The 144179-nt window shown below is 45.9% G+C and overlaps 3 protein-coding genes across 3 annotated transcripts in view; 2 read left to right on the top strand and 1 right to left on the bottom strand.

Moving 5' to 3' along the window:
- The first annotated feature begins 15068 nt into the window (after positions 1-15068).
- Positions 15069-82542, top strand: Dmbt1 (deleted in malignant brain tumors 1). Its single transcript, XM_051145093.1, has 36 exons — positions 15069-15128; positions 15398-15572; positions 17574-17600; positions 18452-18481; positions 20861-21172; positions 22096-22140; positions 24044-24112; positions 25086-25442; positions 29114-29140; positions 29998-30027; positions 32428-32500; positions 32654-32802; positions 35436-35792; positions 39415-39441; positions 42722-42749; positions 45296-45324; positions 45897-46235; positions 47206-47235; positions 49007-49036; positions 51394-51855; positions 53400-53429; positions 58854-59315; positions 60247-60276; positions 61005-61037; positions 62862-63009; positions 64437-64707; positions 67001-67499; positions 68766-68795; positions 69328-69357; positions 70228-70230; positions 70354-70501; positions 71662-71870; positions 72809-72993; positions 77786-78174; positions 80687-80958; positions 82290-82542. The coding sequence occupies exons 1-36, from the start codon at positions 15069-15071 to the stop codon at positions 82454-82456; spliced, it is 5562 nt and encodes a 1853-aa protein (XP_051001050.1). The 3' UTR covers positions 82457-82542.
- An 8327-nt stretch (positions 82543-90869) lies between these two features.
- C5H10orf120 (chromosome 5 C10orf120 homolog) lies at positions 90870-93995 on the bottom strand. Its single transcript, XM_051145094.1, has 3 exons — positions 93799-93995; positions 93579-93654; positions 90870-91610 (listed from the first exon to the last, which is right to left on the bottom strand). The coding sequence occupies exons 1-3, from the start codon at positions 93993-93995 to the stop codon at positions 90870-90872; spliced, it is 1014 nt and encodes a 337-aa protein (XP_051001051.1).
- Positions 93996-112210: 18215 nt separating this feature from the next.
- The window catches only part of LOC127188790 (deleted in malignant brain tumors 1 protein-like), a 114228-nt gene continuing 82259 nt past the window's right edge, over positions 112211-144179 (top strand). Inside the window, exons 1-7 of the mRNA XM_051145095.1 lie at positions 112211-112274; positions 119816-119914; positions 128096-128128; positions 132103-132132; positions 133341-133403; positions 136071-136136; positions 139352-139423. Of these exons, the coding sequence (XP_051001052.1) occupies positions 112211-112274; positions 119816-119914; positions 128096-128128; positions 132103-132132; positions 133341-133403; positions 136071-136136; positions 139352-139423 (427 nt within the window). The remainder of the gene's footprint in view (positions 112275-119815; positions 119915-128095; positions 128129-132102; positions 132133-133340; positions 133404-136070; positions 136137-139351; positions 139424-144179) is intronic.

Here is a 144179-nt window from a genome sequence, read left to right on the forward strand (position 1 = left end):
AAAAAGGAAGCATGAAGCTGGTGGGAAATGTTTGTAAAGGTGAAATTGTGACAAGGTAAGACACTGCAGAAGTTCTCCATCTTGTATTTTTGCTCTGTAGAATAAGCGACCTGAACTCTCCCAAAGATCCACCTGCCTTCCAAGTACTGTAATTACTGCCCAGATTCTATCCCAGTATATATTAATCTCAGCACATGTCTTCCTTTTCCTATTCTACGTGTAAGTGAAAATTTGTGCGATTTTAACTAACCTTGCCTGTGAGAGAGAGAGAGAGAGAGAGAGAAGAGAGAGAGAGAGAGAGAGAGAAAGAGAGAGAACAGCAAATGTTAAGAAAAGAAAGGAAGAGGGGGAGACTGGTTCACTTGTAGGAATGTAGGATGATACCATCATGATGGACGATAAGTAAATCCTTAAAGGAATTAAAACGGAACCACCCAGCACCCCACTCCACCTCTCTGTTTAGACTTTTTTTTTTTGGCCTCCAAATGTTTTTTAAATTAATTTATTCATATTACCTATACCATCTCCATCGTTAGCTCTTCCTTTGTTTCCTCCTATTCCTCCCCTCCCTCCCCTCCCTCCCTCCCGCTTCCCCCTTCTCCCCTCCCCTATGTCTGTGACGAGGGGACCTCCTCCCCCTATATATGCTCTTAGGTATCGAGTCTCTTCTTGGTAACTTGCTATCCTTTCTCTGAGTGCCACCAGGCCTCCCTATCCAGGGGACATGGTCAGAAAAGGGGCACCAGAGTTCATGTGAGAGTCAGATCTCACTCTCCACTCAACGGTGGAGAATATCCTGCCTCATCAGCTAGGTCTGGGTAGAGGTTCGAAGTTTACTGCCTATATTTTTCTTGGCTGGTGCCTTAGTTTGAGGAGGACCCCAGATTCAACACAATCCCTATCAAAATACCTACAAAATATTTTGAAGATATTGAAAGATCAATTCTCAAATTCATATAGAGAAATAAAAAGCCCAGAATAGCAAAAACAATCCTATACAATAAAAGATCCTCCCGAGGAATCTCCATACTGGATCTCAAGCTGTACTACAAAGCAACAGTAATTAAAACAGCATGGTACTGGCACAGCAATAGGCTGGTGGATCAATGGAATAGAATTGAAGACCCAGAGAATCCACACGCATTTGCTCACTTGATTTTTGACAAAGAAGCCAAATCTATTCTATGGAAAACGGTAGCATCTTCAACAAATGGTGCTGGTCTAACTGGATGTCTACATGTAGAAGAATGCAATTAGACCCCTATTTGTCACCATGCACAAAACTCAAGTCCAAGTGGATTAAAGACCTCAACTTAAAACCAGAGACATTAATTCAGTTAGAGGAAAAAGTGGGGAAGAGCCTGGGACACATAGGAACAGGAGACAACCTCTCTGGTTTAGACTGGAAGGAGATAAAGTTACATCTGGTTAAAGGCACCTGCATTCCTGCCTTCATGGCAAGCTTATTATTCACAGTAGCCAAGATATTCAACAAGCTAGGTTGACCATCAATGGACACACACACATATGATATATCTATAGTGTGTGTGTGTGTGTGTGTGTGTGTGTGTGTGTGTGTATGTGATATGGGATATAATTCAACCTTAAAGAAAAAGAGTGGTTCCGGCATTTGTCACACAACAGATGGAACTCTGGAGGGCAATATACTAAGTGAAATAAACCAGACACAGCACCTCATGTTTGAATGTCTCAAAGCAGGTTAAGTTTCACTATCTGGAGTGGCTCAAAGTGGTATATTAAGCATAAGACTGAGGGATGGATAAATTAGTTTCTTAACGAGTCCCTTCTTGCGCCCAGAGATGCAAATTCTATGGTGATGACAGTTTAGATGTGAGCTTGGCCAAGTGCCCTAACAGAGCATCTAAAGGATTTCCCTGAACATAGGTGGACATACATGATGATGGACAGCTGTAATGTTCTGGACATATCCTAGAGGGAAGGAAGAGCAGACTGGCAGCAGCACAGCATGACTGGGAAAGAGACATCACAGACAAGAATGGTGCCAGCTGCCAACAGGAAAGTCATTATGATACAGACAAGGTGCCAGGCACAGGTAGGCCTCAGGGCAAGGTGTGCCAGCTCTTCTGTAATACCAAGTGGCCTTCCAAGAGGAGACAACCAAATATGGATTAATCAGGAAAGAGTTCGAGGAAGAAGGTTCTGGAAGAAAGCCATGTGAAAGGAAGATGAGGAAGTCTGTTTCTTTGGTTCCACAGGAGCATGCCCAAAACAAAGAGGGAGATGGACTTTGTAGGGGGTGGACACAGTTGAAGACCTCACATCCTGAAATAACAAGCCGGGGCTAAGGATGAAGTGGGGGAGCATTGAGCAATCAATGTTGGCAGCAGGAAGAGGAAGCCGTCCCTAGTCCTCCATAGCAGCCTCAGTTATGGTCACTGCCACAAAAGAGAAATGAGACAACCTATCCCCTGTGCCAGGGTTTCTGGGGAGTGGTAAGGCAGCAGATAGCTTTCTCAGTTGTCCTTTTGGAATTCTGGAACTTGTGCAGGTCTCTCGTGCAACTCAGAGGCTGAGTGAGCCATCCGTCTCCATGGTGACCTCATATCACTCCACCCTGCCTTCAAACCACCCTTCTTCTCATGAGCCTCACTCTAACAAGAAACTGGGCACCCATGGTGGGCTTCTTTCTCAGAGTGACCATCAGCCCCTGTCGTGGTTCAGAAGCTAGGAGACGGAGCAGGAAGTGAGGGAGGGCTGGATACACCCATTTGAATTTGTACAAGCTATCTCTCCAAAGCCATCTTCCTATGTGTAGAATGGGGAAGAAAGAGGAGGCTGTCCCTTGAAGTCCTTGCTGTTTCAAGGGTCCTACAACTCCAGAGACCCTCTAACTTCATGCATGGAAATTTCCAGAGAAACAGGGAGCTTTTGAGAACTTGCCGAGGGAGCCAGCCTTTCCCTGGTGCCCCTGGTTTCTGGCTTCAAGGTCAACTGACATGGTCTTCTCAATGGCCATATCTCAGCCCCAAATGGGAAGAATGGTTTAAACTTTTCTGTGAGCAGGTTGACTCTTAGAAGCAAGACTTACACCTTCCCAAGTGTAGATAATTAGGAAGATACTTCTCTGAGGAGAAGGGTGCCTAGATGGAGTCCTTCAGTGGCCAAATTCTCCTCACAGAAGCATCATGTTTCAGAACAGTTATGTTGTGTAAAAACCACCTGTTTAGGGAAGGCTCATGTCACCAGGATCATTTAGGAGTAGGTATCATGTACAAGTTTAAACTGCTACTGCTCATAGACTGTTTAGTAACTACTTTTAAACATTGCATTTGTCAGGCCTGTGAGGGTGTGTGTGTGTGTGTGTGTGTGGTGTGTGTGTGTGTGTGTGTGTGTGTGGAGATATAGATCAGTGGTAAGGGAGTTGTCTTTGATTAAATCCCCCACCAACACACAAATACACACACACATACACACAAACACACACACTCGTGCACACACTAAATTAAAGTAAAAATTTAAAAAGTGGTTTGTTTTTCAATAAAATGTAGAAAGAAGATATTCTATAAATTCCAGTAGTCACTTTGAAAACACCACGGAGGCCCAAACTGCTCTGTAGGCCACATTCCAATCCTTCAAACCCCAGTGTGCTGGTGTCTGCAGTGCTCATCCACCGTAAATGCAGCAGAGCCATCCACATTCTGTTTGTGGTTTTATTTTTGACTTTTAAATAAAAGCATCCCTGCAAGTTACATTTTAAAAATAATGATTTCTAATTTCTAAAAATGGTGATACATACTACAGATAAAAAACTGGAATTGATAATCCAAGTACGTAGGCAATTCCAGTTACTGTCTCATAAATCTTTGACTATGATTGATCAAATACTTATTTGTTCCCTAGGTGAAAGCTCATGAGACCTTTGACTTGAGTGACACCTATTCTTAGCATCAGAGATCTCTAAAGTCTAGAGTACACATTTCTGATGCTAGTTCTAATGCAGGGTTCTTGAAATATCCAAGTTGTCATCAGTTATTTTCCAATGCACCACTGATTTTTTTGGTTCTTGCATTTTGTTTTTCACCCCCTTTCAGATGGATTGTATGTGACTTCAGATAGGAATAGTGGTGCTCCTGGAAACTCTTCAGATCTCTGGAACATCTATCCTTGATAAATTATTGTACATCCTTCATGCCTACCAGGACAAACCTCCTCTCACTTTGTATGTAATGGTTACAGGAAAAAACCCCACAATACAACACAACACAACACAATACAAAACAAAACAAAATAAAACAATGAAATGACTGATGCATTAAGGGGAAGGTTTTATTGTGAATAAGAGAGAGAGAGAGAGAGAGAGAGAGAAGATCCAGGATCATCTAGAAAAGTTCAGAGCAGAGAGAGAAAGAAGAGAAAGAAGTAGACTAGACATGGCCAGGGCTATTGTTAAGCCTGAAAATTACAAAGAGAAAGACCAAATCAATGATTGTCCAGTTAAAGCAAATTTTATGTAGTGCTGGTCGTGAAGATAGACACTGTCCAGCCAGGTCAATACCCATGATTCCCAGAAGACAGAGCCAAATTAGGTTAGTCAGGTGCTCATAAAAGCAGAACCCACAAGACTATGGCACTTCCCACTTTGGTCCAATCAGAGGACAAGCACACATCCTGATGTGCCTCCTGCCTCCATAACCTCCTGCCTACCTACCGTGTGATCAAGCACATTCTGTGTATTTGCGGCCGCCAACCTTGTTTACTGAAGTGAAAACACATGATTTGTTATCTTACATGAATGACAGCCCCCAGCATTACAGGAAGTTATTTGTCCTTGGGCAAATGAGGTTTCCAGGCCAACTTTAGCCCTTCTACTATCTGTGAGAGAAGAGGGAGGGCAGGAGAGGATAGTAAAGGCACAAGAGAACAAGAGCATCAATGGTAGAAAATAGTGGGTTACAAGGAGGCTGAGTAGCTGCAGGGAGGGAAGCCATGGGCTGGAGCAGCCTGCAGGTTGGGGACAGAGACCAGGTGAGAAGGGTGACAATGCTGGTGTGGCGGCTTTGTAATGTACAATGGGGGCTTGTGAGTAGGGACTGAGGGAGCCCAGAGGCCAGCATAGACTTTGATATGCAGCCATAGCTTTATGTCAGTGGAGATCCATATGTCCTTTCTGCTAGAAGCTAGGGAAATGACTCCAAACCTGTTTCGCGAGCCTTTGGGAAATGCTGGCTTCTGTAGCCCAGATTGAGCTCATTTCTAGACATATGTGCTGCCTGAGACCTGAGAATTTCTTGCTCTATCTCTTATCACCCGCTTCTCAAAACCTCATCAGGGCTCTTCATTGCCAGTGAATTAAATTCCGAGTCCCCAGTGAGCTATAAAAGACAACATGACATTGTACCTAAAAAAAATGTTCAGGAGCCTCCTTACCATGAACGATGTGTTTCAAGACCCCCAGTAACGTCCACCAATTCCCACGGTAAACTGTTTTCCCTATATATGAATGCTCTAGATAAAGCTTAGTTTGTAATAGATACAGTAAGAATTTAACTGGTAGTAAAGTAGAGTAATTATAACCAAAAGAGTTTTGCAGCAAAAGAGTATCTTGGTGATCTGAGGCCAAGGAATGCCACAAAATTTACACCATGGAGCAGATAACCAAAAATACTGGGTTATATAGGGTCCAGAGGAGTTGGGAGGAGGGAAACCCAGCCCAATATCTGGGCTGAAGAGTTCAGGGTAAGGGTAGGTAGGGTATGCCAGTCAGGAGGGCTCTGTAACAGGAAGAGACTGAGGGATGCTGAGAGAACCTGATGGCCAGTGTCTGCCCCGATATGTTAATGGGCACCTCAGTCAGCAGTTTGTCCTGGTTTCAGACCTGACAAGTGATTCTTTTACTCTTAGAAAAATGATTTATTTAATCTCATTTTATGTGTATTGGTGTTTTTGCCTGCATAAATGTCTGGGTGAAGGTGTCAGATCTTGGAGTTACAGTAGACCACTAATCTAGAAATGTTAAACAAACACTAAGCCAAAGCATCTTGGGACCTTCTAGGAACTTAAGTTAAAAAACATTTCGTGTAATGCAAAAGCCGTTATATGTGACTTGAAATAAGATGATGCCTGAGCTTGCCACTAGGCATCTCTGGTAAGAGCTGGGTCTCAAGGCAAAAAACAAACAAAACAAAACAAAACAAAACAAAAAATCCCCCCCAAAACCAAACCAAACCAACCAACAAACAAACAAAACAACAACAACAACAAAACAAAACAAAACAAAACAAAACAAAACAAAACAAAACAAAAAACCCAAGCCCAAACCAACCAACCAACCAACCAAATAAGCCACTTTGGGCCAGTGTAGAGCTCAGATACCAAGCTTAGACTACGATAGGCCTTGATATGCTAATGAGCTAACCCCTCCATGGTGTTGAGGTAGTGAATCAGGCCCTAGCTGAGAGCCCTGGTAGTACAAAGCTCCCATCCAATGAAATGATACACAAACCGCTGTGCTCCAGAGACACGTCTTCTCTAGCCTCTGTGTTGATACCCATCTACTAGATGATTCAAGACTTTGTGTGTGGCTCTGGCCTCAGTAATCAGTGAACTGTAGAGCACTGTCACAGGGTCCACTCAGGCTGCTCTGTCAGAGCTAGCCACTGACCTATGCTCTCAAGAACCTCCTTGGCCTCCATCAACGTCATCCTCCCAGCCTGCCGCAGCTGAAGGACTTCATGGTGGGTGTGGGTTGAGTCCACAAGCTTCCAAAACATCCTCAGGGGGAGAAGATTCCCCAGGGGATCCTGCGGCAGCATTTCTGCCAAAAATAACTGTTCCTTACTTGGAGAGATGCCTGTTTAATTTTTATATCAGCGTGATATGATAAGAAATGTTTGTGTGAATAAACTGAACATATTTGAATGGCAAATCTTGTGTGGACACCCTGATGGCCGAGTGCCATAAAGTTCATAGGCTGTGCTCTCCACAGCCCTCCTTATAGTAATTAAGCTCAGGCAAGCAGAATCTATGTGCTTCGAAGCTCGGACAGAAGTGAAGCAGAGAGTTTCACGGGCACCCAGAAGAGCTCCGTGGCCTCTGGGTTTGACATGGTCAGTCCTGAGCAACCTCATCCTTTTGTCAGCTGCTATGTTTAGCATCCCAGAGGAACGAAGCTAACGTGAATGGCCCTCCATGGGTAAAATTCTCCTGTCCAGTGAAGGGAGCTTCCAGAAGGACTAGGAGGAGGCAGCATGTGTCTATTTTGTCACTGGGGAAAGCCCTCTTAACCTTTGGGCTACAGGTAATGGCAAGGCAGTTCCCCGTCCAACCAGGAAGCAAGGGTAGAAAAAACAGGCCCTTTGGGCCACTGTCTTATCTCCACATTCCTATAGGTTTTCTTCTGACTGGCAGCGCTTAATCTAGGTTATAAAACAACAGAAGCCTGCAAGAGGAAGCAGGTGGCGTGGGAGACTTTAATTAGGGGTCTGGAGGTGGCATGCAACCTCACCGCCTCCATTTCTCCTTGGAAAAATAAGAAACATCTGAAGGAACCAGCCCACTTAAGGACCCCCATTAAGGCCAAAGTCTGGGAAAATATAAAAGTCGGCCTACCCAGTCCTCCCTTAAAGACCCCCATTAAGGCTAAAGCATGTAAATTTCTAGAGGGTCCAGCTTGAACCAAGGACAGACAGATATCATCAGATCACTTTCTCTGTGTGTGTGTTAGGGACAGGAAAAACCTTGAAGAGTCCAACTTGACTCAAGGTCTTAGTCTGTGCTCAGGGTCCAGCTGGACTCAAGGACAACCAGCTGTGTTTAAAATTTCCACTACCCCTCCCCAACTAAAAAAGTTCCTAAACTCCCCCTGTGACTGCTTCAACCAATCTTTCCCATAGGTCAGCTTGCCCCTCCACCCATTATCCAACCACCAAACGCCAAGACTTGTAACTCCCTGCTTGCAGCTTTTCTGCCCAAATGCCAACCAATCACATACTGTAAAACTCATTTCTTTGTCTAAAACCTATAAAAGGCCCATGCCTCTGCTTCTCAGGGTCTGCAGCTTGAAAGATTTAGACAGTCCCCATTGTGATGGTTCAATAAATTCCTATGCATTTGCATCTGCAATGGACTCCAGGAATAGACCAGAGATCTCTCTAGAGATCTTAGTCTTACACGTCCATTAGGTAAAAAAAAGTTCTGGGAAGAGATTTCAGCCCTAGGAACCGGAAAGTAATGCGTCTAAGACCAGAGAGATGGGTTAAATCTTATGGAGATATACATATGTGTATCATGCATGCACACACGTGCAGCACGTTTGAGATAGGGTCCTCATGTATTCCAGCTGGCCTTGAACTTGCTAGGAAGCTAAAGATGACCTTAAATTTCACATCCTCCCACCTCCAACTCTCAGTGCACCCCTTTCCCCTGGGGGGTAGAGGGTGGGGTGTGGGGCTCAAGCCTTGAGCTTCTGCACCCCAGGCAAACATCCTATCGACTGAGCTGTATCACCTCCAGCCTGGATAGATATCTTGTTTCCATCTTTGCTTTGACTGCCAGAAGTTCACAGTCACGATCTTAGTTGATCTCTAGGAGCTAAGTCCCTCTAGCAGGTGGCGGGAAGGTTGGGGGTGGGGAGCCCTATGGGAGTGCTTATGGCTGGTCTCAAGTTTTTGCTCTGTTGCTCCAGCTTCCATGTCCGTGTCTGCTGTTGTTTTTCTGTTTATATGATCTTAACCACATCATTGTTTGCTGTTGCATTGTACAAGGTTTTGAAAACGGCATCAGATTGTTTTGGAGTAAGAAAGATAACAAATAGCAAAGGCTCAAAATACCACATTAACCAAAAGAAGGGCAGTGAATGTCACTGGGCCAGACAATATCTTAGTCAGTCATGGCGTAGGCCCCGAGTCGGCTCCATTGTCCTCACTTCTTGATCTCCATCTTAGGAAGCTCACTCCACCCATACCCACCCTGCACCCCAAGCTGTGCCCCTTTTTTTTGAGACAGGGTTTCTCTGTGTAGCTTTGGCTGTCCTGGACTGGCTTTGTAGATCCCACTGGGCTCGAACTCACAGAGATCCGCCTGCCTCTGCCTCCCAAGGTGCTGGGATTTCAGGCATGCGCCACCACGCCCAACTGTTCACTTCCCCCTTTTTGAGCCTCTTTTCTTTATCTATAAAACGGTTGCAGTGTTGCACCCTAAGCCTTGCCTACCCAGGGCACGTTGGACTGTTCCACAAGGTGATAGCATTTGCAAAGCCTCCCCCCAGCTGCTGTTTGAGGTCATGCTGGGTGCAGAGAGTTGCACCTCCAAGTAGGACCAGAACGGGTGCATGTGGACTTTGGCTGCAGCAGTGTGGGGGCGAGAGAGGAAAGAAGCACTAGAAGGTTTTGACAGGCTGTTTTACTTGCAGGGGCTGGAGAGGAAGGCATCAGCTTTCGTGTGGGACCAGAATCAGAAGCAAGGACTCTCAGTGGTCTCTTCTGGTTGGGTAAGGAAGACCCCCTTGCTCCCTGGTCTATATGATGCAAGACAGAGCTGCACTAACAAACCTTTCAATCAGAGCCCCCTTGGCAGAGTCCAGGCTGTCTGCCCCGGGGGTGCACCAGAAGCCATGGGGAGTACCCTGTGAAAGAATGCTCCTTCCTACTCTACTCTGACCCTGGTTGCTTCTTCTGGAGGCTGACACTATTCTATCAGAGTCATCAGCACGGTGGCCATTCAAGGCAGTGGAAAGCGTGCCTGTCTAACTACACCCACCATGATAGGCTTGTTTAGTTATGCATCTGATGTGGGTTACCACATGTCAACATACATGAACACACACACACACACACACTGTAGCTCTCAGCCTGAGGCTGTAATGAGGAAGGAGGAAATAAAACCAAGGTGATAGCTCCACTCAAGGAACTCACTTGAGTGTCAGGGAGCTCAGTGGAGGCCATCCATTGCGGTTTGCCCCTTCACTGGCCACACATAAGAACCCTATTATGGCCCTGTTGTCTTTTAGCTTGGTGACACCAATGGCACTTTTATTTTCTTTGCCTTGGCTTAGTGTTGTGTACCTATCATTGCCTCGTACACATTTAAAGCTCCCCTTTTGTTCCAAGTTTCTTGGAGTGACAGTGTTTGTTATATTTTTCAATGCCACCTGCCAAACCCATTGACAAAGGCTGACTGAGGACATGGTAGGAGTTGTTGAGCAAAGCAGTGCTTCTGAACCATTATGCTAAGCTCTGTGTGCACCAGCAATCTGGGGTGGTCATGGCTCTTGGGTCCCCAAAGACATACCTTAGCTCATTTGGAAATATGTGGGCTCCTTGGCCAAATGGGCAACAGATTATGCCTCCCTCCCTCCCTCTTTTCCTCCTCTCCTTCTTTCTTTCTTCTTTTGTTTTTTTGAGACAGGGTTTCTCTGTGTAGCCTTGGCTGTCCCGGACTCGCTTTGTAGACCAGGCTGGCCTAGTGTGCCACTACATCCGGCTTCTTTCTTTCTTTCTTTCTTTCTTTCTTTCTTTCTTTCTTTCTTTCTTTCTTTCTTTCTTTCTTTCTTTCTTTCTTTCTTCTTTCTTTCTTTCTTTCTTTTTTCTTTCTTCTTTCTTTCTTTTCTTCTTTCTTTCTTTCTTTAGAAGGTTTTTTGTGAGATCAAGATGTCTTTCAACTTGCTGTGTAGTCAAGAAGACCTTGGGTTTATTTATGATTCTCCTGCCTCAAGTGCTGGGATCCCAGGTGTGTGCCTCCACGTGTGGTTTTTGGTGTTCTAGAGCCCAGGGCTTCATATATGCTAGACGAGTTGAACACTCTACCCAGCTACAGCCCCAGCCCTGCCCCCACTTGTTTCTTAGGACTTTTCTTTTTAGATGACATTCTTTGGGTTGTTCAACATGACCCACTCAGCTAACAGCTCAGAAGGTTGCCTCTGTCTTTGGAGAAGCTGGCACAATGTACTCTGTATAATCAGAGAAATCATGGCTTGGGATGAGGCCCTGCCCAGAGCCTACTAAGGCCCTACTGAGGTGTGAGTCCCAGGAATGCTCAGGACTGGGTTCGTTCTTGTCTTCCTCTCTCAGCCACCACAGTGACATTTACAGCATTGTTTTCCCACCCTTTGTCACATTGTTTCTTGCTCTACCCTTCTGCTTCTGTGGCTTTCCAGACTTGAAAGGTACAAACCCCCTATCAAAGGTGAGAGAAGTAAGTGGATGGTCTGTTCTTCCAGACCTCAGGAGAAAGAAGGCCAGTCTGCAGGAAGCCAGAGGCCAGGAGGTTGGTGACTAGGGCCTAGGCATGCACTGGGAATGGTCTTAGGTGAAGCAACTGTACCATGATCCTAACTCAATATTCCACCCACAGGAGGGAAAGGGGCTGTGGCACTCACAAGGCCTTGCATAAGAAGTAAAGGACCCTACTGCTCCAGGCTGACTGGACACATGGTCTCTGCTTGGGGCAGCCATGGAGTTTATTCAGTCTTTATGCAGAGACACTGAGGTGGCCACAGATGGGTTTAGGAACACGTGGAGGGGATTGTGGAGGTACAAAACCAGGGTAGGCTATCAGAAGGGGTCTGGCTCTGGGCAGGAATACGACTTAGAAGGACCTATATCACTCATCTCTGACATGATCATAGATGACAGTGTGGCTGTGCTAAACCAGGGCCTGGTATTTGTCCGTGAGGCCAGGTCTTGACTCTGAACTTTTATCACTCTTGCCTCTTGTTGTTCGAGTATCCATTGGTTTATGACAGGAGAAGAGAAAAACTGACTTAAAAAAAAAAAAAAAAAAAAAGCTCTTCGTCTACCAGATAAAAATCCGCATCTTTGTGTTGGTCTCTTTGAAGATTTGCAGGTGTCTGGAATCTAGTTAGAAGAAGGAAGTTCACATGGCCCGGAAGCATGGGGCTCAGTAGAAGGCCTCAGCTCTCTGACTTTCTGTATCTCCCAACTTTTTCGTTCTTGAACTTTAACCTTCAGTCATACCGCCACACCCTAGCCTGGTCCACTTCAGAGACAGGAACCTGCTGGACCAGTGCCCGTCTTGGCTCAGGACCCTGTCTCCTTTTCCTTGGCTTCATGGTGTATGTGGAGAAGTCTCTACAACTCATTTTATTTCCCTTTATGCCCCTGGACCCCCTTTTCACCAGCTCCCCTCTCTCCCAGCATCACTTGTATTGTCTTCCACTGTATTTTTAAACATTCTGTTTCTACCTTCCAGACAAAAGCCCTGGGTTCAGCAGGTACTAATTTATTCACTCTCCCAGAAGTCATTGCAGTCGAGGGGGATATGAGCTCCTTATGTGTAGCCCAATCCTAGCTGCCACTGGCTGCTTGTTAGTGCTTCAGTAGACCTTTGACCCTGGCCTTCCTCTCCTGGAGAGATCTACAGGACAATTTTCACAAGGTGAAGTTAGCCTGTAGGCTGCAAAGGACTTGAGAGCAAAGCTGGTGGTGAGATTTCACGTCTCCATGGTATATTGACTGTCAGTAAAGCTGAAGGCTAGATGGACCATCTAGGCGGGAAGAAGAGGAGAGGGACAGGGACATGGCCCAGGAAACACGTGCCCTCCAAAGTCCCACTTTCCTTCTGGGTTCCCTGTCATATAGGTGGCACCGCTAGTTGCCCTTTTGGGGGCCAATCTGGGCTCTTGTGTTTCCCACCCACACATTTCCCAATGTAACTGCTGTCATCTATGGAGTTTCCTGTGGTCATCAACTTGGCCTGATCCATGGAGTTCAGAGTCATGCCCTGTCTGTCTGTGTGTCCCCAGATGTAAAGCAATCTGGCACACTGACGGGGTTCTTTGTGTGCTCTTCAGTGTAGATGTTCTCTGTGTTGAGTAAGGTTCTGAAGCCATGAATGATCTGTTGAAATGCATCCTCAGGCCCTATGTGATGGCCTGGGTTTTATACTACAAGTTCTTAGCAGATCTGTGTAGTCCAGAGCCCACTCTTTGAAAGCCATGGTTTCAGTGCAGAAATGCTTAGGTGGTTCATTAAGATGAAAATGGTCTTCCTTCTTTTAGGGCCCAAGACCCATCTACCTTTTGGGGTAGCCTAGTCTGCTGGAATTGCAGTCAGTCTTAATCAATTTCAACCCAGCATTGCCTTGCCACCTGCCTCCTAATGCACAGTGCACCATCTCACCCTGTGAGAACTGCTCAGCTGAATTTTAGATTCTAGGGTAGGTCTGGCTTGGGGTACGGCTGGTCACCTTCTGCCCTATCACCTATCACTGGCTTCTGTCTTTTTAAACTATTGTGAGTTCTGGTAGTGTCTTTGTCCCCTGTTCATCTCTCCCTCATGTCCACAGATCCAGGTAAAGACTGAAGGGAAGAGGAGGCCCTGCAGCTGGGCGTCTTTCCTGGAAGGCAGATCCTCAACATCAGCCCCTCTGGGCCATAAGCCTTCTGATGGAGGAAATGAGCACCTCTTACTTCTGCCACTGTCTGACTCAACTGGAGTTCAACAGGAACCCTTACATGAGCTGACCAGGCTGTGGACATGCTCACGCGTGCTCTGGTTTGGAGGTGGCCTAGTCAATTCTCCTTTTTCTCCAATGTACCTGGGGCCATACAAGCCCCTGATTTGGAGGAGCAGTTAAGACACCAAGCACTTTGAGGTGCCCAGAACAGCCCTTTGTGCCTGAGGAGGTCCACAATGGTCTCCTTTATCTGGATAAGAGTTGCCCTTGGATGCCATTCAGTTTCCTTGTTCTTATTCTTTGCTCTGAACACACTATTGGGATATAATTTAGTCTCTCACACAGACTCATTCTAAAGCCAAAATACACTTCCATTGTCAATGATTGACCTGGTTTCTCATGTACCAATAGCATCTGAGCAATGTCATTAGTGCCTTAGGACATCTGAGGATCTGGTTATCCTGGAGTGACTTTGACTTCAAAGTCTGTCATCATGGATGATAGAGCTTTCCTTGTGAGGGAGGACCCTGAAGCAGCTGTCTCCAGTGTCTGAGGACTCTGGTCAACACAGAAGTCAAACCTGAAAGGCAGTTTGCCTTTGGATGAAATTAGAGGCAGACTCTCAGCTCCTGAAGGTGACTTCACAACATTTCAGTAGAATCAAGTACAGAGACCATGGGTTAACAGCACAAGGTGAAGGAGTCAAGGGTCCCCTATGGTCTTATGTGGCGGAACCCTACTCACCAGGCCAGAAAACAGCCAGTTCTGCTGAGCTGGCTGCTTCTTACCAGCACTTTCCTCCAGGGAGGATATCTTATACATGTCAAGCAACCGTCTTGGAGTGTGTGTGTGGGTCCATCAGCATCCTGGGATGTAGACTGGAGTATCCCAAAGAGTTTGGGGGACATTTCATCACAAACCCGAGGAAGGGGGATTGAGTGAAAGACAGGCAGAAAGAAGGGGCAAGTTCTGTGGTCTTGCCTAGGCCTAAGCATCATACAGTGTGAGTGCTGATGACAAGAAACCAAAGCTGGTGAGATGGTTGGAAATACTTCAGTTTGAGGTCATGCATTTCTAGGCTCCTGTATAAGGCATGGTTGAGACTCAGATGCTGATGGTTCCTCTGGTGGGGGTCAGTATGGGTGCATGGTCTGAGTGGAAGGGTCCCTCATTCCTTCCACTCTTTAGTCGGTATGCAAGGGCATTCTCAGTCCCCTGAGCCTTGGTGATGCTCACAAGAGCCAACTAGGAGGACAGTCTGCCAGCAGAAACCATGCCAAACACATGCTTTCTCCTTGGCACCATATCTTTTATTTGCCCAGCAGCCCACATCCTGCTTCCCATAAATTCCTTCAGACTCTCCAAGTTGAAAACCAAGGCCATGTTCAGGGAGCCATTGGGAGCCTTTGAGGCTCACCTAGAAGGAAGTTTTATCTCTGAAGGCAGCCTTCTGCATTGGGCAACAGCCAGATTGTTCCTACCACAATCAACCAAACACACCCAACCCTGTTCCCATGGATTAGCCAGACTGTTAACAGAGTCCCTCACTTCCTTCATATCATATCGATTTATAACAGCAATAAAAATATACCACTCAGGAGGGCACACCTCCTTCCACCCAGGAGCTTATAAATGTCAAAGAATTTCTACTCAATTCGAGTGGAACCATCACGATGGGGATCTCCACAGTCATCTTCGAATATGTCTTTTATGGGGTCAAGTTGTTTCTACAGGTATTTCATCCCATTATTTATGTTCATGAATTGTGCTCCTGCAAACCTAGGTCCTGGTGGGTTAGATGAATTTGTTCATGGCTGTGTGACTGTCCATCTCAAGGAAGCTCTTTGCTAATAATTGTAAATATTTGCAAGTGTGTAGAAGGAATGCTTATCTTTTTGCTCTGTTTCTGCCGGAGATACAAGGGATAGCGGTGAGGAGAAGCCAGGTTTTCTGTTGATGCTTTCAGAGAGGGCTCAATAAGAGAATGATTGACTGTACTTAGGAGTCCCCAGGCTCAGGAGATGCTTATGGGCAGTGGAAAGAGGCCTCACCCCTGCTAAGGACACAGGCTGTATGCTACGAAACGGACACCGACGCTCCTGTATTGATGCTGCGCATGCCTTCCCATTTGTATGTCTGGCTCTGTGACCGGTATTTGCTGAGCAAATCTGGAGCAAGTGACTGACACAGGGAGGATGGTGTCATTGTGCCAGTCGCTTACTTGCAGTTCAGTCACTCCAACATGGTTTTATGTTCTCAGAGTGTCAAGTGATGAGCAAGGAAGAGTTGCCTGGCCAGTCCTTGGCATGGTTGAGTCTGGACCATCTCTCTCCCCCACCCCCTCCCTCCCTATTTCTCTCTTTTCTACCTTCCCCCTTTCTAGATATCTTACATCTCCACCACCCTCCCACAGTTCTCCCTTCCTTCCTTCTTTCCCTCCCCATTCTCTCTTTTCTTCCCTCCTCTATCCCTTCATTTCTTCTCCACACACTGGGGTTTTTTTGTTTGTTGTTTCCTCCTTTGTTGTCACTATGGCCAGATTTCATATATATATATATATATATATATATATAGTTATCTAGGTGAATTCCAGAATGCTCAATCTCCCAGGCTGGGTGAGGATCTGCTGAACATGAAGACTCATTAGGCTTTCACGGGGGCCTCACCCCAAGACCAAATACTCAGATTTGCACTGCTGACCAATGGGTTCTAGACTGAGGCAGCCTAAGGCTAGACAGGCTGTCTCTCTTCTTGGAGAGTGTGACATGGAAGGCGGTGCCAGCTTTCAGGGTGACAGACTTGCTCTCTGTCTGCCCAATGACCTGGAGTCACCATAGTCCTGGTAGACAGATAACCGATTTATCTTGTCCTTATCCACAAAGAAATGAAGGCAGTGGTCTGTGGGGCCGAGGGAGTTTTTCCTTTTAACATATGCTCCATATGTGCACTTCTGTACAGCTATGTATACCTGCCCGCACGCATGTCCGCCTGCATCTTCATGTGTGCTGTGACTTCAGCACACAGAGGGGGAACAGAACCTCTTCCACTTGAGCTTCTTTCACACAAGCCTGGCAACATCCCAAAGTTAGGCATCATTACCTTCGTAGTTCGCATGGGGGACACCAAGGCTCAGGAGACCTGCCCTAGGCAGATGGACCAGACTCTGAACCTGGAGTAGGGGTGAGGCTCACTGTGGCACTGAAGTAGCAACTAAGGCAGGTGAAGCCCTGGCCTCCCCATGCAGGAAGCAGAAAGAGCTGAATCTGCTGCGGAGGAGAACTCAGTGCCATCTTTACACAAAGTCAGGTGCACAGGTCATGCTGGTCAGTGGAGAGGCTGTGCCACCACTGCTGGCCAATGGCAGAGGCCAGAACATCGTTGGGATGGCCTCTCTCCTGCAGTATACCCCAATTTACTCATCTGCAAGTGGGGTGGCGTTCTCTGTTCTGGAGGATGGGACTGTGAGCAGCCCAGCCTCATGCCTCCTGAAAGACCTGAGCAGCACTGCGGTTTCCATAATTTATGCATATACATGCACACATATGCATAAACGTATGGCAAAGCAGGGACAATGTAACTACATCCTCACCATTCCTGAGCAGTGATTGCTCAGTTTCTATAGGAAGTCGGTTCTAAGAGCTTCCTTGCTCATACCCAAGTCCTCTGATAACCAAGTCCTGATATAAACTGGTGGGTGACCGAAGCACACCCTCCTGTGTCCTTCCAGACATCCTCAGATATAGTCCCTAGTAGGACACCAAGGCTGTGTAAGTCATTGTCACAGTACATGGTTCGCGGGAGGATGACAAGAGGAAAAGGGTTGTGTGCTTAGTACAGAGGCTGTTGTTTTTCCTCATGGCTTTGATCTATCACCCGTGTAATGTGTGAAGGAACCCATGGGGGCAGAGAGCTAACTGGAATTGTAGTAATCCCATTTTTGCTCCTCTGACAATGAAAATGGAACCTCAATGTTTGACTTTTGGCTTTGGGGGAGGCCACAGAGCAGAGGTGTAAATGCTAGCTGCTCAGGGGTTGAAAACCTGCCCTCAGCCGTTCCTGGTTTGTATCTGAATAAGAGTCAGTGTTATTGCTTATCAAATATGATTTTTTTGCCAGATTCCTGTGGGTGAAACACAGTCTGAATTTGTTTTTTTGTTTTTTTTTCCCCCCGCTTACAGCTTCTCCAACCAATAATCCCAGAACTGGTAAGTACTTTGAAAAGACGGACCTGTGTCAGTATATAATTTACCCCATGTCATAGTATACACAGATTCGTTGAGTGTTAATGGAGAGAGGAGGCTGAAATATGTAATCTGTGTCCTGTTCACACGTGCAATGACACTTCAGCCATCTATAGCATAAAGGGTCCTGTGGGAAAACAGCTCCAGTCTTTATGTTGCCCCTGGCTCCAGTTTCAGTGTCTGTCAGAATATAATAGAATATCTGAATGCAGGCCACTATCTTCGCTCAAGAAATTCTGACGCTGTGACCTAGAGAGGGCTCAGGGATGTGTATTCTGGCAGACAATATGTCAGGATAATAAGTCTTCCTCCAAACTTTGGGGAAGCTCCTGCTCAGCCCCGGACTATTCAGACTTTTTATTAGCAAGGTTAGAGGATTATAAGTTTGTTAAGACTTCACAAAGAAGAAAAATATGTACCAACTTTGTTTATTTACTTTTGAGGGGGATCCATGTATCCTAGGCTGGCCTCAGACTTGCTGTGTAGGCTAGGCTACCTCTGAACTCCTGACCCTCCTGCCTGTAGGTACCATTTTCTTGGATTCCAGGAGTCTGCCACTATGCCAAACTCTTGCTTATTATATCTGAAATGATGTGTATTTCACCTTCCACACAATTGCCTTTATCTCCTCTAAAAAAAAAAAAATTGTTTCAAACAAGACCCTGTGCAGTGCAGAGAGCTGAGACTGAACCACAGAACCTTGCTTCCTGCTCCCCTGGCAGGAGTGCTCTGTACAGTAGGGCTAATATTGTACCCATGTGAGACCATTTCTAAACACAGGATCCTCTTCTAAACTGAACTTTGTCTTTCTTCAGGTTGGTGGTACCCTGGAGGGACAGAAAATGGTAAGTCCTTTTCTTTGCTCTTGTCTCTGGCTTGAGGCCACTAATTGGGATGGGGGTCTAGTTTGCTCTCTGTTGCTGTGATAAAACACTGGCCATAAGCACCTTGGAGGAGCGAAGGTCTGTTTGGCTTACCAGCCACAGCCCATCACCAGGGAGGTCAGGCCAGGAGCCCCAGGCAGGAACCTGGAGGCAGGAACTGAAGCAGAGGCCATGGAGGAGCCCTGCTCACTGGCTTTGTGGCTCATGCTAAGCTAGCATTCTTACACAGAACATGCTCTCCTGCCCAGGGGCAATGGGTGGGCCTTCCCCTGTCAATTATCAATCAGGACACTGCCATAGGCAATTCTGATCAGAGCAAATCCCCATCTGAGACTCCTTCAAATGGGTGAGCTGTGCTAAAATGGCAGTGGAGCTCGCTAGGACAGATGGCCATTGTCGCTGGTGCTGTGGCCTGGTGGGATCCAAATGCAGCTTTGGGCACAGAAGTCAGGGGTGGAGTAGAGATGAGATGGGTGGGTGTCTAGCTGCCGGACATGGTCCTCCCATCCACACCCTTCATCTTCCGTCTTCTCTCTGTCCATCATCTGTCACTTGATGCATGGACTTAGCTTTGCCTAGTGTCAGAAATACTAGTTGAAAAGTCAGTGTTTCATTCCTTTGTACAATACAGCCATTCTTGTAACGGTAAACATCATCATCAAAGCTAAATAAGATAGTGTGCACCCCAAGCCAATTCCCTCCCTGCAGCTCTGACACCCTCTTCTGGCCTCTGTGGGCATCTATACTGATGTGCATGTTCCCACACACAGGCACTTACATACACGTGCACATAATTCGAAGTAAAACAAAACCTTAAAAATGTTGCATATAATCAATGCTCAGCTACGACAGGTAATATGTGCTATTATCACAAAACCTTCCCGACAGGGAGTCCTGGGCAAGCTTTTTGATCAACCTCCATTAGAGTTGGCAGTTTTCTAAGGGACATTCACAGAGTGACCAGGAGAGGGCAGCAGGGTCAGCCCCTTCAAACCCAGAGTGCTCCTTGGGGCTATCTTGGACTGCTCAGTTGGCCTTTGCCAATCCCCACCTCACTGCTCTGAAGAGCTCCAACAACAGCCACCATCTGACCCCCTCACCTTGCATCCACCCCAACGCATCACTCTCAGAGCACAGAGTTCTCACAATCAGAAAGTAACCACAAGAAAGCCACGCCCAGGACCTTCTTCATGCTGTCGGAATGCTAAAGGCATTTCTTCCTATTACCACACACCTGCTGTCTGTTCCTCACACAACCAGCACAGGGTTTCATGTGAGTTGATTGGGGCACCATGCTGCCTGCTGACTTTCCGTCATGGCCATCCCTGCAGTGGGAGAGCAGGCCGGAGTGGTAGAGGACAGACTTCTGATAGATGAATCTCATTGCACTCTTAATCCCAATGAAACTCTGTGTGTGTGTGTGTGTGTGTGTGTGTGTGTGTGTGTGTGTGTGTAAGAGAGAGAGAGAGAGAGACTGACAGACAGACACGGGGGGGGGGGAAGAGGGAGAGGAAACAGAGACTGACACAGAGACAGAAAAGACAGAAAGACAGAAACGAGGAAAGAGACAGATGCTCACTATGTAGTCCTGGCTACACAGAGCCTCTTATGAGGACAATGATGAGCTTGCTTTGCAAAAAACATACCTGGCTCTGCCTCAGGAGTTCTGGGATCAAAAGTGTGGGCAAAATCCATGGCCAGTGATGAAGCACTTTGGCAGGGAAGTGAGTAAAATATATAGGTATTTTGTGAAGACAAAAACCAAGGTCAAACAAACAAGTGGATACACATGAGTCCTCATGACAGTGATACGAAGCATGTGATTCAGAGAGACGGGTGGGTCAGTGATAAACAGCATTAGATCACAGGTAGGCTGAGGTGAGGCTTTGGAGGGGTCACAGAGCAGGGCACGTCCAAGAGGAGGGAGGTGTAATTTGTAGATGGAGCCATGGTGAGAGCTGGGGAAGAGGTGGGGAGAAGGAGACGCTAACCTGGTGTCCGCATTCCCTGCACAGTTGTAGCTCTGCAAGGTGGCATCATGGATCCCAATGGAGGAGGGAGGCTGATTGGGTGAGAGTCTAGAGTTGTACATGTGGACTGTCATCTCCAAATTAGGACTGAAGAAGTGACGTTGAGAGACCCATGTCTGGGGCATTTTCAGAGGAGACGGGGTAGGGAAGACTATGAAGAGAGTAACATGTAAGGCCCTGGAGAGAGGCCTGTCAAGAAGGCAGCACTGAAAGACAGGGGAGGAAGTGGGCACAAAGTGGTGACAGCACAGGGCACAGAAGCCACAGAGGCCAGCACGCCAGGAGAGCAGTCCCCGCTGTGTCAATGCAGGTTTGCCTCTGAGGCTGCTGAACGGCGGTGACCGGTGTCAGGGCCGCGTGGAGGTCCTGTACCAAGGCTACTGGGGCACAGTGTGTGACGACACCTGGGACACCCAGGACGCAGATGTCGTCTGTCGACAGCTCGGCTGTGGCCGCTCTGTATCAGCACCAGGAGGGGCCCACTTTGGTCAGGGCTCAGGGAACATTCTCTTGGGAGCTGTGCACTGCTCAGGATGGGAACCCTACCTGTCCAGCTGTCAGCACGATGGGTGGTACAACCATGACTGTGGCCACAGGGAAGACGCCGGAGTCGTGTGTTCAGGTAGCGCTGCTGTTGCCTCTAGCTGTTGTATGTACACTCTGTGGCAACAAGTGCTTATGTGTGCACGTGGTTGCATGTGCATGTGCTTATGTGCACATGTAGTTATGTGTGCATGTGCCTATGTGTGCATATATTTATGTCTGCATGTGCTTATGTGTCCATGTACTTAAGTGTGCAAGTGTTTATGTCTGCATGCGTTGAAGTCTGCATGTGCTTATGTGTACATGCAAATGTGCAGCATGTGGCTGCATAGTTGCTCTGCCGTGAGTCACGCCTTATTTGGTGTGAGAGCCTGGATATCTCAGTCTCTTTTCTTAGATGGAGACACTGAGGTTCTGAGAAGACCCAAACTGGGAGGTGGTGAAGATAGGTTTTAGCCTCTATGTCCTCAGAGCCCACAGATAAGAATACCCAGTAGAATGGCTCCAACGAGTGGCATCAAGATCACCCTTGTCCTAAGGAGCATGGTCCTCTGAGCAGGAACATTGTGAATGGGTTTCTTCTGCCCTTCTAGAATATGTCTGGAAGTCACCTCTTTTCCTAGTTGGAGCCATTTTCTTAGGAATATTTTAGCGATGGCCAAGGCTTAGAATGAGGAATTGAGTTTTAACTACTGAAATAGGCAGATGACTTCTGAATTCAAATGTCATGCACTATTTCCAAGCTTGTGCCTAGGTTGGGGCTGCTAGAGAAGTGGGTGGTGCATGAGATGAAGTAGAAGCAGATGTCCCTTTGAGGGACAAAAGGTGCTCATGGTGACATCTCAGTGGCAAAGTAAAAAAGAGTCCAGTCTCTGATTCCACAGAGAAGATTATAGGATTTAGTGATGTAAAGCTCATAGCTTGTGAGATTCCAGGTCTTTCTTCCAGGATTCCTGAAGTGAAGACCAACATCCAATGACTTCTCCTTTTCTCATTCTGCAGATGTCATCTACCAAACTGAACAAACCTCATGGGCTACAACAGAGTGTAAGATGTGTTTTATGTGATATCTCTGTGGCATTATTGTCCCTAGAGTCCCCAAGCTCACTCTGACCCAGATGATGGGCAGAAGGCAAAGCATGTGGATCCTGAGGTCCCAGGGGAAATTTCTCAATGTGGCTTCAAAACGACATGGGCTTTTATGGCATGCATTATGTTCCTGAGATGCAGGGGTTCGCAGTGGGAGAAGCCTTGAGACACATCTACAAGGGGCTCTAGGTGGTCTTGTTTCAAGGAGTGTCTGCTGATGATTCTCAGTGTCTTGAGAATGGTCCCCACGTCTCTCCCTGTAGCTTGGACAGCCCAGGAAGCCAAGTCTCTCGTGCCAGTGCCTGGAGAGGAAGGCAACCATCTGCTTAGCCAATACCCTAGCTATTTCCTGTCCTCTGAGGCCATAGAGAATTACTGTGGATGCCATGATCTTCTATCCTGGGACGTTTCTCCTTTGTGCCTCCAGTGAGAGATGTTGGTGGCCCATCAGAATGGTTTAGACTCTGTCTACCTGGTCTTTGGGAAGCAAAATCACTTTCTTTCTCCTTGCGATATTTTGATCGAGGACAGCACAAGTACAATATTTAATCCAGTGCCTCTGGTTAGCCCAGAATATGTTAGGAATCCTCTTGGTTCATTTTTCCGGCATTGCTCTTCCTTAAGCATTGAGGGCAATCCAGGCATGAGATGGTCTTTGTTCTAATGTAGCCATATTCCTTCCCAAGATCCCACCTTTTCTTATTTGTAACACCTCTTCAAGGAACAAGCATTTCCTCTTCTGCATTGCTTGTCCTACAGGACACTCTTAGGCAGCAGACACTACTGCTTGGCTTGGTAGGCACTCTGATGCAAGTGTATGTGTCTGATTGAAGGGGTGTGTGTGTGGAGGAGTGGGGATGGTTTTGACAGAGGCCTGCATGAGAGGACTTTCCTAGAGCTCTTTGTATCAGGACCCACTGACTGGAGAGAGGCCAATTTCTTCCATATCCAGAGACCTTATGAGGTGACTCAGATAGAGGCTGCTCACTGGGTGCAGGGGGCTGACCTCCAGCTCTCTCCACTCCAAGCCTTAGCACCCTGTCAGCTCTTGAAGGTGCTCTCCCTAAGAGTCAGGGCTCTTCTTAAGAACCTAGACATATGTGTTTGAAGCTTGTGTCTTATTTAAAGGGGCAAATTAGAATAATTTATCTTATAGTAAAAACAAATGAACTAGGCATAGTCACACACACACACACACACACACACACACACACACACACACACACACCCACACACCCCGCATGGTGTTCTAGCACTCACAAGGCTGAGTTAGGAGGCTCTTTAGTTTCAGTCTAGCCTAGGGGGCATACACAGATATTGAATTAGTCAAATCATGCATAATGCAAAATAATGCAGATATGCACCCAACCATCTGCTAGTGCATATAACATTTGGTCCTGAGCCAGTACAATCAGATAAGAACAAGTAAATGTGTTGTAACTATGGGAACTTTTACTTTTGTAGTGATTTTACTAGAGCTCGGCACACGTCAAATGTAGGCATGTTAGAATTGGGGTCTGTAGTTTAATGACATTTTATACATCAGTAGCCTTTTAGGTCTGGAGAACTCAAGACTATATAGATTTGTACTCACCTAAAGTCATATAGAACTACACAGGGCAGAGCCTGAATCATATCCCATCAGCAGATTTAACTGTTCTTGCATGCCTTAGTTTTTCTCAGTGGAGACTTAACTTTCTATTTCTCATTCTCTCCCTCATCTATATGTGGACGTGAAGACCCAACCACTGCAGTGCCTTCTACCCCACCAATAGGTAACAAAAAATTTTGTAAATCTCTCTGTGTAAGTGTTAATGCCAGTTTTATTCATGGACTTGACTTCCTCAAGATGCTTAAGCAGATAGGGAGGTGTGCGAGTGTGAGCACTTAGAGAAGCTGGGCTGCGTCCTGCTGCAGAGGGCTTTCCTTGGTGAGCCCTGTCATTGCCCATCTCGCGGTGTGTGGAGGACTCAGTCAGCAGGAGATCAGGGTCAGAATCCTGAATGTAGTGTTGCCCACAGAGAGCCAGGGGTGAGGATGGTGACGACAAGGCCACCTTCAGAGTGGTTTACCTGTCAAATTGAGACTGTTGATATGAGATCCCCTTCTGAGTCACTTCAGAGGAGTGTCCTGCCTAGAAACAAGGGTCATACTGCAGTGCATCCCCCGCAGGCTTATGTCTTGTGTAACATGGCTTTGATCCTTGACTTCAATCTGGGTGATGAACAGTGCCAAAGCCCAGGGTTCTCTGGTGTGGTGTTATTGCAGACAGACAGTGAGCTCATGGAGGCAGTCACCTGACCCCGCTCTGAGCAGTCAACAGTAGTTTCTGCAAGTTCAATACTTTTATATTGGGCCAAAAATGCTGTTCTGGTATTAACTCTGAACCTCATCTGGGTGAGCAGCTGTGAGAGCCTTTGCTAGGAACCCATGAACTTCTTCTCAGCCAGGGAGCTCCTCACTCTGTGCTTTGGTCTGTCATAGAGCAACCTGCTCTACCCTTTTCTCTCCTGCTGGCAGCTGTGGGTCAGGGTGGAGACGATTGTGCACATGCGCAGTGTGTGTCGTGACTAGGAGGGCTCTGCCTTCTCCCTGAAACACTGGGATTCGGCAGTGTATGTCATCATCCAGAAGAGGCTTATGTAGTGCATGGCCCTCAAAGGCCTTAGCTACAAGGTAGAGTATGTATCTGCTGACTACTCAGGGCAGATTCAACCCACATCACACTGTTTGAAGAAAACCAACGTTTCTGGTGACATTGAAATTAGGATGCAAAGTGGTAGGGGTATGGGTTTTTACAGCATAGGGTGCCCAAGAAGCAACAATGGTGGAGCTCCCATCCCATGTTGCTATAAGCATGTATGAGCTGCCTGTGAATTGCACAAGATACACTCTCCTCACAGGAGCCGCTAAGGAGAAACTGCCATGTCTTTCAGGAACAGATGGTGGTTTGGCCCTGAGGCTGGTGAATGGAGGAGACAGGTGTCAGGGTCGCGTGGAGATTCTTTACCATGGCTCCTGGGGCACCGTGTGTGATGACAACTGGGACACCAACGATGCCAATGTGGTGTGCAGGCAGCTGGGCTGTGGCTGGGCTGTGTCCGCTCCTTTAAATGCCCGGTTCGGACAGGGCTCAGGGCCCATTGTCCTGGATGACGTGGCCTGTACGGGACATGAGTCCTATCTGTGGAGCTGCTCCCACCGAGGCTGGCTCTCTCATAACTGTGGACACCAGGAGGATGCTGGAGTCATCTGTTCAGGTAAGACTCAGTGATCCTTAATTCTGCCTCCTCCCAAATGACTACACCCCTCTCATGCTGTATCAGTGGTCCGTTATGGCCCTATTCATCGTGTTCCTGTGACGCTGTTAAATATCCTGAACACTGCTATTCTCAGTCATGTTCCTGAAGAATCCCTCAGTTATCCATGACTAGAGTTTATGAGAGACAGGATTCCATGGAAGTGTGAGGTCCAGTCCAGGCCCAAGAAAGTGCCAGGGTCCACCTACACATGTGCCTGCTATGAGTAACCCAGTGTTGGTTTGGAGTAATGCAACCGAGTTTCTGTATGGACTTCCTGGCGCTGGAGGGCAAAGCAGTTAGCCCCTCTAGGTGGAGCAAATGCACTCTTCATTTTCCCCAGTGTCTCCCAGCTTTCTTCTCAGAAACTGCTGCAGAAGGACTCTCATGGGGAAGCTTCCAGGCCTCCTTCTCTCTCTTCAGGCTCTAGTGGTTTCTGAGTCCTCACAGATTCAGATTCTATAGGTCAATTAGGGTCAGTCTGGAAACCTTGTAACAGAATGCTGGCAGTGTGGGCGTGGCAGCATAGTCACCTGTGGTATGTTTAGGAGGTAACTTGGACAGGGTGTACGTGAGCACGGAGGTAGTCTGGAGGATGTCTAGAGTCCTACAGCATCCTTCACCAGCGAGGCTAGACCTTTGTGTCTTCAGGCAATCATGGCTGAGGGTGCTTTGGGCTGCCTCACCCTCATGAAGAGCTTCAGTGTTCTGTCATGACCAGAGGTGATCAGGGTTTCTTGCTTGTGATTATTAAGCTGCAGAAATAAGGTTCCATGTGATACTGTGGAGTAAAAGTCCATGAATAACTGTTCCATTCACGGCTCACTCTGTCATCACTCATCCTGAAATCCTGGCCTCAGATACATGTGTAAATCTCCCTGTGAGTCCAGCTGAACTTCTGGGTGCTTCATGTCTACCTGTGCCTCTGTTTCTCACAGATGTCCGTGCTGACCTTCTCAGGCCACTCTCAGCATTGTGAATGGGGGTTCACCTCACTCTCAGCATTGTGAATGGGGGTTCACCTCACTCTCAGCATTGTGAATGTGGTTCCCCTCACTCTCAGCATCTCGAATGGAGCTCCCCTGTTCTGTTTACTCCAGAGGCTTTGCTTCTTCTCTTGACATGATGGTTGAGAAGACACTCACTGCTCAACTCGTCTGAGTTTTCACACGTGTCACTTGTATAAGTAGCTTTGCTCTTCACACACTCAAGGGTGACAAGACCTGTTATGAGTTGTTGATCAAACACAGAGGTGGGCATATAGGACCCCACTGCTGGACACGGAGGGCGGGAGGCTTCAGCATGGTACTGACCCCAAGCCTGTGGGCTGCCACCTCACAGTCCCATGCTGTCTCCTGTGGCCTCCAGCATCTTCCCTGGCATGTGCCATCTCTCTGAATTTCAGTGCCTCAGGTTCTTTGCTGATTTCTACATTGCTTGTCTTACTGAGGCAGGTCTATGTGTATAGCTCAGGCTGCTGACGCTGAACTACTGTTTCTCTAGCCTCAGTGTGCAAAGGGCTGGGATTACAGCTGTGAGCCACTGTGCCCAGCATACAGCCTGGCTTCATTCAGTCTCCTTAACGTTCAGGGTACTGTGCTTCACTCACCATACAAAATGGTGCTTGTTATGTTCCATGCTCCAACAGCGCCCCCTGTAGCCACAGTCAGGTCACTCTCACTCTGGTCTCCTGGAGCCAGTGTAATTTATCCTGTTTTCACCAGCCTCCACCTAGTTTTCGTTTAACAGCTCTTTCTAAAGACCAGGGACATTGTGTCCCTTATGAACCCCTTCTTGATTACTGCTTCACACACACACACACACACACACACACACACACACACACACACACACACAGACTCCAACATACACAGACATAAAATCATACATACGTAGATATTTGCATTGAAAGTGACTCTCACATACAAACATACAAAGAGATATATACATGGACACAGAAATGCATACACATACATTGTTACAGAAAATATTGGTGTCAGAGACAGATATGACACAGAGACAAATTGTTACATATAACACACACACACACACACACACACAGACACACACAAACACACACATGATGATAAGTAAGATAGACTCCAGCAGGTAAGGTTCAAGGAACTGTTTCTTTTTCCTTTTATTATTATCTTCTTATTTTCATCCTTGTTCTTATTCTTATCTTATTCTTCTCCTCTTCTTCCTCCTCCTCTTCCTCCTCCCCCTCCTCCTCTTCTTCCTCCTCTTTCTTCTTTTTCTGTCCTCTTTCTTTTCCTTTCATAGTTTATATATCCCAACAAAATCTTGCAAGCAGTACAAAACCCACAATGTGTTTACATTCTATTTCTTTATAGATAAATTATTACAGTGGATATATGTATGAAAACCGTGTTTCACAATACCTTCACACGACCAAGTGTTTTATGTATTATGAGGTAAAGAGCAAACATGAATAACATGTCATTTCTGAGAATCCACATATATTTGTACATTAGGCAACTTGGTACATAATAACAGAGTATAAGCAAGCATGGGAATTTGTCAGCCAGCTTTTCTTTACTGGCAGGCTGCAGTTTGTGGTTACAAAGAAGGAATCAATTATCTTAAGAAGTAATCTTATGAAGATCTTAAAGGAATCACAAATCTAAACTCCTCTATGAAAATCATCAGCCATGTCTATTTTAAGTCCTAAAGGTGCTCACCTACTCATTAATATGTTTTATTAAATCATATCAGGAAGCCGAGGGCAGAAAAATAGAATAAGGATATCAACTGTCATCTCAGTCACCAGCCCAGTTTGAAAGAGTCACGTCAGCCAATGTTCCTATGGGCCATTGTTCTTGCTTGGCCAACCTCAAAAGGACCCCAGCTTTACTAATAAGGGTGTACTTTCTATTAACTTCAATTGGCCCCCAAGATTTCTCACATCAGGGCCAACAGCAAAAACATCTTCACACTACTTTGCCAAACAATCTGTTCTTCCCCAAGACTTCCAGTGTCAGAGCCACTAGCAAAAACATCTTTCCCTAACCTTGTTGGACAATCTACTTTTCCAAATTCTTTCTAAGGGTAGTGATCATTGTTAGCAATCTACATCCGCAGGTTGTTTTCAGAGATGGTGGTTGAATCATTAATCAGCTCCTAGTAGCACTGCCTGAAAGAGATCAAGCATTGTTATTGAATTTGCCAATGAGACTTGCCAGTGAGGGGCTGGGAGTCCCCTTTATAGTACTCACACAATTCACATATTAAAGGGATTATAAGGACCGCAAAGGTAACAAGCAGAGCTATGCACCGTAATAGCACCAAGTCCTCAAGACTCTCAGTTCTCGGGGTTATGCCTCGAGAGACACACCCATTGAGGGTTTGCTAACTGGTGGGCCACATTCCATGAGTTCTAGAGCTGTTTTGCTGTTCCTCCTGCACGGACCTCTGCACTCCTGTTTATTCCCAGCACTCTGCGAGGAAGAGGCAGGAGGATCTGTGTGAGTTGTGTGCTAGCCTGGACTACAAAGTGAGGCTAGGACAGCCATGGCTACACAGAGAAAGAAAAGAGTCAATGCTTTTATTTTAAACCAGGATTCCTGTGTGTGAAACATATACAATCTGAATTTGCTTTTATCCCTTTACAGATTCTCAAGCAAGCAGCCCCACACCTGGTAAGTCCTTTGTAAAGATGGACCTGGGTCAGCGTAGACTTTCCCGTGTGGTAATATACACGGACTCATTGAATGTTAATGGAGAGATGAGGCTGAAATATGTAATCTGTGTCCTGTCCACACATGCAATGACAATAGGCATTTCAGCCATCTATAGCACAAAGGGTCCTGTGGGAAAACAGTTCCAGTCTTTATGTCGCCCCTGGCTCCAGTTTCAGTGTCTGTCAGAATCTATAGAATCCCTGGATGTAAGTTTGGATTCTCTCCCATCCCTCGAGACATTCTGACTCTGAGGGCTAGAGTGGGCTCAGGGATGTGTGCTTTGTCAGACGAGGTGTAAGGATGATGTGCCCTCCTTACACTTTGGGGAAGCTCCTGCTAGGCCCCAGAAATGCAGACTGTGATATTATCAAGGTTAGAGGACTACTAGCCTGCTAAGCTTTCACAAAGGAGAAAAGGATGCACAAACTTTGTTTATTTACTTTTTCTTTTTAAGATCCATGTAGCCCACGCTGGGCTCAGACTTTCTGTGTAGGCTAGGCTACCCCTGACCTCCTGACCCTCCTGCCTGTAGGTACCATTTTCTTGGATTCCAGGAGTCTGCCACTATGCCAAACTCTTGCTTATTATATCTGAAATGATGTGTATTTCACCTTCCACACAATTGCCTTTATTTCTCCTAAAAAATCATTTCAAACAAGACCCTGTGCAGTGCAGAGAGCTGAGACTGAACCACAGACCCTTGCTCCCTGCTCCTCTGGCAGGAGTGCTCTGTACAGTAGGGCTAATAATGTACACATGTGAAACCATTTCTAAACATAGGATCCTCTTCTAAACTGAACCTTGTCTTTCTTCAGGTTGGTGGTACCCTGGAGGGACAGAAAATGGTAAGTCCTTTTCTTTGCTCTTATCTCTGGCCTGAGGCCACTAATTGGGATGGGGGTCTAGTTTGCTCTCTGTTGCTGTGATAAAACACTGGCCATAAGCACCTTGGAGGAGCGAAGACTGTTTGGCTTACCAGCCACAGCCCATCACCAGGGAGGTCAGGCCAGGAGCCCCAGGCAGGAACCTGGAGGCAGGAACTGAAGCAGAGGCCATGGAGGAGCCCTGCTCACTGGCTTTGTGGCTCATGCTAAGCTAGCATTCTTACACAGAACATGCTCTCCTGCCCGGGGACAATGGGCGGGCCTTCCCCTGTCAATTATCAATCAGGACACTGCCATAGGCAATTCTGATCAGAGCAAATCCCCATCTGAGACTCCTTCAAATGGGTGAGCTGTGCTAAAATGGCAGTGGAGCTCGCTAGGACAGATGGCCATTGTCACTGGTGCTGTGGCCTGGTGGGATTCAACTGCAACTTTGGGCACAGAAGTCAGGGGTGGAGTAGAGATGAGATGGGTGGGTGTCTAGCTGCCGGACATGGTCCTCCCATCCACACCCTTCCTCTTCCATCTTCTCTCTGTCCATCATCTGTCACTTGATGCATGGACTTAGGTTTGGCTAGTGTCAGAAATACTAGTTGAAAAGTCAATGTTTCATTCTTTTGTACAATACAGCCATTCTTGCAACGGTAAACATCATCATCAAAGCTAAATAAGATAGTGTGCACCCCAAGCCAATTCCCTCCCTGCAGCTCTGACACCCTCTACTGGCCTCTGTGGGCATCTATACTGATGTCCACGTGCCCACACACAGGCACTTACATACACGTGCACTTAATTCGAAGTAAAACAAAACCTTATAAAATGTTGCATATAATCAATGCTCAGCTACGACAGGTAATATGTGCTATTATCACAAAACCTTCCCGACAGGGAGTCCTGGGCAAGCTTTTTGATCAACCTCCATTAGAGTTGGCAGTTCTCTAGGGGACATTCACAGAGTGACCAGGAGAGGGCAGCAGGGTCAGCCCCTTCAAACCCAGAGTGCTCCTTGGGGCTATCTTGGACTGCTCAGTTGGCCTTTGTCAATCCCCACCTGACTGCTCTGAAGAGCTCCAACAACAGCCACCATCTGACCCCCTCACCTTGCATCCACCTCAACGCATCACCCTCAGAGCACAGAGTTCTCACAATCAGAAAGTAACCACAACAAAGCCACGCCCAGGACCTTCTTCATGCTGTCGGAATGCTAAAGGCATTTCTTCCTATTACCACACACCTGCTGTCTGTTCCTCACACAACCAGCACAGGGTTTCATGTGAGTTGATTGGGGCACCATGCTGCCTGCTGACTTTCCGTCATGGCCATCCCTGCAGTGGGAGAGCAGGCCGGAGTGGTAGAGGACAGACTTCTGTTAGATGAATCTCATTGCACTCTTAATCCCAATGAACACGGAGAGGATGGTGAAACTCTCTTTGTGTGTGTGTGTGTGTGTGTGTGTGTGTGTGTGTGTGTGTGTGTGTGTGTGTAAGAGAGGGACAGAGAAAGACAGAGAGATATAGAGACAGAGAGACAAAAACAGACATAGAGTGAGAGAGGGAGAGAAAGAGAGGAAACAGAGATTGAGACACAGAGACAGAAAGACAGAAATGAAGAAGGAGACAGATGCTCACCATGTAGTCCTGGCTACACGGAGCTTCTGATGAGGACAATGATGAGCTTGCTTTGCAAAAAAAAAAAAAAAAAAAAATTCCTTGCTCTGCCTCAGGAGTGCTGGGATCCAAGGTGTGGGCAAAATCCATGGTCAGTGAGTAAAATATATAGGTATTTTGTGAAGATAAAAACCAAGAACAAGCCAGTGGATATATATGAGTTTTCAGGACAATGACATGAAGCATGTGATTCAGAGAGATGGGTGGGTCACTGATAAACAGCATTAGGTAGGAACGAGGATGAGGCAAGGCGTTGGAGAGGTCACAGAGCCCAGCATGCCAGGAGAGCAGTGCCCTAGTCAATGCTGCTTTGCCTCTGGGGATGCTGAATGGTGGTGACCAGTGTCATGGCCAGGTGGAGGTCCTGTACCAAGGCTACAGGGGCACAGTGTGTGGTGACAGCTGAATTCAGTGTCATGCATTACTTCCAAGCTTGTGCCTAGGTTGGAGCTGCTAGTGAAGCGGGTGGTGGGTAAGATGAAGTAGAAGCAGAGATGAAGGAGGGTGAGGGACAAAAGGAGCTCATGGTGACATCTCAGTGGCAAAGTAACAGACTGTTCAGTCTCTGATTCCACAGAGAGGATTATAGGATTTAGTGATAGAAGAATGTATCTTGTGAGATTCCAGGTCTTTTTTCCAGGCTTCCTGAAGTGAAGACCAACATCCAATGACTTCTTCCTTTCTCTTTTTGCAGATGTCATCTACTCAACTGAACAAACCCCGTGGCCTACAACAGAATGTAAGATGTTTTATGTGATATCTCTGTGGCAATATTGTCCCTAGAATCCCCAGGCTCACTCTGACCCAGAAGATGGGCAGAAGGCAGAGCATGTGGATCCTGAGGTCCCAGGGGAAATTTCTCAATGTGGCTTCAAACCAACATGGGGTTTTATGCTATGGATTATGTTCCTGAGATGCAGGGGTTCGCAGTGGGACACTCTGAGACACATCTACCTGTGGCTCTATGTGGTCTTGTTTCAAGGAGTGTCTGCTGATGATTCTCAGTGTCCTGAAGATGGTCCCCACTTCTCTCCCTGTAGCTTGGCCAGCCCAGGAAGCCAAGTCTCTGGTGCTAGTGCCTGGAGAGGAAGGCAACCATCTGCTTAGCCAATACCCTAGCTGTTTCCTGTCCTCTGAGGTTATAGAGAGCTACCGTGGATGCCATGACCCTCCATCCTGGGACATCACAGATGCTTGTTTTTCTCTTTTGTGCCTCTAGTGAGAGATGTTGGTGGTACTTCACAACAGTTTAGACTCTGGCTACCTGGTCTTTGGGAAGAAAAATCACTTTCTCCTTGTGATGTTTTGGTAGCAGGACAGCACAAGTACAGTGTTTAATCCAGTGCCTCTGGTTAGTCCAGAATATGTTAGGAATCCTAATGGTTCATTTTTCAGCATTCCTTGTCCTTAAGCATTGGGGGCAATCCAGGCATGAGATGGTCTTTGTTCTAATGTAGCCATATTCCTTCCCAAGATCCCACCTTTTCTTATTTGTAACACCTCTTCAAGGAACAAGCACTTCCTCTTCTGCATTGCTTGTCCTACAGGACACTCTTAGGCAGCCGACACTCCTGCTAGGCTTGGTAGGCACTCTGATGCAAGTGTGTGAGTCTGATTGAAGTTGGGCGGGAGTGGAGGACTGGGTACAGCTTTGAGAGACGCCTGCATTAGGGGACTTTCCAGAGCTGTTTGTATCAGGACCATTGTGTGGGAGAGGTCACCTTTTTCCATATCCAGAGACCTTTTGATGTGACTCAGATAGAGGCTGGTTGCTGGCATCAGGGGGCTGACCTCCAGCTCTCTCCACTCCAAGCCTTAGCACCCTGTCAGCTCTTGAAGGTGCTCTCCCCAAGAGTCAGGGCTCTTCTTAAGAACCTAAACATATGTTTTTGAAGCTTATGTCTTATTTAAAGGGGTTAGATTATAATAATTTATTTTAAAGTAAAAACAAATGAGCTAGGCATAGTCACACACACACACACACACACACACACACACACACACACACACACACACACACACACACACACACACCCCGCATGGTGTTCTAGCACTCACAAGGCTGAGTTAGGAGGCTCTTTAGTTTCAGTCTAGCCTAGGGGGCATACACAGATACGGAATTAGTTAAATCATGCATATTGCAAAATAACGCAGATACGCCCCCCAACCGTCTGCTAGTGCATATAAAATTTGGTCCTCAGCCAGTGCAATTAGATAAGAACAATTAAATGTATTGTAAGTATGGGAAACTTTACTTTTGTAGTGATTTTACTAGAGCTCGGCACACGTCAAATGTAGGCATGTTAGAATTAGGGTCTGTAGTTTAATGACATTTTCTACATCAGTAGCCTTTTAGGTCTGGAGAACTCAAGACTATATAGATTTGTACTCATCTAAAGTCATATAGAACTACACAGGGCAGAGCCTGAATCATATCCCATCAGCAGATTTAACTGTTCTTGCATGCCTTGGTTTTTCTCAGTGGAGACTTAACTTTCTATTTCTCATTTCTCTCCCTCATCTATATGTGGACGTGCAGACCCAACCACTGCAGTGCCTTCTACCCCACCAATAGGTAACAAAAAATTTTGTAAATCTCTCTGTGTAATGTTAATGCCAGTTTTATTCATGGACTTGACTTCCTCAAGATGCTTATGCAGATGGGAGGTGTGCGAGTGTGAGCACTTAGAGAAGCTGGGCTTGCCTCCTGCTGCAGAGGGCTTTCCTCGGTGAGCCCTGTCATTGCCCATCTCCCGGTGTGTGGAGGACTCAGTCAGCAGGAGATCAGGGTCAGAATCCTGAATGTAGTGTTGCCCACAGAGAGCCAGGGGTGAGGATGGTGACGACAAGGCCACCTTCAGAGTGGTTTGCCTGTCAAAATGAGACTGTTGATATGAGATCCCCTTCTGAGTCACTTCAGATGAGTGTCCTGCCTAGAAACAAGGGTCATACTGCAGTGCATCCCCCGCAGGCATATGTCTTGTGTAACATGGCTTTGATCCTTGACTTCAATCTGGGTGATGAACAGTGCCAAAGCCCAGGGTTCTCTGGTGTGGTGCTATTGCAGACAGGCAGTGAGCTCATGGAGGCAGTCACCTGACCCCGCTCTGAACAGTCAACAGTAGTTTCTGCAAGTTCAATACTTTTATATTGGGCCAAAAATGCTGTTCTGGTATTAACTCTGAACCTCATCTGGGTGAGCAGCTGTGAGAGCCTTTGCTAGGAACCCATGAACTTCTTCTCAGCCAGGGAGCTCCTCACTCTGTGGTTTGGTCTGTCATAGAGCAACCTGCTCTACCCTTTTCTCTCCTGCTGGCAGCTGTGGGTCAGGGTGGAGACGATTGTGCACATGCGCAGTGTGTGTCGTGACTAGGAGGGCTCTGCCTTCTCCCTGAAACACTGGGATTCGGCAGTGTATGTCATCATCCAGAAGAGGCTTATGTAGTGCATGGCCCTCAAAGGCCTTAGCTACAAGGTAGAGTATGTATCTGCTGACTACTCAGGGCAGATTCAACCCACGTCACGCTGTTTGAAGAAAACCTACGTTTCTGGTGACATTGAAATTAGGATGCAAAGTGGTAGGGGTATGGGTTTTTACAGCATAGGGTGCCCAAGAAGCAACAATGGTGGAGCTCCCATCCCATGTTGCTATAAGCATGTATGAGCTGCCTGTGAATTGCACAAGATACACTCTCCTCACAGGAGCTGCTAAGGAGAAACTGCCATGTCTTTCAGGAACAGATGGTGGTTTGGCCCTGAGGCTGGTGAATGGAGGAGACAGGTGTCAGGGTCGCGTGGAGATTCTTTACCATGGCTCCTGGGGCACCGTGTGTGATGACAACTGGGACACCAACGATGCCAATGTGGTGTGCAGGCAGCTGGGCTGTGGCTGGGCTGTGTCCGCTCCTTTAAATGCCCGGTTCGGACAGGGCTCAGGGCCCATTGTCCTGGATGACGTGGCCTGTACGGGACATGAGTCCTATCTGTGGAGCTGCTCACACCGAGGATGGCTCTCTCATAACTGTGGACACCAGGAGGATGCTGGAGTCATCTGTTCAGGTAAGACTCAGTGATCCTTAATTCTGCCTCCTTCCAAATGATCACACCCCTCTCATGCTGTATCAGTGGTCCGTTATGGCCCTATTCATCGTATTCCTGTGACGCTGTTAAATATCCTGAACACTGCTATTCTCAGTCATGGTCCTGAAGAATCCCTCAGTTATCCATGACTAGAGTTTATGAGAGACAGGATTCCATGGAAGTGTGAGGTCCAGTCCAGGCCCAAGAAAGTGCCAGGGTCCACCTACACATGTGCCTGCTATGAGTAACCCAGTGTTGGTTTGGAGTAATGCAACCGAGTTTCTGTATGGACTTCCTGGCGCTGGAGGGCAAAGCAGTTAGCCACTCTAGGTGGAGCAAATGCACTCTTCATTTTCCCCAGTGTCTCCTAGCTTTCTTCTCAGAAACTGCTGCAGAAGGACTCTCATGGGGAAGCTTCCAGGCCTCCTTCTCTCTCTTCAGGCTCTAGTGGTTTCTGAGTCCTCACAGATTCAGATTCTATAGGTCAATTAGGGTCAGTCTGGAAACCTCGTAACAGAATGCTGGCAGTGTGGGCGTGGCAGCATAGTCACCTGTGGTATGTTTAGGAGGTAACTTGGCCAGGGTATACGTGAGCACGGAGGTAGTCTGGAGGATGTCTAGAGTCCTACAGCATCCTTCACCAGCGAGGCTAGACCTTTGTATCTTCAGGCAATCATGGCTGAGGGTGCTTTGGGCTGCCTCACCCTCATGAAGAGCTTCAGTGTTCTGTCATGACCAGAGGTGATCAGGGTTTCTTGCTTGTGATTATTAAGCTGCAGAAATAAGGTTCCATGTGATACTGTGGAGTAAAAGTCCATGAATAACTGTTCCATTCACGGCTCACTCTGTCATCACTCATCCTGAAACCCTGGCCTCAGATACATGTGTAAATCTCCCTGTGAGTCCAGCTGAACTTCTGGGTGCTTCATGTCTACCTGTGCCTCTGTTTCTCACAGATGTCCGTGCTGACCTTCTCAGGCCACTCTCAGCATTGTGAATGGGGGTTCACCTCACTCTCAGCATTGTGAATGGGGGTTCACCTCACTCTCAGCATTGTGAATGTGGTTCCCCTCACTCTCAGCATCTCAAATGGAGCTCCCCTGTTCTGTTTACTCCAGAGGCTTTGCTTCTTCTCTTGACATGATGGTTGAGAAGACACTCACTGCTCAACTCGTCTGAGTTTTCACACACTCAAGGGTGACAAGACCTGTTATGAGTTGTTGATCAAACACAGAGGTGGGCACTATAGGACCCCACTGCTGGACACGGAGGGCGGGAGGCTTCAGCATGGTACTGACCCCAAGCCTGTGGGCTGCCACCTCACAGTCCCATGCTGTCTCCTGTGGCCTCCTGCATCTTCCCTGGCCTGTGCCATCTCTCTGTATTTCAGTGCCTCAGGATCTTTGCTGATTTCTACATTGCTTGCCTTACTGAGGCAGGTCTATGTGTATAGCTCAGGCTGCTGACGCTGAACTACTGTTTCTCTAGCCTCAGTGTGCAAAGGGCTGGGATTACAGCTGTGAGCCACTGTGCCCAGCATACAGCCTGGCTTCATTCAGTCTCCTTAATGTTCAGGGTACTGTGCTTCACTCACCATACAAAATGGTGCTTGTTATGTTCCATGCTCCAACAGCGCCCCCTGTAGCCACAGTCAGGTCACTCTCACTCTGGTCTCCTGGAGCCAGTGTAATTTATCCTGTTTTCACCAGCCTCCACCTAGTTTTCGTTTAACAGCTCTTTCTAAAGACCAGGGACATTGTGTCCCTTATGAACCCCTTCTTGATTACTGCTTCACACACACACACACACACACACACACACACACACACACACACAGACTCCAACATACACAGACATAAAATCATACATACATAGATATTTGCATTGAAAGTGACTCTCACATACAAACATACAAAGAGATATAAACATGGACACAGAAATGCATACACATACATTGTTACAGAAAATATTGGTGTCAGAGACAGATATGACACAGAGACAAATTGTTACATATAACACACACACACACACACACACACACACACACACATGATGATAAGTAAGATAGACTCCAGCAGGTAAGGTTCAAGGAACTGTTTCTTTTTCCTTTTATTATTATCTTCTTATTTTCATCTTTATTCTTATTCTTATCTTATTCCTCTCCTCTTCTTCCTCCTCCTCTTCCTCCTCCCCCTCCTCCTCTTCTTCCTCCTCTTTCTTCTTTTTCTGTCCTCTTCCTTTTCCTTTCACAGTTTATATATCCCAACAAAATCTTGCAAGCAGTACTAAACCCACAATGTGTTTACATTCTATTTCTTTATAGATAAATTATTACAGTGGATATATGTATAAAACTATGTTTCACAATACCTTCACACGACCAAGTGTTTTATGTGTTCTGAGGTAAAGAGCAAACATGAATAACATGTCATTTCTGAGAATCCACATATATTTGTACATAGGCAACTTGGTACATAGTAACAGAGTATCAGCAAGCATGGGAATTTGTCAGCCAGCTTTTCTTTACTGGCAGGCTGCAGTTTGTGGTTACAAAGAAGGAATCAATTATCTTAAGAAGTAATCTTATGAAGATCTTAAAGGAATCACAAATCTAAACTCCTCTATGAAAATCATCAGCCATGTCTATTTTAAGTCCTAAAAGTGCTCACCTACTCATTACTCAATGTTTTATTAAACCATATCAGGAAGCCGAGGGCAGAAAAATAGAATAAGGATATCAACTGTCATCTCAGTCACCAGCCCAGCTTGAAAGAGTCACGTCAGCCAATGTTCCTATGGGCCATTGTTCTTGCTTGGCCAACCTCAAAAGGACCCCAGCTTTACTAATAAGGGTGTACTTTCTATTAACTTCAGTTGGCCCCCAAGAGTTCCCACATCAGGGCCAACAGCAAAAACATCTTCACACTACTTTGCCAAACAATCCGTTCTTCCCCAAGACTTCCTGTGTCAGAGCCACTAGCAAAAACATCTTTCCCTAACCTTGTTGGACAATCTACTTTTCCAAATTCTTTCTAAGGGTAGTGATCATTGTTAGCAATCTACATCCGCAGGTTGTTTTCAGAGATGGTGGTTGAATCATTAATCAGCTCCTAGTAGCACTGCCTGAAAGAGATCAAGCATTGTTATTGAATTTGCCAATGAGACTTGCCAGTGAGGGGCTGGGAGTCCCCTTTATAGTACTCACACAATTCACATATTAAAGGGATTATAAGGACCGCAAAGGTAACAAGCAGAGCTATGCACCGTAATAGCACCAAGTCCTCAAGACTCTCAGTTCTCGGGGTTATGCCTCGAGAGACACACCCATTGAGGGTTTGCTAACTGGTGGGCCACATTCCATGAGTTCTAGAGCTGTTTTGCTGTTCCTCCTGCACGGACCTCTGCACTCCTGTTTATTCCCAGCACTCTGCGAGGAAGAGGCAGGAGGATCTGTGTGAGTTATGTGCTAGCCTGGACTACAAAGTGAGGCTAGGACAGCCATGGCTACACAGAGAAAGAAAAGAGTCAATGCTTTTATTTTAAACCAGGATTCCTGTGTGTGAAACATATACAATCTGAATTTGCTTTTATCCCTTTACAGATTCTCAAGCAAGCAGCCCCACACCTGGTAAGTCCTTTGTAAAGATGGACCTGGGTCAGCGTAGACTTTCCCGTGTGGTAATATACACGGACTCATTGAATGTTAATGGAGAGATGAGGCTGAAATATGTAATCTGTGTCCTGTCCACACATGCAATGACAATAGGCATTTCAGCCATCTATAGCACAAAGGGTCCTAGGGGAAAACAGTTCCAGTCTTTATGTCGCCCCTGGCTCCAGTTTCAGTGTCTGTCAGAATCTATAGAATCCCTGGATGTAAGTTTGGATTCTCTCCCATCCCTCGAGACATTCTGACTCTGAGGGCTAGAGTGGGCTCAGGGATGTGTGCTTTGTCAGACGAGGTGTAAGGATGATGTGCCCTCCTTACACTTTGGGGAAGCTCCTGCTAGGCCCCAGAAATGCAGACTGTGATATTATCAAGGTTAGAGGACTACTAGCCTGCTAAGCTTTCACAAAGGAGAAAAGGATGCACAAACTTTGTTTATTTACTTTTTCTTTTTAAGATCCATGTAGCCCACGCTGGGCTCAGACTTTCTGTGTAGGCTAGGCTACCCCTGACCTCCTGACCCTCCTGCCTGTAGGTACCATTTTCTTGGATTCCAGGAGTCTGCCACTATGCCAAACTCTTGCTTATTATATCTGAAATGATGTGTATTTCACCTTCCACACAATTGCCTTTATTTCTCCTAAAAAATCATTTCAAACAAGACCCTGTGCAGTGCAGAGAGTTGAGACTGAACCACAGACCCTTGCTCCCTGCTCCTCTGGCAGGAGTGCTCTGTACAGTAGGGCTAATAATGTACCCATGTGAGACCATTTCTAAACATAGGATCCTCTTCTAAACTGAACCTTGTCTTTCTTCAGGTTGGTGGTACCCTGGAGGGACAGAAAATGGTAAGTCCTTTTCTTTGCTCTTATCTCTGGCTTGAGGCCACTAATTGGGATGGCGGTCTAGTTTGCTCTCTGTTGCTGTGATAAAACACTGGCCATAAGCACCTTGGAGGAGCGAAGACTGTTTGGCTTACCAGCCACAGCCCATCACCAGGGAGGTCAGGCCAGGAGCCCCAGGCAGGAACCTGGAGGCAGGAACTGAAGCAGAGGCCATGGAGGAGCCCTGCTCACTGGCTTTGTGGCTCATGCTAAGCTAGCATTCTTACACAGAACATGCTCTCCTGCCCGGGGACAATGGGCGGGCCTTCCCCTGTCAATTATCAATCAGGACACTGCCATAGGCAATTCTGATCAGAGCAAATCCCCATCTGAGACTCCTTCAAATGGGTGAGCTGTGCTAAAATGGCAGTGGAGCTCGCTAGGACAGATGGCCATTGTCACTGGTGCTGTGGCCTGGTGGGATCCAACTGCAACTTTGGGCACAGAAGTCAGGGGTGGAGTAGAGATGAGATGGGTGGGTGTCTAGCTGCCGGACATGGTCCTCCCATCCACACCCTTCATCTTCCTTCTTCTCTCTGTCCATCATCTGTCACTTGATGCATGGACTTAGCTTTGCCTAGTGTCAGAAATACTAGTTGAAAAGTCAATGTTTCATTCTTTTGTACAATACAGCCATTCTTGCAACGGTAAACATCATCATCAAAGCTAAATAAGATAGTGTGCACCCCAAGCCAATTCACTCCCTGCAGCTCTGACACCCTCTTCTGGCCTCTGTGGGCATCTATACTGATGTCCACGTGCCCACACATAGGCACTTACATACACGTGCACTTAATTCGAAGTAAAACAAAACCTTATAAAATGTTGCATATAATCAATGCTCAGCTACGACAGGTAATATGTGCTATTATCACAAAACCTTCCCGACAGGGAGTCCTGGGCAAGCTTTTTGATCAACCTCCATTAGAGTTGGCAGTTCTCTAGGGGACATTCACAGAGTGACCAGGAGAGGGCAGCATGGTCAGCCCCTTCAAACCCAGAGTGCTCCTTGGGGCTATCTTGGACTGCTCAGTTGGCCTTTGTCAATCCCCACCTGACTGCTCTGAAGAGCTCCAACAACAGCCACCATCTGACCCCCTCACCTTGCATCCACCCCAACGCATCACTCTCAGAGCACAGAGTTCTCACAATCAGAAAGTAACCACAACAAAGCCACGCCCAGGACCTTCTTCATGCTGTCGGAATGCTAAAGGCATTTCTTCCTGTTACCACACACCTGCTGTCTGTTCCTCACACAACCAGCACAGGGTTTCATGTGAGTTGATTGGGGCACCATGCTGCCTTCTGACTATCCATTATGGCCATCCCTGCAGTGGGAGAGCAGGCCGGAGTGGTAGAGGACAGACTTCTGTTAGATGAATCTCATTGCACTCTTAATCCCAATGAACACGGAGAGGATGGTGAAACTCTGTGTGTGTGTGTGTGTGTGTGTGTGTGTGTGTGTGTGTGTGTGTGTGTAAGAGAGGGACAGAGAAAGACAGAGAGATACAGAGACAGAGAGACAGAAACAGACATAGAGTGAGAGAGGGAGAGAAAGAGAGGAAACAGAGATTGAGACACAGAGACAGAAAGACAGAAATGAAGAAGGAGACAGATGCTCACCATGTAGTCCTGGCTACACGGAGCTTCTGATGAGGACAATGATGAGCTTGCTTTGCAAAAAAAAAAAAAAAAAAAAAAATCCTTGCTCTGCCTCAGGAGTGCTGGGATCCAAGGTGTGGGCAAAATCCATGGTCAGTGAGTAAAATATATAGGTATTTTGTGAAGATAAAAACCAAGAACAAGCCAGTGGATATATATGAGTTTTCAGGACAATGACATGAAGCATGCGATTCAGAGAGATGGGTGGGTCACTGATAAACAGCATTAGGTAGGAACGAGGATGAGGCAAGGCGTTGGAGAGGTCACAGAGCCCAGCATGCCAGGAGAGCAGTGCCCTAGTCAATGCTGCTTTGCCTCTGGGGATGCTGAATGGTGGTGACCAGTGTCAGGGCCAGGTGGAGGTCCTGTACCAAGGCTACAGGGGCACAGTGTGTGGTGACAGCTGAATTCAGTGTCATGCATTACTTCCAAGCTTGTGCCTAGGTTGGAGCTGCTAGTGAAGCGGGTGGTGGGTAAGATGAAGTAGAAGCAGAGATGAAGGAGGGTGAGGGACAAAAGGAGCTCATGGTGACATCTCAGTGGCAAAGTAACAGACTGTTCAGTCTCTGATTCCACAGAGAGGATTATAGGATTTAGTGATAGAAGAATGTATCTTGTGAGATTCCAGGTCTTTTTTCCAGGCTTCCTGAAGTGAAGACCAACATCCAATGACTTCTTCCTTTCTCTTTTTGCAGATGTCATCTACTCAACTGAACAAACCCCGTGGCCTACAACAGAATGTAAGATGTTTTATGTGATATCTCTGTGGCAATATTGTCCCTAGAATCCCCAGGCTCACTCTGACCCAGAAGATGGGCAGAAGGCAGAGCATGTGGATCCTGAGGTCCCAGGGGAAATTTCTCAATGTGGCTTCAAACCAACATGGGGTTTTATGCTATGGATTATGTTCCTGAGATGCAGGGGTTCGCAGTGGGACACTCTGAGACACATCTACCTGTGGCTCTCTGTGGTCTTGTTTCAAGGAGTGTCTGCTGATGATTCTCAGTGTCCTGAAGATGGTCCCCACTTCTCTCCCTGTAGCTTGGCCAGCCCAGGAAGCCAAGTCTCTGGTGCTAGTGCCTGGAGAGGAAGGCAACCATCTGCTTAGCCAATACCCTAGCTGTTTCCTGTCCTCTGAGGTTATAGAGAGCTACCGTGGATGCCATGACCCTCCATCCTGGGACATCACAGATGCTTGTTTTTCTCTTTTGTGCCTCTAGTGAGAGATGTTGGTGGTACTTCACAACAGTTTAGACTCTGGCTACCTGGTCTTTGGGAAGAAAAATCACTTTCTCCTTGTGATGTTTTGGTAGCAGGACAGCACAAGTACAGTGTTTAATCCAGTGCCTCTGGTTAGTCCAGAATATGTTAGGAATCCTAATGGTTCATTTTTCAGCATTCCTTGTCCTTAAGCATTGGGGGCAATCCAGGCATGAGATGGTCTTTGTTCTAATGTAGCCATATTCCTTCCCAAGATCCCACCTTTTCTTATTTGTAACAACTCTTCAAGGAACAAGCACTTCCTCTTCTGCATTGCTTGTCCTACAGGACACTCTTAGGCAGCCGACACTCCTGCTAGGCTTGGTAGGCACTCTGATGCAAGTGTGTGAGTCTGATTGAAGTTGGGCGGGAGTGGAGGACTGGGTACAGCTTTGAGAGACGCCTGCATTAGGGGACTTTCCAGAGCTGTTTGTATCAGGACCATTGTGTGGGAGAGGTCAACTTCTTCCATATCCAGAGACCTTTTGATGTGACTCAGATAGAGGCTGGTTGCTGGCATCAGGGGGCTGACCTCCAGCTCTCTCCACTCCAAGCCTTAGCACCCTGTCAGCTCTTGAAGGTGCTCTCCCCAAGAGTCAGGGCTCTTCTTAAGAACCTAAACATATGTGTTTGAAGCTTGTGCCTTATTTAAAGGGGCAGAGTAGAATAATTTCTATTAAAGTAAAAACAAGTGAGCTAGGCATAGTCACACACACAGACATCCACAGACACAGACACACAGACACACACACACATGCATACATGTACACTTTGGCTCAGGCATGCGCAGACAAACATACACACACAGACGCAACACACACCCCACCGGCATGCACACATGGTATTCTAACACTCACGAGGCTGCATTACATTGCTCTTTAGTTTCAGTCTAGCCTAGGGGGCATACACAGATATTGAATTAGTTAAATCATACATATTGCAGAAGAATACAGATATGCACTCCAACCGTCTGCTAGTGTATATAATATTTGGTCCTCAGCCAGTGCAATTAGATAAGGACAATTAAATGGGTTGTGAGTATGGGAAACTTTACTTTTGCAGTGATTTTACTAGAGCTCGGCACACGTCAAATGTAGGCATGTTAGAATTAGGGTCTGTAGTTTAATGACATTTTATACATCAGTAGCCTTTTAGATCTGGAGAACTCAAGACTATATAGATTCCTTACTCATCTAAAGCCACATAGAACTACACAGGGCAGAGCTTGAATCATATTCCATCAGCCGATTTAACTGTTCTTGCATGACTTGGTTTTTCTCATTGGAGACTTAACTTTCTATTTCTCACTTTTCTCCCTCATCTTTATGTGGACGTGAAGACCCAACCACAACAGTGCCTTCTACCCCACCAATAGGTAACAAAAAATTTTTGTAAATCTCCCTTTGTAGGTCGTAATGCCAATTTTATTCAAGGAATTGACTGCCTCAACATGCTTAAATAGATAGGGAAGTGTGTGTGTGTGTGTGTGTGTGTGTGTGTGTGTGTGTGTGTGTGTGTGTGTGTGTGTGTGTGTGCGCGCGTGCATGCACGCATGCCCATGTGAGCACTTAGAGAAGCTGGGCTTGCCTCCTGATGCAGAGGGCTTTCCTTGGTGAGCCCTGTCACTGTCCATCTCCCGGTGTGTGGAGGACTCAGTCAGCAGGAGATCAGGGTCAGAATCCTGAATGTAGTGTTGCCCACAGAGACCCAGGGGTGAGGATGATGACGACAAGGCCACCTTCAGAGTTGTTTTCCTGTCAACATGAGACTGATGATATGAGATTCCATTCTGAGTCACTTCAGATGGGTGTCCTGCCTAGAAACAAGGGTCTCAGTGCAGTGCGGCCTCCTGCAGACACTTGTCTTGTGTAACGTGGCTGTGATCCTTGACTTCAATGAAGAATTCACATCAGTAGACTTGGTGTCGAGCAGTAACAAAGCCCATGGTTCTTTTGTGTAGTGCTATTGTTGACAGACAGTGAGGTCATGGAGGCTGTCACCTGACCCAGTTCTGAGCAGTCAACAGTAGCTTCTGCAAGTTTAATACTTTTATATTGGGCCTGAAATGCTGTTCTGGTATTAACTCTGAACCTTGAGCATCTGTGAGAGCCTTTGCCAGGAACCCATGAACTTCTCCTCAGCCAGGGAGCTCATCACTCTGAGCTTTGGTCTGTTATAGAGCAACCTGCCCTACCCTTTCTTCTCCTGCTGGCAGCTGTGGGTCATGGTGGAGACGATTGTGCACATGCGCAATGTGTGTGTCATGACTAGGAGGGCTCTGCCTTCTCCCTGAAACACTGGGATTCTGCAGTGTATGTCATCATCCAGAAGAGGCTCATGTAGTGCATGGCCCTCAAAGGCCTTAGCTACAAGGTGGAGAATGCATCTACTGACTACTCAGGGCAGATTCAACCCACGTCAAGACAGTTTGTGGAAGCCCAATGGTCCTGCTCATGGTGAAATGAGGGTGCAAAGTGATAGTGGTATGGGTTTGTGTAGGACAGGGTACCCAAAAGCAACAATGGGCTAAGCTCCCATCCCATGTTGCTTTAAACCTGATGTATGAGCTGCCCATGAATCGCAAAAGATACACTCTCCACACAGGAGCAGCTAAGGAGAAACTGCCATTTCTTTCAGGTTTGGCCCTGAGGCTGGTGAACGGAGGAGACAGGTGTCAGGGTCGCGTGGAGATCTTTTACCATGGCTCCTGGGGCACCGTGTGTGATGACAGCTGGGACACCAACGATGCCAATGTGGTGTGCAGGCAGCTGGGCTGTGGCTGGGCTGTGTCAGCCCCTTCAAGTGCCTGGTTCGGACAGGGCTCAGGGCCCATTGTCCTGGATAATGTGGCCTGTACAGGACATGAGTCCTATCTGTGGAGCTGCTCCCACCAAGGCTGGCTCTCTCATAACTGTGGACACCATGAGGATGCTGGAGTCATCTGTTCATGTAAGACCTAAACACAATTTGAATTGTCTTCCTGTCATGAGTTTTTTTGGCCATTTACTCCTGTTCTAAGACTTACCTCTGCTCTATTAGTTGTTGGGCGCATCCTGCATTGTTGAGTTTCTCTCACTCCATGCCCTGTCACAAATTCACACAGGTGTGTGGGAACTCTTGAGTTACTTTGCAGCAGGTGACCCTGGATGTGCGGATTTAAGTCCCAGAAATACCAGTGGCTTCACATGCTCCCTCCTGCAAGCAGTACCATATTGCTTGAAAGTACTTGGCTCCTGTTTTCAGGATTTAGCACCCAGGCACCCAAGGGTCAAAGCAACAAGCCATTATTGTAGCTGAGGAACATCCATTTTCCTCAGCATCCTGGGGTCCTTGACGTCCTTTACAGAGACAGAACCTTCACAGGACAGGCTTGTTAGAGCTTTTCAATTTCCTTGCTCTCATAGGCATTTTTGGTTATTCATAGTCAGTTTAGGTTTGCACAGTAGCTAACCTTAGTCATTTACTATCAGAGGCAGACAAAGGAATGAGGAAATAGAGTGTAGACATTGCAGGGAGGTAATATATGTTGTTCTCATGAGCCAGCGTAAAGAATTTGTATTGGGACACCAAAGCCAGGAAGACCACAAGTCTCCAACAGTATTCTAACATGATGGTACATCAATGGGTCTTCAGCAGCTCATCACTGATACTAATTTTGGCTCATTACCACCATTGTCATGCAAATAATTTTGTAGCCTGTCCCCGGAGTAGCCATTTCTTTCTTACTCCAGATAATGAATTATGGTCACTGAGGTCCAGGCTTTGGCTTTGGGGTGCAGGTTGCAACTCTGTGAGTGTATCTAAGTTTCAAAGTACATTGGTTTTAAATCAGCTCTTTCTGTAAATAAACTCTGTCCTCATTGTTACTGTGGGTGGGGTCTTGTGCTCTGTGCCTAACCTCCTTTTTTTTTTCTCGTAGATGCTCAAAACCAGAGCACACCCAGGCCAGGTGAGTCTCAGCACCTTCATCCGGAAGATTTCTGTTCTTGGCAATCCCATTTTTGTGGGTGCACACTCTTCTTTTGGCACTTTAGGATTCAGTAGGCACTTTGTTGTCCTCATCCCAAGTTGGCACCAAATATTTGGGTAGAGTCCTGGTTGAGACATTTGTGAGTGAGGTAAGAAGCCACCCAGGGAGTAGGCTTTGGCACTTTTACATTCAGACCTGTCTTCAAGTTGATGTGGACACTCTCCATCCTCCTAAAAGCATCAGCATCATCCACGTCATTCTCTTTTGTTCCTACAAAAACCCCCTTTCTGCTGCCTGGTCACCTTCCCAGCAAAAGGATGAAGATGCTATGTGAGGTAGATGGAGAGGCAAGGAATATTTTGTGGTCTTGATTTCCAGCAAAATCAATTCTTCTATGTGCTATACTCTGTTGCCTTTGGGATTTGGTCTCTTTCTCTGCTCTTTAGCTAAGTCTGGAACATGGTGTCACATGTACCAGTCCCATACATGGGTCCTCAGATGGACAGGCAGAGCTTCTTAGAGGAAAGCATGTCTTGATTAGAGAGAGGTGGAAGAATAGTCTGGTATCCTGCAGGGCCTTTGTTCCTTGGAGGAGAATGTGGGTTGGATCCTCATGCATAAGTCACAAGTGCAACTCTTGAATAGATCCTGCATTGTGTAAAGAAATATCTTTTTGTGTCCACTTCTCTCCTAAACGTAGTTTAATGTGCCTTTTGTTTGTCATTTTCAGACACATGGCCTACTACTTATCCAGGTAAGTGTCTTCTCACCATGGTTCAGCTCCCTGCGTATCTCAGGACAAAATCTTTTTTTTTTTTATTTTATTAATTTATTCTTGCTACATCTCAATGTTTATCCCATCCCTTGTATTTTCCCATTCTTTCCTCCCCCCATTTTCCCATTATTACCCTCCCCTATGACTGGTCCTGAGGGGGATTACCTCCCCCTGTATATGCTCATAGGGTATCAAGTCTCTTCTTGGCAACCTGCTGTCAGGACAAAATCTTGACTAGCTAATAATGAATGATGGTTAAGGAGTTCCCTGCCTCACCCATGGTCCTTTGTGTTTGGTTCAGAAAGAAGTTTCATGTATACTGTAGTCATTGACCTGTTGTTCTTAGGAGATTCCTATTCTTTTCCCAGGCACAGACAACAGCTACAGAATGGGTGGGACTCATCAGCCCTCTGTCTGCCCCAGTAATGAGTGTACTCCAATTGATGTGTTTTCTTGGGAAGCATGCTCTTTAGAGACTGTACCATTTACAAGGTTTTCTGAATGAGGACAGTTCAGTTCATCTCTTTGCTTCAAGTCAACATGAGTGGGACTAACCCAACCATGCACCTTGAACTCACATCCACACTCTAACACTAACAAAATCCAACAGTAACCTTAATGATAACTCTACCAACCCTAACCCTAGTCTTAACCCTGAGGCCAAATGGTTCCATGTATACATTTGGCCTGGACAAGGCCACTTAACACCTGAATCTCTGGACAGCTATGAAATACAAAATTCAGCCTGATACCTTGTCCAGACACATCTCTCACCTTGAGATGGACCAGAGGGTGGACTACTAATTGACCCTCACAAGGAACATCTTCCTGAAAGTATAAATGGCTACCAATCCCTACTGTGTGGAAGGGGATTTTTGTGGCTCAATACATATTGTGGCCAGTGTCACCCATCCAAGTTCCAGATTAGTATCCTTCTGATCAGGGCATCTAACATGACTTCTTTTTTTCTCACAGTGCCCGAGACAGTGTCTACCCCCAGTCCAGGTGAGTCTAGCAGTTATTTAGGTCACATGTGTCCCTCTCTCTCTCTCTCTGCTCTGCCGACAATACCACACAGCTCACATAGCATGGGTAGGACCCTACAGAATTATTGCTGCCCCAGAACCTTCTGTGTTGTCTTTCAAGTGGAAAAGTCACTTCTGAGGAGACCATGTCACCTTCCCACCTGGCCCAGGAGAATAAGAAACTTTCAGCCCTTAATCTAGTTACTGAGCAGGATGTCCCTGGTGCTGTTAGGCTCTCTCTGTCTCAGGCAAAGCACTGCCTTGTCCATTGATTGTGTGTTGAGGAACAATTGGGACTTCTCTTGACATTGTTTAGGAGAGAATTAAAGTTGCCAGTGGGGTCTGGGTCACCTCACTCTTCCCGTAGTGGTCATCCACAAGCATGGTCTAGTGTGGGTCTAGCTCTTTATGATTCTTTTCTCCCAGGCAGAGGGACTTCCTGGCCCTGAATTCCATGTCCCAGGCACTTCATGTTTTACTCTTGATTCATGCTATGCCATTGTAATCCACCTTTGTTTTCCTCTCTAGATTGGTGGAATTCAACAGTGCCTTCTAATGGTAAGTATTTTAGATTCAGCATGAGCACTAGCATCCACAGTGCTCAGACCAGCAGGTTGGAGAGAAGTGTGCAATCCTTGAAATCTGTGGTGGAGCAAACATTAGAGGGAGGATGGACACACACATACATACAAACACTACACACACACACACACACACACACACACACACACACACACACAGATACCACAAGCACGCACACATGGTATTCTAGCACTCACGAGGCTGTGTGAGGTGACCCTTTACTTTCAGTCTAGCCTAGGTGGCATTACATAGATGTTGAATTAGTTAAATAATGCATATTTCAAATAATGCAGATATGTCCCCCAACCATATGCTAGTGTGTATAATGTTTGGTCCTCAGCCAGTGCAATCAGATAAGAACAATTACATGGGTTGTGAGTATGGGAAACTTTACTTTTGTAGTGATTTTACTAGAGCTTGGCACATATCAAATGTAGGCATGTTAGAATTAGTGTCTGTAGTTTAATGACATTTTCTACATCAGTAGTCTTTTAGGTCTGGAGAACTCAAGACTATATAAGTTTCTTACTCATCTAAAGTCATATAGAACTACACAGGGCAGAGCCTAATCACAACCCATCAGCAGATTTAACTGTTCTTGCATGACTTCATTTTTCTCATTGGAGACTCAACTTTCTATTTCTCACTTTTCTCCCTCATCTGCACGTGGATGTGAAGACCCAACCACTGCAGTGCCTTCTATCCCACCAATAGATAACAAAAAGTTTCGTAAATTTCTCTGCGTAGGTGTTAATGCCAATTTTATTCATGGACTTGACTTCCTCAAGATGCTTAAGCAGATGGGAGGTGTGCGAGTGTGAGCACTTAGAGAAGCTGGGCTGCCTCCTGCTGCAGAGGGCTTTCCTCGGTGAGCCCTGTCATTGCCCATCTCGCGGTGTGTGGATGACTCAGTCAGCAGGAGATCAGGGTCAGAATCCTGAATGTAGTGTTCTCCACAGAGAGCCAGATGTGAGGAGGATGTCGACAATGTCACCTTCACAGTGGTTTGCCTGTCAAAATGAGACTGATGATATCAGATCGCATTCTGAGTCACCTCAGATGGGTGTCCTGCCTAGAAACAAGGGTCTTAGTGCAGTGCAGCCTCCTGCAGACACTTGTCTATTGTAACATGGCTGTGATCCTTGACTTCAATGAAGAGTTCACAATAGTAGACTTGGTGTCGAGCAGTGACAAAGCCCAGGGTTCCCTTGTGTGGCGTTATTGCAGAAAGACAGTGAGTTCATGGAGGCAGTCACCTGACTCAGCCCTGAGTGGTCAACAGTAGCTTCTGCAAGTTTAATGCTTTTATATTGGGCCTGAAATGCTTTTCACGCATTAACTCTGAACCCTGAGCTGCCGTGAGAGCCTTTGCTAGGCACCCATAAACTTCTTCTCTGCCAGGGAGCTCCTCACTCTGTGCTTTTGTCTCTCCTAGAGCAACCTGCTCTACCCTTTTCTCTCCTGCTGGCAGCTGTGGGTCAGGGTGGAGATGATTGTGCACATGCGCAGTCTGTGTGTTGTGACTAGGAGGGCTGTGCCTTCTCCCTGAAACACTGGGATTCTGCAGTGTATGTCATCATCCAGAAGAGGCTCATGTAGTGTATGGCCCTCAAAGGCCTTAGCTACAAGTTGGAGAATGCATCTACTGACCATCCTGGGCAGAATCAACGCATGTCAACACTGTTTGCAGAAACCCAACCTTTCTGTTGACATTGAAATCAGGGTGCAAAGTGATAGGGGTATGGTTTTTAACAGGTCAGGGTGCCCAAGAGGCAACAATGGTGGAGCTTTCATCCCATGTTGCTTTAAACCTGATGTATGAGCTGCCCATGTATTGCACAAGATACAGTCTCTACACAGGAGCAACTAAGGAGAAACTACCATGTCTTTCAGGAACAGATGGTGGTTTGGCCCTGAGGCTGGTGAACGGAGGAGACAGATGTCAGGGTCGCGTGGAGATCCTTTACAAGGGCTCCTGGGGCACCGTGTGTGATGACATCTGGGACACCAACAATGCCAATGTGGTGTGCAGGCAGCTGGGCTGTGGCTGGGCTGTTTCGGCCCCTATAAATGCCTGGTTCGGACAAGGCTCAGGACCCATTCTCCTGGATAACGTGGTCTGTACAGGACATGAGTCCTATCTGTGGAACTGCTCCCACCGAGGCTGGCTCTCTCATAACTGTGGACACCATGAGGATGCTGGGGTCATCTGTTCATGTAAGACCTAAACACAATTTGAATTGTCTTCTTGTCACGAGGTTTTTTTGGCCATTTCCTCCTGTTCTCAGACTTACCTCTGCGCTATTACTTCTTGGACTCATCCTGCATTGTTGAGTTTCTCTCACTCCGTGCCCTGTCACAAATTCACACAGGTGTGTGGGAACTCTTGAGTTTCTTTGCAGTAGGTGACCCTGGAGGTGCAGATTTAAGTCCCAAAAATACCAGTGGCTTCACATGCTCCCTCCTGCAAGCAGCGCCATATGGATGGAATGTACTTGGCTCCTGTTTTCAAGAAGTAGCACCCAGGCACCCAAGGGTCAAAGCAACAAGCCATTATTGTAGCTGAGGAACATGCATTTTCCTCAGCATCCTGGGGTCCTTGACATCCTTTACAGAGACAGAACCTTTGCAGGACAGGCTTGTTGGAGCTTCCCACTTTCCTTCCTCTCATAGGCATTTTTGGTTATTCATAGTCAGTTTAGGCTTGCACGGGAGCTAACCTTAGTCATTTACTATCAGAGGCAGACAAAGGAATGAGGAAATAGAGTGTAGACATTGCAGGGAGGTAATATATGTTGTTCTCATGAGCCAGCGTGAAGAATTCGTATTGGGACACCAAAGCCAGGAAGACCACAAGTTTTCAACAGTATTTTTACATGATGGTACATCAATGGATCTTCAGCAGCTCATCACTGAGACTAGTTTTGGCTGAATACCACCATTGTCATGCAAAGAATTTTTAAAATTTTATTATTTTAATCATATTACATCTCGATTGTTAGCCCTTCCCCTGTTTTCTCCCATTCTTCCTTCTCTCCCACTTCCCCCCTTCTCCCCTCTCCTATGTCTGTGATTGAGGGAGACCTCCTCCCCCTATATATGCTCTTAGAATATCGAGTCTCTTCTTGGTAACTTGCTATCCTTCCTCTGAGTGCCACCAGGACTCCCCATCCAGGGGACATGGTCAGAAAAGGGGCACCAGAGTTCGTGTGAGAGTCAGATCTCACTCTCCACTCAATGGTGGAGAATATCATGTTTGTCGGCTAGATCTTGGTAGGGGTTCGAAGTTTACTGCCTATATTCTCCTTGGTTGTTGCCTTAGTTTGAGGAGGACCTCAGGACCCAGATCTGCCTGGCATAAAGTTCTTCTTGTAGGTTTCCAGCACCCTGTGGGTCCTACTGTTTCCTTATTCTTCCATGTTACTCTTGCTTAAAGTCTCAATAGAATGTCCTCTCCTCTGACCCACTTTCTTGGTAAGTAAAGTTTTTCATGGTACATATCCCTTGGACTAGTGTTTTGATATAAGTGAGTATATACCATTTGTCTCTTTTGTCATGCAAAGAATTTTGTAGCCTGTCCCTGGAGTAGGCTTTGGGTTTGGGGTGCAGGGTGGAACTCAGTGAGTGTATCTGGGTTTCAGCGTACATTGGTTTTAACAATGCTCTTTCTGTAAATCCACTCTGTCCCCATTGTTACTGTGGCTGGTGTCCTGTCCTCTGTGCGTAACCTCCTTTTTTTTTTTTTTTTTTTCTTCTCACAGATGCCCAAAACCAGAGCACACCCAGGCCAGGTGAGTCTCAGCACCTTCATCCGGAAGATTTCTGTTCTTGGCAATCCTATTTTTGTGGGTGCACACTCTTCTCTTGGCACTTTAGAATTCAGTAGGCACCTTCTTGTCCCCATCCCAAGCTGGCACCAAATATTTGGGTAGAGTCTTGGTTGAGATGTTTGGAAGTGAGGTAAGAAGCCACCCAGGGAGTAGGCTTTGGCACTTTTACATTCAGACCTGTCTTCAAGTTGATGTGGACACTCTCCATCCTCCTGAAAGCATCAGCATCATCCACGTCATTTCCTTTTGTTCCTACAAAAAACCCTTTTTCGGTTGCCTGGTCACCTTCCCAGCAAAGGATGAAGATGCTATGTGAGGTGGATGGAGAGGCCAGGAATATTTTGTGGTCTTGATTTCCAAGAGAATCAATTCTTCTATGTGTTACACTCTGTTGCCTTTGCGATTTTGTCTCTTTCTCTGCTCTTTAGCTAAGTCTGGAACATGGTGTCACATGTACCAGTCCCATAGTTGGGTCCCCAAATGGTCAGGTAGAGCTTCTCAGAGGAAAGCATGTCTTGATTAGAGAGAGGTGGAAGAATAGTCTGGTATCCTGCAGGGCCTTTGTTCCTTGGAGGAGAATGTGGGTTGGACCCTCATGCGTAAGTCACAAGTGCAACTCTTGAATAGATCCTGCATTGTGTAAAGAAATATCTTTTTGTGTCCACTTCTCTCTTAAACTTAGTGTAATGTTCCTTTTGTTTTTCATTTTCAGACACATGGCCTACTACTTATCCAGGTAAGTGTCTTCTCGCCATGGTTCAGCTCCCTGCGTATCTCAGGACAAAATCTTTACTAGCTAAGAATGAATGATGGTTAAGGAGTTCCCTGCCTCACCCATGGTCCTTTGTGTTTGGTTCAGAAAGAAGTTTCATGTATACTGTAGTCATTGATCTGTTGCTGGTAGGAGATTCCTGTTCCTTTCTCAGCCACAGACAACAGCTATAGCATGGGTGGGAGTCATCAGCACTCTGTCTGCCCCAGAACCTTCAGCATCCTTCATAAAGTACAAAGGTAGCTTCTGTTGAGCCAGCATCACCCTCTGCTTGTCTCAGTGGGATCACAGAGTCGCAGCCCTTATTCCATTTTGCTTAATTTTGCTTTCCTATAAACTAATTTGCTATGGAGGCGCTTTCCCGTGCCATTTACCTTTTGCAAGAGTCATGTGACAGTGGACAGTAGAGGCTGTTCCCATAAGGTTTCTAATGTATAGATGACATGATTTTTTTTTTTTTACCAAGCAACTGTCATTCAGGACAAAGGTATAATTTCCCTGGGGCCGAGGATCACCTCATTGTTCTTATGATGGACACATGAGCTCATGGTCAGGGCCACCACATAATCTCAAGAAAATGACACTCTTTTTCAGCCATAGTGCTTCTGTGTACTATGGTTTCTGGTCCAGAGCATGAGTCCCTTTACAGAACCTTGATGCAAAGGCCTTGCTTCTACTCCAGCTTCGTTTCCCTCTCTAGACTGCTGGGCACCAACTCCTTATTATGGCAAGTTTGGCATGAGACCAAAGCATAGCCTTTAGTACTTCAACCACGAGGCTGGAGAGAGACAGGATTTCAGGGATCTTCTTGAGGCATGTGGTGGAGCACAGCTCAGAAAGACAAGGAGAGAGAAAGGAATAAGAAAGATGGCCTGTCTTTCCTGTACATCCCAAGTACTACACAGAAATCCATGTCCCATTTACTCCATCGCAGAGTAATGGAGTTAATAAGCAGGTTTGAAAACAGCTGTCAGGATGCAACATGAGGTTGTATTCATGAGCAGGAGTCCAGGTGTCCAATATGAGCCTTTGGAGGAGACTTTCTAATCCCTCTTAGCTGCATGGCATTTCCAGAAGACCTCGGTCCTGGATGTTGTTATTCAGAACAGGAGGAAATAGGTGTTCTGTCCTCAGGGCTTCCTCAGATTTCCTATGTCCCCCAGAGAGATTGATACCTATATCAGGAAACACATGCACATTTCAAATAATCCCTGGGAGAGGTGTCGGTGATACCTGAAGTTCCCTTATGTCCAGGGTGCAGATAGTCTGTACCACCTGTCCAAGGCATTGGTCCCCACCATACCTGCCAGGTGGGAGTCAGACTGGGGAGAGGCTTTTCATCCTGAAGACACAAGAGTCATCAGCTCATGTGAGTTGGGTGAACCTCTACTGTCTTCTTCCAGGATGGAAGTCCTTACTCTTGGGTCTCCACACTGAATAAATTTGATCTTTCTTATTTACTGAAATCACCTTATGTCTTCACTGGGAGTGAGGGTTACCTCTTTTAAAAGGGCCGGCTATGGAGATTGTACCTGTTGACCCACACCCAAGGACAAGTATCCTTTTAACCCCTAACTGTATAGAAGAATCAAGGAGAAAAATCACTGGCTTCAGTGTTTCTTCTCCCATGTTGAGCTCTGTGGTGAGAGAGCGAGGTGCCATGTAGAGTGAGGAATGCGCTGTAGTAATGAGTGTACTCCAATTGATGTGTTTTTGTGGGAAGCTCGGTCATTAGAGACCGTACCATGTACAAGGTTTTCTGAATGAGGAACACTTCAGTTCATCTCTTTGCTGCAAGCCAACATGGGTGGGACTAACCCAACTGTGCACCTTGAACTCACACCCACACTCTAACACTAACAAAATCCAACACTAACCCAAATGATAACTCTACCAACCCTAACCGTAGTCTTAACCCTGAGGCCTAGATGGTTCCATGTATACTTTTGGCCTGGACAAGGCCACTTAACACCTGAATCTCTGGACAGCTATGAAATATAAAGGCCAGCCTGATACCTTGTCCAGACACATTTCTCACCTATAATTGGACCAGAGGGTGGACTAATAATTGACCCTCAAGAGGAACATCTTCCTGAAAGTATAAATGGCTACCAATCCCTACTGTGTGAAAGGGGATTTTTGTGGCTTAATACAAATTGTGGCCAGTGTCACCCACCCAAGTTTCAGATTAATCTCCTTCTGATCAAGGCATCTAACATGGCTTCTTTTTTCTCAAGGTGCCCAAGACAGTGTCCACTCCCAGTCCAATGAGTCTAGCAGTTATTTAGGTCACATGTGTCCCTCTCTCTCTCTCTCTCTGCTCTGCTGACAACACCACACAGCTCACATAGCATGGGTAGGACCCTACAGAATTATTGCTGCCCCAGAACCTTTGTGTTGTCTTTCAAGTAGAAAAGTCACTTCTGAGGAGACCATGTCACCTTCCCACCTGGCCCAAGAGAATAAGAAACTTTCAGCCCTTAATCTAGTTACTGAGCAGGATGTCCCTGGTGCTGTTAGGCTCTCTCTGTCTCAGGCAAAGCACTGCCTTGTCCATTGATTGTGTGTTGAGGAACAATTGGGACTTCTCTTGACATTGTTTAGGAGAGAATTAAAGTTGCCAGTGGGGTCTGGGTCACCTCACTCTTCCCGTAGTGGTCATCCACAAGCATGGTCTAGTGTGGTTCTAGCTCTTTACAAGTCTTTTCTCCCAGGCAGAGGGACTTCCTGGCCCTGAATTCCATGTCTCAGGCACTTCATGTTTTACTCTTGATTCATGCTATGCCATTGTAATCCACCTTTGTTTTCCTCTCTAGATTGGTGGAATTCAACAGTGCCTTCTAATGGTAAGTATTTTAGATTCAGCATGAGCACTAGCATTCACAGTGCTCAGACCAGCAGGTTGGAGAGAAGTGTGCAATCCTTGAAATCTGTGGTGGAGCAAACATTAGAGGGAGGATGGACACACACACATGCACACTAACACATACACGAAACACTCACACACACACACATACCCCACACGCATGAACACATGGTATTCTAGCACTCACGAGGCTGTGTGAGGTTACCCTTTACTTTCAGTCTAGCCTAGGTGGCATTACATAGATGTTGAATTAGTTAAATAATGCATATTTCAAATAATGCAGATATGTCCCCCAACCATATGCTAGTGTGTATAATGTTTGGTCCTCAGCCAGTGCAATCAGATAAGAACAATTACATGGGTTGTGAGTATGGGAAACTTTACTTTTGTAGTGATTTTACTAGAGCTTGGCACATATCAAATGTAGGCATGTTAGAATTAGTGTCTGTAGTTTAATGACATTTTCTACATCAGTAGTCTTTTAGGTCTGGAGAACTCAAGACTATATAGGTTTCTTACTCATCTAAAGTCATATAGAACTACACAGGGCAGAGCCTAATCACAACCCATCAGCAGATTTAACTGTTCTTGCATGACTTCGTTTTTCTCATTGGAGACTCAACTTTCTATTTCTTACTTTTCTCCCTCATCTGCACGTGGATGTGAAGACCCAACCACTGCAGTGCCTTCTATCCCACCAATAGATAACAAAAAGTTTCGTAAATTTCTCTGCGTAGGTGTTAATGCCAATTTTATTCATGGACTTGACTTCCTCAAGATGCTTAAGCAGATAGGGAGGTGTGCGAGTGTGAGCACTTAGAGAAGCTGGGCTGCCTCCTGCTGCAGAGGGCTTTCCTCGGTGAGCCCTGTCATTGCCCATCTCGCGGTGTGTGGATGACTCAGTCAGCAGGAGATCAGGGTCAGAATCCTGAATGTAGTGTTGTCCACAGAGAGCCAGATGTGAGGATGATGACGACAATGTCACCTTCACAGTGGTTTGCCTGTCAAAATGAGACTGATGATATCAGATCGCATTCTGAGCCACCTCAGATGGGTGTCCTGCCTAGAAACAAGGGTCTTAGTGCAGTGCAGCCTCCTGCAGACACTTGTCTATTGTAACATGGCTGTGATCCTTGACTTCAATGAAGAGTTCACAATAGTAGACTTGGTGTCAAGCAGTGACAAAGCCCAGGGTTCCCTTGTATGGCGTTATTGCAGAAAGACAGTGAGTTCATGGAGGCAGTCACCTGACCCAGCTCTGAGTGGTCAACAGTAGCTTCTGCAAGTTTAATGCTTTTATATAGGGGCCTGAAATGCTTTTCACGCATTAACTCTGAACCCTGAGCTGCCGTGAGAGCCTTTGCTAGGCACCCATAAACTTCTTCTCTGCCAGGGAGCTCCTCACTCTGTGCTTTTGTCTCTCCTAGAGCAACCTGCTCTACCCTTTTCTCTCCTGCTGGCAGCTGTGGGTCAGGGTGGAGATGATTGTGCACATGCGCAGTCTGTGTGTTGTGACTAGGAGGGCTCTGCCTTCTCCCTGAAACACTGGGATTCTGCAGTGTATGTCATCATCCAGAAGAGGCTCATGTAGTGTATGGCCCTCAAAGGCCTTAGCTACAAGTTGGAGAATGCATCTACTGACCATCCTGGGCAGAATCAACGCATGTCAACACTGTTTGCAGAAACCCAACCTTTCTGTTGACATTGAAATCAGGGTGCAAAGTGATAGGGGTATGGTTTTTAACAGGTCAGGGTGCCCAAGAGGCAACAATGGTGGAGCTTTCATCCCATGTTGCTTTAAACCTGATGTATGAGCTGCCCATGTATTGCACAAGATACAGTCTCTACACAGGAGCAACTAAGGAGAAACTACCATGTCTTTCAGGAACAGATGGTGGTTTGGCCCTGAGGCTGGTGAACGGAGGAGACAGATGTCAGGGTCGCGTGGAGATCCTTTACAAGGGCTCCTGGGGCACCGTGTGTGATGACATCTGGGACACCAACAATGCCAATGTGGTGTGCAGGCAGCTGGGCTGTGGCTGGGCTGTTTCGGCCCCTATAAATGCCTGGTTCGGACAAGGCTCAGGACCCATTCTCCTGGATAACGTGGTCTGTACAGGTCATGAGTCCTATCTGTGGAACTGCTCCCACCGAGGCTGGCTCTCTCATAACTGTGGACACCATGAGGATGCTGGGGTCATCTGTTCATGTAAGACCTAAACACAATTTGAATTGTCTTCTTGTCACGAGGTTTTTTTGGCCATTTCCTCCTGTTCTCAGACTTACCTCTGCGCTATTAGTTCTTGGACTCATCCTGCATTGTTGAGTTTCTCTCACTCCATGCCCTGTCACAAATTCACACAGGTGTGTGGGAACTCTTGAGTTTCTTTACAGAAGGTGACCCTGGAGGTGCAGATTTAAGTCCCAAAAATACCAGTGGCTTCACATGCTCCCTCCTGCAAGCAGTGCCTTATGGCTTGAAAGTACTTGGCTCCTGTTTTCAGGATTTAGCACCCAGGCACCCAAGGGTCAAAGCAACAAGCCATTATTGTAGCTGAGGAACATGCATTTTCCTCAGCATCCTGGGGTCCTTCACGTACTTTACAGAGACAGAACCTTCACAGGACAGGCTTGTTGGAGCTTTTCAATTTCCTTGCTCTCTTAGGCATATTTGGTTATTCATAGTCAGTTTAGGCTTGCACGGGAGCTAACCTTAGTCACTTACTATCAGAGGCAGACAAAGGAATGAGGAAATAGAGTGTAGACATTGCAGGGAGGTAATATATGTTGTTCTCAGGAGCCAGCGTGAAGAATTCGTATTGGGACACCAAAGCCAGGAAGACTACAAGTTTCCAACAGTATTCTAACATGATGGTACATCAGTGGGTCTTCAGCAGCTCATCACTGAGACTAGTTTTGGCTGAATACTACCATTTTCATGCAAAGAATTTTGTAGCCTGTCCTTGGAGTAGGGTTTGACTTTGGGGTGCAGGGTGGAAGTCTGTGAGTGTATCTAGGTTTCAGCGTACATTGGTTTTAACAATGCTCTTTCTGTAAATCAACTCTGTCTCCATTGTTACTGTGGCTGGTGTCCTGTCGTCTGTGCGTAACCTCCTTTTTTTTTTTTTTTCTTCTCACAGATGCCCAAAACCAGAGCACACCCAGGCCAGGTGAGTCTCAGCACCTTCATCCAGAAGATTTCTGTTCTTGGCAATCCTATTTTTGTGGGTGCACACTCTTCTCTTGGCACTTTAGAATTCAGTAGGCACCTTCTTGTCCCCATCCCAAGCTGGCACCAAATATTTGGGTAGAGTCCTGGTTGATATGCTTGCAAGTGAGGTGAGATGCCACCCAGGGAGTAGGTCTTGGCCCTTTTACATTCAGACCTGTCTACAAGTTGACGTGGACACTCTCCATTCTCCTGAAAGCATCAGCATCATCCACGTCATTTCGTTTTGTTCCTACAAAAAACCCTTTTTCGATTGCCTGGTCACCTTCTCAGCAAAAGGATGAAGATGCTATGTGAGGTGGATGGAGAGGCCAGGAATATTTTGGGGTCTTGGTCCACCAAAGTCAATTCTATGTGCTATCCTTTGGTGCCTTTGGCATTTTGTCTCTTTCTATACCCTTTGACTAAGTGTGGAACATGGTGTCACATGTACCAGTCCCATACATGGATCCCCAAATGGACAGGCAGAGGAAAGCATGTCTTGATTAGAGAGAGGTGGAAGAATAGTCTGATATCCTGCAGGGCCTTTGTTCCTTGGAGGAGAATGTGGGTTGGACCCTCATGCATAAGTCACAAGTGCAACTCTTGAATAGATCCTGCATTGTGTAAAGAAATATCTTTTTGTGTCCACTTGTCTCTTAAACTTAGTTTAATGTTCCTTTTGGTTGTCATTTTCAGACACATGGCCTACTACTCATCCAGGTAAGTGTCTTCTCACCATGGTTCAGTTCCCTGTGTATCTCAGGACAAAATCTTGACTAGCTAAGAATGAATGATGGTTAAGGAGTTCCCTGCCTCACCCATGGTCCTTTGTGTTTGGTTCAGAAAGAAGTTTCATGTATACTGTAGTCATTGATCTGTTGCTGGTAGGAGATTCCTATTCCTTACTCAGCCACAGACAACAGCTATAGCATGGGTGGGAGTCATCAGCACTCTGTCTGCCCCAGAACCTTCAGCATCCTTCATAAAGTACAAAGGTAGCTTCTGTTGAGCCAGCATCACCCTCTGCTTGTCTCAGTGGGATCACAGAGTCGCAGCCCTTATTCCATTTTGCTTAATCTTGCTTTCCTATAAACTAATTTCCTATGGAGGCGCTTTCCCGTGCCATTTACCTTTTGCAAGAGTCATATGACAGTGGACAGTAGAGGCTGTTCCCATCAGGTTTCTAAGGTATAGGTGAAACAATATTTTTACCAAGCAACTGTCATTCAAGACAAAGATATAATTGCCCTGGTGCCCAGGATCACCTCATTGTTCTTATGATGGATATATGAGCTCCTGGTCAGGCTCACCACGTACTCTCAAGAAAATGACACACTTCTTTAGCTATAGTGCTTCTGTGCCCTATGATTTCTGGTCCAAAGCACGAATCCCCTTACAGAACCTTGATGCAATGGCCTTGCCTCTCATCCACCTTTGTTTTCCTCTCTAGAGTGGTGGAATTCAACAGCGCCTACTGGTGGTAAATATTTTAGGTTCAGCTAAAGCACTAGCATCCACAGTGCTCAGACCAGCAGGTTGCAGAGAAGTGTGCACATCCTTGAAATCAGCGGTGGAGCAAACATTAGAGGAAGATGGATACACACACACACACACACACACACACACACACACACACACACACACACACAGAAAGACATGGGGTGTATGTAGCATATATTTCTAGGAATGCCCTCAGTTACCCACTTTATTCAACCAGACCCCATCACCCAATTTCTGGATCAGAAGGTTCATCTATAAACCTGTTCAAAACTTCCACCTACAGTCATAGGATAAAATCATGAGGTGTTTTCCAAGTCTTTGGTAATGACTTTCTTGGTGGACATTTTGTATCTAGACCATAATACTCTATGCATGAGAGTCACAGCCTTGGATGCAATGAGTCTGGATAGATAGAAATATCTGTAGGGTCATTGTCCTCTCTCTAAATGTCTCCAATCATTTGAGAGATTCAATACCCTCTCAGAAAATACAAACATCCTTGGGAAAAAAAAAACAAAAAACCTAAGACAGGGCTAAGAAACCCTTTGGATTCAGAGTTCATGAACTGCATAGGTCCAGACAGTGTATTCCCCACCATTGTCTGCCAGCCAGTGATAGCAAGGGTTTACTAGCTTAACCAGTGAGCTCTATGTTCACTGAAAACCTTATCTCAAAACACACGTTTGAGTAATGTACACGTGCTCAACTACTAAGGAGCATTTCTTCACACACATAAACACACACACAGACACACACACACACATACACACACACATACACACACACACAGAGACAGAGAGAGAGAGACAGAGAGAGACAGAGACAGAGAGAGAGACAGAGAGTCGGAGAGTCAGAGACAGAGAGATAGAGAGAGAAAGAAAGAGGGACAGAGAGCTCCCTAGGCTTCAGTGACTGAGCCAGCACTAGGCTAACTGTTATTGTCCTCTGTGCTTGCTTATTGTATCAAGCATTGCTCCTCCTCATGCCTGGCATCTGTGCAGTTTTTCTGGGTTCATGAGCATGTTCACTTTTTTCTGATTGCAGGTTACACCTGCGGAGGTTACCTGACCCAACCCTCTGGGTACTTCTACAGTCCTTACTACCCAGGAAACTATTCAAACAATGCCAGATGTGTGTGGAACATTGAGGTCTCAAACAAAAGCCATGTGACTGTGGTCTTCACAGATGTGCAGTAAGTGTGGGGGCAGATCAGATGGTAGACAGAAAATGTGGGGTGCTTTGAAATTCATGGGAGTGATGGTCATTTAAAGCACTGGTTCCATTATTTAGAAGGCCTGAGAGTCTTCCATGGAGGATGGGATGAGTGCAAGAGCACAAGATTTTGACAATAGTTTTGCTTAAAGTCCCAGGGTTACCATAAACTTGCTGTATGGCCACGGGATGGAACAGGCCTAATCCTGAGCCAGACGAAGGGGCTAGGACACATGCTTCCCTCAATTTGTTGATTAGCAGCTCACAAGAGAATGCGACCATACTTGGAACTGTGGCTCAGAGGGAGGGAGCTTTCATTGCTTAGTTAATGACAGTTTTGTGTGTACCACAGGGCAGTGCTGGTCATGAGGGCACCTTTTGTGTGCAAAGCTTTCCTCACAGCTCTCTCATTCCATGATCCCCCAGCAGGCAGGTGCCAGTGCACTTCCAGTGTAGTATGTGGGGTCCCTGCACTCACTGCCTGAGCTGGGTTCCCAGATCCACTCTTGGTGTCTGTAGTGGCTTGGAAGTGTCTGCTGTGGCGATACATATACATTGCATCTGTGTCCTTGCTAGGACAAAAAAAGTTTGTGTGCCTGAAGCTCAGCAGGTCCTATTCACAAGACTCTTCAGTCTGGTTCTCTTCAGCATCTCAGTGACAGTTCCCCTCAGAGAGTAACATGTCATGAAGAGTCACCCCTCTCTGCCCCAGCATAGAATGGTTTGTCACGGCCTCACTGCAGCCCTTTTCTGTAGATGTGGAATGCAGTGTGCATCTTTGTAGATGAAACACTCAAGTGTCAGAGAGGCCCCGTGACTTGTCTTGTAGTTTTTTTTTGTTATTCTTTGTGAGATTTTTATTTTATGGGTGTGTCCGTGTATATGTGTGTCTGTGAGCCATATGCATGCCTGGTGCCCACAAGGTCAGAAGAGGCTGTTATTCCCTGGATATGGAGTTGTATGGAGTTCTGAGCTGCCTTGTAGGTGGAACCTTGTTTCTCTAGAAAAGCAGGCTGTGCGCTGGACCACTGAGCCATCTCTCCAGCTCCTGGCTTAGGTTTACCCCTTTGTAAAACAATACTCTCAGATGTATTTGTTTATACCCAAGATAACTGGGGAGCCATTGAGGAAACAAATTAGAATATTCTCAGGAGACCTTCCTTTGTGGATGTAGAAGGCTTTCGTGGGGAAGTTTTACTGATTAGACATCTGAGAGCCCCAAAGGGAGAATGTAGAGCAGGCATGATGGTCTTGGGCAGAGAGAGGAGTTCCCTTTGGATTCCAGGAAGCCATCTGGTATTTCAAATGATATATAATGTCACTGTTGTCAGGAAGATGATTCCTGAGATGTGAGGCCCCACATCTCTCCAGTCACAGAAAAGGAATCTGTTTCTTCTATGTCCTCAGGCTTGAAGGAGGCTGCAGCTTTGACTATATCCTGGTATATGATGGCCCTGAATACAACTCTCCTCTCATTGCTCGGGTTTGTGATGGGTTCAATGGATCTTTCACCTCCTCCCGGAACTTCATGTCTGTGGTTTTCATCACCGATGGCAGTGTCACGAGGAGAGGGTTCCAGGCTAACTACTACTCTACACCTGTGATTAACAGCACCAGTAAGTGCCCTTGTGTGCATGTGTGTACATTTGGGACTGAGGATGTCACTAGGAGCCTTCTTGCTGCTCCTTAGCTTTCCCAAGGTTGAGACATCTGTAATAGAGGGGCATCACTTTGCTTCCTATTGAGTGGGATTATGGCAAGTGAGTCTTGGGTTGATGTCTGCGAGAAGGAGAGTCTTTTGCTAGCACTGAATGATGTGGGCTACACTGTTGTTACTGCCATCATCAGAGAAGAGAAAGATCAAAGTATAGCCAAGGCTACACACAAGGAATCGCTGTCTCAAAAAATTAAAAAAAGTAAGAAAAAATTTCAAATGCCATTTTTCAATGGACAGTGAGATGTCAGTGTCAGGACGGGTAGATGATAGTAGGGTTGGAGCTTTGGGACCCTCCTAAAGTGTAGGATACGAGCTATATCCTGAGACCTAGCACATCTGGCTTCTGTCTGAAGAAGGAGAGATTAGAAGATGAAGATGGACAGCACAATCTATTAGAAGTTCATCCCCCAGCAGAGATGTCAAGTAGACCTCTGAGTTTAAAGCTGGAGGGTTGGTGAATGTGATGTCCCAGGTTTGTGATGCGGTGAGGACCTGATGGCCTGACACTGTCCAGTGCTCAGGACCCTCTTTATGATGTTACTCTTTGACCACTGAGTTACTTTACTTCATTTCCCAAGATGACTTGACAAAACATTTTGCTTGTTTCATTTCCCACCTCCACTCCCCATCACAGAACCCAAAGCCCAAGTTTGCCACTGGCCTTTGGTGTGGGTGTATGTCTGTGTACAGTCCTTCCAGACACCAGGGTAGAATCTGTTCATGACTACAAATCCCTCCAGATGTGTGCCTCGTGTCCAGTGTGGGTGGTGACGTTCCAAAAGACCTGAAAGGTCAAATGTAACAATTTGACCTGGAAGTAGTCTAGTTACCCCCGATTCACTGATAGCCACAAATCCCAGGATACATCCTGTCAACACATCCAGACATACATGTCACCTTGACAGGGAGTCAGATGTGGGCTCTTCATATATTCATGCCAGCATTGGAGGCCAGCAGTCCCTCATCTGTGACAGCAGATGAGTGCAACTCAGTGTCTTGTCAGCTTAGTGTCATGCACTGTGGACCAGGAGGCACTATCTCCTAAAGGCTCTGACATGGCTTCTTTTTCTTACAGCTGCTCCATGGCCACCTGTGACCCCAGTTGGTGAGTCCAGATTCTTCACCTCCTATGTTCCCCCATCCCTAGTCTGCTCACAGCTACAGACTCCAGCTGTAGAATATGTGATACTCTTTAGTCCTCTGTCTGCCCCAGAACCTTCATCCTAGTCCATGATGTACAAAGGTGGCTTCTGTTACGCCAGTGTTCCCCTCTGCTTGTCTCAGTGGACCCACAGCATTGCATCACCTACTCATCCTGCTAAACTTGCTTTCCTGTGAAATTATTGGCTATGGATGCCCACTGGTGTTTTTTATTAAGGCATTTGTGGAGAAAACATTATGTTTTGCAAGAGTCATGTGATGCAGGGGACAAAGGTGACTGTTTCCGTAGGTTCCTAAGGTATAGATGGCATACGTCTTTTACCAACCCACTGTCATTCAGGATAAAGTTACAGTTGTCCTGGTTTCCAGGAATATTTCATCATTTCTATGTTGGGCATGTTAGGGCAGCCATATGCTCTGAGCAAAAGGATACTCTTTTTCTCAGCCACAGTGCTGCTGTGTCCCATGTTTTCCTTCTAAGAATACTGGTGTCCTGATAAAATTTTTATCTCTAAGTCTAGTCTCCCTTCTCATCCAGCTTAATTTCCCCCTCCAGATTGGTGGGCAACAACTCCATATTTTGGTAAATTTCAGAGGAGATCAAAGCGTAGCCTTTAGTAGTTCAAACATGAGGTTGGAGAGAGACAGGGACTCTGGGATGTCCTTGAGGGCTGTGGTGGAGCACAGCTGAAAAAGACAAGGAAAGAGAAAGGAATTAGAAAGCGGGCCTGTCTTTCCTGTGCATCCACAGCGAGGCACTCTGCCCACACAAATCCGTGTCCTATTTACTTCATCACAGAATTAATGTATAGGTTTCAAAAGAGCTGTCAGGATGCAACCTGGGGTGGACTTGCGAGCAGGAGTCCAGCTTTCCCTGAGCCTTTGGAGGACCCTTCCTATTGCCTCTGTACAGCACGGTGTTTCCAGAAGACTTAGGTCCTGGATGCTGTGATTCAGAACAGGAGGAAATAGGTGTTCTGTTCTCAGGGCTTCCTCCTGATTTTCTCTATTCTCCAGGGAGATTGACACCCATATGAGCAAACACATGCACACCTGAAATAGCCCCTGGGAGAGGTGTCAGTGACGCCTGAAGATCCTTTATGTCCAGGGTGCACATAGTTTCACCGCAAGTGCAAGGGATTGGTCCCCACCATATCTGTCAGCTGGGGAGTCAAAGAGACTGGAGAGAGGCTTTTCAGTATGGGATCAGGGGGCACCTGACTGCAGTTTTGATGGAACTTCCCTCAGTGACTGTCACTTTATCCTAGGAAATGACTCTTCATTGGCATTGAGGCTGGTCAATGGGTCAAACCGGTGTGAGGGCCGAGTGGAGATCTGGTACAGAGGCTCATGGGGCACCGTGTGTGATGACAGCTGGAACATCAATGATGCCACAGTGGTGTGCAGACAGCTGGGCTGTGGCCATGCTCTGTCTGCCCAAGGAGAGGCTTGGTTTGGTCAGGGCCCAGGGCCCATACTCCTGGATGATGTGACCTGCTCGGGGCAGGAGTCTCACCTGTGGCAGTGTCATCACCGTGGCTGGCTTGTCCATAACTGTGGTCATCATGAAGACGCGGGAGTCATCTGCTCATGTGAGTTGGCTGAACCTCAACTGTCCTCTTCCAGGATGGAAGTCCTTACACTTGTGTCTCCCTACTCAAAGGATCTTGTCCTGCTTATTTACTGAGATTGCCTTATGTCTTCACTGGGAGTGAGTTTTACCTCTTTTAACAAGGCTGCTTCTGTAATTTTCACTGAATACCTGCACCCGGGGGACAAGTGTCATTTTAATCCCTGAGTGCATAGAAGAACCAAGAAGAAAGTCACTGTCTTCAGTGTTTCTTCTCCCATGTTGAGTTCTGTGGGGAGAGAGTTAAGTGCAGCCTAGAGATTAGGGACATACTGTATCAATGAGTCTATTCCATTAAATGGGTTCTCTTGGGAAGGGTGGTGTTTTCATAATGGACCCATTTACAATGTTTTTGGAATGAGATACAAAGGGTATGACTGTCAGTGTGTGTTTGTACACAGATAGTTTTAGAGCAAGAGAGGAAAATCTATATCCTAGGCAACAACTCCTTCCATTGCTCTATGTCACGTCCACATGTGTGGCACCAACTCAACCGTGCACCTTGAAATCACACTCACACTCTAATATTAACCTAACCCTAACATCAATTCAATCTTGAACCCAAACTTAACTCCAATCCAACCCTAAACCTAACTGAACCCTAAGTCTTATCCTAACCCAACCTAACTCTAACCTTAACACTAACCATAGCCCAAGCATCACCAAACCCTGACTTGAACATTTACCCAATCATAATCCCAACTGAACTTTAATGATAACAGTAATCCTAAACCTAATCCTAAACCTACTAAAATATAACCCTAACCCCAACCCAACCCTAACACTAACACTAACATTAACCCTACCACAACCTTCACCCTAACTCTAATCCTAACCCTATCCCTAGCCCAACACTAACCCTAACCCAACACTAACCCTAACTTTAAGGCTAACTCTAACCCCGAGGCCTAGATGATTTCATATATCCATTTGGCCTGGACAAAACCACTTAACAGGTGATTAGCTAGACAACTATGAAATACAAAGTTCAGCCTGATACCTTATCCAGACACATTTCTTTCCTTGAGGAAGACCAGAGAGTGAAATACCAATTGACCCTCACAAGGAACTTCTTCCTGAAAGTGCAAATGGCTGCTAATCCTTACTGTGGGTCCAGAGATTTTCACAGCTTAATCCAAATTCTGGCCAGTGTTACCCATCCAAGTTCCAGATTAATCTCCTTCTGATCAGGGCATCTAACATGGCTTCTTTTCTTTCCCCCCTGCAGTGTCTCAGACAACATCCACTCCCAGTCCAGGTGAGTCTAACAGTCATTCAGGTCCCATGTGTCCCTCATTTTCTGCTTTGCCCACAATACCACACAGAATGAGTGGGATCCTACAGAATTATTGCTTCCTCAGAACCTTCTGGGTCTTCCGTGAAATAGAAAAATTGCTTCTGAGGAGCTCATGTAACCTTTCCACCTTGCTCAGTGGAATAAGAAAGTTTGAGTACTTAATCTAGTTACTGAGCAGGGCATTCCTGGTGCTCTTAGGCTCTCTCTGTCTCATCAAGGCATTGTCTTGTCCATGGATTGTATGTTGGTGGGCAATTAGGACTTGTCCTGACAATGTTTAGGAGAAAATTAACTTTGCCATTGAGTCCTAGTCACCTTACTCTCCCTGTAGTGTTCATCCACAAGCATGGTCTAGTGTGTTTCTGGCTCTTTATGAGTCTTTTTCTTTCAGGCACAGGGACTTTCTGGCCCTGAATTCCATGTTCCAAGCACTTCACATTTCACTCTTGATTCATGCTATGTCATTCTAATGCAGCTTTGTTTTCCTCTCTAGGTTGGTGGAGCACGTCATCTCCTTCCTATGGTAAGTATTTTAGATTCAGCTAAAGCACTAGCACCCACAGTGCTCTAACCAGCAGGTGCTAGAAAAGAGTGCGCATTCTTTGCCTTACTTGAAATTTGTGGTGGAGCAAAGATTAGAGGGGGAATACACACACACACACACACACACACACACACACACACACACACACACACACGAGGTGTATGTAGCATATGTTTCTAGGAATGGCCTCAGTGACCTACTCTATCCCACCAGACCCCATCACCTGCTTTATGGATCAAATGATTGATCTATAAATCTGTTCAAAGCTCCCAGCATCCAATCACAGGATGAATTATGAGTTGGCTTCCAATTCTTTAGTAAGGACCTTCTTGGTGAACATTTTTATATCTAGACCAGAATATTCTGTCTCTGCATGAGGGTTGCAGCCTTGGAAGTTACGAGTCTGCATAGATAGAAATGGCTGTAGAGTCATGGTCCTGTCTCTAAATGTCTCCATTCATTTGAGAGATTCAACACCGTGTTAGCAAATGCAAACATCCTTGGGGAAAAAAACCTAAGACAGGGCTAAGAATCTCTTTGCATTCAGAGTTCATGAACTGCATAGGTCCAGACAGTGTATTCCCCACCATTGTCTGCCAGCCAGTGATAGCAAGGGTTTACTAGCTTAACCAGTGAACTCTATGTTCACTGAAAGACCTTATCTCAAAACACACATGTGAGCAATATACACATGCTCATCTACTAAGGAACATTTCATCACACACATGCACATACTTGGACACACACACACACACACACACACACACACACACACACGAGAGAGAGAGAGAGAGAGAGAGAGAGAGAGAGAGAGAGAGAGAGAGAGAGAGAGAGATCCCTAGTCTCCAGTGGGTGAGACAGGGCTAGGCTGTTAATGAGCTCCTCTCTTAGATATTGTATCCAACCTTCCTCCTGCCTGGCATCTGTGCAGTGCAACCTAGGTTCTTGAACATGTTCACTCTTCTCTGATTGCAGGTTACAACTGTGGAGGTTTCCTGACTGGACCCTCTGGACACTTTTCCAGCCCATCTTACCCTGGGAACTATCCTAACAATGCCAGATGTTTGTGGAACATTGAGGTCCCAAACAACTACCGTGTGACCGTGTTCTTCACAGATGTGCAGTAAGTGTGGGTGCAGAGGACATTTTAGAGAACTTTTGAAATTCATGGTGATGATAATCAATGTGACATTTAAACTACGGCTTCCAGTTTTGACTTGGCATGAGAGGGTGGGGGAATGAGTGCAAGAGCCCAGGAATTTGAGATTAGTTTGAAGTCACTGTTTAAAGTCACGAATTTGATGTATGGCCATCAAATTCCTAAGTCACCTTCCTAAGTCTCAGTCAAAAGAAGGGGCTAGAATGCCTGTTTTCCTTTTCTTGTTGGTCAGGAGGTCCCCAGAGAATGTGAAAATACTTGGAACTGGTCTCAACAGGAGGGAGGGCTTGTGACTTGGGTAATGCTAGCCTTGGGAGCACAGTGTCCAAATGCACCTGTTCTGTGCAGCCCTTTCCTCATGGACCCTTTTCTTTCTGTGGGCCCTCAGGATCTAGGGTGCTAGTGTTACTGCTTGTTGCATACGTCAAAGTTCTCATCACTCATATTCTTACAAATGAAAATGTTCTTGAGTGGCGGTGATGTCTACAAGGACCCATTAATATACACGTCATTGTGGGAGGCACATAGCCTAGATGGCCAAGAAACTGTAGCAGTACTCTGTAGCACCCTAGTGGTAGTGTCCACTTCTTGTGCCCTTTTATGAACTGCTTTTCCCCCATGTGGTGCTCCATGTGGACATTACCACTGCCTTCTTCAGTTTGCATAGGGCTCGCTGTTAGTCTTATGGGAGAACGAGACTAGTGGTCGCTGTTAGTCTTACAGAAGAATGAGATAGGCATTCGATGAGAAACCTGATCCCACTGTTTAGTTCTTTCACTATTCATCCCTATCACTCTGAATTCAACGATAATTGTTTTATTCTGGAAGGGATCTGGGAGCACTTTGAAGGAACAAGTCAAGATTTCTCTGGGTACCTTCCTTAGTTGATTTAAAGAGCAGTCAGAAAGAGAGCCGATTGATCTCATACATGGAGCCTTAGATGAAAATACGAAAAGAAGTCGTGATTGTCTTGGCAAGATGAATCCCCCCCTGGATTTAAGGAAGTCATCTATTCTTTCAACTAATGAACTTGGTCAGGGTTTCCATGGCAAAGGGTGCTGAGGCCCGAGCCGTCACTGAAGTCTGGATAGCAGAGAACTGATCTGCTTGCTTTGTCTCCTCAGGCTGGAAGGCGGCTGCAGCTATGATTACATTGAGATTTTCGATGGCCCCCAACACGGTTCTCCTCTCATTGCTCGGGTTTGTGATGGGGCCTTGGGCTCGTTCACGTCAACATCCAACTTCATGTCGATTCGCTTCATCACTGATCACAGTGTTACTCAAAGAGGGTTCCTGGCCCAGTACTACTCAGAGCATAACAACAATGTCACCAGTAAGTCCCCTGGCAGAGCAAAGGCTCCTTAGGCCTGGGCGCGTCACCGAGAGCCTTCTGCTCCTGAACTGTCCTGGGATTGTAACGTAAAATACTAGAACTCCCAACTGCGGCTCCTATGACTGATCTTCTATATTACCAATTGAAGGATACTGTGTTAGTGTGTCTTGGGACTTTACATCCAAGAGAAGGCCAGGGCCAGCACAGATGAGAGTTGTAATGGCCTTACTATGGTTGGCAAAAAAAAAAAAAAAAAAAAACCCAAGAAGGTATAAGACAATGTTCTGAGCAGACAGTGAGGAGGCAGTGCTGGAAGGGGTTGCAGGTGACACCAGGCTTGAAACTTTATGACCCTCCCAGAGTGTGAGTCACTGGCCATGCCCTGAGATCTAACACATTTAGCTTCTGTCCAAAGATTGATACCTTTGGGCACTGTAATACAGGCAGCTACTGTAATGGAGGCTACACGGCCCCAGTTTGAGAAGGTATAAGAGCTTTTATCTATATTGGTTAAGGGTTGAGCGTGGTGATATCCATGGTCTTTTATTTTACCAGAATCAGAGTCACCAACGTTCTCCCTAGCCAAAGGACATTACCTAATGACATTGCCACTGTGTTACTACTGTACAGTTGCTTTACTTCCTGGGAAAATTCTAACTTGACAAAGATGGCTTGGATATTTAAAATCCAGCCTCCAGTTCCATAGCAGAAAATGTTATCCATCCAAGTGCCCTCAGTGGTCGTTCCTGAAGATGAGGCTGATTATAGCCACTAGGTACCCTTGGAGCCATAGTGATTCTGTTGGGAGCCTCCATCTCACGTGTGGACCATGCACATCAGCCATCTTGATCTGTGTATCTTCACCTGGGAAAAGAGCTTCCTGAGGGTTGTGGGGTTTGGAATCCTGGCTCAGTGCATGCTCTTTTCTTGTCCGTCAGCTCTTCAGTGTCTGTCACATCACATGCAAGCCAGTGTGAGCAGGAACTACCTTCAGTCCATGGGCTATTCTGCCAGGGATCTTGCCATTCATGGTTTTAATACAAGTTACCAGTGTCAGTCCCAGATAACACAGAGCCGGGTCATATTCACAATTCCCTACACAGGCTGTGGCACTACCAAACAGGTAAGCTGGGCCCTGCATACTCTATTATTTCCTATTGAGCATGCTTTCTTTTGTCAAAAAAATAGTGTGTGTGTGTGTGTGTGTGTGTGTGTGTGTGTGTGTGTGTGTGTGTGTGTGCACGCACGCACATGCACCACTGTATGTATATGGAGGTCAAAAGACAACTCTTATGGGAAATGGGAGTTAGTTATTTCCTTCTGCCATGTGGGTCCTGGGACTAGAACTCAGATCATTAGGCTTGGTAGTAAGGTCCTTTATCCTCTGAGCCATCTCACTAGCCTGAGTGTGATTTAGCACAGTGATGGCTGCCATGCTTCTAGAACTCTGGGGACCTACAAATTATGGCTGTGATGTAAGTCAGAGCAGAATTCGTGTGAAGGGAGACAGAAGCCTCTGCTATGTAGCTACAGCGACTTCCAAATAGGAGGGATGAGGAGGCAGAGAGGAGAAGCCAGGCAGTTTTCCACAGCAGTGTCCAGCAGAGAGTGTACCCGGCAGGACTTTCCTCACACTTACAGCTCCCAGGAAAAGCTTGAGATTTTGCAGCCTGGAGCTTCTATGGTTTCATATGGGATGCGTGAAAGAAGTAGAGGCCCCCTAAACCAAAGATATAAGCACACCTTACTTGAGTTCTACAGCAGCTTAACGCTGTCATACACAGCACTATGCCTCTGAGGAAGCCAGTGCACTGTTGCAGTTTATACTCACTTGGTTCCGCGGTTGCCGTTTCCTGAGTGGCAAACCTTCTGACATTGTACCATGACACTGTCATCTACAAAGTCAGCTCTGAAGTACTGCAGACTGACTTACAAGAGCATGTACCCTCTCCTCCGTGTTCTGAGTAATGTAGCCCATGGACCATCATGGGTTGGAAAAGATGAGCTGAGTGGTCACCCTCCCAGGTTTGCCTGAGACTTAAAGGTTTTAGCATAGACTGTCCCATAACTTAGGAGAACACTAGCCTTGGGAGAGCTGGGACTGTTGTCACCTTGTCAGTGGAAAATGCAGTGATTAGTCTGTGTTGTACCCTCAAAATCTTATTTATCATCATCATCATCATCATTATTTGAGATGGGGTTTCTCCATCTAATTCTTGGTGGCTCTGTAGACAAGACTGGTTTTGAACCTCTGCCTCTTGAGAATGCGGATTAAAGACTTGCACTACCATGCTTGGCCATGCCCAAATTATTTTTTTCTTTTTACTTTTATTTTTTTATTAATTCATTCATATTACATCTCAATAGTTATCCCATCCTTTGTATCCTCCCATTCCTCCCTCCCTCCCGCTTTCCCCCTACTCCTCTCCCCTATGACTGTGACTAAGGGGGACCTCCTCCCCCTGTATATGATCATAGGGTATCACACACCCAAAATCTTAACACGTATTCTTGTACTGTCACCCCTACTTTAGAAGTAAGGAGATTGAGTTAATAGAGGCCAGGCCTATTGCCCAAAGCAATTTACACCAATGGGACAGGAGTGACATTACAGAGCAAGAATCTCAGAAACATTTAGTTAAGAAAAAAGAGCCAGACACAGAAGAGTTATGCAAAAATTATACGTATATTACTATTAGATAGCAAGGCCTCACTAATACGAAACTTAGCCAAAGAGAATCACTGTGCACTGGGGAAATGGTCATCATCATGGGTGTCTTGCTTCTAGGTTGGAGGATGTGACTTTTAAGCCAGGATGGAGATGCTCAGGCAATGGGAAAGTGGTGTGTCTTACTGTGGTGGTATATACAGGGCATACAAGTTAAGATGCTTGTAGTTTTCAGGGTCATGTTCAGGCACCAGACATATAATAAGCCTTTGCCACAAGCCAGGCACTGTATGAAGGACTAAGGAGAAACTCCTTTCTGTTCCTCTGACACACAGTAAACACCAAGAGAGGAAGCAGACACTGTTAGCCAACCAAGTGGGCCTTGAGCCTCCTATGGCTGTGTGTGAGGGTCTACTCACCCATCTCTCTTGGTAAGACTCCACACGTGCAGGAGTTCCTTCTGAGAGGAATTTGGTACATGAGGTGAGCTTCTCACAGAGAACAATTTGCATCTGCCAGGCCAAGGAGGTGGCTAATTTAACCCAGTTTTCGTATTTTGCTCTGTAAGTTAACCCTGTTAGCTCCAGCCTTTGGTGAGTCAGCCCACAGAGGGCGACTACTCCTCCTTTTCCCCAAACGAGCATGCTGGAGCTTCAGACATCTCAGATGCTTGCTGGTGGCACTTCATAGGCCATCGAGGGCTTTTAAACCAGTGTGCCAGCCATACCTCTTCTAACTTGAATGAACCTGGGTAGCACGCGCTGCATTCCTGTTTCCCAACTTATGAAACAGCCATGTCACTGGGCCAAACCCAGTGCTTCAGAGGCAGGGGTGATGTAGTTTGTGTTCGCCACCGTTGGTGCCCTGGTACAGAGCCCAAGACTGTATGGTAAGTGTCAACATCTATTATGGATGCCAGGCACTGAACTGAGATTTGTACATGACTTCTGAAGGTCTCGGGATGCCTTTACCCCCACTTAATTACAGCAGAGAAAGGCTTAAAGAAGCTAAGCTATGTGCTCAAGGCCATGTACACAAGAATTGTGGAGTCAGTGTGCTCTGTAGCAGGAGCTGTTCATGTCTCTGCCAGGCTGCCACACAGTGGGAGGGTGACATGTTGTCTGGTGTCACAGAGCAGATGAGTGAAAGGCATGCTGGGACGGTGAGATTCACATACAGGACTTTCTGTCATATTGGCTGTCTTCCCACCTGGCTAGGTACCAAGCAAGAATTTTAATCTAGAGTCATAACGGCACCTTCAGATCAAGAAGTAAGTCTGTACTCTGTGTATTGTTTAGAGAAGGTTCAGAACTGAGCTCCATCACAGAGAGACAAAACTGGACTTCGTGAATATACTCATGTTAAATGTAATCTGAAGGACTTATGCGCTTTATAACACCGTTGGTACCAGAATATGAATCTTTAAGAACTTTGGAGAATTTACAGGAGAAATGTAGTGTGCTTCCCCTGAGAACGTGAAGAGCAAGAGTTCTTTTTGCTGGTTCTTCCCCAGACCTGGAACTGGAGTGCAGGCTCTGATGCCCTCTGCTAAGCAGGCTGGCCCTGCCCTAGGCTCCTCTCAGTCTGTGGAGGGAGAGATCAGACTAGGGAAGACAAGGGGAGTGTCAAGGAGGTTAGGCAAAAGCTCTTGTCTCATGTGAAGTTTTTCTGGAAGACATACACGTGGAGTAGAGTTCTCAACAACAGACAAAAAGTAAAAGGCTCTCTATTCCGAAAGGTAAATATACGTAAGTTGTATAAGTGCTGGCAACCCACTTGTCCAGGTCCCAACCAATTAGAATAGTTTCATCCATCCTTCACAGTTCACATGACTACAGTGGAAAGCTCGCTTTCTGTCTCTCTCTGTCTCTTTCTCTGTGTGCGTATGTTTCTCTCTCTCTCTCTCTCTCTCTCTCTCTCTCTCTCTCTCTCTCTCTCTCTCTCTCTGTCTATCTCTGTGTATTTCTCTGTCTCTGTCTCTCTGTGTGTGTACTTGTGTGTGTGTGTATTTCTCTGTCTCTGTCTCTGGGTCTCTCTCTTTCTCTCTCTCTCTCTCTCTCTCTCTCTCTCTCTCTCTCTGTCTTTGTGTGTGTGTGTGTCCTGCCCTGCCTTTTCTTCCACTATGAGAATACAGTTTCTTGACGTTCCAGATGCTGTCCATGTCACTTGCTATTATTCTCCTCCCCATATATGTATGCTTAGAGCATACTGAGCTCTAACCACATGGACTGGGAGAAGAGCATCATAGCACTAAGGTCATGAAGATCTCCATAGCCCCAGCCTGCTGATGGTGTACTTGTGTTTTCCTCACCGGAGTCAGACAGTCACCAACATGGTGCTTCCAGCAATCACTGTTCATGTGTGTTCTCTTGGCCACTGGGCTGTGGCCTCCTTGCCACACTCTCTGCTTATCATAGGGTGTGTACTTCCAGGAACTTGCTTTATTCGCTTCACAGAGACTTACAGATGCCATGTGTGCTATTGCTATACTAAGAAAAAAAGAAAGACTTTTTAAAATTTCTTTTTTTAGACACCACTCTTCCCTGCAGATGCTCACAGGCCCTAGGGATAAAGCTCCTGGCAAGGCACCTCTCAGAAGATGGTAGATACAGTAAACGGCATAAGACACTGGCCTCCTTCTGAGTTTGCTGCCCGGTAGAAGTCACCATGGTGGATGGTTCCATAGTATCATGAGCTAATGCAGAAATGCCCTCAGGGTTGCCGTAGTCCCATTTAATTGCTCACAGGAGGTTTTGGGGGAAGTCTCAAGCCCAGTGATCAAGACCTGCTCCAGTTAGAACTGCACATCTCATGGCTTCCTGTCACCACACCGAAGATGTCACCAGTCGCTCAAAATAGAAAGCACTCTATGCTGCTATTACCAGGCCCCTCTCATAAGTATGAGACCAGTGATGGTGAGAAAAAATAGGCTCAGAACAGCCTGCTCCAACTCCTGAACTGTGGAGTCTGAGCTCGGTCAGACACACTGCAGGCCAGGGGCCATCCAGACACCCTCCTTTTGCCACAGGGAAGAGAAACACGTGCAGCTTATCGTGGCCTCCACCACCATGTGCTGGAGGATGTGGGAGAGTAGGGGAGAGATTGCTGGTTAAGCTGACACCCACCGTATGTAATAGCAGCCACAAAGCAGACAGGTGCCATCTCTGTATGATTCCGCAATAGTCTTGCTGAGTCATTTCTCTCTTCCCAACCCAGATCACTGACCTGATCTGCTTTCACCTGTTAGGTTGACAACGAGACCATCAACTACTTCAACTTCCTCCAAGCGGCTGTTTCAAGTGGTACCATCAAAAGGAGAAAGGACCTCTACATCCATGTCAGCTGCAAGATGCTCCAGAACACCTGGGTCAACACCATGTACATCACCAACGACACCGTTGAGATTCAGGAAGTCCAGTATGCCAATTTCAATGTGAACATTTCCTTTTATACCTCCTCCTCCTTCTTGTACCCAGTGACCAGCAGGCCATACTACGTGGACCTGGACCAGAATTTGTACCTCCAGGCTGAAATCCTCCATTCTGATGCCTCCTTGGCTTTGTTTGTGGACACCTGCGTGGCTTCACCACACCCCAACGAATTCTCGTCTTTGACATATGATCTCATCCGGAGTGGGTAAGGACTTCTGTGTGGGATAGATGCAAACCTTTGCCTTATAACTCACACACAAGTAGACAAAAGAGCCCAGAGAATGCAGATTTTTGGCTAACTGAACTTCCCACGAGTTGAAGAGTAGATAATTTTCTACTCATGGCTTTTGCCTCTTGAGGCCCCCTCATGCCGTTTCCTGTGTCACATTCCTAATTAAGGGGATCTGCACCTAACATGTGGAATGACTCACGAATGCTCATTCAACTGGATGGTTGTAAACTGGGGCTAGTTCTCCAGTCCTCAAACTCTAGCCTTAGGGTTAAAACCATGAGCATGTCATGGGAAAAGCATTGATTTGAGAACAGACCCAAACTAAAACACATACATTTCTGGGCCAGTTTCTGCACCTCAAGTTAACTGGAGATAGTGGCAAGGAGTAGATGTTGGGAAGGTTAAATGAAAAAGAATGATGGTCCCTGAGAGCACAGCATATGCAGCAGGTGGCCTGGAGGTTTACTGTATCAAAGGTGCAGATGGCCCTTGCATCCTCTATCCGGTAGAGCATCCTCCATCCAGTAAAGCATCCTCCATCTGCGAGAGCATCCTTCATCCCCTAGAGCATCCTCCATCTGCTAGAGCATCCTCCATCCAGTAAAGCATCCTCCATCTGCTAGAGCATCCTCTATCCCCTAGAACGTCTTCCATCCACTAGAGCATCCTCCATCCAGTAAAGCATCCTCCATCCGCTAGAGCATCCTCCATCCGCTAGAGCACCCTCCATCTGCTAGAGCACCCTCCATCCCCTAGAGCATCCTCCATCTGCTGCAGCATCCTTTATCCACTAGGAATGCAAGTTTTCCATGGTGGCTCAGGACATGTTGAGGTTGAATCAATGGAGATCAGGTAGGCTATGCTGATCTCCTGTGCTCTACCCTCCCTGGAGAAGGCTCTCTGGGGAAATGTGATGCTCCTGAACTCTTGGAGGAGGGCTGATATGTTGAGTTTCCAAGTCCAGCCCCCACTGTGTAATCTTTGCTAGTGGGCATGGTACTTTTGGCTCCTTGGATGGCCTTTGGCACCACAGTAGCCACTGCATCCCATGAGAAGTTGTAATAATAGGGTAAAGAGTGCTGGTAGTAATTAGGGCAGTAGGCTTAAATGTCACACCAATCAAGAAGACAGCCTCACTTCCTAGCAACTGTTTGAATATGAACATCCATTCGGTAAACAGAGATTGAGAATCATCTTGTCCTATCTGTACAATGAGTTCTATTCGAAACTGCCCCATTGGAGGCAGCAAACACAGGGGAATATTTGTCTAGGCCCCTCTCACTCTCCATAGTAACCAAGTAGTATCTGGAAGGATGTGGACTGGCTGAAATGGATGCAAACAAGTGAGTGATTAGTTCTTTTCTGCTAAAGGTTCTTGACCGTGGTAGCATCTTGCCGTATATGTGCCCATGCCATTTATGGTGCCAACTGAACCTGGAGCATAGGGACTCACTAGCTATAGCTAATCCTTGATTGAACCGTCCATGGAGGGGCCCCTGAGAATAAACTTGCTGCTGGTCCTTCCCTTCCCTCCCCTCCCCTCCCCGACTCCCCCACGAACCCACCCACCTACCCCATGTTCCCACTCCAGTTTTTTCAAATACTCTAGCTCTGAACAAACCTCCAGGTACCCTTTCCCTTGATGTGCTAGTAAGGCTGCGGTAAGGAAAAGAGTCTGAGTATTTCAGGGCAGATGAGTTGAAAGAGGAAACAGGAAGGAAGCTCTGGGAGGGAGGAGGAAGAGGAGGAAAAGGAGGAAGAGGATAAGCTGACATGGAACCAATCTTCTGGGAGAGCCAGGCTTCTCTGGAACTGCATCAAAGAAGTATTCTTTGCCAGTTTTTCTTGCTTTTTTTTCATCGCATCGCTTTCACCACATCGCTTAAGTGTCACTATTATAAATGCATATGGATTGTCCCCTGCACACAACCCCATCTACACTTCTCAGTGTAATTTCTTAAGAAGATTGGCCTCCTTCTATCACCAGCACAGGCAAGGTGCCTGAGGGAAGAGGAAGTGCTGGGTACTGGAGTAGGGTTGTAGCGAGAACTCGCCAACATGGCGCTGCAGTTGCCCAGGGGCAGGCCAGGCCTGGTGAGGGGCTAAGCAGAGAGACCTGAGGAGTCAGGGAGCACAGATGTTCAGCCTGTGTCTGAATGTCACCTTGTGAGGCCCAGTGACCAGGACAGGCAGAAGAGGCTATTTCCTTTCCCGTCCTGCCTCTGGCTCGCTCTTGGATTCCAAAGTTGAGCAACCTACTCAACTCCCCTACCCAACCGGCACACTGCGCTCTTCCTCACGGCAGGTGATTTGCTGTGTCCACATGCTGGCGGGGTACCAGAGCTGCCAGGACATGTGTGCACACCTCACAACGGGTGTGTGGTTGGCACTGGAGGCCCAGGCAGCCAGGTCGGCAATAGGATGCATGGGAGCTAAGGTGAGTCTGTGCCTCAGCAAGCTAATGAGCTCTTCTCCGTCCTTCCAGATGCATTAGAGATGAGACCTACCGACTCTACTCCTCACCCTCGCCACGCGTCTCCCGCTTTAAGTTCAATTCCTTCCACTTCCTGAAGCGCTTCCCCTCAGTGTACCTGCAGTGTAAACTGGTCGTGTGCAGAGCGTACGACGCCTCCTCCCGGTGCTCCAGAGGCTGCGTGGTGAGGTCCAAGAGGGATGCAGGCTCCTACCAAGAAAAGGTGGATGTTGTCCTGGGACCCATCCAGTTGCAATCTCCCAGCAAAGACAAGAGGAGTCTGGGTAGGTGGTTACCCTATGATCCTACCTTTCACTGGGGCCCATGATTCTGGAAGATTTGGGGTGCTTTTGTCTGTGCTATGGGCCAACACAGACTGCACACCAATCGATGAATTAGGCCTGGTTTACTGCCTTCCCTCAAGACTTAAGGTCACATATAGGTGGCAGGCAAGAGATTTGTGACTTGGAAGGCTTGATTCTCTGGATTTGGAGCTCCCAGAATGCTCAGCTATAAGATGAGAGGGCTAATGTCTCTTAGGACTGGTAAGAGGGCTTGCTAAAGCAATGTTCATTAAATTGCTTTGGTCTTTGTCTGGTTCAAGTGACTGGGTCTTTGATGAATGTTCTATAGTTTTTGTTGTCAACATAACTAATGGTACTATTACTGCGCAGCACAGTTGTAACAGGTGTTTTGAATTAAACCGTCTATGTGGGGCATGGAAATGCACACAGCATGAATTAATTTTCACTGCTGGGGTTGCTTGTCTGGCACTAAATGGGCCGTTTTACTTCCCACCTAGACCAGATGGCAGGTGTGATTTCGGCTACATTGTTTTGTTGTGGGTATTGACTAGGAAATTTCCACAGTAGGACTCTTGGGACTTCTGCCTTAGGCTGGGGCCAGGTGGAGAGATATGATGGCCAGGGTGACAGGGCCAGAAGTGGGCTTGTTGTATTGTCACAAGCCCACCCCTAGGCCTGGGTGTCACCGTGGCCTTCTGGGAGCCATCTGTGATAGCTCTCTGTCCTCATGCCCCATAGTAGCCCTATCCCCACATCTAGCCAATTCTAGCCTCTTCCCCATTCATTCATTAAATATTTACCAAAGGCCTATTGTGTGGTGGGAGGTGAATGAGCACGTACAGTCAGAGCAGACTTGTGCGTCATGCCTCCGATGGGGATGGGACTACGTAGAAAAGCACAGTGGGCAAAGGGAAGAGGCAGGTGGTACCTACTATCTGTTTTCCCTTCATACCTGCAGTCAGCACAGTATCTTAAGTCCTGGATTCCTTTTTCCTGGGACTCTTGTCCTTATTTCTCAATTGGCTTAAATGCTACAACTCTCTTCCCTCCCATTTGTATATGAACCCAATCCAGAATTGCTCTCCCAAGGCCCAGGTCTGAGTTCCCACTAAAGACCTTCCCTACCTCTCCCAGCTGGCAAGACCATGGGAGTAAACTCTCCAGCCCAACACTCAGCTGCTTCCTGGAGGTTAGCCTGAGGTTCCCCCTCTCCCATTTCTTTATCCCTCCCCACTGAAAAGTTCTCCCCTGCCTCTCTCTGGCTTGTGTCCTATCTAGACCCCACCATCTCACTCTCTTTTCTTCCTCAGACTTGGCGGTGAAGAATGCAGAGACGCCAGCCAGCTCCCAGGCAGTCTCTCCCACCGCTGCCATCTTTGGCGGAATCTTCCTGGCCATCGTCCTAGCTGTAGCAGTCTTCGTAATAAGAAGGAGGACGCGCAGTGCCCATGGCCAACCTCTAAGCACTAAGATGTGAAGGGAAAACCACCCAGACATCAGCTTCACATGCAGAGATTGCCAGAAAAGATGGAAGACATGAGTGTGTAATGCTTGGCATCCAGATCCACTTGTGACTAGGTGTCCCTTTGCAGCAACGCATGGCAAAGTGTGATGAGATGGCAGAGAAAAAAGATGGGTGCCAAGTTCTCCCAGGATCTATAGGCTGATAGCTGGGAAGAATGTCTGTGATAGGGAAAAGAGACCAGTGTCTATAGTCCCACACAACTGTGAGCCAAACACTGGTGTCGGCAGCGCTTTCTCTAGATACAATTTTCCTTTACCCCATTTATTGCCAATTTTCTCAAACTGTAGTGTCAATATCTGTCTTTCCTTGCAACATGGCAAACTCAATAAAGAAGCTTTCTCAAGGCAAGTGTCTGCTTGGTCACTGTCTGTAGAGACTTACCTACATACTGGATTCCTTCACGTTCCTCAGACAGCTGTGGTGACATGGCCACAGAGGCTCTGCTTTGTGGCTTCCAGATCCTTCAAGAGAATGATCATCTTCACTCCTCCAAGACTCTTCACCGTCCCATTTGTGACACACCATTCAGAGCTTTGGGCTGGGAAGGGCCCAGAGGAGAATATACGTGCCTAGGAAGGAGTCCTGTTTGCACCAAGTCTCCTGGGAGAAGTATGGCAGATGATCACAGAAGATAAAGAAATGCAGCCAGTTACCCATGTTAACAGACCTCAGCCTGTGGGTACTGGGCTGGCAATAGCAGCATCAGGAGCCGGCTCAGACCCCATCAGGGGGCTGCTAGGATTATCCTAACTATAAACATGTTGCTAGAGTTAGGTGAGACACCTTAGGACAAAGGGCCAGAGAAGTTCAGCAGAGACCTGGCCCCAGCTACTGGCTCTGACCAGAGTTGCCTGAGAACTACCCATCACCAGCTGTGATCCATCTTCAGCCCCCGTGAGATGGTGTGTGGGATGGCGGTGGGAGGGGACAGACACCCATGAGCCCTTCCAGCATGCGCAGGTGGTAGGAGGCCAGGGCATATCTTCTCCTGGCCTTCCTCACCCATATTTGTGTCCCAGGCTGGGGACATCGGGGAAAGTCCTGCTGGGCTACTACTCTGTGTGGGCAAGCCTGGAAAACGCCGACAGTACAGTGAAATGTAGACTCCAGCCCGTGGCTGGATCTGAGCAGATGTGGACTTGATTAGGGCCCAGTGAGACTATTCCTGTCCCTATTGACGTATGCTGAGGGACAAGGAGCTTATTTTGTTTACTGCTTCAGGAGCCTTGGTTCACCATGGTGGGAAGACACAGCAACAGGAGTGCTGCGGTACGCAGTGGTGGCCTCCATATCAGGAAGCAGAGAGGGCTGGTGGTCCTGGATTCTATGAGAAAGCAGGTTGAGCAAGTCCTGAGGAACAAGGCAGTAAGCAGCACCCCTCCATGGTCTCTGCATCAGCCCCTGCCCCTAGATTCCTGCCCTGTTTGATTTCCTGTCCTGACTTGATAAACAGTGATGTAGACGCGTAAGCTGAATTAAACCCTTCCCTCCCCAACTTGCTTTTGGTCCTGGTGTTTCATCACAGCAATAGTGACCCTAACTAGGACAAAGGGCATGTCCCAGTAACCCACTCTGTCCACGCTGGCCCTATAACACCACCAGCTGGGGGCTATATGGGTCTGAGGGGAACACTTCAGCCTCGATTCTTAATAGTTACCACATTGTTTATATGGAAGGAAGTAAGAGCCAAGAATGTCCTATCCTACCGTCTGGCTTGTAATTGCCCCCTACTCTTAAGTGGCAAATTCTTTAGCAGAGATATAGGTATGATTTGTGTTAACCTGGAAAACAGGAATAAGAGATAGCTTATTAGTCCCACATTCACTCCTGTGCAGGATCAGTGGAGATAGAACGGACAGAGTGGAAACTAGATTGACTTTTTTTCTTTTATGAGAGAAATAATTCCTGAGGGTGTGACATTTACCTTCGGATAGCTATGAGCGAGGTCCTCATTAAGACGGAAATGTAAGCGGCTAATGCTCTTCTGTACATTAGGAGCCTTTGGATAGCATCATGGCTCTTAAGAACAGGACAGCTTCAGGACTCTTGAAAGGCATTATCTCTCCTCTTTGAAAGCATTTCAGGCTCAAAGAGGGGAAAATTTGCCTCTAAGCAGGAGAGGGTACCTCGCACTCTTTATAGAATATCAAAAATAACTGAAACAACCCCTAATAGGCCGTGAGCTGGATTGTTAGAAGCTGCACCGGAAAGAGCTTTCATGGTAATAGCTGATTTAAAAGCTAAAAGCTATGTCCCTCACCAGGAAGAGAATTTACCAAATGATAAGTAACAGGCTTGCTGAAGTGGCGGGAACATCCAGGGACGCAATTGCGTTCATACACAGGTCACATCATGTGCTCTTCATGTTACAATTACCGTAGAATTCTAAATGGAGTTAGAAGTACAACCAGGACATGGATTAATCCATGTGGGGATGTAGATATTTTCACAGAGAACCAAGTCTTTAGGCTTCTGGGACAACACCATGTGGATTTCTGGGTTTGTGTCAAACATTAGCAATAATTACTCCAAATAGCATCGTGGTGATTTGCTGCAACGGAGAATGGTGTGATGACAGGTGTAGCTGTTACTACGCAGCTCGTTGATTTGAGCTGTGTCTTGGTCGTCCACGGTTGGATTTTTGAAAACCAAGGTGGTGGAGTTCAAAACTGAGGACAGGTGTTCTTGAAGCAGAATGTTTTGCATGTTCCCTCTGATTCTTCTTCTTCTTCTTCTTTTTTTAACTTATTTAATTTTTTTAATTTAATTAATTTATTCAGATTACAACTCAATTGTTATCCCGTCACTTGTATCCTCCCGTTCCTCCCTTACTCCCGCTTTCACCCTATTCCCCTCCCCTAGGTCTGTGACCGAGGGAGACCTCCTCCCCCACTATAGGCTATTAAGTCTCATCTTGGTAGCCTGCTTATTCTTTCTCTAAGTGCCATCAGGCCTCCCCACCAAGGGGAGATGGTCACATATGGAGCACCAGAGTTCACGTCTGAGTCAGTCTCCACTTATGTAACTTATAAAGCTACCCACACTAAACTATAAGCAGTTACTAAATGCTAAGAATGACTCAGCTTTTTCTTTTCTTTTTCCTTTTTTTTATTATTAATTCTTGTTACTTTTTTGGATGAGACTTTTGGCAACTGTGACTGTTTTGGAGCTTTTGATTGAAGCACTGAGGTGAACACTAATCTCTCCCTCCCAATATCAATCTATCTATTATCTATCTATCTATCTATCTATCTATCTATCTATCTATCTATCTATCATCTATCTATCCATCTACTCACATACCCACTTATAGACTGATCATGTTTTGTCAGGGAGCCATGGAAGGTACTTTGTGACTATTTGCCTAAGTTACTTACCATCTCCCAGAGTGAGCAAGTCTTCTCAACCTGGGAGTGCCAGCAGGTAACAGACTGTTCTTCTGACTCTGTAAGAGGCAGGCACTTTATGGATTTATGACTCCTTGCAGCGACAAGCCTCAGAAAGACCGGAGAAAGCCAGTCTCCAGTGGGCTTACAGAAGAACCCAAATTGACTTCTGAAATGACATACAAAGGTGCCAGGCCAACAGCAGTTCGATGCTCTGGCGTTTCTCTAAGCCCCAGCCGTGCTCTGCCTGCTCTAAGAGCTGACTACCTCCTTGGTCCGCAGCAAATGGGGGTGCAGTTCTTCTCACCTCCCTCTGTGTCGCACTTCATGTTGATTCATTTTTCTGGTGCTCATCACCTTCATGTCCAGACCGTGGTGCGGATGGCGAGGCTCCTGGCCATCATTTATATACCCCGTCTTCACTGCTCTCAGGCTAGTTTTCCAAACAGAGTTTGGATTCAATTTCCTCTGGGCACGGTGGCTGGTGGGGTAGGAACAGGAAGCGGGACAAAAGTGGAGTTTCTGTTAAGACACAGGGGAACCACGCAGAGGAGGCTGCTTCCAGGACACCCTTCAGCCCTTCCACCTATCTCTGGGGAATGAAAGCCAGGGCACTGGGGAGGGGAGTGAGCCTCAGGTCAGCACAGACAGAGACTACAAGGGTGGTTTTGATGGAGTGAACGTTGTCAGCAGGCTTAGTCAGATAGAATGTCTCCTTTTGTGTAGGGAAGTGGAGAAAAGACACACAGGAGAGGTGTGAGACTGTTTAAAGACTTCTAGAAACAGTACATGCAGGGAGACAAATCTTCAGAAACTGAGGCTAATCCAAAAATTTCTGCCAAGACGACATTGTGACATAGAATACGGAAAGACTTCGATTGCTGGCTATCCCTGGAAAGCACAATCCCTTTTGTCTTTCCAGGAATCCACAAGCATGCTAGTCTGCTGCTGCTGCTGCTGCTGCTGCTGCTGTAGAACTGGGCATCAGGCCTGGCATGTGGAGAGGATGCAGGATCCTTGGGCTGGGACACAGGAGGAAGGTGTGACTTTCTCCCCATGCTTGGTCTACCTGGCCACATGCATGAAACCACGGAAAGCTTTGTTCTCGCCACAGCTCAGCATGGAGAGTCCAGTGAGGGAAACGGAAATGGTGAAGTGTTTCTGGAGTAAGAAGAGGGAGTGTATGGAAACCAAGGCTTCCTATTCGTAACACGGTGGAGGCTGGGTCATGGAAGTAGGAGCTCTGTTGAATGCTGGGCAGGAAACGGTGTTGCAGCCTTGTTCCTCGCCTGCATGCTCTGTGAGAACCGCTTGAGTGACCACATAGCTCAGAGCTCAGCATATTTGCCCAGCTCTGTGGGACACAAATCTCCCACACTGGGAATTCCTTAAGGTCAGTGGGAAGAAAGGACACTGATGGTCTCTCTACTTCACAAGATGGCAAATCAATGTGAGAGGAAACAGGAAGAGTGTTTCACAAAAAATTTTGCATCTGTAGAGATGTTGAAAAGATGCCAGACAACCCCACTGAGAATTGAGGAAGTGAGCCTCTTAAAAGATTAGCTGTTATTTCCTGAATCTTTGATTAAGCTATCTTTAAAATTCTTGGTAAAATTGAGTGTTGGTTAGATTTGAGGAAATGTAAATTTGCATTCTCTTGATTATTGTATATACTGGTGATATCCTTACCAGACAGCTGGCTATTATTGCCTCACAAAACACAAACATGTTTACTCGGAGTCACCATTGTCCCCTTTCCCCAAAGCACTGTGTCTCAACCCTGGACCCATGACATCATTGACCTGCTTAATTCCTCGTTCATTGTGGACTGACTTGATTAATAGTATCTCTCTGCCCTTCCTACAAGCTACCAGCAACACCCCCAGCTCTCATCCCTAAGTTGTGACAACGAAAAATGTCTCCAGACATTGTTGCTGTGCTGAGAGATGGTAGTGACAGACTGGGGAGTTATGGGCTGTGAAAGAGATCACCCAGACGACAAGGGGAGAAAAAACTATTAGACACTCGGCAGTACAGTGCAGTGGGGGCAGCAGAGAAATGGCAGAGGTATTCTAAGATACTGCCTTTATTGGGGGGTTTCTACACAGGCAGGCAATAACTCAGTGTTACAGTGTCCTGGTTGTTTAGGTCTTACTGGATGAGATGCCTGGAGCTTATAGCTGGACGGTTAGGCAGGCACCTTAGTATTTTGCTGAGATAAGCCCTTTCTTTTTGGTCCTGCTTGGAGGCAGCGGTGGCCTTGCTGGGGGCTCAGCCTGCTCTGTTCTGAGGTCAGCACGGCATAGCACAGCATCCATCCCAGGACAGTGTCCACGGTTGTCGCACATCATAGGGAGTGAGGGCGTGAAACTCAACCTTGTTTAAAAAGCCCTGCCCTAAGGAGATACATCATGGAAGCCGAGGGTGGATGTGGTGGGAAGTCTGAGGTCTGTATTCGCTATGTTGTGGGGCTCATCTACCACTGGGAGAGGAGAAGAGCCTCTCCACTTGGGCTCTTTCTTCAGCAGAACTGAGGCCAGTTGCCAGCTAGAAGGATCCAGTTGTTTTTGACTACATGGGTGGTGTTTTTCTCTGCCCCTATTGTTTCAGTAATTTAACCATTTCACTCATGCCCATTAATGTCTTATATGGCAGCCTTATTGATATATAATTCACATGCCATGCAAGTCACCCACTTAAAGCTTACAATCCAGCCATCTTTAGACTGTTGGAGGAGCGGTCTAGCATCACCATGCCTTCACAGAACACCTTCGTCACTTCCGAAAGAAATAACAAACATGTCAAAGTCCACTCCATGTTTTCTAAATTCACTCCAAACCTCAGTAATCCCAGACCTCATTTCTGACTCTGAATTTAACTCTTATGGGCATTTCACGGACATAGAAGTGGAAAGTATGTGGTCCTTTGTGACTGGCTTCATCCACGTGACATGATATCTCTATAGTTAATCATGACAGGGTCTTGGTCAGTTCCTACTCTTTCATATACCTGAAAAACATGACCGTTTCAGTGTTCATTTTACTGCCCATCATCAGATGGCCATTTTGATCATTTCTATTTGGGGGCTGCCATAAGGAAATTGCTCTAAATATTTATGTACAAGCTTGTGTGTGGACCAATGTTCTGGGTTCTCTTGGATGTATACCCAGTGAAAGAGTGCTATTTATAACCCTTTTGCTCATTGCATTGTTGGACTGTTTGACAAGAGCTTGTTATAGGAAGCTTTGTAACAGTGGGCACTGTTGTGGGAATGAACTACAAGGATCCTAGTGTTATATGTAATAAATGGAGACACACGTCTCCATTTGGAAACCCCGCTCCCAAGGAACCAGCTCCTACAACATCTCTGCTGTTAAACACCTGGACTTGTGTCTGTGCCTTTGCCTTAGAGTGACATTCAGAGGTCTCTGGGATAAATCAGTCAGACTAGTGGGAGCTGACTCTGGTCAGCTGACACTGAAATCTAGTGAATGTAGGGGAGGTTGTTAGTCTGTTACTCATGTCTTGAAATTTCTAGGCACCTCTCAGGTACAAGGCCATGGAAGGTACTAGAGGGCACTGGAAACCTCCTCAAGCAGGAACTCCTGCCAGGACTGTAGTCACCTAGTTACTCTTCCTTGGAGACTTCCAGAATAGTAAAGCAGGAGCCACTGTTTCCCAGAGCCATGTGGAGAAAAGCAAATGGGGACTTGTTTCCAGCCACTTTACCCTTCTTCTGTAGACCACCCAGAGGACTTGGGAGAACCCCCCAGAAGCTTCACTGTGGTCGCTCCAGGTGACAGGGAGACAGATGTGAACAGTGCCTCACACATAGCCCCAAGCCACCAGGCTGAGTTCTCCCTGCTGCTGGAGTCAGTCTCTGCTCAGGGTCAATGTCTGTAGCTTTTGTTTGGGTATTGCTGACAAGAATAGGCAGTGTGTAATTCCTGAGCCCTCTCTACTCCCTGAAGACCATCTGTTCCTGTTTAACTTCGGAATTCTGTAGCTTGCTCAATACAAAGGAACCCTATGGTAGACAGGGTGAAAAATGTATCTTCAAATGAAAATGTCTCAATTCCTCCACAGTGCTAGAGAAGAAAGGGACAAAGAGGACAGATGCCTTCTTTACGGGTGTGTGCATGTGTGCAAATGTGAAAGTACTTTGTGTGTGTTTTGCGGGAGCCGGGGGGGGGGATGTTGAATTTCTTTTATTTTTCACTGGTCAAAAACAGATTACAAGCTGGGCCTGGTGACATAAGTTTATACTCTGAGCTACTTGGAAAGGCAAGGTGAAGGTCAGTGAGACCCTATGTCCAAAAAAAAAAAGGGGGGGGGCTGGAGAGATGGCCCAGCAGTTAAGAGCATTGGCTACTCTTCCAGAGGACCTGGGTTTGATTCCCAGCATCCACATGGTGCCTCACAACCACCTTTAACTCTAGTGCCAGGGGATCCAGCACTCTCTTCTAGTCTCTATGGGCACCAGGCACATACATGGTGCACAGACATACATGCAGGAAACACCTTCTCTATAAATAGACATATAAATGCTCTATATGTCCCTCGAAAAGCTGAAGTTCCTATCTATGCCCAATGCTCAGACTGAGCCAGAAGATACTCTGGGGGAGACTGAGAATTCATTCCCTGTCACTCACATGCAGATTGCTTCCTAGTGTCAGGACTCAGTGTTGGGCAGGCAACTTCAGTTTTTCAATAAATACCCAGGGTCAAGCAAACAGGCTGACCAGTCAGGCCAAGCCTACAGTTTAGAACTTATGACAGCGGTGGTGTGGGTCGGAGCTAAGACTCAAGAGTTGCTGAGAGCCAGCCTCAGCAACAGGGTCTCATCTTGGAGACAACATGGAGACAGAATAGAAGAAGCAGAGGAATTCAGGAGAAAAGCAGAGAGGAACAAACCGTGGGCATACCGTGCAAGAGAAATGAAGCGCGGCACACTTGTTTATGCTGAGCACTAGACAGTTTCAATACGGGCAGCAAGCAGCCCCATTCTTGTGTGCTTTGCAGGTCTCCTCTTCTGGCAGCCAGTAGATCTTAATGGCGTCATTGGGGTGGATTCCCCTTGATATAAAATCCTGGTGCATGAGCATCAGGTCTCCAGGGAAACCAGCGATAGGGAAGAGGTTCCTGTTTGTCAGGCCTGTGATGCGTCGCTCCTGTCTCTTCGCTGGGAGGAAGGTTTTCCGGTCATTTCGATGGCAGACCAAACACTTCTTAGGTTCTTCCGACTTGAAAACCACGTTCATTATAATTTCTCGTGTTTCTGTCGGTTTGAACTCGGCCTCCCCTTTCTCTCTCTGACTGGCTTTGTCATTGTTGTCTCCCTCTTCGCTGGACCTGTCTGTCCCTGTGGAAGCCGGCTCTGCTCCGGACAGCAACGTGGCACTCCTGAACCTTTCGAGGTATGGAGAAAACTGCTTATCTCTCAGCGCTCGCGCCAGCTGCATCCTTTTTACGTGTTTCTTAATGTCAATCACCTCTCGGCGGGGTGTTTTAAACTCCTCTATGGGCACAGACACCTTCGCTGTCCATATTTTTTCCGGTGGTCCACACACAGCACAGGGAGAAGAGGGCTGCCTTCTACATTGTGTGGCCCTTTTGTAGTCTGGAGACAGGGCCTGTAGTTCCCTCAGCATCCGCCATTCCTTTTGGTGTTTGTCAGCCAAAAATCTTCTCGCTGCTATGGTGTGAACACCACCGAGATGCTGAAAATGGAAAGAAGATTGTTTAAAAAAAACCTCAATATTTAGGGGTAGACAGTCTCCACGGAAAGAATTAGCTAGTGGCTGGCTCTCCCTTCACTGCTAAGAGCATCTGAATCCCTATAAAGGGTAGAGAGGGCAGAAGTTGGGTTCAAAGTCGGCCTCTCTCTCCTTTTATCTACTGTGAATTTAGAGTACTTTTATTGGCCTTACAAAAATTATTATGAAGCCTCAAAAGATAATGTGTGTGAGAGCAACTACTGTGTGAGTGTTATTTTGTCATCACTGTGACCATATGACCAAATACCTGGCACGAAAAAGCTTCAGGGAGAAAGCATTTACTCCACTCACAGTTTGAGGGGATATAACTCTTCATGGTAGGGAAGACATGGTGGCAAGTGCCTCTATGGTGGGAGAGGCACAGAGCAGCTTGCCCTCCTCTCAGAGGATCAGGTCAGAAGCCGAGGCCAGGCAAAAACCACTCCCTCCCTCAGTGGCCCGCTTCTTTGTTCTGCTAGACCCCGCCTGCTAAAGGTTCCACAATCTCTCAAAACTGTCCCACTTACCAGAGACTGTATGTCGAAACACGAGAGCCTGGGGCGGGGGGGGGGGGGGGGGGGAGCACTGCACACTCAGGTCCTACACAGTGATCGTAAGAGGAGCTGAGGACCCGGCAGCTTTATCAAGTGTGTTTGCAGCTTATCCATCCTTATTTCTGTTTATTTCATTTTTGGATGTTTTTTAAAAAAACATATTAATTTGTTTTTAATTATGTATATTTGTGGGGAGGGGTATGTGCGCATGTGTGCAGATGACTGTGAAGGCCGGAAGAGAGTGTGGCTACCCCAGAGCTACAGTTATGTGCAGCTGTGAGTTGCCTGACTTAGGTGCTGGGGACTAAGCTCTGCGGGAGCAGCTAGGCTATCTTTCCAGGCCCTGATTTTAATTTTTTGACAGTTTTGTAAATGTATATAATGAATATTTCACCCCTGTTTCTTGCTTTCACCTCCCTCTCAATCCCACTAAACTTCTCCTTCCATACAAGTCTCTCCTGCTCTCATGGTTCCTTCTCTCTCTCTCTCTCTCTCCCCCACCCCTCTCTCATTGTGTGTTTTGATATTTGTGACCCACCCACTTTGATTTATGTTGTTTATATGAGTTTTTTCCCCCTGGGTCACAAACACAGCGGCTACACCACTGAAGAAATGATTTCTTCTCTGCCTCCACCATTAGCTGCTGAGGGAGAACTGTGGTCTTGTGAGCCCTTCCCCCCCCATGATTGAATTCATGGACAGCATCTTGTGTAGATCTTGTGTGGCACTGAAAGGCCATGTGTTAAAAGACATGAGGTTGTGAGGCACTCAAAGTACAACATAGTGCCAGATAAGAAGTGCTTAAGAAATGGCAGTCTCATAATTTATTATCACTTACAGGTGTGTGTGTGTGTGTGTGTGTGTGTGTGTGTGTGTGTGTGTGTGTGTGTGTATGTGTTTGGTGTATGTATATTCATTGCCTACATGTAGTTGAGGGTAAATGTCCTAGTTATATGCATTGAGAGTCCAGAAGAGGACATTAGGTGCCTTCCCTTAACACCTTCCTCCATATTCCTTTGAGACATAGTCTCTCACTGAACTAGAAGCTTGCCATTTTCTCTAGGCAAGCTCCCAGGGTCCACCTGTCTCTGCTCCCCAGTGCTGGGGTTGACATTTTTATAGAGATGCTAAGATTTCAATCTCAGGTGTTTATTCTTGTACAGCAAGTGTGCTCATCCACGGAGCCATTTTTCCCAGCCCTACTTATGGCTGCACTCTTGATTGGGACATTCAGAGAGTAAAATACACCACCAGACACAGGCAGCATGATCTGTTGTGGAAACATCTGTGTTTGGTAGGTTTTGAACCCTGGGATCTCCCTACCTCTGCAATTGAACTCCAGAGGGACCTCTGTCCGTGCAAACTTGACAGCACTTACTAGGATCTCTTGTTCCATTGGGGAGTATTTTCCAAGGGCGATGCGTGGGTCTGATTTGTAGAATGCCGTCCATATCCTGGGAGGCAGAGGGGCAATCAGTTAGAGCCCTGGAAAGGGCCTTTCCAGCTTCTTTTCATGATGAGAAACCCACAGATGGTGGTTCTATGTTAACTAGGTTGAGACCACCTAGGAAAGGACTGGGTACCCAAGCCATACTCACCCCAAAGGCATTGCAGTACAGAGGTCCTCTTTGTGGTATGGGAAATCTTGAGCTATCAAGGGATAGCTGGCACTGGGGATCTTGGGTAGCTCTTTGACATTTTGCTCTCCCTCAACAGTGGTCCCTTCCTGGGTCTTTGCATGACCAGCTCTCTGGCTTCTACATTTCTGAAAGCGATTTTCCCACTCTTTCCTCATACTCCAGCAATAGGTTAGTGCAGGAGGTGTTACTGCCTGGAGTTGTGTCTGAGACTGTTTAATGGGAGCTCAAGGGACAGTCAAACCACCATGTCATAACTGGCTTAGCCAAGGCTTTATTATGAAGTCTGCACCTAAGGGTTAAATGACCTTTGGGGTGGGGTGGGGTGGGACAACAGGTACTCACTGCCACTATGTGGCAGGCTGGAGCCCAGGAAGAGACTGGGTAGAGTGTGGCATGGAGGCCGTGATGGGATAAAGAAGACTTTGCATTAATACCTACTTATGATGTTTTTTAAGGGGGCCTTTTTCCCCTTAAGCTTTTCTTTTCTTAATAGCATATAGGCTTTCTTTCCATATTTTGGTGAAATTAATTACAAATATTTACTCTTCTTCAAGCTATTATCTTTCTATTATATTTTTAATTTTTATGTATATGCATTGTGGCAGAGTATATATACGGGCATCATACGCATGCACTGCCTGCAGAGGCCAAAAGAAAGCATCAGATGCCCTAAAATGGAGCTGCAAATAGTTGTGAGCTGCCAAGCTGCCATGTGGGTACCAGAAACAGAACCCTGGTCTTCCTCTGCAAAAGTAGAAAGCACTCTTAGCCATGGAACTATGCAGTCCTACCTCTTCGCTTCCTTGAAGGTGTCTTTTGAATAGAAGTTCCTATGTGGATACCAGGTGCACTTCAACTATTGCCTTTTCCCTTTATGGCCAATGCTTTCCTTGCATTGCATAAGAAGGTGCTACCTATCCAAAGTCGGACTGACACCTGCACTTATACATATCCAGTTAACTCTAGGATAATTATTAATATTATAATTATTAACTGCATTTTCCATTTCCACGTTATTTTTTATAATGGATGTCAAAAAGTTTGTGTGTTTATGAGCAAGATAAAGCACTCCTCTGTATCCGCAGCTGTCCCTGCAGCCACCACCGTGGGCTCTGGCTCTCTCTGGTGCATCTTGTAGCTTATATGCATCACTCTTCCCATTAGCGCAACAAAGCCCTCGGCAGGAGATAGCTGAGGGAAGAGGGCCTTAGTTTGGCTCAGTTGCATCCCGGTGGGGAAAGCGTGGTGGAGTGGTCTAGTGGGAGCTCGTTGCTGCCGCTGCTTCTCAGAGCAGGAAGCAGAGGGCTCAGGCTGAAGCCAGGGGAGAGATACCACCTTCGAGTCTCACCCCTGGCAACGCCTTCTTCTAGCTAGACCGCCGTCCCAAGGTTTCTAAAACTTCTTACAATATCGCCATTGATAATACCACGTCTGGGCCCTGGAAGTGTAAGCCCCCTCCTTCCCATCATGCTTTGGGTCATGGCGTTTCGTTCTAACAATAGTAACTCTAAATAAGCCACATGGGTTCCTAGACTAGAAACGGAAAATGCAGCTCGTGGTTATAATAATTATCCCAGTGTTAATCACATGGGTATGAGTGTGAGTGTCACTCCTATGTTGTGTAGGTGACACACGGGCCTCTCAGGGGGCATTTCATATTTAAAAAGGATTATCCCCAAGGCTTACCTGCCGTCTCCAAGATTAATCAATAGATTCATGAAGTACGCTGTCCTCCTTCTAACACCGAATCACATACGATTCAGATTCTTTATAAGAATTGTCGCCAGCCCTTTCCTCATGGGTTCAGGGGAGAGGTTGTCCCTCACCTGCTTCTTCTCAAAGGCACCGTGAGAGCCCCTATGGTGCTTTGAATGGGATGTTCTTTGTGTTTTTAGGCACTTGAATACATTGTGGACAGTTGCTGGCAGTGTTTGGGGAAGGACGAGGAGGCGTGTCCTTGCTGGAGGAATCCTGTCACGGAGGCCAGGCTTCGTGGTTTCAAAAGCCGTGCTCCATTCCCCGCTGAATCTGGGTACGAGGTGTGAACTCACAGCTGCCCCTGGCTGCCATGCCAACCTGCTGTCATTCTTCCCACCGAAGTCATTTTAGTCGTGGGGTTTTATCTCCCTAATATAGTCTTCCTCTGGCTTCTTTGTTGCTAAGATCCACCACAGGGCATGTGTAGTGCTTTCCTGAAGACTAGGCAGGCATTGTGCTGGCTTAATTTTATATCATCTTGACCCAGGCTAGAGTCACTTTGAGGAGGAAGCCTCAATCGAGAAAAATGCCTCCATAACATGGGCTGTAGGCAAGCCTGTAGGGCATTTTCTTAATTAGTGACTGATGTGGGAGGGCTCAGCCAGCTGTGAGCGGTGGGGGGGGGGGGGCATACCTAGACTAGTGGTCCTCAGTTGTATAAGAAAGGAGACTGAGCAGGTCATGTAAAGCATGCCACTAAGCAGCACCCTCTTCATGGCCTCTGCGTCAGCTCCTGCCTCCAGGTCCTGGCCCTGTTTGAGTTCCTGTCCTGACTTCCTTCAGTGACGGGCTATAATGCGGAAGTGTGAGCCAGGAAAACCTTTTCCTCTGCAGCTTACTTCAGGTTACGGTGTTCCATCTCAGCAATAGTAACCCTAACTAGGACACCCAAGTTCCTGGATGGACAGAACTGATATGGAAGACATTGATCTTCAAATTAGGACTCATGTCTTAGTTTCTTCAAATTAGGGCTTACGTCTTAGTTAGTTTCTTTCCCCCATTGCTGTGATAAAATACCCTGACAAGAGCAGCTTACGGGAGAAAGGACTAGTTCCAGCTCAGGATTCAAGGGAGAATCTGTCATGAGGGGGAAGAAAGACAGCAGGGGCTGGCAGCAGCTGGCCGTATCACACCCTGAGGCATAGGAGGCATAGGAGAGAACATGAGAATCCACACACGTTGCTCAGGTCTCTTCCTCTAGCCATGCTGTAAGATAAGACCTCCAGAGAGATCTCTAGTCCATCCCCGGAGCCCCCAGAGAAATGGAGTCCGATGTCGGTGCAATACACACAGGAATTTTATTGAGTCAATGCACATCGAGGTCTGACAAGCTCTCTCAAGCTGTAGACCTCGAAAAGCAGGCGCAAGTGCTTTTTATATATTTTGCAAAAGCAGAATTTAGCAGGCTAGCTGGGAGGGGTAAGTACATTCCAGGGGTAGGAATAGTGGAATATTTGGCCTTGAGTCAAACTGGACCTTACAAGGAGGCCAAATAGCCACAGGACACACATAGTGATTTGATATTGATACCTTGGTTCAATATCAATATTGTTTCCTGGACCCTCCAATGCGGCCCAAGGATCCCACCCAAAGAATGGTGACACCCCTAGTGTCATTGCTCCAGGGGTGGTGGCACCTGGGAGGACGGAGCTGATAAACGAGGCTGACTAAAGTCTCATGCAACAGCCAACTTTATTCAGAGCAGCAGCCGATTTATGTTCTGAGGGTTAAGGGGGTTCATATGGGTGAAGTTCACTTGAGTTCAAGCTGTTTACAGTAAGAAAGACAAGCCCTGTATGGTGTGGCGAAAACATGTTTTTCCGTAGAGGCGCACAGAGGACAGTTTTAAACATTTTAACTGGAAAAGTGTAGCAAGCCGTCATGAGTAATCTGAAGTAAACTCACCCCATCTGTTCCACCTGGGAGAAAAACGACATATTCCAAGAATGATTTGGCATTTTGAAGAAACCGAGGCCACCAGCCTTTTGTCCTGTTTTGTTTTTGTTTTTGTTTTTGTTTTTAGTGTCTTCACAAGCACTCAGAATTCTCACTCCACTCCATCCCTGGAACATGTTCCCACAGGATAACTTTCCCCACCTCAAGATACACTCCCCCTGTGCCCAGAGGTCCGCATTCCAGGTAATTTCTGATGCTGTCAAGCTGATGATTAACATCACAGCAAATGAACATTTTAAGAACCAAAAACTCCCCTAAGTATGTCACTAGATGTCTGATATTAAAATCTAATGCATTAGTTGTATGTTCTGATGGATTCTGATAAAATATTCAGGACAAAGATGCACTACAGAACGGTGGGAAAGGCGTGTGTGTGCTAACAGTAGCTCTCTGGGTAAAGTGTTTGTGTTTGACCATAAAAAATTGAATCCATTACATTTGAATTTAGCTATATCCCATTTACTTAACATAGGAAACTGTTCGTTTTTACTGAAAAAAAAAATTGCAGTTTAGCAGGATGTTTTAGATATTTAGACAACTCTGGGCTGGTGGAGGGGCATAAATAAAGGCCTGATGGGCAGCACTTACCCGTTTCTTGGGTGTAAATAGTACCATGCTGTTGATGCTAGGATGCTGAGGTGAGTGATGTCAGGGATTGCAGAAGTAGGAATAAATGTACACAGTTGGCTCTCTTTCAGATACTACTCCTTGCCATTTGGCAGCTTACTCCCCCTGGGGAATCACATGAGACAGCCTCCGTTTTAGGTCAGCGACCAGAATAGTACCAAACACGGCCTCTATCAGGAGGCAGCTGGGAAGGTCAAGTGAGAAAAAGAGCTACCAAGGGACTCAGAGTGTGAGGAGCAGTTCTGTCCTCAGTCACAGCATCACCTCGGTTGTCAAAACCAAACAGGCTGGTTTCAGAAAGGACGGCACCTCCCACTGTCCCTGTCCCCTCTGGAGGACTTTTTTGTGGATCCGTATCGCATGTGAGGGTTCTATTATGTCTGGATCCCCATGCCCTAGAGGTGCTGTTGTGATGGGCTAGAGGCGTGACAGGGTATCAGGAGATCTGGTTGCTCTCTGAGGAGTCCTGTTGGGCACCATGATGGAGAAGCAGTGCCTTGCAAAAGTCTCTAGGATACTGCTTATTATTATGACCTCACTCCTGCCGTTTCTGCTCTACGAGAGCAGGAGTTTTAACGATCTTGATTTTATTTTCTCTGCATGTAACATAATTGCTGGCACGTAGAGGCTGTTCAGTAAATATCAGTGGGGTGGGGGATTCTTAGATATGGCAGCACAACAAAGTGAATTGGGAGCCTTGGGCTGTGAGAAGAGAGCGCAAGGCATGATGGGAGGGGACAGAGATTGGCTTGATGAGAACAAAACCTCAAGTCCAATCATCCTGAATGGTGAGACTGGTTTCTGCTGAGTGCTTGGGTGAGGCCACACTTACATAAGTAACAGATGCAATTTTTTCCTGAAGAGATGAGGGCAGTTGTTAGGAAAAGGGAAGGTAGAAGGATTGTGTATTGACAGGAGCGGGGCTGTTGTCATGTTTTGGCTTTTATTCTCTGTGCCTAGGCTGTGAGAGGTCCAGCCAACCCTGCAAAGAACCCTGGTGTGCAGAGAAGGGAGGGGCAACTACATGGAGCACGCTACAGCCACGCCCAGAATTGGGAGCCTCTGGTGCAGGCCCCCGCTGGGCAGGAGCCACATCTATAAACTATGGTCCTTTTCAGTTGTGTCCACTTCCCTGAACAAACAATCAGATGCGTTCAAGAGAGGCAAAGTGGCGGATGAGTGGTAGTTCCTATAAAGCCCCAACTCTGGAAACCCTAAGAGTAAGCAATCTGTATTTATTACTTTCCTGTTGCTGTGATAAAATACTATGCCCAGGGAAACTGGTATAAGTAGAGAGTTCATTTGGGTTTGGGATTCCAAAGGGGACACCTATAATGGTTGGGGAGGCATGTCAGCAGGCCTCTAGAGCAGGAACGGAGAGCTCATATATTCAATTGCAAACATAGATACAGAGTGAACTGGAAGTGGGCAGGCTATAAACCCTCAAATCCCGCCCCTAATGATGTACTTCCTTCAACAAGGCTTCACCTCCTAAAGATTCCAAAACCTTCCCAAACAGCAAGAACAACTTGGGACCAAATGGTCAAACACATGAGCCTAATGGACCATTTCTCACTCAGACCACCACAGAACCCTCTGAGGGGAAGGTGTAGTCTGGGAAAGGGGACTTGGAGGTGGTTCATGGTACCCAGCCATCTTAGGGATGGTAACTACACTCTAACGCCAAGCTGACCTTGACTCTGTTGTGAATAGACATTTGCACAAATCCCACAATGAGAATTTGGCAGGCAGAGAAGAAATGTTCTCTGGAGGAGAGCCAGAGGGAGCTGGCATGATCAGTTAAACTATAAGTGGTTGGATTTGCAGAGGGAGTGGGTAGGTGGGACATGGCAAAGTTGGGTATTTCGCTGTCTCTCTGCGGTCACAGAAAACATCTGTTGGGTCATTCTCAGGAAACATGGGCCCTTCTCAAGCAGTGGAAGTAGCTTTCTGCATCTAGAGCTGCATTAACTCCTGAGCTCACAGGCCAGCTGGTTTCCTGGCTATCTAGGTTTACAGAGCCTCTAACCCATGCTGTGGTCTCTCACAGTTCTGAGCCTGTATCGGTTACAGAGGAAGGGCATTGACTGTGGTTTCCCTTATCTTCAAACAGCAACTTCCTGCATTAGACGGGCATGGAGATGGCGCCAGGCAAACCTTCCTGTAACTCTGCTGGTCCTACCACAACCAGACAAAGCTGGAGACTGGGACTTTGGGGGAGGGGTGGCTGAATCACTATATTTGGAGCCCTTCATCCTGTTTGTGCAGCCTGGACAGAATTAACAGAAGAGATGACCCTTTCCCACTCCAGGGGCTGTATTTCGTCCAGTTCACACTCCTAGAGTACACATCTCCCCAGTGACTTCATTGTGTGTGTGTATGTATGTATGTATCTAGTGTATGTATGTATGTATGTGTCTATGTGCATGTATGTATGTATGTATGTATGTATGTATGTATGTATGTATGTATAAAGATAGTGTTTTATATAGCCCAGGCTGCTTTGAACTTGGAACTTTGAATGAGCTATGTAGACAAGAGTGAACTTGAAGGTCTGATATCCTGTCTCCACCTTGTGAGTGTTGGGATTATAAGCATGAACCATCATCACCACGCTTAGTTTATGTGATGCTTGGTGGGAAACATGGGGCACATTAGGCAAGTTCTTTACCAACGAAATTATAGTCCCAGCCCTCAGTGGCCTCTCTCGAGCAGCCCCACTATTGCTGGGCCCAGCGCCAGAAGTTACCAGGAGAGGCCAGCTCTGGAAAGTCATCAAGCTTCTCCTGTGTCCTTGTGCTTGGGGGAGAACTCTACCTGAAGGGAAGACTTGACACCTGAAATTTCTGGTTCCCAAAGCAATTCTGATGGAGGGGTGTGACAAGTCTAACCTTCGTGTCCAGGGTATATAACTTTATGCCATAGCCTCAAGGCACAGAATTTAAGTAGGTTCAGGGGAGCCTGGAGCAAGTTGAGACCAAAGGAAACCCTCCAAAGGCTGCTTTGGGCTCTTCTGTCTCCATTTTAGAATTTGCTGAGCAGGTACCACTCTAAAAACTCCTTTTTGATAATGTGCTAATGTGGCCAAGGCCCTTAACAAACAGTGAGTGAGGGCACAAGAGTGTCAGGCACAGCCAGAGTAATCTGTGCAAATGGGACAGTGCATGAAAAGTGGGCGAGGTAGACATGGAGTGGGAGGGGAAGGTGGGCGGAGGAGGAGAGGCTGAAGTAAAGAAGATGAGAGAGAAGTGAAAAGAGGGGAGAGGAGGGAGTGGGAGGGAAAAGGATGGGAGGACAAAGAATCATCTAGGCCTTGTCATTTAGAGAATAACCTTCTTCCCAAGAAAGGCATTTGTCTTAGGCTCCAGACCCAGCTCCGACCTTACAGATCTGTGGGAGTTTAGACAAGACAAAGTGAGCTAGACCCTAAGACAAAGGAGATGATGGGATGACTGTGTTGGACTCAAACTGCAAGGAGAGGCTGACTGGAGGATAACAAGTGCCTCCTTTCCAACCCCCTGACATGAGCGAAGGGATTGTGAACTAGAAGGGCAGCCATATATAGACAAGACCTCTGTGAGGTTCTCTGTGAATTATAGAAGATGTTGGTGGGGAAGATCGGAGGGGAGAATTTACAAACTCAGCCATCAGTCAGGCGACCTGGGTGAAGGGCAGGCCAGGACCTGATCACAGCTGAGCTTGCACTAAACCCAGGGCTGCCCCTCCCATCTAGACCTCTGCCAGAGCCAATCCGGAGGCAACCCTTGGGAGGTCTGGCTTTGCAGAATTTTGCAGACAAAGAAAGCAGTGTACTGCAGGAAAGTTTCAATCATTTGTCCAAGGTCATATTATTTTAAATTTGGAAAAACCAAAGCAAAACAGTTTGACCAAATCTCAACGTAATCTGAGGTCAGCCTCCCCAGGAAATGGTGTGATGACTGAATGGTGGTGCAGATTTTTCTGATAAGGAAAATGAAATTAAATATGGAGCCAAAGACATTCACACAGAAGAATAGTGAAGTGATATACAGGGCTTAACAGTTCCCACTGTCACCCTTGTATCACCAGGCACACAAATGGTTCACATACATACTTTCAGGCAAAACACTCTTAGAAGATGGGTTGGCTTTGAAATAAGAGACATCATCAAAGTAACAGCAATAACTAACATTCATTGTACATTTACCATAAGCAGGCACCAGGCTACAAGCTATTTATGAATGAATTCACCGAAACATTTAGCACAGTATGTTTAAAAATCCACACTTTGGAAAGAAACCCTATCAGCCACTTTGGTGACCTGTGTCAGTAGGCTGGGAGTGCTAAAACTATTGGAGTTCGGGGGCTGGAGAGATTGCTCAGTGGTTAGGGGCAGTTGTTGCTATTGCAGAGGACCGTGATTTAGTTCCCAGCACCCACAAGGTGCCTCACAAGCACCGATCACTCCAGTTCCAGAGGATTTGATACCCATGGATTTCTGACCGTGGGCACCAGGTACACAAATGGTGCACAAACATGCATGCAGGCAAAACGGTCATATGCATAAAATAAATCTAAAAGACATGGTATGGCATGGCATGCTGGCCAAACTAATGCTGTGCTAATGCATTGCTATCTGGTTGGGGCTATCTGGCTTAAGGAAGGATCTGTTCTCCTTCAGCAGGAAAAGTTCTGCAGCACGAGACAGCTGCAGTGATCTATACTGACCAAATACCATCCCTATGGGCAGGTGTGAGCTCTTATTCACCTTCGTTGCTCAGGAAACTCCACCAGATACAACCACCACGCAGGGTGGAGCCTCTTTGATGTCCCAGGAAATATAGATGCACTTCCCTCGCTTCTCTCATGTATTTCTACCTGGAAGTGTGATACGTTCTGTCTGAAAGCCATCCCATTTGCTCTCCCAGGGCTTGCAAGCTCTAGTGTGAGATCCTGACCTTTTCCACATCGGAGGTGGAGCTTACTAAGCCGGGTTAGTAAGGATGTAGGCTTCTCCCTGAGTTGTGAGAGAGTGTGCAGAGAGCTAGTCTTTCTCCGTTAACCTCCGCATAGGTTCCTCACTGCTCCTCGAGGGGTTTGCCCAGGGAAGGAATCATGTTTTCCAGGAGGGCTGAAGCTAATTGAACATGCATAAGAAGATCAAGTGAGTTACGGTATTCAAACATGAGACTGCCTTATCTTAAAACCCTGCTTGGCAAGGCCTTGCCCGGGATCCTGGCACTCTCATGGAGGCTGGGGGTGAGGGGTGGGGAGTTGGGGGTGGGTGGGAGGGAGTTACTATCAATCTGCATTTGTGAGCTTTCAACTGTGAGTCCCAGAACAGTCCTGGGAAGAGCCCCAACCTGTCAGTACTGGGAACTTCACAGTGGCCTGAACTCTCACATAGGATCAACAGTGCTTTGCTTCCTTTGCCCTCAAGAGCCTATAACCTTCTTGCTCTACTTGTTAACATTCTATGTTACATATTTGGCGTGTGAGTGGGGGGTGGGGAGTGGGCGCTCATGTATACCATGATGCATTTATGGAGATCAGAGAACAAATTGTGGAAGTCAGTTCTATCTTACCATGTAGGACGTGGGACTCAAACTCAGGCTGTCAGGCTTGGCAGCAAGTGCTTTACTTGCTGAACCACTTGGCTGGGCACAGTTGTTAACACTTTTGATAGTGATGATCAAAACTAATCATCTGTGGATGATCAAAACTCTATCTGTGGAGCCCAAACAGTGGCTACAGGCCCCCCATCCACCCTGTGCCCTCTACCCTTACAGTCACAGGCAATGCCTGGGGGCTGCAGGCTCCCCATCCTACCTGTGCCCGCTACCCTACAGTCACAAGCAATGCCTGGGGTACTTGTATATGTAGCCCTCTTACTCACTACCACCTGTGGAAGTCCCCTGTGGCAACCTCCCCAAACACTACCACTGTCACTGAGGCAGGAGAATAAAGTTGAAGAAAGAGGCAGCCAGAGAGTTTTATGGAAGTGTGGTAATTAGCTGAGCTGGTGGAGTCACACAACAATGACCACCACAGTTGGCCCTCTGTACTCATGGACCTGCAGCTGTAGACTCAGTCACTCAAAGAAAATATTTAGAAAAGAATGTGTAGACTATTTGCTAGTCATTGTTTCATACACAATAGAGTGTGACAACTATTTATATGTATAGAATTTAACACACACAGAAGAATACTTCATCTCAAAATTGTACCACAGAGCCACAGTAACAAAACCACCACGGTACCAACATTAAAAAAATAATTACCAAATAATAATTTAAAAACACACACACACACACACACATACACACCATTAATCTAATCACACAATTGCATAAAGTTGTTTAATTTTGCTTACATTAAAATATTTTTCCTCAAAAATGTTTTCCTCTTCTGATGAGAGTAGTATGGAAGAATGAGGGGATGGAAGGAACCAGAGGGTTCAGGAGCCCCAGAAAGAGGCCATCAAGGCTGGTGGATCTGGACCCAGGGGGAGCCTGCACAAACTCCTGCACCAACCAAGGACAATGCATACAGTAAACCTAGGTGCCCTGTTCAGATCTAGCCAATGGACAGCACATTCTCCACAGTTGTGGGGAGAGTGGGGATTGCTTCTGACATGAACTCTGGTGCCCCTAATTTGATCACTTGTCCTTGATGGAGGGGCCAGGTGGCACACAGAGGAAGGGAAAGCAGGTTGTCCGGATAAAACCTGATAGGTTGTTGTCAAATGGTGGGGGAGGAGGTCCCCTTCTGTCAGGGGTCTAGGGGAGGGGAAGATACAGGTGAGGGAATAACAATTGGGATGTAATATGAATAAATTATTATAAACAAAGCAAAACAAACAAACAAACATAGCCCCCTGCCCCAGAAGACCCCATGATTTGATTCCTACCCATAGAACCAGTGAGGAATGTAACAAGCCCCCGACTTTAGCACAGCTGACTCCATGATGAAAGTAGCATTCAGGCCACAAAACTCAGCGCACAGACAGTGCCACCTGCCAAAACTAAAACAAAGACCTAAACAAACAAACAAACACAAAAAGCGAAGACCTAATGCACCACAGTCCATAGTTCTGGGAAAGTCTCTAAACGTACTAACTTCACTTTTTACTTCTGTGGCTCGGCTTTTGGCTAACTGTTCTTTCTAACTGAAGCATTTCAACGCAGGTTATGGTTTTTGTTGTTGTTGTTGTTGTTTTTTGTGTGTGTGCTTAAAAGAGAAAGGCTAAGGGCCACAATGGCATCCTGAACACTTGGTGTAGTTACCCACCAGCTAATAAAGACTTTCTATTGGCTTAAAAAATATTCTTCTTAATTTAGCTCCCTTGTATTTTCATTTCACTGTAATGGATCATTTGGAGCCAGCTTGTTGACATCTATAAAACTTTTGCTAGAACAGTGACTGAAATCACATTGTAGCTGCCCATTGGCTACATCTGTGCAGGGGGCCTAGATGTTGTCCATGCATGGTCCTTGGTTGCTAAGCTCCTCTGGGCCCCGATTAGTTGGTTTTGTTGGTCAACAAGGACATTTGCTCAACTATGTTCATATCACCTTTATTTGTGATAGCCAGAATCTGGAAACAACCTAGATGTTCCTCAGCCAAAGAATGGATAAAGAAACTGTGGTAATTTATACAATGGAATACTACTCAGCTATTAAAAACAAAGAAATCATGAATATTTCAGGCAAAGGATAGAACTAGAAAATTAAAATATTGGAAAAAGAGGGATGGTGAGATGGCTCAGTGGGTAAAGACACCTGTGGTTGATCCTCATGATGACCCAAGTCCAGTACCCTCAGATCTGACAAGTACATACCACTCCCATGAATAAATGCAGTAATAATAATAATAATAAATAACAACAACAACAACAATAATAATAATAATGGTATAGAGAATTCAAGAGCCAGCCAACCTGAGTTCTAATTACTGCTTTGTTCTCTCCAGCTGACTTGGGCAGGAACATCACCTCCCTGCCTCACTGAGTTCTTGCATGCCTAGATTGGAGGTCAGATGATCTTCCCTTTTATCCACAGGACTACTAAGAAGGTTATGCTGAATGATAAGATGGGAAACAGGGAGGCAAACAAATGGCAGGCAACACAAGGGGCCACCTTTCAGCTTATGTCACTCACATAGCAATTGGCCTCTCGAAGGACTTTTCCCTTTAATCGTGTTTCTGCTTCCAACTTTTTCTCTTATATCTCCGGCTCTTGTTTCTGTTTTATTTTAGCCCTCTTGGTTAGTTAATATTTTTATTGCATTTATTTGTTTGGCGTGAGTGCATGCGTGCATGTGCGTGTATGTGTATGTGTGTTGGCATATATGTAGAGGTCAGAGGACAACTTGAGGGAGTTGGTTTTTTCAGTTCACCATGTGGGTTTCGGGGTATCATGCTTGAACTCACCAGCCCTAAGATTTTCCTTTTTAAGTTATATGCATTCTAGCAACATTGTTGATTTTAAGAGGTCACATAAACATAAATAATGGTGCAATAAAATCGAGACAAATTATTTCATTTAAAAGTTGTGTTCTGTGTGTGCAAACATGTCCCCTTGATCATGGCCTTTGAAAGCCAGATTGTTTTTCTGGTTCATAGACAATTAGTTTTCTTTCTGATCACTCTTTGGACTTGGGGTCCCTAGATCAAAATTATGTTTTTGGTTTTTGTTAAAAAATATTTTCTAGGGGGAGGGGAGGAATGGGAGGATACAAGGGATGGGATAAACATTGAGATGTAACAAGAATAAATTAATAAAAAAAAAGAAAAAAATATTTTCTAGCCAGGCTCGGTGGCACACACCTTTGATCCCAGCACTTGGGAAGCCAGAGGCAGGTGGATCGCTGTGAGTTCGAGGCCAGCCTGGTCTACAAAACAGGTCCAGACAGCCAAGGCTACACAAAGAAACCCTGTCTTGAAAAACCAAAAAAAAAAAAAAAAAAAAGAAAAGAAAAACATTTCTTCATTCCGTGAAGGTTTTATACATTTATATAATGTACATTGATCATAACCATCTCTCCATCTCTCCTCAGTACCTCCTCCCTATCTTCTTCCCACCTTCTTCCCCTTCTCATTTTAAATATCTCTCCCCCCACAAGCCCAATTAATGTCCATTATATGCACATGGGTATAGCCATCCACTAGGGCGTAAACAACCTACCAGTGGCCATATCACCAAAGGAGAGCGATTCTCTCTCCCTCAGCAGCCATTACTGCCAGCAGCTCCTCTGGTGTGGTGGGGCCTCGATGGTCCTTCCCTAACCCACGCTGGAATTTTGACCGGCTCGACTTTGTGCAGGTAACCAGACCTGCTGTGTGTAACAGCCGTGTCATATGTAGAAGTTAGCCTTTCACAGCTCTCCTCCACACTCACTGGCTCTTACACTCTTTCTGCCTCTTTTTCCATGACTTTCCCCATCCTAAGATGGTGGGAAGTTGATGATCTGGTTGAAGCTGAGAACTTAGTTATTTTTACTCAGCGTCTCAACTAGTTATGAGTCTCGACATTAAACTCTGCGAAAAGAAGCTTCGCCAGCCAACGTTGAGGGCAGCACAGTTCTATACATACAAACACAAACATTGAGACTGCAGTTTGACATCATGACAATTTAGCAGAACAAGAGTAAGGTGTTCCTTAAGGCTTATGATCTTCTCACTCATGAACTTTAGATCAGGGTTATAGACACAGTCATAAAGTCCATCCTGGGAAGACCTCATAACCAAGCAAAAAGCTGGTTTGTTAGTCCCATAACTGTCATGCTACTATCGTTCCAGTTGGCACATCCTGCCAGCAAGTCTGTGTTGTAGCATGCAGGGGTCAGTGATGGGTAAGACGATGTGTCTTTCCTCTGACAGAAGCACTGTGGAACCAGCAGGGAGAGTTTCCTGGTCAGCTCAAGATTGATTTCTCTATGTCCTGCACCTGCATTAAAATTTTTATCAAAGTAGTTATGTGAACTTCTACAAATTCATTTGCATGCATGTGTGTGTTGTGTGCATGCATATGTGCTCCATGTGTGTGCTAGTTATTTGTGCATGCCGTTTGAGTGCATGTGTGTGTGCCTGCGTGTGGAAGGCAGAGGTCAACCTCACGTGCTCTTCCTTGGGAACCGTTCGCCTTGTTTTTTTGAGGCAGAGTCTCTCACCAGTCCCTAGGGCTTACTGATCAGCCTATGCTAGCTGGCAAGCAAGCCTCAAGGATCCCCCCATCTTCACCTCCATAGATTTGGGGATCATGCTCAGTTTATTGCATGGGTGCTTGGGATTTAGCTATCTCCTCATGCCAGCACAGCAAGACTTCACCAACTGGCCTGTATCTGCAGCTGCAGAAAAAAAGGTGGAAGAAGCGAGAAGGGTTGGGGAGGCGGCTGTTTACGGCCCTCTACGGGCCTAGCAATGCATCGAGAAGAATTTAGAAGCAACTTTCTGACTTTAGACTAACTGTCGCTTTGAAATGTGTGGAACTGAGTAGTGGGGACAGTGCCAGCGGAAGTACAAGGCACTCAGTATTGTGCGGGGATTCAGAATCGTACTTATGTTTCTAAAGATGAAAGTTCCTGTGATAGAATGAAAAACTTAAAAAAGAAAAGGCAGAAGTGGAGTAGACCACCACGCCACCCTATGATGAGTCCTCAAAGTGGTGATGAGTGAGGTGGTGGTGACACAACAGAGGGCACGTGCCTGGAAAGACTTCGGAGGGAATATACTGACAATGCCTAAGCTGAAAAATACCAATTTCATCGTGTCCTTCAACCAAAGAATGGATAGGCAAAGTATGGTACATTTATACAATGGAGTGCTGTTCAGCAATTAAAAAAGAAAGACATAAAGCAATTTGCATGCCAATGGATGGAACTAGAAAAGACCATCCTGAGTGAGGTGACCCAGACCCAGAAAGACAGGCATGGTATGTACTAGCTTATAAGTGGTTATTAGCCATAATGTACAGGATAACCATGCTACAACCCACAGACCCAAAGAAACCAAAGAGAGCCCAAGGGAGGATGCTGGTTCTTACTCAGAAGAGGAAATAAAATAGACATCTGAAGTGGCTGGCTGGAGGGAACTGTGTGGGAGACGGGGCGGGGAGGGCAATAGGGGTCGGGGTCAGATGTTAGGAAGGTGGAGAGGGCCTGGAGAGAGAATGGAAATTGGTGGAGGAGCATCTCAGGGACAGGGGAGGCCCCCAGGAGTCTATGAGGTGACTCTGGCCGAGATTCCTAGTGGAATCTGGATCAATGTCACTAGAAAGTAAAAGCAGCATACTTAGTGTTTGAGGACGTAGAATAAGGAACATATGGAATAAATGTCATGTGTTTCCTGTCTGGTGGGCAGGGACGGAATGAACGGTTGACGCTGGTAGGTCTCTCATGCCCACAGGACATCACAATACACGGCTAAGTTGGGGGTCTGAATTGGGAGATGCCACTTTTGCCAGAGCACTATGTTATCCTGTGGGGTGAAGGTAAGAGACTGGGGAGGGGACATCAGGGTAGCCCCTGAAGTCATCCAGTTCTCCAGAAAGTCTGAGAGAGTCAGAGGAAGGAGAGGGAATATGCATGGTGGCAGTGGGGCACGCTGGAAGGCTACATCCAACATGGTGTGGAAGCCAAGACTAGGATGCTGAAGATAGCAAGCAAGCTTCCACCCACCTAGGGCTGCAGAGGGACACGGATGCCCCAGCAAGCATGGACACAGATGGATGATCATGTCTGAAGACTGTACATGATTAAACATGAGTCACACAAATGGCAGTGTGAACAAAAGCAAAATCCAGGGTCACAGGCTGCCTGATGCTTCCTGACACTTGGAAAGAAAGAAGAGGCGGTCTTGGATTCACCAGGTTGTGCTTGGCAAGGATGTGCCTTCTCAGAGATGTCACTGTGTCATTCTGTATGTTACTTCCTTCATGAGATCTCCAAAGATAGGCAGACCCAGAAAAAAATCCAGGTATCCTCTGTGGCCTGTAAATGTATTAACCACAGTCATGCCTGATTAACCACCCCCACCCCCACCCCCACCTTGGTACCTTATTTTGCTTGGTCAAATTTGAATGTATTCAATGACTTATTAGCATTGACATCTATGAGGAAAAAAATGTAAAAAATCTCTAAATATGATTTCTATTGGTAAGTAGTGTCGGAAGAAGTGGTTCCTATCTGTTGTCCCAGGACTCAGGAGTCTGAAGCAGGAGGGTTGCCATGATTTTGAGGCTCTCCGGGGCTACAGAGTAACATCTCAAAAAAATAACGCTAGAAGAGAGACAGTGAGCTTCTTGCTAGCGTCCTGTGCACATCTTCTGTACATCCCAGTTTTCTCCTCCTAGCAGATGCCATGAGCCCCTCTCTCACATGAGGAAACTGAGGCTCTGGGAACCTAGGCTGATTTGTATCAAATCACAGTGTTCAGCACAAGACCAAAGGCTTTCCCCCAAAGCATTCATTTCTATATCTTACAGTGCTGGAGATGGAACCCAGGGCCTCCTGCATGCTAAGCAGGTACTCTACCACTGAACTAAGTGTTGAACCCCAAGACCCAACCTATAAACCCAAGTCCCAGACTCTCTTCTTGCACTTGGTCCTGTTTTTGACTTAACCACATGTGGAGCTGGCCACTTTTTAGCACAGTATACACACTGGAGGCTCAGAAGCTCTTTCCAATGGGCATGGTGACCAACACATTTTAGTCATCCAACCAGCAGAACAGCCTTGAAAGTAAGATGAGGGTTTTCAGATCTGGAGAATGGCTTCTTGCTATTGCTTTTCATGATGCATGCATGACCCAAGCCCCAAGAGCATTCCAGTCCTTTCTGCCTGGCTCATATGCAGAGATGTAAGTTAGACAGGCTCTAGAAGATGTCTTATGACTCAGAAGACCGGGGACAGAGGATTCTTAGAGATTCTGGAAGAAGTTGTTATTGGTTCCAGGTAGAGAGAAATTACCTATGAAGGAAGCTGTAATTAAAAATCCAACAGATATTTAAGTAGAAGGTATTGTGCTGAGCATGTTATAAATAAGACGGCAACAGTATGAAGAGAACCCCCACCTTGATAAAGCTTATGGGCATCACACGGCTAGTTTTTGTCCTCTTGACACAAGCTACAGTCACTTGGGAAGAGAAAACCATAACTGAAATAAACTATATCCATCAGATTGGCTTGTAGGCCAACCTGTGGGGCATTTTCTTGGTTAACAATTGATGTGGGAGGGCCCAGATCACTCTTGGTGGGGCTACCGCCAGGCAAGTGGTCCTGAGCTGTAGAAGACAGCAAAGGCAGGAGGCATCATTCCTTTATGGCCTCTGCTTTGATTCCTGCCTCCAAGTTCCTGCCCTGCTTGAGTTCTTGCCATGACTTCTCCCAATGACAGACTACAAGCTGCGAGATAAAATAAACCTTCTCCAGCCCCCAGTTGCTTTGGATCCTGGTGCTTATCACAGAGCAAACTGGAATAGGCCAGTGAAGGAAATCAGACTGCAGTGCAAGCAATGATAGCCAAGGCAAAATGCACTGAGTGTTGTAAATTGCACTCTTAATGAGTGTTATGGGATCAGAAGGTTGAGTAAGTGTAAGCAACTGGAGATGAATGGGGCATTTTAAGAAGAGGAGAGAGGTAGCATATGGGCACTGAGTGATAAATAGGATTCAAGAGGCTTCTTGCATTGGAAATGGCCGTATGCTACAGGAAATGATACCTTAGGAAGGATCTAGGCTCCTGGTAGCTTCTCTTGAGGGCGTAGAAGGTTCTATCTGCTTGCCAGATGCCAGCACACTGCTTAGCATGCTTTCTCCCTGATTTTTAACTTCCAACTGTTCTAATGGAATGTATGTAACAGGCCAAATCACTCTTGCTTCCCAGAGCAAGCATGCAAGACGCCAAAGCAAATGCACTGCTGTGCCCGGCTCTAGATGCCTGCCAATTCAAGCTGAAGATGAGCATCAGGTTGCCAGGCCACTCCCCCCAGGGAGCCTGGAGAGAATATAAGGCTGGAACTTGTGGCTAGTCAGTAGCTGGAGCCTTCCCAACATGGGCTGCCGCGCCCGCCTACTTTGGCTGCTGTTCTTCCACGCTGCGATTCAACCTGAAGCAGGTACACAGCTAATGTCCCAGGGCTCTTTACACAGCTAATGCCTAGTGACAGGCTAGAATGAGAAAGTGTGGCTATTTGTCTCTTGTCCTCTGCTGCACCAGCTTAAAATCAAGTCAACACAAAGGGAGTGATTGCTCTGTTGGACATAATCCAACCACTGGCGAGATGCTGCTGTGATCAACCGCACATCACCTTCATCCGTTTTTTATGGACATGGAGTCAAATATTTTATGGAAGATTTGTTTTCTGTGAACAAAGCATTGGTCAGTTGTTTTCCTGGACACTGGCCCTGTTTGTAGGATTCTGGAGGGAAATAGAGAAGAGGGCCATTGGCCAAGGTGAGCCAGTAAGGGACTCTGAAGTGCTCTTTGAGTCATGCATTCATATTTTTGGTGTTTGGCATTCACTAAGAGTGTTGAGTTAGAGATGGCGTTTCTCTTCTAGTGTTGAGTGGATCTGGAAAACGTTAATAAAACACCCTGTCTTGAAATATTTGATATGGCATAAAATAATCTGGATTTGACTTATAAAGATTTCTATTCTGAAAAATCTCTACTTTATGAAAAGTAAATTGGCCTCTTTGATAGTCTTGGTCTTAATGTGAATTCTCTATTAGTATGTTTAGTCAGGCTTTAATTTCGTTTGAGACTGTACTAACTTGAAACATTTGGGCCAGAGAGATGGCTTAGTAGTTAAGAGCCCTGTCTGCTCTTCCAAAGGTCCTGAGTTCAATTCCCGGCAACCACCAGGATTGGTGGATTACAACCACCTATACTGAGATCTGGTGCTCTCTTCTAGTTTACAAGCTCATAATGCAGGCAGAACACTGCATTAAATAATAAAAAAATAAATCTTAAAAAAAGAAACATTTATATAATATTGATTATTTTTTATCATTGTTCATTGGCTTAGGGGGAATATTAAAGTCTTTTATCGTTTAATTTTCTCACTTGAGTATAAGTGAGAAAGTATACAAATGGATATTTGGAAATATTTATTAAACAAATAACTTGATTATAGATAATGTTTATGCAATGTTTCCAATATTGAAAACAGTTAAGTTGTACTAGAGCATAAGGAATTATTTAATGATTTCTTGAATGCTGTGTGCCTTCCTTTTTAATCTACATGTCCTATAATACTCAAGCCTGGGAATGCTTGTTAGAGAGCAGTGGTTCTCAACCTGTGGGTCATAACCTTTTGGGGGTCAAGCAACCTTTTTACAGGGGTCACCTAAGGCCATCAGAAAACACAGATTATGATTCATGACGGTAGCAAAATTACAGTTATGAAGTAGCAATGAAAATAGTCTTATAGTTAGGAGTCACCACAACATGAGGAACTTATTAAAAGGTCACAGCATTAGGAAGGTTGGGAACCACTAGAACCTTCAAGCCCTACCTTTCCAGGCGTAAGAACTTGGAGCAAGTTTTGAATCCCCATGCTGCTATGCCTGGTCCTACAAAAGGATGTGATGCATGAGATTATTGGGGAGATTAATGAAATGATGTTAGTAAAAAGTTTGGAAGGGTCCCCCAGACACAGAAACTGCTCAACCAGTCTAATTGCTGTTACACATGTTGTGGGTTACATCTCAAATGAAGAGATAAAATTATTAAATCTTGGATTCAGATTGCAACCCTTATCCACGATGTCTCCATTTTACAAGTTCCCCCTAAGAAGTCAGGATATCTCCCACCTTTCGATATTTCAGTAGCTATTTCCTTCCTTCTTTTTCTTTTAGTTGTATGCATGTTTCCACATGTGGACATGTGCGCCTGACTGAGTACAGGACCCCAGAGTCCAGAAGAGAAGTAAGCACCTCTGGAGCTAAAGTCACAGGCAATTGTGAGATGCTCAGTACATGTGCTGGGAACTGAACTCGGGTCTTCTGCAAGAGTAGTATATGCTTTTAGCCTCTGAGTTACCTCCTAGCCCCTCAGTAGTAATTTTAAAGTAATGGATTCAACTTTCCAAATATAGCAGAAAAGGAACTTTTCTTTTCTTTCCTTTTTTTCCTCTATGAATAACAAGCTGTGGAGATAAACACTGAGGACCCATGAACTCTACCAATGCTATGTGGAACTGATGGGGTTGCCTGACACATAAGAACTTTTGTAGTATTCTGAGAGAATTCAGAGTCCTACCTAATCATTCTAGCTCCCCTGTGGCAAAAATGATGCTGGGCTTCAGCATAGACAAAGTCAGTCTTGGCTTTGGGGATGTCAACCAAAGCACTGATGAAAATGACTTCTGGCCCAATCCAGAAAGTTCCTGGTAAGATCTGCCCCTAGCCATAGGTGGGGCTGATTTTGGAAAGTGCTTCTGGGGTATGGCTAGGCCTGTTTGGAATTGGCTCTGGAAAGGATTTAGCATGGACGCAGGACTGGGAATTGGAAAGATACATTTCAATTGGGGACAAGTTTAACAATATCTGAGAGCTGCGAGGGAAGTAACCCCCAAATTCAGTGGTTCTCTTAAGAATACATCTGGCAGCTCCCTTTTCCAACACTGGGGACAACAAAGTGGGTCCCCATGCAAGAATCAACTGTGGTCCTTGTCCTAACTTCCCCTGAGCCCCACCTCTCACCCTAGTGAACCTCATGTTTCAATGATAAAAATCTGTCCCAACGAGGGCTGTCGCTACTTTTCATGAAGCACTGATAACCTTGCCACAGCATTCAGCTCTCTTCTCTGCCTGACCTCTGTCCTCTTTGAAGTTTGCTAACCTCCTACGATGTGCTAGAACTGTCTTCCATGTTCAGAGAACACACTTTTTTTCTGTGGTCCCATGCTGGAATGTGGTTCCCAGCACTATTGAGGTCCATTTAAAGTCTTTGAGAACATGAATGGAAAAGCAATGAGCAAGAACATCATACCCTGGGCCCCCTCTGACCACGAGCTTCTCCCAAAACAAAACTAAGAGGATTATTTTTTCACCTGTGTCCTGCAAATAGAAGGAAATTTGTGCAGCTCAACTGATTTGGTAGACACTATATATAAGTCTGTTATCAACAGGGCTGACCCTCCCCTCCCTGCACCGCCCCCCTGCACCGCCAGCCCCTGGTGCCTCCTTTATTTTTGTACCCTTTGCAACCTTCCTATCTCTACCCATGCTCTTGCCGTGCCCCTCCTTGAAATGTTTATGTCAGTCTACAGCTTTCAGGTGGGGGTGCTCTTGAGCTTCCAGGAGCCAAGGATTAGTGACAGGATCTGGTGTAATAGGCTTTGCCAGCCTCTTGATAATTTCACAAGAGCCTAATAGACAATGGGACCAGTGTGACCTTCTAAGAACAACCACCCAGGGACATAGTATAGCTCCCTGAAGGTCATATACTGAAAGAAGGGATTTGTGGAACGTGCAGATCACTGGAGCCTTAAGTGTTACTGGGGCAATTCACACAAAAGATGCACAGGGCAACCTCGTGGCCACCACAAGAGGGCTGTTGGAGATATAGTGTAGGCCAGTGTTAACACAGGGGGAAATCTCTGGCCTAGGTCTCAGGTGATATCTGATGACGGTCCTAGCTTTTGAGTTGGTGGAAGCTAGGGGTCTGCTAAGAACATATTCCAGGGATTATTCGATATTCAAAAAGAATGCTGGGTCCAATACAGATGGTGGGTGACAAATGGCTGTCAAGGGGATTAAAAATAGTTCCAGAAGATTTTGATTCTTCAGACTATTCACAGTCGAGAAGTTCTAGCCAGCCTTGTATACTCTTTAACACAAGTGTCTTTATTTTTCTGGAAGCTTCAGTTCACAACACTACCCAAGGTAAATAGGGAAGCAGTCTCTACAAATCCCACCGTGGTCAACTGATACTTCTTGCGACTATGCTGCTGAAAGGTGCCTGCCCTGCCGTCCCATGTACTGGCTGGGTAAATGCTAAGCAAATGTCACACTGCCCTGGCGAATGCAATGAGGATCGGGCTGTAAATACTCACACATAACTGTCTCCCTTAGGGTTTTACAGTCACTGTGATGAAACATCATGACCAAAAGCAGCTTGGGGAGGAAAAGGTTTATTTCGCTCTGGAGATCCGCCCCACAGTTTACCACCGATGGCAACAGGGCAGGGACCTGGAGGCAGGAGCCATGCAGAGATTGTGGAGGGTGCTGCTTACTGGCTTGCTCCTCAGGGCTTGGCTCAGACTGCTTTCTTACAGAACCCAGGATCACCAGCCCAGGGATGGTACCACCCACAATGGACCGGGCTCTCCCACATCACTAATTAAGAAAATGGCTAACGGGCTTGCCTACAACTGAATCTCAGTTAAGGTTTTCTCCTCTCAGATGACTGTAGCTTGTGTCAAGTTGACATAATAGGGAGCATGCACACACACACATACACACACGTTCATTCTTTCAAATATGCTAACATGCCTCTCACACATATTCACACACATTCACCCACACTCTCATATTCATTCCTACATACTTTCATTCATCTATTCACAAGTACACTTTCATGTTTCAGATTCATTTACACACACTTACCACACATGAGCAGCCTGCTTCAAACACCGTTCTCCTTATTCCCCCACCCTAAAGAAAGCCTCTCGCCCTCACCCACTCCTCCTGCCTAGAGTATCCATTATCTCCTTGCCTAGTCCTCAAATCTCCCATGATCCCTAGCTCCTTAACTCATGTTTCCAACTAACACTCTCCAAACACTCGAAATCAAACAGGCAAGACACCATTTGTCCCCACCCCGGGCTGCCCTGGAGTTCTGTAGAGAGGGGTTGGGGACAGCTTCTAGCTGGGAGACATGTAGAGTTGTAGTTTGCATTACTCCAGATTGGGAGATTTTCCCATCAGTTTCCATATGAATGATCAAGAGCTGCCGTAGCTTGGTGTAGGGTGCGTGCATGTATTCTTGGCCTGTGTGTGGCTCTAGGGTCAGACCCCCGTGATAGCACCCATCTCCCCATACAGAGATGACAGCTAGGCCTGATGGTGACCACCCGTTACCATGTTCGGGATGTTGAGGTAGGACACTAAGTCTGATGCCAGCCTGGGCTACATAGTAAAATACTGACTCAAAGAACAAGGTAACAGACCAGCAGTTGGTTTGATCCTCCCTGCTATGGAAGTCCCCCCCTTTCTCCACAGCCAGACTCTGGCCCAGTGGTCACAGATCTTGCACTCCTACCCCTATTCTCCCTTCATCTCTTTCCTGGAATTACTCTTTTTAGAGAAAATCGTCCTAGCTTTTATTTTTTTGAGACAATGGCATCAGTCTGATTAGGATCTTTGAGTTCAGCCATCTGTTCTTCCTTGGCCCCGTGGCCCGTCTCATCTTAGACTGGTCCCTCTAATAACTCTCCCCCAGTGGCTCAATCTGCTTCCTGACCTGTGACAATCTATTCGCAGAACCCATCCAGCGTTACCTGTGACTGCGCTCTGGGTCTTTCTTCTCTCTCTTCTTAGTTGGCTAGTCCCATCACCGTCACCCAGGGCAGCTCTCTCACACCGTTCCTTTTCTTCTCCCGCTGCCGCCACTGGTTCAGGAATTTGTTCCCTTCTCCCCACCTCTAGCCTCTCCCACCTTGAAGTTCAACCTGTTCTTCCAACACCTGTGATTTAACACTCAAACCCCTCCCCTACCTGCCTCCACTTACCTTCCAGCTCTACTCAGTATCCCACTGACCATAATTCATATTTTCAGCACAGCAGGCCACTCCCCCACTTCGTAGCTTTAGGAAATGTATTTGAAGAATATGATTGGATATTACCAGGGACAAAGTGGTCCTCTCTCCCCACTCTCACTCATACAAACATGCTTCCTGGGATCCCAGGTCCGACAATGAGCAAAATGAAAATGAGGTCCATTTTACAGGCAAGAGCAACCACATTTCAAACTGCCTTGTTTGGTGAGTTGATTTGTTGACAGCTTGCTGGGTGTCTCCCCTGTGACCCTGGGACACTGGTTCACTGATTATCTCAGGAAACAAATAATGCCGGCATGGCTAGCACCCCCAGGACTTTGGTGTTCAGCTTTCCTGTCTTCAGTAAAGCAAAGAGCACCTGCTTTACTCGGGTTAGTTTGTATTACCTCAGCCAATTTGCCCACTTGCATCTAGAACCACAGCTGATGACTTGGGGTTGGTCTTGTCTGAATGGCCATGTTCATATGTGGGAATTTTAGTAGTTCAAGAAATGTGCTAGAAGTGGACAGGTTGAGGCATCTTCCTGAGGGGAAGACAACCTGTCAATAAGACTGTGGCTGGGAAGGGATGGACCTAAGCCATGGACCATGGACAAGATGAAGATGACACTAGGGAGAGGTTGAATATCCTCCAGAACCAAACATGGGCGCTGCCTCCTGTCAGCCGTGGGTCTGAGAAAGTTTCTTGGCTCTGTGTGTCCTAATTTCTTTGTGGCAGAGTCTCTCCAAATCAGCTCAGATCAGGGGCTGGACAGTGCTCAAAAAGGAACACCATGAACATTGAGTAGAGGCCAGCAGTACCCACTCTGGACTTCCTTGAGCCTTAGAGAGAGCTGCAGTCTCTTGCAGCCTAAATCATACCTCTGCTCAGTGGTCTGTAAGCTGCCTGATCTGGTTATTCATCTGTGAAGAGGACAGAAGGACCAGGTCACTTTTGATCCGTTTCAGGGCATCACCCAATGTCAAAGCACAGCTGGCTCTCCCAACAGGCATCTGGCAATTGATCAAATTATTACAAAATTGCCCTTCCCTATAGTACCATAGGCCTGGGTTCTAGGTTGTCTGCTGAGCAGGGAGTCACCTCACAGTGGCTAAAGCAGAGATATGGGCTGAAGGACAGGTAGCTCCCAGGAGGGGGTTGCAGGGGACAGTTCTGGCTTGCAATTAATGACATTAGGAAAAGTTATTGCTCCTGACCAGGAAGAGTCAGGAAGGAGTTCAAAACAAAACAAAACAACAACAAAGACCTGCTATATTTATTCTGAGTAGAAACCAAATATACCTTTATTAATCAAATATACCTTTAAAAAACAAAAACCAGGACCAGGCCTTTAATCCTGGAACTTGGGAGGCAGAGGCAGGCAGATTTTGTGAATTCAAGATCTAAACAATCCTTAGGATCTTCCCAAATGAGAAAAAGTAGATAATGAAAATAGGAATAGAAAAAAATTAACAGAAAATTTGTTTTGAAAAGATAGTCTTAGCGATGTTAGGAGCACCGAATTAACTAAGAGTATAGTAGAATTTATGTATAAACTGTCACTTCTTAAGAGGAAATCCAACATAACCACAGACTGCTAGAGAATCATAGTGAAATATACTGGCTGACAAATTGTCAACATAACTGAAATTAACACAGAACTGACAGAAAAAGGGAATTTTATGACTAAGTGTATCCCAAAACAGGGGCTTAAGGGAAACTGGTTCTTTCCTGTTGGCACCTCTATTCTGGTGACTGCAAATTTAGATCCCCAGGCCCTGCTCTCTTGTGCCTGGGGATTGGCGGGTTTGGAGCAAGGCCTAGGAGGTTTCCATGGGGTTGACTGTGTTCAGGGGTCCCTACACGGCTCTAACATGGAGGTTGCATCTCAGCTTGTTACAGGAGAGACATCAGAGGATCCGGTGCAAGGCTGGAGAAGGGACGGCCGATGAGAAGCCCAGTCCAAGGCATGTCCATGGAACAGCAAGATGGTGAGCCCTAGCCAGACAAATGGCCATGCCTGCAGGAGGATGGGGCAAGGGAGTATGGGGAAAGACACCAAAGATCCTGGGATGGATAGTCCACACTCAGTAGGATGAGTCCCTCATCTTCAGACAGAAACACACCCCAGTGTTCTCTGTGCTTAACAAGACAGAAATGCAGTCAGAGCCTTCTCTATCTGCACGGTTCTTCTGCATCAGTGAGGAAAGGTGTTCTCTAGTGCTGGCATGCGTGGGAATGACAGCGTGTTGAACACACAATCTTGGGCCTCACCCCTAGACACAGGTGTACCCCAGAATCTTCATATTTAATAAGCTTCCTCAGAGGTGGCAACAGGTCTGTCTGAGGGCCACACTTTCCTGCTCTGTGGTGACTGGGAAGCGGAAAGATAGCAAGAGAGCGTGCCCTCTGTTTCCTCTGTCACAGCCCTCCCTCAACAGTCCTTGTCTATGTAATTATTGGTTTGTAAAATGGAGATGATAAAAAATGGCTCCTAAGTGTTCCCTCTGGGCCGAGCACTTCACCTGTATTTGCTTCGTGGTCACTCTTTAAGGTATGCACTGTTTTCTTTTGGCATATGAGGAAAAGAGACGCTTGGTGGCCCCACATGTACTGATTGTATAGCTAGTGGCTGACCCAGGCATACCCCCACCTTTGGCTGTTTTTTATCCATTGTCCTAGCAAAGGTTGCTGCCCCCTGAGAACACTGGGACAACAAGTAGGCTGCTGCCCAGCGAAGTGCTGGCAGGTAAAAATGTTGAGTGCCAAGCGACAGCAGAGGGCAGCCTGTCCCTGGGCAGAATGCACGCTACACGTTCTCCAAGCAGTTGCATTTCCCAGTTCCCACAGGGCACAGTGGAAATGACCCAAGAATCCAAGCTCTTGGACTCAAGTACCAAGAGGGTGGAGTTGGACAGTTTCTGTCTTCTTAGATGAAGATTGTCTTGCTGGAGTAGGTGGTAGTTAGGACACAGAATGACAAGGGACTGAAAAGAACAAAGCAAAGTCTTGTGGCTTCCCATCAGAGCAGGACCTAAACTTGTGACGGAGAATTCTATCCCAAAGGAGGGTTTTCGGGAGACCTATGGGGTCCCATTTTGGTTCTCCTTAACTAGTGCTCTGTCACCAGGAAGCAGCTGCTACTGTCATCCTTTCCTCCCTGCTACCGTGGGGACAACAGTATCCTACACGGTCCCTGGGAGCCTTACAAAAATGTCTGTGTAGAGCAGCAATTCTCAACCTGTGGGTCGCTACTCCTTTGAGGGGTGTGGCACATCGGGTCTCCTGCATATCAGATGTTTACATAACGATTCATAACAGTAACAAAATTACAGTTACGAAGTAGCAATGAAATAATTTTATGGTTTGGGGGGCGGTCACCACGACATGAGGAAGCATATTAAAGGGTCACAGCATTAGGAAGGCTGAGAACCACTGTAAAGGGTTTAGCCAAGAGCTGGGAACACAGGCGGGACTTCCAGGAAGCTGGTGGGGAAATGACTCTATTCACCAACACTTAGGTGGGGGTGGAGAATACCTTTCTCCCAAAGACTGGCTTCCTGTGCAGCTTGTGGAAGGTTCTAGCAGGTGTTCTGGCCGAGTGGAGGTGTATTTTGAAGGCGTGTGGGGCACAGTGTGCGATGACCTGTGGGACAAGAAGGAAGCACAGGTCGTGTGCCGGCAGCTGGGCTGCGGAGCTGCCGTGTCCACCCTGGGAGAGGCCCACTTTGTCCAGGGCTCTGGTGCCATTCTTCTAGATGACGTGCAGTGTTCTGGGACCGAGGCCTCCCTGGGGCAGTGCTCCCATGCTGGCTGGTTCATCCACAACTGTGGGCACGAGGAAGACATTGGTGTCATCTGCTCTGGTAAATCATTTTTCTATCTTTTCCAAGACTTGATTTTTTACTTTATCCAATCATTCCTCCCCCCACCCCCACCCCCACCCAAAGCAAGCCTTTGCATATACTGTCTTGCGGGATCAAAAGCCCTGTCTGCTCATGGTCTCAGGAACTTTCCAGAATGACACTTGTGTGGCGCTTTTCCTTCATGGGCTTTGGGAAACAGCTGGAAATGGACCTCTTATTCCTCTCTGGTCCTGCTGCGTCCACTTAGGTGGCAACCGTAACACTGGAAGGAAGATAGATTGGAAATGGAAACCCTCGGGCCAGCCACATGGTTATGCGATTTGTGGGTCCCAGTGTGAGAGCTATGAGAAATGTCAAGACAGAGACAGCAGAGCACCAAAGGGTGGGCCCCTTCTAATTGTGGGCCCTGTGGGATTACAGGGAGGTACCCCTGGGTAACCCTCTACTGGTCCTGTCTTCACACTCATCTCTCTGTGCTTGGTGTAGAATTGTACATCTCATAGCTTTTTTTTTTTTTTTCCTAATTAAATGGGAGTGATCATTGTGACAGTAATCATCGGAACCCGCTACCTTGCCTTGTATCCTGAAAGCCAGTCTGCTAATAACACGATCCCAAAAATTCTGCTTTTGTGGGAAATGTTGCTCCTAGAGCGGATGATAGGTTAAGGCGTAGAGCTAGGTAGGAGAAGAAAGGCTAACTGAAGCTGCTAACTAGCCCCTCCCAAGTCTCCTCTGTTCGTACTTCAAGATCCGAGGCTGGGCGTGGTGGCCCACGCCTTTAATCCCAGCACTCGGGAGGCAGAGACAGGCAGGTCTCTGTGAGTTCGAGGCCAGCCAGGACAGCCAAGGCTACACAGAGAAACCCTGTCTTGGGGGAAAAATAAAGATCCAACCTTCCCAAAAGCAGGAGCTGAGGCTCCATCCACTGGCCGAGAGCTAAGTACTCACCTAATGAGTGTTTTCTGTGGAGAGCTTGGGCAATCTAGCAGGGAACAAAATGGCCTCCTTGCATATGCCCACCCCCACCAGCAAGCAGCATGTCATTCCTGGTGACTGCAGATGTCATGAGCCCTGCCCGGGTCAGGGTCTTCCCCACTGCAGGGAGTTTAGAGAAGTCTTGGCCTATGAAACTGCCATTCCAGCCTGCAGGAGAAAGGCAGCCTTAGCTCCTCTGGTTATTCTTACTCTGAGCCCTGCTCTAAGATCGAATTGTGCCACGTGCTTCTGAAAGCCATTTCCTGTGAGCCCTCGCTCGGCCCAGCTGCTATGGGGGCAGAATTCACACGCGCCTCATGCAAGTGTTCTAAGCAGCCCGAGTGTGCAGAAGGAGGTTTTTGCTGCCTTCTGAGGCTGCACGTGCTTGGACCAGGTACCTGGAGTTGGTGGGTACGGAGTGGCTAAGAACAGTCTAGTTAGCAAATTAGCGTAAGCATACATCTTACTTTGGGGGAACTTAGAAGCCCTTCTCAAGTATATGGTTCTGCGGTTGTTCTCAGCGGGGGTGATTTTGTGCCCTAGAAAGCATCTGGACATTTTGATTGTCACACTGGGGGATGTCCCTGGTGTCTGTAGGTGGCATTGGGGACTCTTTTAACCTCCTACAATGCACAGGATGGCTCTCTACAGCAAAGAATGTTCATGTAAGATGGTAATAGTGCCGAAGCTGAGAAACTCCACTTTAGAATCAAGCATGTGCAGGTGGAGATACTGACTTCAGTAACTCACTATGATCAATGATGCATTGATAGCTGATTGATTAATAGCTACTTTCATAGTGATGGAAATTGTCTAAAACTCTTTACCCAAGTATAAACCTGGGCTCAGCGCTTTCCAATAATTTCATCTGATTGTCTTCTCTCCTGATTTAAAGTTGATTAAGTTTGCCCTGTAATTTGTTGTCCCATTCCAACTCCTTAAAGTGCCCACCTCTCCTGACAAAGGTAGAAAGACAAAGGATGCTAACTGGGAAACCGAGTAGTTGACCTGTCAGTGAGAGAACTGATAATGGGTTAATCAGTTTTTGGACTTCCCAAGCAGCGTGGCTCAGGGTTGCCTACCCTAAACAAAGACTCTAAAGTCCCACTCATTTTCAAAGTCTAAATGATACCAAAGTTGCATTTACTTTAATATGAAACAGCTTTTGAAATATTCAACACCAGGTAGCATAACTCCCTTAAGAAAATGCACCTATTCAGCCTGTGGCCATTCCAGCTCCAACCTCAAGCTGAGAAACTTGGCAAACCAACCCTCATTCAAAGACCTGCGCACACTCTGAGCACGACTCACACTTACATGTATACATGCCCACAGATACTGAGCAAAGGCAAATGAATTTTCCTTCCCAGATAGCATTGGCCTTCCTGAACTCACCCTGTGTAACCAATTCCAAGCTGAGATTTCCATTGGGGACATGGTCCTAGGGCATCAGCAAGCCAATCAGCAAGGCGGGACATTGCAGATTTTATCCTCTTCCATAGACTCACTTTGCATTCTACCTTCTTTTCTTCCTCATAGAATCTGAACACATTCTCACAGAAAATGAAGCGTCAAGAGATCTTGGTAAGAGCAAAGACCTTAGAATGTCTTTAATAGAGGACCCACAAGCTCCCTTAGTAATCTGATGGCATTTGCTACCATAACCCAAATGGGAGGCAGGAGAGGGCAGAAAGCAAATGATGGATCAAAAAGGCCCACCAAAAGAAAGAAAATGAAAAGATAAATTCCTTGGCTTTAACTACGCAGGTAGAATTTCAACCCCAAACTGCTTTGTTCCTGTTACCCAAACTTATTTCAGAAGTTTCTGGAGGAGAAACACACCAGAGTTGGCAAATTACAATTCAAAGATGCAATTGAACTCTCTGTGACTAAGGAGAGTCCTGCCTTTTATACATGAAGACAGAGAGGGGAGTCCAAGGACGTGTCTCTTCCGTTCCTCCATCACAGGCTAATGGAAGAAAGAGGAAAGCCTCGGCTTATCCAACAACTGAGTTTGTTGATACTCTCCCCGTAGGAGTGCCCTTCTGTAGCCTTTGACTCTGCTGTCTTCAGGAAGTCGATGTATTTGTGCACATAATCCAATTTGTAAATGGGCTGCCTGAGCTTGTCATCACTTCTCACGTTCCACTGACCAGATCCTACTGAACACGCTTCCCTTCTTGCATGCAACCATGGTGCCAGCTAATGTCTAAGAGCAGCCATGCATACAGTCCACTTAGGTGTGCTCTTTCTCATGGGAATGACTTTTGTTTATTTATCTTTGCTCGTAGATGCTGAAATCTTAACGCCGTTTCCTGGTGGTGAGTCAAGGTTTCCTAGCTCCTTGTGTGGTGTGCTTTGGTGGGTATCACATATCTAACTAGTGGGTAGGCATTCAGTCATATAAATTATACCAAATAGAATGATTTCAGCAGAGAATCCCTGTGCGTTCACTCCATTTGTAACACTCTATGAACTTTGTTTGAATTGTCTTGTTTTGTTTACTATGTTGAAGGAAGCTCTACCCTCTTCCTACGTGTTCTTGGTCCAAGTACTTAGACCAAGACACCCCCCCCCCATCCGTACTACCCATCACCCACTCTTACACCATTATGAACACCCACCACCAGCACCTTTGCTTCTTGGCACTTGGCATGCTTGCAGATTCCTGCTTAATTCTACGTTAAAATGACTCACTTTAGAAAAATGGTAGTATTGCCAGTGGGACCTGCCCTAAGGCTTGAATGTGTCAGATACTTCTCACAGCACTTCCTGTGAATCCTAGCTCAGGATGGGGCAGAATTCATCTTTGTTGTCAGACTCTGACTTCTGGGAAAAGAAAAATCAGGTCCACACTACTAATGAGAGGATCCTGTGCTATCTGGTCAGGTGTGGTGCATATACAGTGAGTGCTCAGTGTGTAGCTAGGCTGGATCCTAGCAGGATCCTAGTGGATCCAAGCAGAGTAGCTTCCTTCCAGCAGTACTTTTGTACCTTTAAGACTGGCCACAGTTGCAGCTCACGAATGGGTCAGGACCATGCTCCGGGCGAATTGAAGTTTTCTACCATGGCCAGTGGGGCAGGGTTTGCGATGACCAGTGGGACTTGCGTGAAGCCGACGTGGTGTGCCGACAGCTGAACTGCGGGCGTGCCCTCGAAGCCCCAGTCCGGGCACGATTTGGTGATGGCCCAGGGGAGTTTCTGCTGGATGAGGTGGCCTGTACTGGGACAGAGAGGTTTTTGGGACAGTGTTCTCATGCAGGCTGGCACCTACATAATTGTGGTCCTGGAGAAGATGCCAGTGTCATCTGTGAAGGTAAGAGCCGCCTCTCCCTCCAACAATACATATTTTGTTATCAAGATTGCATTTACCTCAATCCCTGTCCGCACCTTTGCCTCTGCAGCTGCGATCACAAATTGGCTTTGCTGCTTAGGTAGGCCAAGTGTAAAGAGACATGGGTAATTTATGTGCTCAGGACTTGAGCTCAGGATTTTCAGACACTAGACGTTGAAATGGGTTTTATACAGAAAACAGAGTGGCAGGCATAGGCAGTTCCATCGTAATTGTTTCAAGACATCTCATAAAGAGACAACCCAACTCACTAGTGAATGACTCACGCACAGGCACTGTGAGACATGAAGATAAAAAAATTCCCGTTAATACCCACAGTCCAACGCAAGCCTTGTGGTGGAACATAGCACCCTGGGAGGTGAGATAGAAAGCTAGTGGAAAGTTCAAGGCTAGCCTATATGACAACGTGAGTTCCAGGCTTGCTTGGTCTACATAAAGGAGCTCTTGTCTCAAAAGATTAGAGCGATCTGGTGAAATGGCTCAGCTGGTAAAGAGATTGCTATGTAATCATGTGGACCTGAGAGTGATCCCAAGAACCTATGTTTTTCTTTTTTTTAAAGGGCAGGAGCAGTTGTGCTAACTGGCCAGACCCTGGCCTAGAAAACAAGGCAGGTGGAAGCTGACCTCTGACCTCTGCTTACCCAACACGTGTACCTGTGTACATATACAGAAATAGAATTTGTGACCTAGAATAGCTTGAGTTTGCCCTGCTGATTTTGATTTTGTGGCAGGTATTGGTGATGAAAACTCCTTGAAGAAAGAGAAGACTGAGATCAGTGTGATGCTGGGCTTCTCATCCCAGCATTGTGGACATTTGGGGTTGGCGTTGGTGGGGGGTGGGCTGCCCTGTACATTGGAGCTATTTCATAGCATGCCTGGTCTCTACCAGCCAACAACTGTAGCATCCTCAATGCAGTTGTAACAGTTGAAATGTCTTCTAATATGTCCCCTCGCAGAGCAAATTAGCCCGAACTTAGAACCACTGGTCTAGGGATACAAACCTGACTCTCGATTTCCACCAACCACAGGACTAATTTTCAACACATTATCAACGGCAAGATACATTGACGCACCAAGTGGGAAGGGACACTGGATTAAAATTAAAGGGTTAAGTGGGAATGGACTTCCATTGGTTCCAGTGATCACAGTGTCTGCTTTCCTGGGCCATTATGATGTTACCCACGGCTAGAGAGGTGGCTTTGCACTTAAGAACATATACTGTTCTTAAAGAAGATGCAAGTTCAGTTCCCAGCACCCATGTTGAGAGGCTCATAAAGGCATATAAGTCCAGGTCCAGGGAATCTAACATTCTCTTCTGCCTCCATGGGCAGTGTACCCACATGCACATACCAACACACACACACACACACACACACACACACACACACACACACACACACACAGAGCTCAGTGGTTAAGAGCACTTGCTGCTCTTGCAGAGGATCTGGGTTCTGTTCCTAGCTCTTATATGACAGCTTGCAACCATCTAATTTCAGGGGATCTCTGCGCCACCCTCTTCTGACCTTCTTGTGGGCACCAGACATGCATGCACTGCATTTATGCATTTATCCAGCCAAATCACTCATACACAAAAATAAGCCAATATTTTTAAATAAATAAATAAAATGTAAAAGATTAACTTTTAAGATATTCCTGATGTTAAATAGAAAATGCTTTTTGCTCACTTTACTCCTTCTAAATGATAACTTCATTTTTGTTTTGATTACTCAAGTTTGAGTTATTCTGCAATACTGCCATTTTCATTTGCCCCAAGGGAGCTGCTTGTAAGGCCAACTCCCCACTCCCACCCCCGTTAAGAAGGTGGCATAAACTCTTTGAATAGTTCACGGGACTGAGTGTTTTGTGAACATTCTTCTGAACCATGTGAAGCAAATAGCTGGGGAAGAAACCTGACTCAAATGCCGTTAGCTGTTTTCTTACTCCAATAGCCACTGAATTCTCAACCCCTCTCCCTACAGGGACAGGCCAGGAGCCAGTGGCGAGGCCCCAAGGTAAGAACTGATCCCTTCATTTGATGCTTACTTCTGAGCCACTTGCTGAGCCAAGTTCAGAGAGAATGTGTTGTATAATCCATACATAGTCACCCCTTCAGGAGTTTGGTGGCAGAGGGTTTGGGTCCCCTTTCTGCCACTTCACTAGTGACAGTGATCATAACAGCTCTTCGTCCTCTTCCTTCTCCTCATGCTCCTCCTCCTCCTCCTCCTCGTCCTCCTTGTCCTCCTTTTCAAGACAGGATTTCTCTGCATAGTCTTGGACTCAATTTGTAAACCAGGCTGGCCTCGAACTCACAGCGATCCACTGGCCTCTCGCTCCTGAGTGCTGGGATTACAGGGGTGCACCACCATGCCTAGTTCATTTATGTGCTTCTTAAAGAGGAGACAAAACAGCTGCCTCACAGTACTCCATATGGGTTGAAGGTCACAGGCTCGGAATGGGGACAAGTTACCAACATTACTGAGGTGTGTGACAGTTCTGGGTGACAGCTTAACCCACAGAGTCACTACTTGTTTTAGTCTTTAGTTCAGAGGCCAGAACCCCTTTTGGAAGATTTACGTTTCACAAGCCAGGTAGTGTCTTGGTAGTGACTAAACAGCTGAGACAATGTGAAACCAGCCTCAGGCAATCATGAAATCATGGGTCTGTCTGTTCCCACCTAAAATTTCTCTTGTAAAATCAGATTCTGGAGCTGGGTGATGGTTATTTGGTAAAACAAACAAACAAACAAAACCACAAAACAACAACAACAGAAACAAACAAAACTCCTATGCAAGCAGAAGACATAGCACCCACATAAAAGGCAGGCTTGGTGGTGGGTACCTCAAACTCCAGTACTGAGAGGGTAGAGACAATCAGATCTCTGGAGCTTATTGGCTAGTCAGCCTAGCTGAATTGATGAACTCCAAGTTCAGTAAGAAAGCCTGTCTCAAAAAAAAAAAAAAAAAAAAAAAAAAAAAAAAAAAAAAGGTGGCGAGTAATGGATGATTACAGAAATACCAACGTCAACATCAACCTCCTCCCCCCCCCCACACACACACACAGAGAGAGAGAGACATGCGTGCGTGCATGCGCGCGTGCGTGCGTGCGTGCGTGTGTGTGTGTGTGTGTGTGTGTGTGTGTGTGTGTGTGTAGTGTGTGTAGACCTAGCTGTGAGGTAGGACAGATTCTACTGGTTCCTGGCTCCAGTACTAAATGAATTAACTCTAAACATGCTCTATGCATGACTTATTTAATATTTATAAGAAACTTTTGAGATGGGTGGTTTTAAAATATTCACTTTTTGATGATTAAAAACAGAATCTGAAAATTAATTAAATTTCCCCAAACAATGTTTTTAGCTAGTCAGAGGAGCTGTGCTAGCTGGTTGGATGATATCATACTTAACTTGGTCATGATGGAGAGCTGACGCTACAGGCATCTCACTCACCCTGCTCAGTGGCCATAAGCAGGAGAAATTGGAGACGTTCCTCGTTTTTCTTCCCTTCACTTTACACAGCTAATACTTCAGAAAACTCTGTCTCCACTTTCAAAACATATGCTAAACTCTTCAGCATCTTTCACCCCCGAGAGTCTTGTCATCTTTTGTCCTACTGATGGCAACGGTGCTCTAAGCAGCCACCTACCTCTGTTATACCCCACCCCATAAATGGTAAATTGGATCATGGCTCTGTACTCAAAACCTCCCAAAGTGTGCTTCATTGGTTTTATTGTGTCTTTCTGTCTCTGTCTCTTTCTCTCTGTCTCTACCGCTCACTCACTTGCTCACTTGTTTGCTCTGTGTGTGTGTGTGTATGTGTGTGTGTGTGTGTGTGTGTGTGTGTAATTATCAAAACAATGTAGTCATGATAACCTGGAACTTAGAATGAATATATGCCTCCCAAACTGAACTCATGATCCTCGACGTGCTGGAATTAGATTAAAGGTATATACCACTCAAAGGCTTCCATGTATGTCTCTGACCACTGAGGAAATGCTTCATCTTGCATCAGGTCTGCCTCTGACCCTCTGTCCAGCCCTTGAAATAGACAAGGCAGTCTCAACTTAGGCCCAGTCCCAGATCTTCCTTCAGTCCCTTTTTTCCTCCACATTTCCCCATACTTTTTTTTTTTTTTTTTTATCATCAAGTCTCAGATAAAATTCCACTCCAACGGAGAGAATGCCCTTGAATACATAATGCAAACAGGCTCCCTCTCAGCCACATTCTATATGATCCATCTGTCCCATCGCCATCTGAGATCATCTTTGTATTTTTGCTTTAATCTTTTGCCTGTCCTCTGTTCTCCTTCTCCTCTCTCCCTCGGGAAGGGAGTTGGTGAGAGAGGGCTGTTTCATCTTTAAATAAGAGCCAAGAGCAGTTCTGGTCAGTAACAGACAGCTTCTAGGTAGATGCCTATGGAGTGAAAAGGGCACTTCAGAGCATTCTAACATGAGTCATTATCAGAACAAAGGCAGCAACTCCTCTCCGTAAACACCACTTACCAAGCACGGAGCAGTCCATTGTGCAGGATATCTACTATCCTTCCAATCCCAGGAGGCTCAGAGTTCAAACAGTCAATTCCAGTAATTAGCTAAGGGTCAGTTGGCTGTTTTGTAGCTTTTCTACTTATTTCCCTACCACCCATGTGGTCACTACTCTTATATTTTTAATATATATGTGTATATATATGTTTTACTATCAACCATTTGAAATATGTAGAACTATATATATATATATATGTATATAGTTATTATATGCTAAATAGTTGTACAAATGGTCCCTACTTATGTTGCTTTGACATGACTTCTTGACTTCCTGACTATAAGAAAGAATATGAATTAAATAGAAAGCATATAAGAAAGAATATGAATTAAATAGAAAGCATACTTTGGTGCTTTTCATTTTGAATTTTATCTTTTTCTTAGGTCGGCAACATACATTACAGTCCCTTTTCCCATAGTGGGTAGCCACAGTGAATCATGGTAACCTGCCAGCCATGAGGCAGCACAGGAAACAGCCAGTCTCTATAGGACATTCTGTTACTAACGTGTGATGTTTGATAGATTAGTTATAGTAGACGCATTTGTCATATTTTGTGGAGGTGTGCACATGTTCTCATGTGTGGTACATACACAGGTGTGTGTGTGTGGTGTGTGTGTGTGTACATGTATGTTTGGGTACATATGCATGCAGAGGACAACCCTAGGTCCATCTTGTCTTTGAAACTGGGTCTCTTAGTGGCTTGGAGTTCCTCTAGTAGACTAGGCTAGCTGGCCAGCATACCTCAGAGATCTACCTATCTCTGCTTCCTCAGAGCTGCTTGGCAAGCACAAGCTACTACAAAAGACTTTTTGTTTAGGATATTTTAACCCAAGATATTTTGACTTATGATCTTTTTCAAGATGCAACTGCATCATCAATCAACATTAGTAATATAATAATCTGACAGATACAATAATTATGATGATTGTATATCATCTTCTACAATTAAATTATCATATTACATTATATTATAATATGTGACATGTTACATATCGCATTACATTATGTGACATATGGAATAGAATGCCATTATATGTGTATAGAAAAGATTAATAGAGTTGTCCATTGAGGGTCCACTCAGGTCTGAGGGAAGCATGAGCTGAGGATATAGCTCAGTTCTGGATGTGTCACCATCCTCTTACTTTGTGCCTACTTAAGAACAGCTGTAGAGTGGACAGCGGATGAGTGGCCCTGAGTTCTTGTGATGACTGCTCACTCCCAGTTATTTAAAAAAGCCATGTATGAAAGCTTTATCCTGAAAATCTTCAGGAGGGCAATCAACTAGGCGATTATTTCCTGGACTCTGTTAATCCCAAGAGCCTGCATTTCACCAAGAATTGATTTTCTAGTTTGTATTTCAGACCTATCACATTAGACTAATAAATATGCCAAGTAACAGTCACTCAATTGAATTGAATAGGAATTATCTTTATTTATTTGTATCACTAGGTGATAGAAATCCAGCAACCATATTATCAGGTAAGAGATTTATTATTATTATTATCACTGTTATTATTGCTGTTTCCTCTGGGAAGGCCTGTTTGCCCATCTAAATCCAGGAGAGAAGACGAGCCAGTAGGTGCTCAGTTGTGTCCCTGAGAGATTCTCTTAACCTGTCTTGGATGTTGGATTTGTGCAAGAATGATCTCCAGGGCATCATTGCAATAGACTCACTAACCGTTTAAAACTGTCTAAAAAGGAAATTTTATTTTTAGGAAATTTTAGAAAATGTTTTGATTATATAGGCTTTTATAATTAGTTGTTCAGCACAGTGTGATTGGCTACTCTTGGAGTGTACAAACTTCCTCAGTTTCGGTAATGACAGGTTTTCAATTTCCTTTGGAGGAAGACGCATTTGCTCACATATATTGGTCTATTGTATGGGTTTGCTGTGGCATACTTTTATGACTTAAAGCAGTTCATCATGGTGGAGAAAACTAGGCAGCAGGAGCTTAGCTGCTGGCTACACCACATCAATAATCAGGAGGCAGAGTGATGAATTTGTGCTGCTGCTCAGCTGTTTTCTTCACTTACACAGGTCAGGATCCCAGCCTAGGGAATGGCACCGCCCACAGTGGTCAGGTCTTCCCATCTCAATTAGTGCAATTATGAGAACATCTCACAGGCATGCTCACATGTCCATATCCCAGGGGATTCTAGATTCTGTTGACAATGAGCAATGTGACAACAGAGAGCCTCAAGCCTTCTAACACTGCTATAGCTACAAACTACTACAAACCTAGAAGCAATGTGATACCTCTGTGACAACTATCAGACACTAATACAGCACCCACAGATGGTGCGATGACTACAGATAGGATAATACCTATTAACAAAAACTCCGGTAATGAAACCCCAAGTAAAATAAGCCTAAGAAAGAAATAATAGATCTTGAAGCTCTGTCCTATCAAACCAATTCTTAGAGGGAATATAATTATCACTGAAGAACATTGAATACCTGCACTTGGACTTTAAACCTGGCAGAGATGGGATAGGGAGTATTTATTGAGTCTAGGGGGTGTAGGGTCAGTGGCTAAGAGATACACTAGCATTTCTACCCCTTTTGTGGTGGGCACTTCAGACTTGGGGCAAAACTATACCATGTGAAGTCACAGGAAGCCCCGAGTGCCATGCTGCCCTCGGATCATCAGGAACAATTACTGTTAAATTGTTATTTTTTACTCCAGTTTTGCCTGCTGCCATCTCAGCTCAGCCATCTTCTAAACTCGCCTTGAGTTCCACCGCATCAGGTAGGACCTCATCACCACCATCACTGAATTTTCTGTAGTTTCTAAGTTGTCTATGGTGGTGAGCAAAGGTTCTGCAACCACCAGGTGTCATTAATGCTTCACCTGAGATCTGTGATTTGCAGGAAAAGGAACTGAAGGAGACTGGACTTAACCCGGCCAGCTTCACTTTATGCTTGATTGTTGTCTGTAATTTTACTGTCAAAGAATATTGAAGTTATGACTTCTCATTTCACAAGTGAAAAGTATAAGACACAAGGATGCACCCGTATTAAAGAAAGAGAAATTACCAAAGGGTCACTTCACAGACTCTGAACTTAAAAGCTAAAGTAGAGCTTCTTCCTTGGCCAACGTCAAGGAAGAAACAGGAAATAGGCAATCTGAAACAGAGAAATGTAATTTTTCCCAAGCCGGTGAGTTACAGGCACACTTCTTCCTGGTCGTAGTGAGGGAGGAGTCACCATTACAGTCTAACTTCATTTATCATTGTAATAGTTGATGCTGTCTCATCAGTTGTAGCACCTGCCATTTTCAATATTACAATTGTGTGATTCATGGTGTGACAGGGAAAAGTAGGCTGTCTGCAGAATTCATGTGGCTGCCAAGTACTGGAAACATAGCTAGTGGGACTGAGATGCACCGTGTACGTCACGTACACACTGGGTCTTTTGAAGACTTAAGGAAGTGCGACACTGTTGCCCAGCAGGCTTAGAGCTTTAGTAGCAACATAAGTGAGTTCTAGAGAGCTACTGGATCTAACACAGTATTGTGCACTTAAAATTTGTGAAGGAGGCCGGTCCCATTAAGCCTTCTTGCTGCACACATACAAGGACACGAGGAAAGTTGAAGGCGGGAAATAGACCCATTCTCTTGATTATGGCGATGTTTCTACAGACATATTCTGGCTACAAACTTATCAGTCTGAATATATTGAAATCACATGTGGGTTTTTAATATATCAATTGTGCCTCTATGCAGCTGTTTTCTAAAAAAATAATTACTTAGAGTCCTGGGAGATGGCTAAGTGGGTACAAGCACTTCATGTGTAGGCATCAGGAGCTGAATTCGGGTCCTCAGCACTTATATGAGCAGCTGTATAAGTAGCCGTACACAGTCATACATGATGCCGGAGCCGAGGAGTAGAAGAAGGGAGTAGAGACAGCAGGATCACAGGGCAGAAAATGATGGAGCAGGACACCAGACGTCCTCTGGCCTCTTTACATACGCATGTGCATACACCTGCACACTATTATACAAACCACACACAGACTCACATACAATACCTTACCCACAGACCCGGACACAAACCACACGTCTACACACATACAAAAACAGGTGAAGTACTGTTGACTGCTCCCAGCCACAGTCACCCTGTCCCTTCCCCCTAAACCACTGTCATCCACCAGCCTGCTTTCTTCCTCTGTGCATTTGTTTGTCTATTGTGGATATGTCATGCAAATAGCACCACAAAAATGATCCACTGCCTTCATGTCTAGTATGATATCTTCAAGGCTGCGTGGTTTCTAATAACATTTTTGGATGGAAAGGTAATCAGTTCTTTTCCAGGAAACTAAATACTAAATACTAAATATTAAATACTAAATGCCCTGAGTCAGTTTTCTTGTGGTGCTTCTCCAATAGCTCTCGCAACTTCCCACATTCTGGAAGGTTGTGTGAACCACACAACCACACCATCGGGTAGGCCAGTGAGCCATGAATTAAAACAATAAAAACCTGGGCGTGGAACACAGCACATGCCGTGCCCAGTGTGCTAGGCCTGTAGAAGGAATGGAGTGATATTCAAGGGCTTGGGGAGTCATATTGCCAAGGGATACAAGCAGAATGTGTGACGCTCAATGTTGCCCGCAGTGCCACACCTTAATCCACCAGGAGGGGTCTTGGCCTGTTCTGATCATTATCTTCTTGTCCCTACACAGTGCTTGTCATATGTTAGATACCAAAGCAGGCTTTATTGAACAAATAAAAAATGCACATTGAGCATGTGAGTAGGCTTTGACCCCTCTTGATGCGCCTTAAGTTTTGGTCCCAAATCTTGCCTGACAGAAGCAAATCACTTTGTAAAAATGCTAGTAACCTCATTTGTACAGTTAATTCTTCAGAGAGTGGCACTAATATTTCACGTATGAGCAAATGCATGAAGCAAGTTGCTTCGGACCAATTTTTTGTCTCTCTCTTATGTGTATTTTAGCATCATTGGACGGTGACCTACCAGGTAGAAGAAGCAGGACCTCCATCTTCAGTCCTGCCATGTGCAGCCTTACCATCTAGATGAATAGTGGAGCAGACAAGATGGGTCGTATAATGTCCTCTAGAGTCAATGAAGACAACCAGTGACCTTACGAGTACCTCAAATTTTATATCACTGGTCCAGTTTTTCAATGACTAACCTTAGTAACACTGAGCATCCTCAGTTAGAATTTGGAGTCTATACAGGGTGAAGAGGAGGGAAGCGTTTAGGATACAGAATCTTGTTGGGTAGCTTTCTGTCAGCCTTCTGAACTCGGCTCAGGTTTCATCGAAAACCCATGGATTAAGGCAAGATCAAGCTGCGGCTCCTTGCCAGCTGCTAGCCGAGTCCCTTTCTCATGTGTTTTGTTTTTGTCTTAGGAAAAGAGCTTCAGTTCTGACTCCATTTCCCTATTATTCTAGTTGTATCTGTGGTTGACTCTGCACCTGCAAGCCGAAGAGTACATGCACTCAGGCTCGGCCTCCAAGGTAAAAAAACGTCCTGTGGTCCAGAGCTGGGGCTCACCAGATGGAGCTGGAGTGGTACTGGGAGGACAGCTGTATGCTTACTGAAGTGCAGGAGAAATCACCCTAGTGAGAGAAGACTCACCATTCTCCAGACCTGGATGATTAATTGGTCCTCCCACAGGACTTTGGCACCTGTAACTTTTATATTCTTGCTCTTCTAGGGAAATGTTATAAAGTTCAGAACACACACACACACACACACACACACACACACACACACACACACACACACAAAACCTGTGATCCTGTGATATTACCTAGATATGATCAATGCCTATATTTTATCTTACTGGTTTCCATTCTTACCAAGAAATGAAACAGTTAAAGACAAAACTTTTTTCTTCCTTTTGGCTAGTTTTCATAGTTCTGAAAGGTGCTCTTTATGCTAATTGGAGAGAAAAGTAATCAAAAATCATACACAGCTGTGAATTTTGTGAGTTACATTAGCAACTGGTTTAAGCAAGATATGCCTATTGGTGCAATAGTGGCACAAAGGTTACAGGAGTAACCAATCACTTTCTAATTAGACTTAAAGCCCACTCCACAAGATGGGACTCATCCATAGTACTATTAGTAGGAAAACAAAACAAAGCAAAACAAAACCCCAAACATATTACTGTCTAGATGATAGGCCTTAGGGAAGAAATTACTACTACTACTACTGCTGCTGCTGCTGCTGCTGCTGCTGCTGCTGCTGCTGCTGCTGTTGCTGTTACTATTACCACTAATGTTAATATTATTATTACATAGTAATAAACTGTCCCATAAGTTCTTATCTTTATGTCCATATATTAGCATATCTTCCAATTCTTACCAGAGGAGCTCCTTTTATAGTAGATAACAAAACAGAGACCCACAACTAGTCCATGTGTAGAGAGTAAGAGACTGTGGAGTGCCCAGCTGCAAATGGAACAGCTATAACACACCTCCGGCCCCCAAAAGTTCACTGATCATTGTAGAAGAGGGGACAGGAAAATTGTAAGAGTCAGAGGTAGTAGAAAACACAAAACAGTATTTGTTGGGCATGGTGGTGCTATTGCCCACATGCACTCAGTGGCTTTGAATGCTTACACAGACCTGCATAAGATCAAGCCAGGCACAATCCCAGTGTGGATATGGGAGGTGCTTGTGGCTTCAGGTAACTGATGGCTGCTGGCAGGGGCTGGAGGCTGAGTCAGTTTTCTTCAGCAATGAGATATCTGTGAAGCTACCTATGCTCCACTGGATAAACCTACAGTCATACACACAGACAGCATTAAGTGGACTCAGTGGGCTAAAAATATATAATTCCGTTATTAGAGTATGGAAAGTTGGGAGGGGGAAATGTGAGAATATGTGGAAAGAATTGGAGGAGAAAGAAAAGGGGGGATTAATTTGATCAAAACACATCATATACATGTATGAAATTTTCAAGCAAACAAAGATGGGGTCCCTGGGGCTAGAACTGCATCTCAGTGGTAGAGGCTTGCTACCAAGTGTGCGGCCCTGGATTCCTTCCTAGCGCAGCACAGAAGTAACAGCTTCTACTACTCTCACCCATAGATTTATCCACCAAGAAGCTAAACTTTTCATGATAGGACCACTTCCCAAAAGCCCATTAGCCAAGCAGTCAAGCCAAGATTCAAATGATAGCATTGTGGATTTAAATGTTACCCAGGGTTCCATTCATGGCTTCTTTTTCATGTCACAGCCATGGTTCTGGTCCAAGACTTCACTGCCTCTTCCATTCTGGCTGACAATAGACTTTTCTTTCCTGCCTTCTGTGTCTATGCCCCCTATATTCTAGCCCCATGTTTATATGAAGTCAGTTACTTTTCACTAGAAGTCAGCTTTATTGAGGCATAATATGCCTATGGTAAATTTTACCATATGCTTCAGTGAGTTTTAATAGTCACAGGTATATAACTTTCACCATCTTCAAGATATATAATATTTGTGGCAGGAGAGATGGCTTAGTTTAAGAGTGCTTGCTGTTCTTATGGAAGACGCAAGATGTACATAACATTTTGTTTTTGTATTTGGATTCTCTCTCTCTCTCTCTCTCTCTCTCTCTCTCTCTCTCTCTCTCTCTCTCTCTTTCTTCCTTAATTTTGTTTTTGTTTTTTGTTTGTTCTGTTTTTGAGACAGGCTGTCAACTACATAGCTCTAGCTAGTCTGGAACTCTATACACAACAGGCTGGTCTCAACTGGCTGGCAAATTTTGCTGGAAGTAGATTATACCTCAGTAGATATCTGCCTGTCTCTCCCTCCTGAGTATTGGTAGTAAAAGCATACACCACCATATCCAGCTGTGCTGCAATTCTTTACTTGTAAATACTTAATGAGTCATCGAAGTAATTCCTGATATCTGTTTTTTATTGGTAATATTAATTATTTTTTTCTTGTTCTAATCCATCCTTTCTTATTCCTAAGCCCTATTTCATTGCATGAACATGCCAAAATTTATCTGTCCATAATTTACAGATGTTGAACCTATTATTTATTTCCTTTGGTATGATAAAGCCACCATAAATATTCAAGAATTTACAAATTATTTTCCAACATGGATGCACTTTTTTTAGTTGCCACCTTCTTGTGAGAGCTACAGTAGTTCTGGGTCCCTGTCAACATGTTGTATTGTCTGTATTTTAAGTTCAGCTTCTGTGGTATCTCCACAGTATACTCTAAGCAGCCCCAGTACTGGTGGCTCCTGCTTCTGCTCCTATTCTGGAGTCTGGGGTTGCATCATCACCACACACACACTCTTGGGTTGGTCCAATTCTTGCATTGTTTGCTTTAGATAAATTTCCCCTTCTAAAACTCATTTTGTGGGATCTTAGCAGATCTACCTGGGCTGGGAGAATAAAGCACATCCTAATTACAGCCAAAGAGTTGAACTAGAGATTATTTAAGCAGAGAATGGGATAGTAGGCAATGAGATGTTTATTGCACCAAATGATTTCTTTATTGTTCTGTTTTCTAAAAGTTATTTAGGATATATCAGTCGTCTCCAAATAATTTATGAGCTCTAACCCATCAAAGTCCAGCACTGTCTGCAGTGGTGTGAGGTTGTAAATATCCCTGGATGTCAATGCAGTTTCATCTTTCCAAAAATATTTCACTCCCATTTCAGGAGCTATTGAGATCATAATGTAACCATCACTCTAAACCCTAATGCTGATTTCCTTCGCCCACAGGTGCCGACAGTTCACGGGACCTCACTGCAGCAACAGACCCTGAAAATCCCACCCTGTCATACAAACCATCGGGTTAGTTGCTTTGCTTGTGGCTTTTCCTTCTGAGAATGTCCCTTTCATAAGTGAGGGTAGCAAGACCTTTGCACCACATTGTGTTCTGATTTCCGTCCTGTAGCTGTGATAACACATTCTGACCAAAAATAACTTAGAGGGAAAGGGGAATAATTTCAATGTACAGGTTATGGTCTATCACTGACGAAAGTCGGGACAGGACGTCAAGCTGGACCCTGAAGCAGAAATCAAGGCTGCTTGCTGCCTTGCTCATGTTATTTTCTTTCTTTCTTTCTTTCTTTCTTTCTTTCTTTCTTTCTTTCTTTCTTTCTTTCTTTCTCTCTCTCTCTCTCTCTCTCTCTCTCTCTCTCTATATATATATATATATATATATATATATATATATATATATATATATATATATATATATTATGTATACAGTGCTCTGCCTGCATGTCCACCTGCATGCCAGAAGAGGGCATCAGATCACATTATAGATGGCTGTGAGCCACCATGTGGTTGCTGGGAATTGAACTCATGACCTCTGGAAGAGCAGTCAGTGCTCTTAACCGAGTCATCTCTACAGCCCCTTAGGTTGCTTTCTTATATAGCCCAGGCCTCCCTGCTTAGGGAATGGTTCCTCCCACAGGGGCTGGCTTTTTATATCAAATTGTAACTATCAAGATACCTGCACACACATACACTCACAGGCTAATCCTATCCAGGCAAATTTTAAATTGAGGCTTCTTCTTTTTTTTTTTTTTTTTTTTTTAATGGTTCTAGGCTCTCCCAAGTTTGCATTTAAGCTGAGTGTGACACATGATGACCATACCATTATCTCCTCCAACCATAGTTTCTTCTCTTTTCCCAGTCCCCACACCCCATCCATTCCTCCTCCATTTCTCTTTAGAAAAGGGTGGTTGGCCTCCCATGAATATCAGCCAGCACTGGCATATCAAGTTGCAGTTAAGTATAGGCACATCCTCCCCTATTATGGCTGGATGAGGCAACCCAGTAGAAGGAAAGGGTCCCAAAGGCAGGCAACAGAGAGTCAGAGAAAGCCCTGTTCCTACTGTTAGGAGTCTCACACGAAGACCAAGCTACACAACTGTAACATGTGTGAAGAGGATAGGTCAGTCCTGTGCAGGCTCTCTGGTTGGCGGTTAAGTCTCTGTGATCTGCCATGGGTCCAGGTTAGTTGATTCTGTGGGTTTTCTTGTGGTCTTGACCTGCCTGTGGCTCCTATAATCCTTCCCCCGCCCCTTCCATGGGATTCTCCAAGCTCCACCTAATGTTTGGCTGTGGATCTCTGCAACTGTTTCCATCAATTGCTGGGTGAAACCTCTCTGATGACAATCGTGCTAGCACAAGTATACAAAAATATCCTAAGCAGTGTCATAGATGGGCTCCCTTTCATGGCATGGGTCGCAGGCTGGTCCAGTCCTTGGTTGGCCACTCTCAATTTTTGTGCCATCTTTACCCCAGCACATCTTGTAAACAGGACAAATTAGAGGCTGAAGGTTTTGTGGCTAGACTGGTGTCCTAATTCCTCCGTTGAAAGTCTTGCCTGATTACAGGAGATGGTCCATTGAGGCTCCATATCCCTCATTTCTAGGAGTCTTAGCCAGGGTCACCCTCATAGATTCCTGGGAGTTTCCATTGCCCAAGGTTTGCAGCTCATCCCAGAGATGCCCTCCTCATGCCTTATTCCAGTTGTCTCTCCTTGCTTCATCTCTCAACCTGATCCCTCCTTTTCCCATCCCCACCCATACATCCATACAGTGTACTTCCCCCCACCCACCCAAGATGTCTATTCTATTTCCTCTTCTCAGTGAGATTCATGTACCACCCTCGCCTTCAGCTTGAGCCCTCCTTGTTACTTAGCATCTTCGGGCCTATAGATTATAGTATGGCTATCCTTTACAGCTAATATTCACTTATAAGTAAGCACATAGCATATTTGTCTTTCTGTGTCTGTGTTGCCTCACTCAGGATGATCTTTCCTAGTTCTATCTATTTACTGGCAATTTCATGATGCCATTTTTAAAAAAACAGCTGAGTAATACTCCATTATGTAAATGGACCACACTTTATTTATCCATTCTTCAGCTGAGGGACATCTAGGTTGCTTCCAGTTTCTGGATATTACAAATAAAGTTGTTATGAAAATAGTTGAGCAAGTGTCCTTATGGTATGGAAAGAGCCATACATTGGGTATATGGCCAGCCGTGGCTTAACTGGGTCTTGAGGTAGATGATTCCCAATTTTCTGAGGAACCGCCAAATTGATTTTCAAAGTAGCTGTAAAAGTTTGCGCTCCCACCAGCAATAGAGCAATGTTCTCCTTGCTCCACATCCTTGCCAGCATGAGCAGCCACTTGAATTTTTTATCTCAGCCATTCTGACCAGGTATAGGACAGAATCACAGAGTCATTTTGATTTGCATTTCTCTGGTGGCTAAGCATGTTGAACATTACTTTAAGTGCTTCTCAGCCATTAGAGATTCCTTTGTTGAGAAGTCTCTGTTTGGATTCCTACCCTATTTTGTTTGTTTGTTCTGAGGCAGGGTTTCTCTTTGTAGCCTTGGCTGTCTTGGACTCACTTCGTAGACCAGGCTGGCCTTGAACTCAGAATGATTCACCTGTCTCTGCTTCCTTGAGTACTGGGATTAAATGGGATTGTTTGGTTTGTTGATGCCTAGATTCTTGAATTCTTTATATGTGGTGTATATCAGCACTCTGTCAAATGTTGGCTTGGAGAAGATCTTTTCCCATTCTGTAGGCTGCCATTTTGTCTTTTTTGACAGTGTCCTTTGCCTTATAGAAGCTTTTCAGTTTCATGAAGTCCCATTTATTAATTGTTGACGTTAGTGCCTGAGTGATTGGAGTTCTGGTCAGGAAGTTGCCTCCTGTGCCAATGTGTTCAAGGCTATTCCCCACTTTATCTTCTATCAGGTTTAGTGAGTCTGGTTTTATGTTCTATGTCAAGGTCTTTGATCCACTTGGACTTGACTTTTGTACAGGGTGATAAATATGGATCTATTTTCAGTCTTCTAAATGTAGTCATCCAGTAGACCAGCACTGTTTGTTGATGATGCTTTCTTTTTTCCATTGTATAATTTGGGCTTCTTTGACTGAAATCAAGTGTCCAGAGGTGTGTGGATTTAATTTGGATCTTTGATTTGATGCATTGAACAACCCATCTGTCTTTATGACAACACTATGCAGTTTTATTAATATTGCTCTGTAGTACAGTTTGAAATCAGGGGTGGTGATACCTCCAGAAGTTCTCTTATTGTACAGGATTGATTTAGCTAATCTTGGGTTTTTTGTTTTTCCATATGAAGTTGAGTGTTGTTTTTTCAAGTTATGTAAAGAATTGTGTTGGAATTTTAATGGGAATTGCATTGAATCTGTAGATTGCTTTTGGTAAAATACCCATTTTTACTATGTTAATCCTGCTGATCCATGAGCATGGGAAATTTTCCATCTTCTAATATCTTCTTTAATTTCATTTATCAAAGTCTTAAAGATCTTGTTATATAGGTCTTTCACTGGCATGGTTAGAGTTACACTAAGATGTTTTATATTATTTGTGGCTATTGTGAAAGGTGTTGTTTCCCTGATTTCTTTCTTAGCTCATTTATTATTTCTATATATATAGGAGGGCTACTGATTTTTTTTAGTTAATTTTGAATCCAGCCACTTTACTGAAGGTGTTTATCAGCTGTAGGAGTTCCCTGGTAGAATTTTGGGGTTGCTATGTATACTGTAATATCATCTGTGAATAATGACACTTGGACTTCCTCCTTTCCAATTTGTGTCCCCTTCATCTCCTTTAGTTGTCTTATTGCTCTAGCTAGAACTTCAAGTACTATATTGAATAGATAGGGAAAGAGTGAGCAGTCATGTCTTGTCCCTGATTTTAATGGAATTGCTTTAAATGTCTCTCCCTTTAATTTGATATTGACTATCAGCTTGATGTATATTGCCTTTATTATATTTAGGTATGTATCTTGTATCCCTGATCTCTCCAAGACTATTATCATGAATGGGTGTTGGATTTTGTCAAAGGCTTTTTCAGTACCTAATGAGATGATCATGTTTTTTTCTTTGTTTATATGGTAGATTATGTTGATGTATTTTCATATCACTGAGATGAAGCCTTCTTGATCATGGTGGATGATGTTTTTTATGTGTTCTTGGATTCAAGTATTCTATTGAGTATTTTCGCCTCCGTATTCATAAAGAAAATTTGTGATTCTCTTTCTTTATTGAATGTGTGGTTTAGGTATCAGGGTGACTGTGGCCTCATACAATGAATTTGGCAATATTCCTCCTGTTTCTGTTTTGTGGGATAATTTGAAGAGTATTGGTATTACCTCTTCTTTGATGTCTGGTAGAATTCTGCACTAAAAACCATCTGGCTCAGGGCTTTTTTGGTTGACTTTTAATGACTGTTTCTATTTCCTTATAGGTCTATTTATATTGTTTATCTAATCTTGATTCAACTTTAGTAAGCTGTATCTATTGAGACAATTGCCCATTTCTTTTACATTTTCTAGTTTCATGGTGTACAAGTCTTTGAATAAAGAGCTAATGATTCTTTAGATTGTATTGATGTCTGTTATCATGTCCCTCTTCTCATTAATGATTTTGTTAATTTAGATATTTCTCTCTGCCTTTTAGTTAGTTTGGCTAAGTTTTTGTCAATCTTATTGATTTTCTCTGAGAACCAACTCTTTGTTTTGTTGCGTCCTTATGTTGTTATCCTTGTTT

This window comes from Acomys russatus, chromosome 5 (genome assembly GCF_903995435.1).
Source record: "Acomys russatus chromosome 5, mAcoRus1.1, whole genome shotgun sequence".
NCBI lineage: Eukaryota > Metazoa > Chordata > Mammalia > Rodentia > Muridae > Acomys > Acomys russatus.

Excerpts from the sequence above, each read along its gene's own strand:
- Dmbt1 (XM_051145093.1), top strand. The coding sequence starts at position 15,069 with ATGGGGATCTCCACAGTCATCTTCGAATATGTCTTTTATGGGGTCAAG. Across the intron at positions 15,129-15,397 it reads GGGTCAAGTTGTTTCTACAG|GAGTCCCCAGGCTCAGGAGA; the intron begins GTATTTCATCCC and ends GACTGTACTTAG. Across the intron at positions 71,871-72,808 it reads GCATAACAACAATGTCACCA|CTCTTCAGTGTCTGTCACAT; the intron begins GTAAGTCCCCTG and ends CTTGTCCGTCAG.
- C5H10orf120 (XM_051145094.1), bottom strand. The coding sequence starts at position 93,995 with ATGAGGAAAGAGTGGGAAAATCGCTTTCAGAAATGTAGAAGCCAGAGA. Across the intron at positions 93,655-93,798 it reads TGTACTGCAATGCCTTTGGG|GATATGGACGGCATTCTACA; the intron begins GTGAGTATGGCT and ends TCTGCCTCCCAG. Across the intron at positions 91,611-93,578 it reads CAATGGAACAAGAGATCCTA|CATCTCGGTGGTGTTCACAC; the intron begins GTAAGTGCTGTC and ends TTCCATTTTCAG.